The 144,179-nt window shown below is 34.5% G+C and overlaps 12 protein-coding genes, 1 non-coding gene and 1 pseudogene across 23 annotated transcripts in view; 3 read left to right on the forward strand and 11 right to left on the reverse strand.

Annotated features, from left to right (window-relative positions):
• Positions 1-20,349: 20,349 nt before the first annotated feature.
• On the reverse strand, positions 20,350-29,560 carry LOC100245644 (cleavage and polyadenylation specificity factor subunit 3-I-like; annotated as a pseudogene).
• Positions 29,561-30,707: 1,147 nt separating this feature from the next.
• Positions 30,708-36,241, reverse strand: LOC100255940 (probable leucine-rich repeat receptor-like protein kinase At1g35710). 2 transcript variants are annotated; one of them, XM_010659780.3, is made up of 7 exons: positions 33,040-36,241; positions 32,523-32,938; positions 32,157-32,299; positions 31,945-32,057; positions 31,743-31,865; positions 31,220-31,515; positions 30,708-31,129 (listed from the first exon to the last, which is right to left on the reverse strand). In XM_010659780.3, the coding sequence occupies exons 1-2, from the start codon at positions 36,218-36,220 to the stop codon at positions 32,541-32,543; spliced, it is 3,579 nt and encodes a 1,192-aa protein (XP_010658082.1). In that variant the 5' UTR covers positions 36,221-36,241; the 3' UTR covers positions 30,708-31,129; positions 31,220-31,515; positions 31,743-31,865; positions 31,945-32,057; positions 32,157-32,299; positions 32,523-32,540. The 2 variants fall into 2 exon arrangements, with proteins under 2 accessions (XP_010658082.1, XP_010658080.1); XM_010659778.3 differs by having other exon boundaries at positions 32,407-32,938.
• LOC104881076 (cytochrome b561 and DOMON domain-containing protein At3g61750-like) lies at positions 30,866-31,842 on the reverse strand. Its single transcript, XM_010659821.1, has 3 exons — positions 31,743-31,842; positions 31,220-31,515; positions 30,866-31,129 (listed from the first exon to the last, which is right to left on the reverse strand). Exons 1-3 carry the CDS (start codon positions 31,840-31,842, stop codon positions 30,866-30,868), a joined length of 660 nt encoding a protein of 219 aa, XP_010658123.1.
• An 8,703-nt stretch (positions 36,242-44,944) lies between the features above and the next one.
• On the reverse strand, positions 44,945-51,674 carry LOC100266252 (cleavage and polyadenylation specificity factor subunit 3-I). Of its 5 annotated transcripts, none has more exons than XM_059741084.1 (7): positions 51,367-51,653; positions 50,586-50,804; positions 50,377-50,474; positions 49,160-49,205; positions 48,926-49,075; positions 45,152-46,805; positions 44,945-45,048 (listed from the first exon to the last, which is right to left on the reverse strand). In XM_059741084.1, exons 2-6 carry the CDS (start codon positions 50,733-50,735, stop codon positions 45,165-45,167), a joined length of 2,085 nt encoding a protein of 694 aa, XP_059597067.1. In that variant the 5' UTR covers positions 50,736-50,804; positions 51,367-51,653; the 3' UTR covers positions 44,945-45,048; positions 45,152-45,164. The 5 variants fall into 5 exon arrangements, with proteins under 5 accessions (XP_059597067.1, XP_010658078.1, XP_003633408.1 ...); XM_010659776.3 differs by having other exon boundaries at positions 51,502-51,647; XM_003633360.4 differs by having other exon boundaries at positions 44,945-46,805; positions 51,502-51,674.
• A 37-nt stretch (positions 51,675-51,711) lies between these two features.
• Positions 51,712-51,785, reverse strand: TRNAR-UCG (transfer RNA arginine (anticodon UCG)). The gene has a single exon. It is a non-coding gene; the product is annotated as a tRNA-Arg (tRNA).
• Positions 51,786-52,813: 1,028 nt separating this feature from the next.
• LOC100261019 (phospholipase D delta-like) lies at positions 52,814-79,766 on the reverse strand. Of its 3 annotated transcripts, XM_059740891.1 has the most exons (12): positions 79,635-79,766; positions 79,057-79,107; positions 74,491-75,946; positions 74,087-74,203; positions 73,713-73,907; positions 58,474-58,746; positions 58,288-58,356; positions 58,005-58,152; positions 56,895-57,043; positions 54,665-54,838; positions 53,442-53,639; positions 52,814-53,344 (listed from the first exon to the last, which is right to left on the reverse strand). In XM_059740891.1, exons 3-12 carry the CDS (start codon positions 75,442-75,444, stop codon positions 53,051-53,053), a joined length of 2,571 nt encoding a protein of 856 aa, XP_059596874.1. In that variant the 5' UTR covers positions 75,445-75,946; positions 79,057-79,107; positions 79,635-79,766; the 3' UTR covers positions 52,814-53,050.
• An 838-nt stretch (positions 79,767-80,604) lies between these two features.
• LOC100266226 (mitogen-activated protein kinase kinase kinase 20) lies at positions 80,605-81,705 on the reverse strand. Its single transcript, XM_010659820.1, has one exon. The coding sequence runs from the start codon at positions 81,703-81,705 to the stop codon at positions 80,605-80,607; it is 1,101 nt and encodes a 366-aa protein (XP_010658122.1).
• A 14,362-nt stretch (positions 81,706-96,067) lies between these two features.
• On the reverse strand, positions 96,068-96,442 carry LOC100253456 (mitogen-activated protein kinase kinase kinase 20). The gene has a single exon (XM_010659818.2). It carries the CDS (start codon positions 96,440-96,442, stop codon positions 96,068-96,070), a length of 375 nt encoding a protein of 124 aa, XP_010658120.1.
• A 16,918-nt stretch (positions 96,443-113,360) lies between these two features.
• LOC104881074 (uncharacterized) lies at positions 113,361-113,939 on the forward strand. The gene has a single exon (XM_010659817.1). The coding sequence runs from the start codon at positions 113,361-113,363 to the stop codon at positions 113,937-113,939; it is 579 nt and encodes a 192-aa protein (XP_010658119.1).
• A 3,739-nt stretch (positions 113,940-117,678) lies between these two features.
• LOC100243925 (multiple organellar RNA editing factor 1, mitochondrial) lies at positions 117,679-121,594 on the reverse strand. Of its 2 annotated transcripts, XM_002269912.4 has the most exons (5): positions 121,030-121,594; positions 119,582-119,679; positions 119,431-119,496; positions 118,577-119,232; positions 117,679-118,035 (listed from the first exon to the last, which is right to left on the reverse strand). In XM_002269912.4, the coding sequence occupies exons 1-5, from the start codon at positions 121,386-121,388 to the stop codon at positions 118,024-118,026; spliced, it is 1,191 nt and encodes a 396-aa protein (XP_002269948.1). In that variant the 5' UTR covers positions 121,389-121,594; the 3' UTR covers positions 117,679-118,023. The 2 variants fall into 2 exon arrangements, with proteins under 2 accessions (XP_002269948.1, XP_059597356.1); XM_059741373.1 differs by lacking the exon at positions 117,679-118,035 and having other exon boundaries at positions 118,130-119,232; positions 121,030-121,576.
• Positions 121,595-123,152: 1,558 nt separating this feature from the next.
• LOC100245794 (pentatricopeptide repeat-containing protein At2g01510, mitochondrial) lies at positions 123,153-128,098 on the forward strand. Of its 3 annotated transcripts, none has more exons than XM_019223732.2 (4): positions 123,153-125,513; positions 125,901-125,998; positions 126,829-127,347; positions 127,490-128,098. In XM_019223732.2, the coding sequence occupies exon 1, from the start codon at positions 123,300-123,302 to the stop codon at positions 125,421-125,423; it is 2,124 nt and encodes a 707-aa protein (XP_019079277.1). In that variant the 5' UTR covers positions 123,153-123,299; the 3' UTR covers positions 125,424-125,513; positions 125,901-125,998; positions 126,829-127,347; positions 127,490-128,098. The 3 variants fall into 3 exon arrangements, with proteins under 3 accessions (XP_019079277.1, XP_010658065.1, XP_010658067.1); XM_010659763.3 differs by having other exon boundaries at positions 126,829-127,326; XM_010659765.3 differs by lacking the exon at positions 125,901-125,998 and having other exon boundaries at positions 126,829-127,326.
• Positions 128,099-129,686: 1,588 nt separating this feature from the next.
• On the forward strand, positions 129,687-140,576 carry LOC100233067 (MLO-like protein 4). The gene is made up of 15 exons (XM_010659762.3): positions 129,687-129,907; positions 130,196-130,253; positions 130,366-130,592; positions 130,683-130,799; positions 131,162-131,222; positions 133,138-133,229; positions 136,984-137,058; positions 137,993-138,078; positions 138,413-138,462; positions 138,554-138,594; positions 138,685-138,855; positions 138,953-138,988; positions 139,399-139,466; positions 139,678-139,738; positions 140,016-140,576. The coding sequence occupies exons 1-15, from the start codon at positions 129,794-129,796 to the stop codon at positions 140,430-140,432; spliced, it is 1,674 nt and encodes a 557-aa protein (XP_010658064.1). The 5' UTR covers positions 129,687-129,793; the 3' UTR covers positions 140,433-140,576.
• Positions 140,577-140,903: 327 nt separating this feature from the next.
• LOC100249080 (ferredoxin) lies at positions 140,904-142,723 on the reverse strand. Its single transcript, XM_002269581.4, has one exon. The coding sequence runs from the start codon at positions 141,505-141,507 to the stop codon at positions 141,079-141,081; it is 429 nt and encodes a 142-aa protein (XP_002269617.1). The 5' UTR covers positions 141,508-142,723; the 3' UTR covers positions 140,904-141,078.
• Positions 140,904-144,179, reverse strand: part of LOC100254188 (transmembrane 9 superfamily member 1) — an 18,892-nt gene continuing 15,616 nt past the window's right edge. Inside the window, exons 11-12 of the mRNA XM_002269462.5 lie at positions 143,397-143,670; positions 140,904-142,818 (exon numbers count right to left, since the gene is read on the reverse strand). Of these exons, the coding sequence (XP_002269498.1) occupies positions 142,751-142,818; positions 143,397-143,670 (342 nt within the window). The 3' untranslated portion in view covers positions 140,904-142,750. The remainder of the gene's footprint in view (positions 142,819-143,396; positions 143,671-144,179) is intronic.

Raw genomic sequence — 144,179 nt, forward strand, 5'->3', positions numbered from 1 at the left:
TTTCATTGGAAGTCGAGAAGGATGCAAACCGATCAAGATATGGTTTCATATTCTTTAAAAAAAAAAAAAAAAGGATTTTGATCCTAAGGACTCTAAATGAATTTTTCAAACATAAATTTTCAAAGGTATCTTTTTAGAAAAGTATTTGATTTTAAAATAAAGGGAATTTATGTGAAAATAACAAAACATAAGAAATAAAATACCGAGCAAAACAGAAGAAAACGAATTCACAAAGTAAAGTTTTAGACAATCAAAGCAAACTAAAGTGGTGAGAATGGAGACCAATCTTCACTATTTTCCAATGGCCTTTGAAAAGTAAATTTTACAAGAGACCATCAAAGCAATAAATTATTCAAACTTAGATCAAATAAGCTAACGAGACATTCACCAAAAATTAAAGACTAGTATTCAAGAAGCACATAAATTGAGCATAACAATGAGGAATTAACATAAGATTGGCTAAACACACAAGTACACCTAGACTAGAAAAAAATTGAAACCATACTCAATTAGAATTAAAAACATAAACTTTATGTGATGGGATTAAATAAACTATTGGATTAAAATCATAAACATACTCAAAGTAAAAAAAAAAAAAAAACCGAATTAAAACTAAACTAAGCTATAATTAAAAACATGAGTTTTATTTAGCAAGATTAATTAAACTATTGAATTACAACCACAAATACATCCAAACTAAGAAAATAAATTATAACAAAACTAAATCAGAATTAAAAACATAAACTTTATCTACTAAAATTATTTAAACTAATGAATTAAAATTACTAACACATTCAAACTAAAACATAAACTAAAACTAAACCAATCCGGAATTAAAAAAATATAAACTTTATCTCACAAGTTTATTAAAACTAATGAATTAAAATCACTAACACATTCAAACTAAAACATAAACTAAAACTAAACTAATCCGGAATTAAAAATATAAACTTTATCTCACAAGATTATTTAAACTAATGAATTAAAATCACTAACACATTCAAACTAAAACATAAACTAAAATTAAACTAATCTGGAATTAAAAATAGAAACTTTATCTCACAAAATTATTTAAACTAATGAATTAAAATCACTAACACATTCAAACTAAAACTAAACTAATCCGGAATTTAAAATATAAACTTTATTGCACAAGATTATTTAAACTAATGAATTAAAATCAATAACACATTCAAACTAAAACTAAACTAATTCGGAATTAAAAATATAAACTTTATCTCACAAGATTATTTAAACTAATGAATTAAAATCACTAACACATTCAAAGTAAACCTAAACTAATCCGGAATTAAAAATATAAACTTTATCTCACAAAATTATTTAAACTAATGAATTAAAATTACTAACACATTCAAACTAAAACATAAACTAATCTGGAATTAAAAATATAAACTTTATCTCACAAAATTATTTAAACTAATGAATCAAAGTCACTAACACATTCAAACTAAAACTAAACTGATTCAGAATTAAAAATATAAACTTTATCTCATAAGATTATTTAAACTAATGAATTAAAATCACTAACACATTCAAACTAAAACTAAATTGATTCAGAATTAAAAATATAAATTTTATCTCATAAGATTATTTAAACTAATGAATTAAAATCACTAACACATTCAAACTAAAACTAAACTGATTCAGAATTAAAAATATAAACTTTATCTCATAAGATTATTTAAACTAATGAATTAAAATCACTAACACATTCAAACTAAAACATAAACTAAAATTAAACTAATCCGAAATTAAAAATAGAAACTTTATCTCACAAAATTATTTAAACTAATGAATTAAAACCACTAACACATTCAAACTAAAACTAAACTAATCCGGAATTTAAAATATAAACTTTATTGCACAAGATTATTTAAACTAATGAATTAAAATCAATAACACATTCAAACTAAAACATAAACTAAAACTAAACTAATTTGGAATAAAAAAATATAAACTTTATCTCACAAGATTATTTAAACTAATGAATTAAAATCACTAACACATTCAAACTAAAACATAAACTAAAACTAAACTAATCTAGAATTAAAAATATAAATTGTATCTCACAAGATTATTTAAACTAATGAATTAAAATCACTAACACATTCAAACTAAAACATAAACTAATTAAACCTAAACTAATCCAGAATTAAAAATATAAACTTTATCTCACAAAATTATTTAAACTAATGAATCAAAGTCACTAACACATTCAAACTAAAACTAAACTGATTCAGAATTAAAAATATAAACTTTATCTCATAAGATTATTTAAACTAATGAATTAAAATCACTAACACATTCAAACTAAAACTAAACTGATTCAGAATTAAAAATATAAACTTTATCTCATAAGATTATTTAAACTAATGAATTAAAATCACTAACACATTCAAACTAAAACTAAACTGATTCAGAATTAAAAATATAAACTTTATCTCATAAGATTATTTACACTAATGAATTAAAATCACTAACACATTCAAACTAAAACATAAACTAAAATTAAACTAATATGAAATTAAAAATAGAAACTTTATCTCACAAAATTATTTAAACTAATGAATTAAAATCACTAACACATTCAAACTAAAACTAAACTAATCAGGAATTTAAAATATAAACTTTATTGCACAAGATTATTTAAACTAATGAATTAAAATCAATAACACATTCAAACTAAAACATAAACTAAAACTAAACTAATTTGGAATAAAAAATATAAACTTTATCTCACAAGATTATTTAAACTAATGAATTAAAATCACTAACACATTCAAACTAAAACATAAACTAAAACTAAACTAATCTAGAATTAAAAATATAAACTTTATCTCACAAGATTATTTAAACTAATGAATTAAAATCACTAACACATTCAAACTAAAACATAAACTAAACCTAAACTAATCCGGAATTAAAAATATAAACTTTATCTCACAAAATTATTTAAACTAATGAATTAAAATTACTAACACATTCAAACTAAAACATAAACTAATCCGGAATTAAAAATATAAACTTTATCTCACAAAATTATTTAAACTAATGAATCAAAATCACTAACACATTCAAACTAAAACTAAACTGATTCAGAATTAAAAATATAAACTTTATCTCATAAGATTATTTAAACTAATGAATTAAAATCACTAACACATTCAAATTAAGACATAAACTAAAGCTAAACTAATCCAGAATTAAAAATATAAACTTTATCTCACAAGATTATTTAAACTAATGAATTAAAATCACTAACACATTCAAATTAAAAAATAAAATTAAAACTAAATTAAATCGGGATTAAAAATGGGAACTTACCTACTTCGTGTTGCTGATGCCCCTCCCGAATATGTGGCTCTTGTGTGCAGCCGAATCTGCTATCCAAAGAGTCTCGTTGGTCCCTCTAAGTTCTATGCGTGTTCTCTCTCAAAATAAATTTCTTCGCATGTTCTCTCTGCCAAAATTCTCACCTAAAAATGTGCTGAAAAACCTTCCCTAATGTGGTCTCAAGCTTCCAAAAAAAAAAGTGCTGACTTTTATTTTATTCTAAGGAAAAATCTCACTTTCCTCTATATAACCCTCTCACTTTTTTCATTAAATGCACAACCTTATAATTCCTCCAAAACCAAATTGGTAGTCTTCCTTTTTTTTTTCTTTTCTTTTTTAATTGTCTCCCTTTCTAAAGAAAAACCTCAAACTCCAATCTCCTTCTCCAAGCCGTGTCAGTCTTCAACTGTTTCCTTATATCCTAGAGCCACATTTCCTTAAACTCTACCAAAACGTATCTTCCAATCTCAATATGGTATCCATTCCATCTCTAATGATCATGCATCCAAGGAAATCCCACATTCCAAATATCAATACCGTGAACACCTTCCATACATTTCCTACAAAATTTCAAATAAATAAGGACAAGTAATAAAATAATAATAATAATAATAATAGTACTAAAAAATAAAATAAAAAATCATTTACACAAAATTATTAAATTAAAATAGATAAGCAAGGACAAACATTGTAGAAAAAGTGACAAAATAATAAGGAAATAAAATAGATGAAGAACTAGACAAGATAATAAATAAAATAAATAAAAATAAAATAATAAAAATTCAAGTCATGCAACTTTAAAATAAATGAGCCATGCAAGCCATACAAAAAATGTAATCATGCAAACATGCAAAAAATTACCTGAAATGTGACCTAAGTGGGCCTAAGTGAGCCTAAATGGGCCTAGGGTATCTAAATGGGCCAAGGGTGCCTAAGTGGGCCTAGGGTGCCTAAGTGGGCCTAGGGTGCCTAAATGGGCCTAGGGTGCCTAAGTGGGCCTAAGGTGTCTAAGTTGGCCTAGGGTAGTGCCTAATGGGCCAAAGTGCATCTAAATGGGCCTAACTCTAAATTAGGGCTGCCAAGAGTCATAGTGAAGTTAGATAAATCCCTCAACCAAAGTTCCCAAGGTGGCTTAGAAAAGATAGGCTACACGAGTAGTAATGGGCCACCAGGAAATTGTCGTAAAGTACCGAACAAATACCTATTAGGACATGTGCTAGGAGGACAAAATGGAGGGTCTACAATAAGATATATATATTTTTCATTTTACATCAAGAAATTTAAAAACAAAACTTGATAAGAATATATATAATTATTATTTTCACAATATTGTTAAATTACTAATTTCTAGAATTTTTATTAAGTTAACAAATATTAATAGTTTGAAATATTTGAAACTAGGTAGAAATATTAATAGTTTCAAATAAAGGGTGGCATGCTTTCATGTAGGAATAAAATAGAATTTCATTTTCTAAATAGGTTATTTTACCATTGTTGTAAATAATTTCTTTTACTTCTTCCTTCCCAAGAGTCAAGAACTCCAAGATATTTGCTTAACAATATTTCCCATTCAATCATTCCCATCATCTCTTCATGAAGAATTGGCTTTTACAAGATTGATTTTTATTTTTTATTTATTTCTTTTTTAGGAATTTAATTAGAAACTTGCAATAAAATGATTATACTTTTTCTTTAATTTGGTTTAGGTTTCTAAAATCATTATTTTTCAAATATATTTTAATTATATCAAATAAAAATATATAATTATTGTTTCTTAAGATAGTATTGTTAAATTGCTAATTTTTTTTTAAAAAATTATTACCATTTTTTTTTCAAACTACCAGTCTTGAAATATTTTGTTTAAATTATATAAAATAAAAAATGATAATTATTTTTGTATAGACAATGATATTTAATTATTAATTTTTAGATATTCATGTAAAAAGAAGTAGACTTGACATTTTAGAATATTTTGATACCACTTTAAGCAAATATATTATTCAATGTTATACATCTAGCTCTATTAAATTTAAGTTAAATGAAGGTATAGTCAAAATTCATATTAAAAAACAAATGTTACCTAAGTGTAATTCTTAAGACATTGTAGTGGAACATAATTTTTTTTTCCCTTTTAATTAGAATTATATGAAAACTTAATTTATTTTAAGCATGGATTGAAATAATGATTTGTCTTTTATTAATTAAAAAACCAAAAAAAAATTAGTTGTACTATTTATTATCATTAAAAAATATTTCTTACTTGTTAATTAAAATTACATATTTACATATGAATATAAAGTTCCCTTTCCAATTGCATGTTTTTAATCAAGACTTTTACTATCTTTGATAGGGTGGAAAAGTCATTACATTCCTAATTTTTATCAACAATTGTGTGAAAAAGTTGTTGCTTTCCTAATTCTTGTCAATAATTGTGTTCAAAAGTCATTGCATTCCTAATTCTTATCAACAATAGTTTTCAAGGAATCTATACCTAATATTCACATTATCAATAGTAGATGAAAATGATCCTAATTGATGTGAGTGATCTAATTAGAGTGAAGTATATAAGAACATCATTTATTAAATCTTAGAATTAAAATAAAAAGTAGCAATTGAATCCATTATATCAAGACATGAGGAACGACAATATAATGTCAGGAATCTAAATTAATTTTCTTTCCCTCTAAGGTAAAATTTGCATTGAAACTCCATCTACTTTAATTTAAGGGATAGCACAAACAAAGTTGTAGGTGTGACATGCTTTTATGTAAAAACAATTTAAGAGTGGTTTGTGATTTTTATAATAGGTATCATGAAAAAGAACATGCTCAAAATGTAAATTTTTTATTTTTTAAAATAATATTACATTATTTTAATTCAATTTTCAAGTTAATTAAAAGCGAAAGTTAGATCATGGATTGAACATAATGACAATAAATTTCTCCTATTAATAGATTTAACAATAAAAAAGATGAGTCTTTTTTTTTTAAGTTAATTACTAATTTCTAGAATTCTTATTATGGTAACAAGTGTTAATATTTTGAAATATTTGAAAATATGTTAATTATCATTTTTTGTCAAATTATTGATCTTCAAATTGTTATTTTAATTATATAAAATAAAACAAATATAATAATTATTTTATTACAAACAAAGAAATTTAATTACTAATTTTTAGTCTTAGCTTGTAAAAGGAAGTAGACTTAATACTTAGAAGAACACCACTTTTAAACAAATATTTTATTCAAAGTTATGCATATAGTTCTATTACAATTAAGTTGATGTCAGTGGTATAATCATAGCAATGTATATATTAGTATTAAAACAAAAAGTGACAATTGAGTCTTTTTTATTTAGACTAAGGAATAGCTATAACAATGGTGAAACCTGGTTAATTTTTTTCATCTTTATATGGTAAAATTTGTATTGAAACTTCATCTATTTCAAGGCATAGCACAAATGAAGTTGCAAGGATGACATGCCTTCATGTAGAAATAAAATAGAATTTCATTGTCTAAATAGGGTATTTTACCATTATTATAAACAATTTCTTTTACTTCTTCCTTTGTTAGCGTCAAGAACTCGAAAATATTTGCTTCACGATGTTGAGCATTGACGCATCTATTTAATAGTGATTTGTGCCTTTTACATTACATATTTTGAAAATACATATGTTCAAAATGTAAATTTTACTATTATTGTTATTTTTTTTCAAATGATACTCTATTATTTCAATTTAATTAAAAGGAAGACTTAGGCCATGGTCTAACACAATGACAATAAATTTGTCCAGATGGATTTAACAATCACAAATATGGTTTTTTTTTTTTTTTTTTGAATACATATAAAAGAGAATTTATGTTATAGTTTTTTTATAGACCTAAAAGAACAAGAAAATCCAATTATTGAATATACCTACCAATTCAATTACCTTAGAAAAATTAAAACTTTTGCATATTTGTTGCTTAGTTTACAATTCTTAATGAATTAATAGAAAAGAATTAAACATTCAAGGCCAAAAAAAAAAAAAATAGGTCCATTCAATTTTCTTTCAAAATAATAGTGGGTTGTTTTAATGGGATTTGAAGTTTGAGTCAAACTTGATATAATGTTTTACCATTGAAATTGATAATGATAATTGGTTTGTTTAGTGGGATTTGAAATTTGAGTCTTAATGGGCTTCAAAGTCATCAAATAATGATAATTGGAATGTTTAGTGGGACTTGAACTTTGAGTTTGAATGGGATAGGATTGAAAGTCATAGTCAAACTTGATATAATATTTTACCCTTGGAAATAATAATGATAATTGGTGGGATATGAAGTCCAAATTTAAGTGGGATATGAAATCTAAGTCAAATAATGATAATTGGTTTGTTTAGTGGGATTTGAAATTTAAGTCTTAATAGGATTCAAAGTCGTCAAATAATAATAATTGGCATGTTTACTGCAACTTGAACTTTGAGTCTGAATGGGATTTGAAGTTTGAGTCAAACTTGATATAATATTTTACCCTTGGAAATAATAATGATAAATGGTCATATTTAATGGGAATATTTGAGATCTTAGTCAAACTTGATATAATATTTTAACCAACAATGAAAATTAAATAAACATATGATATCAACTAAGAACTCATTTGGAAAGTAGGGTCAAAAATGGTTTTAAATGCTTAAAAAGTGCGTTTTACTAAAAAATAATCATTTGAAAAAAAAATAATCATTTTAAAGTTAGAAAACATGAATAAACACTTATAGATACTTCTAAAAGCCATTACAAGAAGGACATGAAAAATATTAAAATTTCAAATAAATTTTCATGTTTAAAAAACATATTTTTCTTGCATTTTTATTAAAAATACATTGAAACATACTCTTACATGATCTGCTTGAGCTCCTAAAATAATTACAAACTCTATTTAATTTTTATTTTCAAAATTTTTTACTTAGGGATGGAAAATTCCTCTTCAAATTATACATGGATATGAATTATTTGGATGAAAATTGGAGCTAACATCCATATCATAAGAATGACCTATTTTAGTGGAATATATAGTTATTATAAGATAAATCTCACCCAACTATCTCTTTACCTATAAGACAAAGTTCACTGCCTTGTATAATGGGATGTAAAAATACATATGAGTGGACACTTTCTACTTAAGAACGTGTTTCAAAATCACATGTTTCTTAAATTTAAGTTCAAAGAAAAGTACCACTTAAACCTCCAAAGAACCCTCTGGAGATGAACATAATATTTGAAAATAAAGACAAACTCCCTCATATCATAATAAAAAATATTTTTCAATTGTTATAAATTATGATCAGGTTACTAATTAAGTTAAATAAGAAGTAAAATGGATTTTATAAAAATGGTATTTTAAATGTGAAGTAAATTTTAAATGTGCTAAAAATTTTAGGTCTTCTTTGGGTGTGTTTTCTAATGCCGTTTGAAAAGTTGTTTTTATGTTAAAGAACAAAAGATAGTTATTTAGTATTTTATAAAAATAAGGGTGTTTGACAAGTTGTTTTTTAAAAAAAATTAAAAAAAAAACTTTTTTGGATAAGTTGTTTATAAAAATAATTTTTCTATTTTGACTTTGTAAAAACATTATAAATTTAAGTTATGTAATAGTAATTAAATTTAATTAAAGTCTTTTTGAAAATGAAAATTTTTTTTAATTAAAAAAAATAAATAGTTTTTAGTTAAATATGAACAATAATATTATAATAAAATCATAAAAAAAATTGTAAAAAAATATTATTTTAGTTTATTTTTCATGCTAAAGCTCCTCTAAAATTTTAGGTAAATGCATGCTTAAAAGCTACTTATCTCATTAACAAATTACCACTCTTTTATTGGTAAGAATTCTTTGTACTTTAAATTGTTCTTGTTTGCACATTTGGTTCCCTTTGCTTTCCATATTTAAAAACTCCTAACATGCCCCATTTTTTTAAAAAAAAAAAAAAGACTACACCTTGTGCTTTCTTAGGATATAGTCATTTACATAAAGGTTATAGATGTCTTCTAGTGGATAATTAGTCTTTTCAACTTGGAAATCTTTCATGACACGAGCCACCAAACATTCGTCATACAAAATCTCGCCAAATTGACCTTGAGAATATTCCTCAACATCCTATTCCTCTTCATCTCAACCATCCTCTCCCTTCGTCTCCTCATCCTTTACATGAGCCCACCTCTCTTGAACACCCCTCCCTTCCGCCCCAATCTCCCACCCTCACATCTCATGGTCCAGGTGATATAGCCATTGAATACATCTCGTATTCAATTCAATCCTCATGTTTTTCTGGACTCCAAATTATAAACTCTATCTAGGTTTTCCGATTTTTGTGAAAAATTATATGGATTGAATTCAATGTTAGAGACAAAATTTTGAACAAATCTGCAAAAACGCTCAACAGTTGTGGTCATAGCTCAAGACCAAAATAGAATTTACAAGACAAACTGCTCCAACTAGATTTTGAAAATTTTCTATTTTCCAACATTTGTGTATTAAGCTATTATCGTCTAAATGGATTGAAAACAATTTTTTTGAAATTTTGTTTAAAAATAAGAGGACTTTTCATAAAAAAATTCAAGGTGTTTTATTAGAGAAATATAAGACATGGAGAATATGCCAATAACTTTTGCAATCTACATCAATGCATAATAATTTTGTAAAGAACAGACTGAGATTTATTTTTATTTTTTTAATTTGACTCCCAATCGAATTTTATTACTCCAAACATTCAAGAGCTATTCTTAAAATTGATTTGCAAAAATTATTTTTGAAAACATTATCAAGTAACAAATGGAAAACTTACCATTGATCTTGTTCCAACTACAATTTAAAAAAGAAAACAAACAAACACATAAATCCTTAGACAGGACTGAGCAACAAGCAATGTGGTCTTGTTGTCTATGGGTGGTCAAATTTATCAGTAACCCAAGACTTCCATGCTCACAAAAGCTCCATTTTAATTAAAGGTTGCTGAGAAAATTACTAACAAGCTCAAGTCTCATCTTAAATAGAAGGAGGCCACTCATCACTAGATCTAGAATTAACATCAAACAATAACACAACCTAGGAAAACAAAAACATTATTTACATGCTTCACCAATGAAACATTCAAGTTATGCATTGATAACCATAATTTTGGGGGATATAACATTGTTTAACAAGATCAATGCATTTGTGAAGCTCAGACAAATCGCAAAAATCATAGAGAAAAATCTCTTGAGCATTACCACATATATGGTACAAGAAATAAAAAGTTGATGTATGTGATCTAACTTGGGACTGAGGTGGATCAATGTTGAATATTTTCCTAAAATAAGGAGACTAATTACATTAAGAAATATTGATTGATATAGAACTTTAACCACAACATTCAGAATTAATTAGGAAGAAGTTAAAAATACAAAGAAAACTTGAGGGAATGAGCTAAGACACAGATGAAGAGATTAGCTTCACAGCATTTTGGATCCGCTTGAATGCCACTCTTGCTCTTTCCTTGAGGCCTTCATTTTCGCTCTCAACATTCCCACTATGTTTATCAAGATGCATAACATTTCCATCAATGCTTATCACCAGGTTCCCATTCCCTCCCAACTTCACATCTCTAAATAGAGAAACAAGGAGTGCATGGATAACCTTTTCTGCTTTCTTCCCATTTTCTTCTTTAGTTTTTATGGCCTCTGATTCAACTACTACCTTGGCGATCTCAAGACTGATATTCAAAACCGAGCATGCCAGAGAATGGATGGTGTTGTTCTTGTGGTGACTGTAGTGGTAACGAAAGTAGTTGGTGTTTGTCTTGGCATAGGCTGCCCTGGAAACATGTAAAGACCTTGGTCAAGCTTGCCTTGTAGGAGTGTGTTCTTCATTTGCTATTCCTTGATTAAGAAATGTCGAGGATGAAATTCAACAAATGAATTATTGTTATTGCATAGTTTAGAAACACTAATGAGATTTGTGGCAAGCTTGGGAGCATGAAGAACCTTGTTTAGCTTGAATTTCTTGTATTTGGTAGATAAAAACATGGAACCAATATGATGTATAGGAATTTTCTTACCATCTCCAATGGAGACTTGATTAGGTCCGTGATAAGAATGCACGTCTGATAGATGAGTAGCATTGTTGGTCAGATGATGAGCTGCCCCTGTGTCAAGAAACAAAGAATCCAATAATGCTAGAGAGGCTACCATGGCTTGAACTTGGTCACTATTGTGGTTAGGAAATTTATTATTGTTAGGAGTTGTATGTGGCGGATAACTCCCTTGAAAATTGATATCAAATCGATGATTGCATGAAGGAGCGATGTGTCTGTATTTGCCACATAATTGGCATTGTGGTTTGTTGCCTTGATACCACTTAAAGCCTTGATTTCGGTTGCCTGAGGATCTTCTACTTTAAGGTTGTGCTGAGTTTGGTCTAGCATTTTGATAGTTGTTGTGGTTGTTAAAGATCTTTCTGTTACTGCCTCTCGTTTGTTGCATTTGAGAGACAGAAACATGAGTAGAAATGGAGTCTTCTTCTGGGATTGTGTTTTGAAATTTCAAATGTTATTCATGTCACGCCCCAAGACCCACTCCAAGGGTGTGATGGTCATTTCACACCTCAAACCCGAAGGCTTAAAGTGTAACCTGACCCAAACAATCATATTGTAACTGGAAGTAACCAATTACCAAATACCTGTTCAGAATAGCGGAACAAAATTCTAAAATCTTCAAACTTAACTTTAAAACTAAGAATCCATCAACCAAAATCCATTATCCAATAGATTGCAAACTCAAATAATGCCAGTGCTAAAAAAAATTTCATAATCTCCAAATCTCAACTTCAAACTATCATAAAAAAAATATTTAAAAGCTCAATATCTAAATAGCTTCTGATTCGTGCCCAGTCGAGTGTTTATCAAAAAATTTATAAAACCTATAACACCTTATACTAGGGTAGCAAAGACAAAGCTACTATAGTATAGTGGCTCTAGGATCGTCCATAGAGATGGGTTTTCTTTGTACACATGACATTAATGAAAGGATAAATGGTGATTTCCTTTTTGAAAGTTAGTTTTAATGAAAATAAGATTGATTGGAAGGGTTGATTTTAAGTTAAGCAAACATAAACAACTGAAATTACTACAAAAAGAAAGTCTCTTGGAGCTATAGGTTACTAGGACCAGGTTCCTCTTGCAAAGTGGGAAATTTCGGATCTTCTCCTCGCATTGGGGACAATAACAGAAAGGATGGTTATCTCCCAAACCAGATTTGTATTTAGCAAATAAGTTTTGATCCAAAGGATTCTTGAAAACTGGTAGTTGTTTCCCATTAATGGCTTCAAACACTAAAAACCCTCACCTTGAACCACCTTCCAATGGCTCGTACTTGACAACTAATGGACATCCATGGATCTAGCAATAAGCATCCATAGAATCCTAAAAGCTTACCAAGTATTGGCCATTCAAGGTGATTCTAAGGGATTAAAGCTGAAACTTGAAATACAAACCATTAATGATACACAACTACCTTCATTTAAAGCAAGGAAAACTCCCACCTTTGCTTCTGGATCCTTTACCTAGCTTCCATCACTCCAAGAAACGTGAAACTTAGCCACTCATCCTCTGAGAAATCATCCTCAGAGGGTGTTTGGCTAGAGAGAATCTGAAGAGAAAATGAGAAGGAAAGGTAGAGAAACTCCCATATATTTCCTTTAAACCCAAACTTTACAAAATATCTAAAAACATAACATCCAACCCCCCTTGAGAGGTTTTCCAACCCCTATTTATAGTTCTTAAACAAACCCTAATGTCTTTTATCTATTACAAAAGGAGTAAAAAGGAAAAATTACAATTCTGGAGAAAAATCTCGAAGGTTGGTGCGCACAAAGTGATTTTCGCATACCCTGCGAAATTTTGGCACACCCTGCGAAAGTTTGGCACACCTTGCCAAATTTTGGCACACCTTGCGAAATTAATGTTTTTGCCTTGTGAAATGCTCTGTTTTCCTCCATCTTACTACTGATAGCTTTGCCAATCCTTTTCAAGTTTGGCAAGGGGTTTTGAAGTGCTCCAAAGCTCGGATTCTTCATGTGATTGATCTTCAACTTGCCTTGCCATAGCTTGCACAAAACTCTCCCTCAATCTTGGCCTGTTTTAGTGATCGAAAAGCTACCAAAAACACTAAAACTTACCAAAAATCGGTTAGTAACATTTGCTAGGTCCTTAATATGCCAATTGGGATAAAAAAAGGTCTAACTACTACTCAAAAGTGCTTAGTACAATTAAGTTTAAGTTTATAAAAATGCATTTTTTGAGTAGTAATCAACTTCCAAAAACCAAATAATCCAAATGAACATAAACTTATAAGCTAACAATGTCCAAAAATAACATCCTAAGAAAAATCCTAATGATGACCATTTCTCGACCTAGCCATCACTCCTCGCCCAAACTAAGGGTACCTGAAAAAATTATCAACAAGGGGAATGAGCTCAAAGCCCAATAAGGAACATTAATGTAATCCATGGATCAAATATTTCAAGTTCACTTGCAAAATAGGAAATATTATAACTAATTATTTTCATGAACCTTTGAGTCAATTTTACCAATACATTCAAAACTTTTAACTGTACACTTTCATTTCTGATTCAAACATTTTCATATCAAATTCAATCAAAACATCCAGATTATTTATTTACTCTAGTCATCAAACATCAAATGGTGCCCAGTTAGGTGAGACTTTTCAAATAGGTGGCTAGCCTCAAATTGTTCCTTTAAGGTGGACAGAACCAAACACTACTATACTAGTAACCTCTAACCAAACCCCTAGAGGCTAGGGTCCAAATCAATTACATTTTCCACCACAAAAATGTAAAGGTCAATTATTATATCCCGTTGACAAGGGCCAAAAAGTCATAAGTTAACTATTATATCCCGTTGACAAGGGCCAAACAAACCAAAGTCAAACACTTATTTCAATTATTCAAATTTGCAAAATATAATATCTTCACATTTATTTGTTGTAAACAAAATATAAGGTTCTAATATACTTTTCAGGCAAAGTATATTTGATCCATGCATAAAATGAATAATAACTCAAAATGTTTCCAAATGATGTATATAAAAATTTGTTTCTAAAAAAAATAATAATAACTACATTAATTTCTCTTACCTCAAAAAAGTCCTTGAAAACTTGGGAGAAAAATAATCCTGAAAATCTACTTTCCACCTAACAAAATATAAGAGAAATAATCATTACTATTTATCTAAAATTATAAGTTTGACAAATCCTAAAATTTTAGGTATTCAAATTAATGTTTTTAATTATGAAAGATAATTTAATTTATTCCTATTTTAGAAAATTAATAAATTTCTAATTCATATAAAACTTAATTTTTATTTTCAATTTATTTCTTGGGACACAACATAATTTAATTAAATTACAATTTATTTCACTAATTAAATTTTTATGCTACTTATTAACTTAATATTTATCATTAATCTAATTATAATACCAAAAACTATACTTTCTTTTATTTATAAATTATATTTTCTCACTTTCAAGTTTTTTTTTTTCATCAAAACTTATTTTGAAATTATAGCCTATTGTGGACCCCGCATTTCGGCTCATGCGTTTCCCACTCGATGGCGAACTTGATTTTTATTTTAAAAAATGATTTTATTGATTAGGAAAATTGACTTGGAGTCGCCACTTATTTTTGTTTTATTTTTAAAAGGGTAAACAAAATAAGAAAGAAAAACCTTAAGTGTGACTCCTTACTTTGGAAAAGGTGGTCTGTGAAAAACCGGATCGGGTCCGGGGGTCAGGTTACTTATCGGGAAGGTACGGTAAAGACCGTAGCACCCCTCTAAGTCCCTAAAGTCGGGTCTCTACTAATAAAATGAAGCAATCAATGGCAATTGATGAGGGAATCAATGAATACTCAGAGTGATCATGCACATGTGGGAATCTAAACATGCATACAGAAAATGACCCGAGCAGGTGTGGATGCGTACCTGGGCAGTGATCCATAAAACGCTATCAAGAAGTGAGGTTAGCGCACAATTAAGGAATAATTTCGAGCATGTCATAGAGTAAAATAAAATCGATCGTGCATGGCAATTAAATCAAACAAACAATCAATCAATCATAAGGAAATCACATATGTTGGGCCCCCACCAAAGCCCGATTTATATTGCACGAATTAATCTCACGAATCCCATTATTTCGGAATTATGAAGTTTCATCATTCTTGCTTGTGTAAAAATTAAAAGAAATAGAACATTATTTAAAAATCGGAGTGGAATTAAAACTGTTCGAGAGAAAATTGGATTTTTGAGATTTATTTGGAAATTGAAGTCTCGAAAATTATTTGAAAACTAGAGTCTTGAGAATTAAATTTAAGAATTGGAATTTTGGATATTAAATTTGAAAGAAATTAGAATTTTGGAAAACGGAAATTAAATTCAGAAATTGGAATTTTGAAGAATTGTTTAAAATGGAATTTCAAAATAAATAACTAAAATAATAATAATTAAATAGATTAATGTGAATATCGGAATTTTCGGAATTAGAAATTAAAATCGGAAGTTGGAAATTTTAATGAATTGTTTAAAATTGAATTTTAGAATAAACAAATGAAATAATAATAATAATGAAAATAATAAGGATTAAATAAATAAATATGGAAATTGGAATTCCGGAAATTAGAAATTGAATTTAGAAATCGGGATTTTGAAGAATTACTTAATGATGGAATTTTAAATAAATAAATAAACAATAAAAATAATAATAACAAAAATAATGATTGAATAAATGAATATGGAAATTGGAATTCCAGCAATTAGGAAATTGAGTTCGGAAAACGGGATTTTGAGGAATTGCTTGATGATAGAATTTTAAATAAATAAATAAATAACAAAAATAATGATTGAATAAATACATATGGAAATTAGAATTCCGGAAATTAGGAAATTGAGTTTGGAAATCGGGATTTTGAGGAATTGCTTGATGATAGAATTTCAAATAAATAAATAAAATAATGATGATTTAAATAAATTGATGTGAGAATTTAAAATTTCGGAAAGTGGAATTTAAATTTAGAAATTAGAATCTTGAAAGATTATTTTAAAGATTGATTTTTTTTTTTTTAAATGAGCAAATGAATAAATAACGATGATTAAATAAATTAATGTGAGAATTAAAATTTCAGAATTTGGCATTTTAAATTTAGAAATCGGAATTTTGAAGCGTTATTTAAAGATCTGGATTAGGAGGATTATTTAAAAAAATGTAAGTTTTAAATTTAAACAAATAAATAAAGAAAGTGATAACAATTAGATAAATAAAAAAAAAGAATCGGAATTTCAAAAAAACTAGATTAAATTTAAAAGAGTGGAATTTAGGAGAATTATTTAAAGATGTAAATTTTAAATTTAAATAGATAAATAAATGGATAAGGTGATAACGATTAGATAAATACATATAAAAGAAAAACGAAATCTGGATTAAATTTAAAATGCGGATTATTTAAAAATGTAAATTTTAAATTTAAATACATAAATAAATGGATAAGGTGATAAAGATAAATACATATAAAAGATCGGAATTTCGGAAATCTGGATTAAATTTAAAAAGCGGAATTTAGGAGAATTATTTAAATATGCAAGTTTTGTAAGTAGGGTTTAGAAATTGGGGTTGAGAAAATTTATTGAGAAATTTATGCTTTAAGGAGGTAAATTATGTAAGTTGAAAACAATCAAATGGGCCAATTTTAAATGGGTGAACAAAACATGAGGCCCTTCAGCAATATACATGGGTCTGGGCTCCATCTCAAGCCCATACCCAATGGCCATTCATTAAAAGAGCTTTGGGCTCCATCTCCATCAAGCCCAAGTCCAACATAAGCCATCAAGACTGAATGCTCCACCTGGGCATCGTCTTCAACAAGGAGCTCCCAGCAAGGGTGCCATGGCCGCCGGAGCTAGGATCGCCCGCGACGCCGGAAGTGACGGGGAGGTCCTCGCCATGAGCGCCGGCAGTAGCTTGGAGGACGCGGGGTTTGCCATCTATGAAGGCGGCGCCACCGGCACCGGCGTCGTGGGAGCTGCGCGTGGCTGGCGTCTGCATGTATCACTTGAAGCTCCAGCACTTGGATAGCCTTCACGGCTGGCATTCATCCCGACTCAGCTTACACGACTTCCTCATCCAGTTTTGCATTTTTTTTAGAGAGAGAAGTGAGGTTCAAAGGTGGGTACGAAGACGTGGGGAGAATGAGAGTGATGGGCTCATTGAAGGTGATTGCATGCATGAGACTAAAAAATAGGTTTGCATGAGAATGGTTTGGCTAGATGGATAGTGAGAATGGCGGGTTCTATTGGGTTTAGAAAGAATGAAGTAAATAAGGGTGATGGTGAAGAAAGCTACTAGCAGTGGGCACGAAGAGAGAAATGGGTTTGAATGGTTGAATAAATATGCAGCAAATGGGTTGGATGGAAGCTAGGATGAGTGCGCATACATGGTCCTTATGCGCGCGGGTGGGTGAGTTTCAAAAATGAAATCAAAATATGAATGATAATAATCTCATATGAAAGCATCGAAACAGGGGCCAAAATCGGTGGGGAAACACACATAGAATGGATATGAACAAGCTCAGATTCTATAAAAATAAACGGAAAACCCCAGCAAACACTATCAAACGCCCATATAGGATCACATATATATTCAGATAATGCTATGAAGAGGAGTGAACGTAATCAAAAGAAGGATACCTGAACCTCTGCCCTTCAAGGTGCTTTCCTTCCAGTTCCCCTTTTTTCTCTCTTCTCTACGACCTCTCTCTCTTTTTTTCTTTTTCTTTTTTTTTCTCCCTTTGCTCCCCCCTCGGGCAAAACCAGCAGTCCCCCTCTCCGAAAACTTCCTCTACAAGCTCATACCTACTCTCTGTTCCCTGTCCAATCTCGCCGCCCCCCATCAGCTTAATTCCCGGGGTGGTCAGAAGAATAATCATGATAGAAAATCCCCAAAAACTCCTCCCCGGGAGGGGGTCTACACCTATACACAACAGCTCTCCATCATTGCTAATATAATATATATATATATATATATATATATATATATATTAACCACCCCAATACCATCCATACATATCTTCTTTTATTAAATAATATAGTACCCATCAAAGTCTAATAACACGAAGTCCTGCCATTATTAAATGATACAGTACTCAAGTACCCATCAAAGTCTAATAACACAAAGCCCTGCCATTATTAAATAATACAGTACTCAAGTACCCATCAAAGTCTAATAATAGAGAAACCTGCTACTATTAAATATTGCATACCCAAGTATCCATCAAAGTCTAATAATAGAGTATGTAAAAATCCACCCACTCACACACTCCACATGCATGCCTTTTATTATTAATAATATTATTATTTTCCTCCTTCCTCTATCTTTCATTCCCACAAGCATGCAACCTTTTTTTTTTTTTTTCTACCATTCTTCTATTTTCCAGTGCACACGCGTTTTTTTTTCACCATTTTTCTATCTTCCAATACACACGTTTTTTTTTTAAAATATTTTATAATCCCTTCAACTACAAATAACAATATATTTATTTACTATTTTTTTTATAATAAAAATTAACCCTAGCCTAAACTCGAAACCTTCCAAGGAATTTTTTTTTTCATCTAAAAAACTTAAGATCTCCCAAATTCCAATAATAAATCAAAATCTTAAATTTTCACTATTTTGACATTAAAACAAATTAAAAAAAATAAACTAACCCTAATCTAGATTTGGGTTTTCCAAAAAAATATCTAATGTGCTTGAAATTAACTAATGAATCTAAAATATTAATATAGGGGTTAGAATTTTACCAATAGAGATTTGTTCTTCAAATCCTGGAATCCGACTTCAACTTTACATTCTCTGGAATTCTGTGAACATGAACGCTATTCAGAAAAGAATAGGAAGAACAGAATTTCTAATTTATACCTAAGGTATTTATTCGTAAAATTATATTTTTACCCCTCTTCCATTTTATTAAATTAATTAATTAATTAATTAAATTATTATTAATAATTTCATAAATTACCCCTAAAAAGAAAAACTTGGGCGTTACAATTCATGTGTGAGAAGTATGTTGTGAATAAAGTGGATGGATATGTCATCTTCTCGTGCAATAATAGAAGCAACAATAGGATTGTAATCAGCACCAAGTCCTCCCAATACTTGTAACACCTGGTCTTTTTCTGAAACCTGTTCTCCAATAGTTGCAAGATTATCAGCTATAGTTTTCACTTTGAGAAGATACTCCATCATGGACATTGCGCCTTTGCGAGTTGTTTGAAACTCCAACCAAAGTTGCATTACTCTTACTTTGGAGGAGGCTGAAAATATCTTATCTAGAGCCGTCCAAGCTTCATGAGAGGTTTGGTATCCAACTATTTACCCCATGATTTCAAGGTAAGAGAAAGAATATAACCAACCAAAGGATCATACGGTCATACCTTTTCCATGAAACAAATTCTGGGTTTATTGTGCCTGTGGTTGTCATCTTGGTGGGGCACATATTCAGTCATTCAATATGGTCTTCAAAGCCATTGGCGAAGATAACATTCTCTATTTGGGTTCACCATAAGATGTAATTGCTTTTGTCTAGTTTAACAGAGAGGACATGATTTAGCATTTGAAGAGAATAGCTCGTTCTTGGGAGTGAAGTAATCTGTGTGGGAGTTTGTGATTCAAAGGATGGATTGAAGAAGGACATGGTTAGGGTAAGGTTATGACTCTGATACCAAGAAGAAACTTGCAAAAACATGAAGAAGAATAGAAGAAAATCTATATCAAACTAGTTTTTACATACAAAATTTATATGATGTATCAGTTACATGAGAATAACTACTTATCTAGCTAACCCTAATAACTTAACTTATTGACTTGAACAACATTGCTAACTACCCTAGCTGACTCTAACAATATTTGGTTGTTACAACCTTCAGGCAAGTGTCCTAACAATAAAGGAGTTAGAGAGTCAGGTGAGTCCTTGATCTTGAACTCTATCAATAAGATTTTGTTTGAGCCTCCCCATCTCATTAGCTTCTCCATGGACAAGAATGATGTTAGGTGGCATGAGCTCCTTCACGAACGTACTTGTCTGTGCAAAATCTGCATGAGTAGAGAAAGAAATGTAATAGACCTGCATGTTGAGAGGAACAGTAAGACCATTTATTAGAGTAACTTCCTTGGGTTCATTGATGATGGTTTTTGCCAATATCCCTTCCATGACATACCCAAGTATAACACATGCATTTTTCTTATCAAAGCACCACATATCAAACAGTTGTCTTGACAACCCACTCGGACTCGCCATCACCACTGATGGACCTACATCATTTAAATTTTCAATGCTCTTTAAATGTGATATGGGCTTGAAGTCAAAAGGATTCAAATTTTCAAATTGGTTGCGAATCCTCTCATTCATGGAATTGATGTATGTCTGGTAAATAGACATACACCTTTTTACAAAGGGGAAACACAATATATGGGGATGTTATGGAGCTCAGGATGGTTAAACCAATACTCATCAAGGATAAGGAGTTCTTGGGCACGACCTAGAGCATATGCAGGGATTCAAACACGACCCCCTTGAGAAATGGTTGAGTGGATGACATTCATGAAGCGCTTTTCTCGCATATGCCGAAGCTGATGGAGTTGGACACCATAAGTGGATTCAATTATGCAAATATTAGGGGAGAACCATGGGATCTCAACAGCACAGAGATAACGATCTTATTCATGAGAATAGTCTTCGGTGTAAAGTATTCAGACACCAGCAATATCAACCATAAACATGGCAGCACTAAGGACATGGCCAGTTGTGTAACACCAAAATTGTATACCATTTACTTCTAAAGTTTGATGGAAATCAATAACCTGCAGAAGGGAGATTTAATTACAGTTACAGGAAGATTAAATGAGATGATAAAATTAAACTACATACCTTAAGTCAATTTTTGTAAATGGCCAAACATTCTGCAATAGATCAGGATTATATGCAACCAATATTTTGGCATATGAGATACACACACACCATATTGCTTTTTTTAGTGAACAAGTTTTATATTTTATTAGATTAGTTATCTAACAATTTTGAAAATAAATTCAGAAGAATAGAAAAAATGTTGTTGTGGAACACAAAACATGAATTAATATTAGCAGTATAGTCATTTAAATCTTAATAGACTAATTCCTACTATGTTAGTTTTATTTGCCAATATCTCCTTATGTCAAGAACTGAAGGCAAAACCCGTCTGTTCTCATAGAAGGTGAAGTACAGAAAGTCCACAGATGTTATAGAGATCTAAAACGGTAGTCCATTGTGACCATAACTCTTTTTTTATTTATTTTTATTAACATTGTGACCATAACTTTTTAGGCCTTAAAAAATGGAAGTACAAGAGGAAGATGAAAAATCCTTCTTTACTTTACAAAACCTTATCAAAACACCGGAAAAGAAATACTCTCCAATAAACACCAAAGCAACTTGACATTGCAATTTTAATACTTTGGATCTACATGTTAAAATCCAATCAAATTGAATTATGTTGACAAATCCATGCCTTAAAATGGATAGTTACATTAAAGGCACAACCATAATATTACCTTACATGCATCCAGTTATCAGAGATTCACAACTAACATTAAAAAATATAATAAAAAAAAAATACAAACCCTCACCATCCCTTTACCACTTGAGCCAAGCCTCAAGGGCACTAAAGGCTTCATTCAACATGACATATAATAATTGTTAGGATTCATGAGAGTTTGCCTTCGAAGTTTGAAAATGTCTTAGTTAGACTCAGTCTCTGTTTTGCTCCATAATTTTCAGTTTTTCTGTTAGTAGAAGTAGTCATAGTAGCTGAGATTTTTTAGCATTTTCAGTTTGGTTGTAAGCCTATAAATAGGCATTCTCATTGGTGAAATATTGTGTGCCTTTCTCTAACTCAGTACTCTCAAAATATTTATTTTCTGCAAGTTTTAGTTCTTTTATTTTCTCCAGATTTTAACAGTGGTATCAGAGCAATATTCTTATAGGCTGTGAGGCAAAGTTTTTGAGTGTTTTGAGTACTAAACACAGTGAGGTTGAGTGCAAACACTAGTGAGGTTGAGTGATCTATTCTTTCAAGCAATTGTGGTGCAAACATGTCTCCTTCTAGCAATACTTCCTCTGTAATTCCAATGTTTAATGGTGAACACTATCACATTTGGGCTGTCAAGATGAGATTTTACTTAAGGTCTCAAGGTTTGTGGAATGTTGTGATGTCTGAAGCTGATCCACCACCATTGGGAGTAAATCCTACAGTTGCTCAGATGAAAGCATATGAGGAAGAAAAACTTAAGAAAGACAAAGCCATCACCTGCCTACATTCAGGACTTGCAGACCACATCTTCACCAAAATCATGAACTTGGAAACACCTAAATAGGTATGGGGCAAGCTCCAAGGTGAATTTGAGGGCAGTGAAAGAGTCAAAACTGTTAAACTCCTCACATTGAAAAAAGAGTTTGAGTTGATGAAGATGCAAGACGATGAATCTGTTAAAGATTATTCTTGCAGGTTAATGGATGTTGTAAACCAAATGCGGCTTCTTGGTGAGGCATTTACAGATCAAAAGATGGTAGAAAAGATCATGGTTTCAGTGCCTCAAAAGTTTGAAGCCAGGATTTCTACAATTGAAGAGTCTTGTGAATTGCAAACTCTCACAATTGTAGAGTTAACCAGCAAGCTTCATGCACAGGAGCAAAGGGTCTTAATGAGAGGTAATGAAGCTACTGAAGGTGCTTTTCAAGCAAATCACAAGGGAAAGAATTCTGGAAACTTGCAAGGAAAGAAGTTCTTTAAGAACAACAAAGGGAAAGCTGAAGGGTCTTCAAGAAAAGGAAAATTTTCGCCTTGCTCTCATTGCAGAAGAACCAACCATGTTGAGAAAGATTGTTGGCACAAAGGTAAACCTCTCTTTAATTGTAATTTCTGCAATAAACTTGGCCATAGTGAGAAGTATTGCAGAGCCAAGAAAAATCAATCTCAACAGCAACCAGAACAACATGCGAGTGTGACTAAAGAAGACAAAAATGATGATGAGCATTTATTTATGGCATCACAAGCACTCAGTTCTCATGAACTGAATACTTGGCTCATTGACAGTGGTTGCACGAGTCATATGACCAAACATCTGTCAATTTTTACCTCCATTGATAGATCAGTTCAACCAAAGGTCAAGTTGGGAAATGGTAAAGTTGTGCAGGCTGAAAGAAAATGGACAATTGCTATCAGCACCAAGAGAGGTACAAAAATTGTCACTAATGTTCTTTACATTCCAGATTTAGATCAGAATCTTCGTAGTGTTGCACAAATGCTAAGAAATGGATATGCAGTCTCTTTCAAAGAAAATTTTTGTTTTATCACTGATGTGCATGGAACAGAGATAGCAAAAATTAAAATGAATGGAAATAGCTTTTATTTGAAGCTTGATTTAGTTGAAGGTCATGTCTTTAGTGCCAAGATTGATGAGAGTGTTATTTGGCACAAAAGATATGGTCATTTCAACTTGAAGTCATTGAGGTTCATGCAAGAACCTGGTATGGTTGAAGACATGCTTGAAATCATAATTAATGCTCAAACTTGTGAAAGTTGTGAGCTAAGGAAGCAACATCGACAGTCATTCCCTCAAAATATGTCCAAGAAAGCTACTCACAAGCTGGAATTAGTTCATTTAGATATTTGTGGACCAATGAGCACAACCTCATTGAGCAACAATGTGTATTTTGCACTATTTATTGATGATTTCAACAGAATGACTTGGGTTTATTTTCTAAAAACCAAGTCACAAGTGCTCTTTGTGTTCAAAAGCTTCAAGAAAATGGTTGAAACTCAAAATGGCCAGAACATTAAGGTGCTCAGAACTGATAATGGAGGTGAGTATACCTCAAAAGAGTTCAATGTTTTTTGTCAAGAAGCTGGAATTGTACACCAGCTGACAGCTCCATACTCACCACAGCAGAATGGAGTCTCTGAGAGGAAGAACAGAATCATGATGGAAATGGCAAGGTGCATGCTATTCAAGAAGAAGCTGCAAAAGCTTCTATGGGCTGAAGCAGTCAACACCTCAGTATATTTGCTTAACAGACTACCAACTAAGTCTTTTCAGAGCAAAACACCAATAGAGCATGGTCTGGTGTAAAACCTTCTGTCAAGCACCTGAAAGTTTTTGGCTCATTTTGTTATCTTCATGTGTCATCTATCAAGAGAGGCAAGCTTGATGAAAGAGCTGAGAAAAGTGTCTTTGTTGGGTATGCAGCAGAATCAAAAGGTTACAGAATTTATAGCTTGAGTAGAATGAAAATTGTGATAAGTAGAGATGTGCACTTTGATGAAAACTCCTACTGGAATTGGGACTTGAAGAAAGTTCATAAATGTGATCAAACCACTCCATCTATTCTTGAACCAGCAATAGAAAGTACAATCATTGAAGGTCCACTTGATGTTGAAGCAACTTCAAACACACCAGTGCTTAAGATGAGGCCATTATCTGATGTGTATGAGAAGTGCAATCTTGTACATGCTTAGCCTACATATTACACAGAAGCTGCAAGATTTCTAGAATGGATTGAGGCCATAAAAGCTGAAATTGATGCTATTGAAAGAAATGGAACTTGGAAGTTGACAGAACTACCTGAAGCTAAGAATGCAATTGGTGTAAAATGGGTTTTCAGAACCAAATTTAATTCAGATGGTTCAATCTTCAGGCATAAGGCTAGATTGGTTGTGAAGGGTTTTGCTCAAGTTGCTAGAGTGGACTATGGTGATACATTTGCACTAGTAGCCTGACATGACACTATAAGGCTGCTACTTGCACTTGCTGGTCAAATGGGATGGAAAGTGTACCATTTAGATGTTAAGTTAGCTTTTCTAAATGGTATACTTCTTGAAGAAATTTATGTTCAACAACCAGAAGGCTTTGAGGTTATTGGCCATGAACACAAAGTGTACAAGCTAGATAAGGCTCTCTATGGTTTGAAGCAAGCACCAAGGGCCTGGTATAGCAGAATTGATTCTCATCTGATCTAACTTGGATTTAGGAGGAGTGAAAATGAAGCTACTTTGTATTTGAAACAAAATGATGATGGTTTGCAACTAGTAGTATCACTTTATGTTGATGACATGCTAGTGACTGGAAGCAATGTAAAATTGCTAGCTAATTTCAAAATGGAAATGTAGGATGTATTTGAGATGTTTGACCTTGGCATTATGAACTACTTCCTTGGAATGGAAATATACCAATGCAGTTGGGGTATCTTCATTTCACGGAGAAAATATGCTATGGATATTCTCAAGAAATTCAAGCTAGAATCATGCAAAGAAGTAGCAACTCTGTTGGCATAAAATGAGAAAATTTCAAAGAATGATGGTGAGAAACTTGAGGAACCCTCTGCATATAGAAGCTTGGTGGGCAGCCTACTATACTTGACAGTAACCAGACCTGACTTGATGTTTCCAGCTAGTTTTCTTTCAAGGTTCATGAGTTCACCTAGCAATGTTCACATGGGAGTTGCAAAGAGGGTGCTAAAGTATGTTAAAGGTACAACAAATCTTGGCATTTGGTATTTAAAGACAGGAGGAGTTAAGCTAGATGGCTATGCTAATAGTGATTGGGCAGGAAGTGTTGATGAAATGAAGAGCACTTCAGGTTATGTATTTACAATCGGTTCAGGTGTCATATGCTGGAATTCAAGAAAGCAAGAAGTAATGGCACAATCAACTACAGAAGCTGAGTATATCTCCTTAGCAACTGCTGCAAATCAAGCAATATGGTTGAGAAAATTGCTTGATGATTTAGGCCAGGAACAAAGCTCACCAATTGAGCTTTATTGTGACAATAAGTCAGCCATTTCCATTGCTCAAAATCCTGTCCAACATGGCAGAACCAAGCACATAAATGTAAAATTCCACTCCATAAGGGAAGCTGAAAAGAATTCACTTGTCAAGCTGCATCATTGCTCAACTGATGTGCAACTTGCTAACATAATGACTAAAGGACTTCCTAAATCAAGGCTGGAGTTCCTAAGGTTGAAGCTTGGTATGTCCAAGGCAAATCTCAAGGAGTGTTAGAATTCATGAGAGTTTGCCTTTGAAGTTTGAAAATGTCTTAGTTAGACTCAGTCTCTGTTTTGCTCCATAATTTTCAGTTTTTCTGTTAGTAGAAGTAGTCATAGTAGCTGAGATTTTTTAGCATTTTCAGTTTGGTGTAAGCCTATAAATAGGCATTCTCATTGGTGAAATATTGTGTGCCTTTCTCCAACTCAGTACTCTCAAAATATTTATTTTCTGCAAGTTTTAGTTCTTTTATTTTCTCCAGATTTTAACAATAATACCTAACAAACCTTCTCAGTTAGGGTGTTAGACAACTGATTAAGAACTATAGAATCCTAATGCTCTTTTTAACTAAGAACACTTTCTTGGTAAGATATTATATGAGTTCTGAGAACGCAACAAGTTCACAAAAAATTATAAATAAAAACAATACTAAGATTGTCAAGGCATAATAGAGAGCAACAAACAACATTAGGACATTTGATGAAAGACAAAAATAATCCACATAAAAGAGTAAAACAAGTAGTATTGGATTTCTTTCTTCCTTTTTTTTGGTGTGGGGTGGAGGGGGAGGGGATGCGGAGATAGGCAAATAAGAATCTATATGTATATAAATATATGTAAGAAATGCCCCAATGTAAAATGGTGAATACAGTACACTAAAAGTATAAGTAGCATTGGAGTATTTGATGGTGAGAAATATGAAAAGATTTCCATGACTGGGAGTTATTTCTAGTTGATACTTGTTGTTTAGCTCGGTGCCTTTGGTGGGAGAAAACGCATAGGATCTTTGAGGGTAAAGAGGTTTTTGAAGTTAAGGAAAAAAAAAATAGAAAGTTCCGGCCATTGTTCCAAATCCAAGTTTCCATGGAATATAGTTGGTGGAAGAACATTATTATATTCCTATGGATAATAAGAAATATTAAATACAATAAAACTTAAAAAAGATAACATTGACAAAAATTTTCAAACCAAAAAATAAAAGATGAAAAAAGCCAAATCAAAGTTCCTCACCACCAACCAGGGAAAGGGATGCATTTAGATTAGTTTCAAAACCAGTTTGGACTTGAGGAGAAATATTACAATTAACAAAATGGAGATTGAAACATACATTTATAAACAAAAATAAACGCACCTCAATTTTATCCATGGAGCGAAGAATGTCTTGTTCATCATACAACATATCTTCAACTGAAACTATGCTCACTTTTACATAATCAGACAATAGCAACTTATAGATAGCCTTCATTGCATGAGTCATAAAAACTTGCCCATTGAATGTGGTCTAATGAACAAATTCAAATATTTTAGCCTATTTAAAAACATATGCAAAGTAAAATGGCCAACCTTCTCCAGGAAATATGGAAGGGATGCAGCATGATCCAAGTGAAAGCTGCACAGGAAATGCAACACGTTACATTGCAATAAAGTGGAGAGCACATCTAAAAGAACAGGGGTAGTTTCACATGAGAAAGTAGAGTAGATAGCCAAAAAGAAAAACTAAAGATGAAAGTTCCACCAAAAAGTTTCAAGATCTACAAAAGTTCGTTGACAAGACAGACATGCAAGATATCAAATGAAATGATTGTTAAGAAGATATGTTGGTCATACCACAACTAAGAGCACTGCTCGGAGATAAGTATGTGATTACCATAAATCCATTTACTGAGAAGAAAACAATGCTGAGAAAAGCTATGGGAACTTCAACATAATCAAAGAAGGTGAATGATTGGGGTGTTTCCGACGGAATTTTAGCTGATAGATTTTATTATTTATAACCTCTCACGCTCTCACGTATAAAAGTACATGTTCAAGTTTGTGTATGGACACTTTATGCTGAGATGCAAAGGAGTAGGTCCATTAACCCTTCATCCCTCCAGAACCCCAGAAATGGAACCTGTAATGGCCAACAGCCTTTGTATAGAGTGATCCCTCTAATACAACTACTGGGAATACTCTCATAACAATGCTTATAGTAGTAGATCGCTGACCATTGATGTGCTTTCAACCATTTTACGAGCATTCATCAGCCATGCAGTCAGAATTTCAACTGGAGTAAAGTTGGGCTCAAGAAAGTCTACTCAAAGCCGAAAAAATCTCAAGGCCAGACTAGAGCCCAGGGATAGATTTCAATTTTAGGAAGCTATTTCATATGAGGAAGGAATCCCCAAGGGTTTATTCCTTGAGAAAAAAGAAATATTAGCAAATGAAATGAAGAAGCCATTGAGAAGCAGGAGATATTCAGATGATGGCTTCAAATTTGGGTGGTAGATGTAGTCTCATTCCTATAAAGATATATCTGCAGTGCTCCTAACAGAACCAGATATTGATAAGAGAAGATACGGATGGAGTACTTGCAGCTGGTTCCAGTCAAATCTTTATTTGCTTTAACAATAGTTGTTTGGTCACTTTTTCTAAGTAAGGCCATTCAGGACAGAATTCATTCCATGATATTCTCTAAATTTCATTTCTCAATTCAGCAGATCACTAAGTTATAAAAACAAATAACATTACAATATTCAACGAGGAAAAAGAACATACTGTGTCACCAAAAGGACATCAATGGTTGAAGGATCAATCTCATTAAAGTTTGGCAAAGCAGCCATGCCTGAGTATGCGCGATGAATTCCACAGTCAATCTATCGTCATAGAACAGGAACAAAATAGAAACAAAGTAAAAAAAATGTTGAAAACAAAGTATAAAAACTAGCAACCAAAATAAAAGAATAATGCATTATGGTATACCAATATGGTTTTCCCTTTATAGGACATGTAGACACAGGAACGGCCCACTTCATTTCCAGCACCTAGAGGGGTAATAATCGGCTGGTCTCCTACTCTTGTTAATGAGGAATCCGATCTCTTCAAAGACTGTGGTGGCCCTGTTGAAGCCATTCGTCAGCTGAACAATGCTCAGACCCCTTCAATTAACACCACTCTATATTCATGCAAAATGCTCTGCAACTGATTAAAAAATACAAAAAAGATTCAAAAAAAAAAAATGTTTCATCATAAAATGATACCCAAAAATAAATACAATTCCAGCAAAAGACATTTTTTTCTCTTGGCAACCCAGTTATTTTGGTGAATATATTTCTGTTAAGCTTGGGAAAAATAAGACCCATCATCTATGAACAAAATAGACATGCTTTTTTCCATTTGGAAGTCCTAAGGAATCGACATTTGGCCCATAACAAGGACTACAAATTAAACTAATAATTTACAGTCCATAATGGGGTTTTGTGTTGTAGACATTAAATTTGCCAATATAGGCATTTTGCTCACCATATACATCTCATATATAAGCCACTTAAGAACTAAAAATTCATTCAAAATAAAAAGACGTTGGAAATGGACTGAAGAAAATAAAAAATTGAACAATTATGTTGTTGTAATAATATTAATAATCATAAAGATATTTAAATTTCAAGATTATAACTTCTCCTTCTCTAGAGAATATCGTTGAACTATCTTCTTTTAACTTTCATGATATTTAATACATTTTAACTTCTACTACATCCAAAACCATTAAATAGAGAATGTAAAATTCCATAAACTTTGGACTAGATGAAAAACATGGTTGGTAAGAAACTAATTAAATTTTGTGATACTTGCTAAATTGCTTTGCACATATGCACTTGGACAAAAATAATTGTCAAATATTTGGTAGAAAGCATATTAAGAGGGCTCTAGACTTATTCCCAATCATGAATATATTGCTACTCTAGGCCCAAGGGACCCTTATAACTTCAAAATGCGTTCACAAGGTTAAGAGGAACTCATACATATATAATATATATGTGAATTCAAGGTTCAATGTTTTTAGAGAAACACTTCATATAAAAACACTTCCAAATGAATATTAAGTGTGCGTTTGGTAATAATTTTAGGAAATATTTTTAATTATTTTAATATTTAAAAGATAAAAATTTTCAAGTGTTAAAAAGTTTAAAAACACTTCCTGAAATCACTACCAAATGTATTATAATTATCTTTAGTTTATTATTATCAATTCCTAATTATATATTTACTCTCTTTAGCGGGGTTTTTGCTTAAATGCTCTCTTTATTAAATTGAACTATGTAAGTGTATGAAGTTGTTCTATTTAATATATTCATATGCCCTTTGGATCATGTTCTCCTTGAGTTACTTGTTTCTTCTTAACAAAAAAATACGGGTGGTCACCCATTTCGGAAGGGAGTTAATAACGAAAAACTCATAGTTCATGCTGATAAGTATCCAAAAGAACAATGTGATTTCAACAGTTTTGGGAATTATCAGTCTCTCAACAATCAATTACAAAATGTAAAGATTACATGTTAGGGTCCTAAAAAAGGTGCAGACACATGAACAAAAAATCTAATTGCATCCAAACACAGGAGTCACATCTGCCTTGTTGGATCTCCCCAGCCCCAAGGACACGTCCAAAACGGTGACTGTCACAAGAATGAAGGTTATAAGAAACCCATATCCTATCTTCCATCCCGAGCCTGCCTCTGCCACTAAAAGTCCAATCACAATTTTCAGAGCTCCCAAGAAGAGAGCAAGTCTCCCTACCCAGTGATGTTTCCAGTCCTTGCGCCATTTGGATGTCTTGTCCGGTCTTGGAATCAATTCCAATACCTGACAAGAAGAAAACTTAGTTTTCAGCATGCCTGAAGAAATATATTTAGTTAACGTCAAGTAAAGGCCCCGGCCCAAGCGAAAACAAACCTGAAGAATGCTGAGGCAAAACACTAAGGATCCGAGGGGTCTGCGAATGTTGAATTTGGGAAGGCCATCGGACTCCAGTCCATTGTAGAGTGCCCTTACTGCAACGACAGTAGCAAGACCCAGAAGAAAACCCACAATCTGGATCGAGATGTGACGATCAAACCATTGAGGATCATGATGCTTGAAGTATCTTGGGATGATTGCCCCAAATGGAAGGAGCGCGCCCAATGCAATTAGGCCCATATCTGCATGAAGCGTCTTCAAATCTCCAGTGTTATTGACACCAGAGGTATATCCTGTGAGACAGAACAAAAATTTTCCATATCAGACTTCAAAGAGTTTTATCTGAAGCTCCCACTTTATTTTCCTAGATATAAGCCCCTCACGTCTAGAATGTAAACACTGAACTTAACTCCAGCTGCTTTGGTTAAACGGATTCATCCCAGAGAAACCCTGTGAAGATGGCAGGCTTGTTTTAACTCTTAGAATAGAGTAAAAAAAACAGAGTAGAAGCTGATCAAACCTAGCATGGAGGCCCCTCCAATTAATAAAATTAACTGTCCAAGAATCCAGTGACGCAGATTATTTGGCAACCTCAGAAGTAGAGACAGAGTCGTTGGCATTCCCGCACTCCTCCACCACAGCCCTACATCACAACCAATTTACGGATCCATTACCAATTGAGAGACAGAAAACGAGATTTTCATGTTAATGAAATCGTTCACCTCAGGATCACATTGCAATTGTTAATAAACATCAATGATTCTGGATCATTGAATTTTGAATGCATCCGTAGCAGGCTCTTCATATTCAGTAGCCCACTTGGTTACTGGTACACCTGCAAAGTTGGAAGCAACAGGAGGTAAAATCATCACGTTCTTTAACATAAATGTCACCAAATACGACAATTTGGCTAATATGGATACAAATGAACGACCTGATTGAAGATCCCTTCAAAGAAAAAATATATTCCAAAGGTTGCAAGGACATCACATGATGGCAGATCATGCTTCTGAATAACTGCACATTTCCCCTCGTCATCTCAACACGAACAGGATGGGTCTCTTCACGGTAGTACACCTACACATTCCACCCTTCAAATATCTTAGGAAAATAATGTAATTGTAGTTTTATATTATAATGAAAGAAAAAAGCAAGAGAAATTATGCAAGATTGCTTGCACCCACCTCATGGATGTGATAACATCATGCCTTATCTGCTGAAACTTCCTCAGGCCTGAAAAATCTTCTTACTCTACCCAATATAATCTTTTACAGTAATAAGCAATTGATAACAAATTTACATGGAGAAGTGAGGACCCTCAGCTAGTTTCACCCCCATGACCATGAGCCAGCAACTCACCCAACGTAATAGTGTGGAACGGTTTTGAAAATGGTGGCCAATGTGTTGAAAGTGCTCGAGCAACTTGTTGCATAGTTGGCCGAGACTGGGGATTAACACGCAAGCACGCTAATGCCAACTTCACTGCAACCACTACTTCCTCAGCCACTTGATTCACAGGAGGTGTGGGGCGCTGGTCCATCACATCATTCAATAGGCAATGGTCCACAATTGATGGTGATGAGGATGATGAGGACGCTGATGATAACAGGGATGAGATGAGTTCTCCAGGATGCCTTCCCATAATTACTTCCAATGTTACAACACCAAAGCTATAAACATCGGTTTTATTATCCACCTTCATCGTAAAAGCAAGTTCTGCAAAGAGGATTAGATCATGCTCTGCTAAGATATTATAAAAGTTACATATGATGTATAGAGGCCGTTTAGAGATAAGCAAGGCACTAAGCAAAATGTACCTGGAGCAGTATAACCAAAAGTTCCTGCAAATGAAGTCCAATTAGATGAGTCTGACTTTAAAAGCCTAGCCGTGCCGAAGTCAGATACATGAGCTTCATATTCTGAATCTAACAAAACATTGTTGCTCGATATGTCTCGATGAATTAGAGGAGGCAAGCAATCATGGTGCATATAAGATAAAGCTTTAGCCACGCCTTTAATAACATTTAGCCTCACCATCCAATCCAATATTTCTGCTTCTTCGTCGTTGCTTAGAATGTTTCGCAGGCTCCCTTTTTCCATAAACTCATAAACCAAAAATGAGTTCTCTGCAAATGAACTAAAGCCATAAAGCTTGACGATATTGCGGTGCCTTATCTGTGTTAAAGCATGAATCTCGCTTTTAAAAGCTTTCAAATCAGCCATAGCTCCATCTTCTGATGAGTGAAGTTTTTTCACTGCAACAATCCGACCTGTTGGCAACTCAGCCTTGTAAACAGTACCACATCCTCCAATGCCAATACACTGTTTCGAACTGAAATTGTCGGTCCCTTGTATGATGTGCTCATACAACAATTCCCCATCATGGCCCCATATTGCAAATAGATCTTCAACATCTGCTTTTGGAGACTTGGTTTTTCTCTTCCTCAATTTTTGGAAAAGAAAATAAATGCCAATAATAAAAGCAAATAAGAACAACAGAGTGCTCACAATGATGAGTATTATGATCAAAACAGAAAACTTGTTAGCCTTTATTCGACTAGCACTACATGGTTTGAGATGAGTGACATTATTACCACATAGACCTTTATTATTTTTGAATGCCTCAAATAGAGTGAAGGCTTTGATGTTGGGGAGAGGACCTTCCAACTGATTGTAGGATATATCAGCAACTGTCAGGCTCATTAGATGATCAAAAGTGTGTGGGATAGTGCCAGAAAGCCCGTTATTGGAGAGATTCAACGTTTCCAGGTTTTGTAATTCTCCAAGCAGCGGTGGAATCTCTCCTGTCAACACATTTTGACTAAGATCGAGACTTTGAAGATGATGCATCTTTCCAATTTCGTCAGGAATGCTATCCACAAATCTATTCTCGCTCAGGTTCAAGGATGATAATTTCCACAGGTTTCCCAGTTGTTTGGGCATTGGACCGCTTAAGTTGTTTGATGCCAAGTCGAGGATTTCAAGATTGGATAAGTTTCTGAATTCCAAAGGAATACTTCCTGAAAGATTGTTGTTGCCCAGCAACAATTTGAACAACAAGGGCAACATACCCAATTCTTTTGGGATCTTTCCAATTAGATGATTTGAAGAGAGATCAAGTTGTTGCAGTTGAATTGCTTTCCCGAGTTGAGGTGGTATAGCGCCAGAAATATTGTTGTTGGAGATGTTCAGGTTTGTAAGCATGTGGCACTGTCCCCATTTCTTAGAAAGCTCACCATAAAAATTGTTACTGCTTAGATCAATGTAATTAAGGTTCGGGTATACACCAAAACTTTCGCCTATGTCTCCAATAAGTTGGTTTCTTTCAAGCCGAACTCGGAATAAGCTCGTGCAGTTTTTCAAGCTCTTTGGTATAGGACCACTGAAATGGTTTCCAAAGGCAGAAATGTTTTCAAGAGCACTACCAAGGCATATTTGTGGTAGTTGTCCAATGAAGTTATTCTCACCTAATTGCAAAGATTTCAAATGAGTGATATTACTCATATCGGGAGGAATGACACCACTGAGTTTGTTGGAATGAAGGGACAAATCAGTTAAGGTGGACAAGTTTCCTATGGAAGTTGGTATTGAACCACTAAGATTGTTAAATGACAAGTCAAGAATATCAAGCAATCTCAACAATTCAATTTCTTGAGGGATAGAACCAAAAAGATCATTCTCAGAAAGAGACAAAACGGTTAAGTTTCTCAAGTTTCCTATGACTGGAGGGATTGGACCAATGAGATTATTAATTCCCAAATCAAGAACTTGAAGAGATCTCAATAATTCAATTTCTTGAGGGATGGAACCAAAAAGCTCATTGTTAGGAAGATACAAAATGGTTAAGTTCCTCAAGTTTCCTACGGAAGGAGGGATCGAACCAGTGAGATCATTATATCCCAACTCAAGAACTAGAAGAGATCTCAATAATCCAATTTCTTGAGGGATAGAACCAAAAAGTATGTTATCATAAAGATATAGAAGGGTTAAGCTAGACAAGTTTCCCAAGGAAGTTGGTATTGAACCCCTAAGATCATTCATTGACAAGTCAAGATTCTCAAGTGATCTCAATAATCCAATTTCTTGAGGAATGGAGCCAGAAAGTTTGTTCTCATGAATATATAAAATCATTAAGCTCGTCAAGTTTCCTATGAAAGTTGGTATTGAACCATTGAGATTGTTAAATGACAAGATCGATGTCAACAATCTAATTTCTTGAGGAATAGAACCAGATAGTTTGTTTGAATTAAGCCACAAAGAGGTTAAGTTCCTCAAGTTACCTATGGAATGAGGTATTGGACCAGTGAGATTGTTGTCTGACAAATCAAGAATATTAAGAGATCTTAACAATCCAATTTCTTGAGGGATGGAACCAAAAAGCTCATTTTCAAAAAGGGACAATGTGGTTAAGTTCCTCAAGTTTCCTATAGAAGGAGGAATTAGGCCTCTGAAATTATTAGAAGACAGTGTTAAAGAGCAAAGAGATGTAAGAAATCCAAGTTGGTGAGATATTACACCAGTGAAATGATTAAAACCAAAATCAAGAAATGTGATCAGTTTGGAAAGATTACTAATGTTGATTGGAATAGTTCCATAAAGGGAGTTGTTATGAAGATTAAGAGAGAAGAGGTTGGGAAGTGATGAGAAATTGAGATTGTAAAGTGTACCTCTCAAACCACAACTGTGAAGGTCTAAATTAGAGACACTGCCTGACTTGTGACAAGTCACTCCGAACCAATGATGGCAAGAATTGCGTCCAGACCAAGAAGAGAGGAAAAATCGAGTTTGATTATCAAGACTGGCCTTCCATGTTAAAAGAGCAAGTGCTTCCTGATCTTGTTCAACATTCAAAAGCGAAGTGATAGGTATAGAGGCAGATGTAAAAGTGATGTGGAATGATGATATTGAATACAAAAGGAAAAGGAGAAATATGAAGAAGCAAGTATTGATGATGAATCGGGAGAGTAAGGAGTAGGATGAAGAATATTCAAGGACCATTGTTGAATCGGTAGAAATGAAGTTATTAGAGGGTTTACTTGGAGGGAAGGATGAAGATGAAACACTTATTTATAGACTTAAATATGATACATTCGACATTTCCATTAGTTGGTATTGATATCTAACTACCTTTGTCATCTACAATTAATATTGGAATTGAAAATGAGTATATACATGAGCTTACTTCCACACTTATTTTATTTTATTTGATCTACTCATAATTTTTTAATTAAAATGAAATAATTAAAATATTTCTTTTTCACTCCATGCACTTTTAAATATGACCTTTTTAAAATTAATAATTACAATTCCTTTTAAGAATTAAGACCAAATATATACTCATTTCAACAACCAAGTTGATATAGGAAGTCCACTTGACTAGCACTACCTATAGATATGCCTTTATATAAACCACTTAATATATATATATATATATATATATATATATATATATATTTAAATTAATAAATATAAACTTTAATGGGAGCGAAGAGAATCAGATAGATATTTTATTATTAAATTATAAAAAAATTTGCCATGATTTTTTTTTTTTTTTGGTAGGCTTATATTTTGCATAAGATTTTTTTTTTTTTTTTAGTGGAATATAATTTTTTTTTTCCTTTAAGTAGAATTATATGAAATCTTCATTTATTTTAAGTGTGCATTAAAATAATGATTTGTCTTGAATTAATTAAAAAACTAAAAAAAAAAATTGTAATATTTATTATTATTAAAAAATATTTCTTACTTGTCAATTAAAATTACATATTAAGATATTAATATAAAGTTTTCTTTCCAATTGCATGTTTTTAGTCAAGACTTTTGTTTGTCTTTAATAAGGTGGAAAAGTCGTTGCTTTCCTAATTCATATTAATGGTTGTGTGGAAAAGTCGTTGCATTCCTAATTCTAGTCAACAATTGCGTGGAAAAGTCATTGCATTCCCAATTCTTATCAACAATTGTTTTCAATGAATCCATACCTAATATTCCCATTATGAATAGTAGATGACAATAATCCTAACTGATGTGACAATTAAAATTTACACACAAAAATGATCTCTTAGTCATCAATTAAAATTTACACATTTAAGGCATATGATTACCTAAGTTTCAAGTAATATATTTGTACATTAAATGTTATAAAAATGACATATTTAAAATGAAAATATTCTTACTCTATTTTTTAAATATATAATATCATATCAAAATAAAGGAAAAAGAAAAGAAAAATACACAAGATATGATTTCTATATAATGATAATAAACTTGGATTCAACAACCAATGACATAGATTTCTTATTTTCAAATACATACAATATAATTAGAGAATTTACGTTCTTAAATTTTAATAGGTCTAAAAAATAAATATAATAAAAATTGACTAATTGAATTGAAAAAGGACTTGTTCAAAATGTAAATTTTGTTTCTTTTTTACAATCATATTGCATTATTTTGATTCAATTTTCAAGTTAATTTAAAGTGAAACTTAGATCATGGATCGGACATAATGACAACATTTCCTGTTAATATATTTAATAATAAAAAGGATGAGTCTTTTTTTTTTAAAAGACATATACATCAAAGAGAATTTATGTTATGCTTTTCTCACCGATATGAAGGAAATAATAAAAAGAAAAGTTTCATGATTCAATATACTACTGAATTCAATTTGAAAAACTTATTTTTGAATATTTGTGATTTAGTTCAATTATATGACTAAATAATTGGCCGTGTTTATTGGGTTTTAAAGTCTTGGTCAAATTTGATCTAATATTTTAACTACCAATCAAAAATAAATAAAGTGATAAATTGACTAAGACCTCATTTGGAAAGTAGGGCCAAACATGGCTTCAATTTCTTAAAGAGTATGTCGTACTAAACAATAATCATTTGAAAAAAATAAAAATTGTAATCATTTTAAAATTTTCTTTCCAATGGCATGTTTTTAGTCAAGACTTTTACCGTCTTTAATAGGGTGGAAAATTTGTTGTATTCCCAATTCATATCAACAATTGTGTGGAAAAGTCATCGCATCCTTAATTCATATCAATAATTGTGTGCAAAAGTGGTTGCATTCCCAATTCTTGTCAACAATTATGTGGAAAAGTCATTGCATTTCTAATTCTTATCAACAATTGTTTTCAAGGAATCTATACCTAATTTGCACATTATCATTGGTAGACACAATTGCAAATAATTTCTTTTACGTCTTGATTTGCAAGACTCAAGAACTTGAAGATTTTTACTTCAAAATGTTGAGCAAAGATGCGCGCATCTATTTAAGAGTGGTTTCTACTTTTTATAATAGGTTTTTTGAAAAAGGACTTGTTCAAAATGTAAATTTTGTTTATTTTTTAAAATCATATTGCATTATTTTAATTCAATTTTCAAGTTAATTAAAAGTGAAACTTAGATCATGGATCGGACATAATGACAACATTTCCTATTAATATATTTAATAATAAAAAGGATGAGTCTTTTTTTTTTTTTAAATGCATATACATCAAAGAGAATTTATGTTATGCTTTTCTTACTGATATGAAGGAAATAATAAAAAGAAAAGTTTCATGATTGAATATACCACTCAATTCAATTCAAAAAACTTATTTTTGAATATTTGTGATTTAGTTCAATTACATGAGTAAATAGGTGGTTGTGTTTGTTGGGTTTTAAAGTCTTGGTCAACCTTGATGTAAGATTTTAACTACCAATAAAAAATAAATAAAGTGATAAATTGACTAAGACCTCATTTGGAAAATAGGGCCAAAAATGGCTTCAAATTCTTAAAGAGTATGTTGTAATAAAAATTAATCATTTGAAAAAAAAAAACTGTAATCATTTTAAAATTTTCTTTCCAATTGCATGCTTTTAGTCATGACTTTTACCGTCTTTCATAGGGTGGATAATTTGTTGTATTCCTAATTCATATCAACAATTGTGTGGAAAAGTCATCGCATTCTCAATTCATATCAATAATTGTGTGGAAAAGTGGCTACATTCCCAACTCTTGTCAACAAATATATAGAAAAGGCATTGCATTTCTAATTCTTATCAACAATTGTTTTCAAGGAATCTATACCTAATATCCACATTATCAGTGGTAGACACAATTGCAAATAATTTCTTTTACGTCTTGATTTGCAAGACTCAAGAACTTGAAGATTTTTACTTCAAAATGTTGAGCAAAGATGCGCGCATCTATTTAAGAGTGGTTTCTACTTTTTATAATAGGTTTTTTGAAAAAGGACTTGTTCAAAATATAAATTTTGTTTATTTTTCAAAATCATATTGCATTATTTTAATTCAATTTTCAAGTTAATTAAAAGTGAAACTTAGATCATGGATCGGACATAATGACAACATTTCCTATTAATATATTTAATAATAAAAAGGATGAGTCTTTTTTTTAAAAAAATACATATACATCAAAGAGAATTTATGTTATGCTTTTCTCACCGATATGAAGGAAATAATAAAAAGAAAAGTTTCATGATTCAATATACTACTGAATTCAATTCAAAAAACTTATTTTTGAATATTTGTGATTTAGTTCAATTATATGACTAAATAATTGGCCGTGTTTATTGGGTTTTAAAGTCTTGGTCAAACTTGATCTAATATTTTAACTACCAATGAAAAATAAATAAAGTGACAAATTGACTAAGGCCTCATTTGGAAAGTAGGGCCAAACATGGCTTCAAATTCTTAAGGAGTATGTCGTACTATGAAATAATCATTTGAAAAAAAATATATAATCATCCTAAAATTTTCTTTCCAATTGCATGTTTTTAGTCAAGACTTTTACCATCTTTAATAGGGTGGAAAATTTGTTGTATTCTCAATTCATATCAACAATTGAGTGGAAAAGTCATCGCATTCTTAATTCATATCAATAATTTTGTGCAAAAGTGGTCGCATTCTCAATTCCTTTCAACAATTATGTGGAAAAGTCATTGCATTTCTAATTCTTATCAATTATTGTTTTCAAGCAATCTATACCAGAGATGTACATTATCAGTGGTAGACACAATTGCAAATAATTTCTTTTACGTCTAGATTTGCAAGGCTCAAGAACTTGAAGATTTTTACTTCAAAACGTTGAGCAAAGATGCGCACATCTATTTAAGAGTGGTTTCTACTTTTTATAATAGGTATTGTGAAAAAGGACTTATTCAAAATGTAAATTTTGTTAATTTTTTAAAATCATATTGCATTATTTTAATTCAATTTTCAAGTTAATTAAAAGTGAAACTTAGATCATGGATTGGACATAATGACAACATTTCCTATTAATATATTTAATAATAAAAAGATTGAGTCTTTTTTTTAAAAATACATATACATCAAAGAGAATTTTTGTTATGATTTTCTTACCGATATAATGGAAATAATAAAAAGAAAAGTTTCATGATTCAATATAGCACTCAATTCAATTCAAAAAACTTATTTTTGAATATTTGTTATTTAGTTCAATTACATGAGTAAATAATTGGCCGTGTTTATTGGTTTTTAAAGTCTTGGATAAACACTTGGTGAGTATTTCTTTTAAAGGATAAAAGAAATATGAAAAATACTAATCTTTCATATAAATATTCATTTTACAAAAATACATTCTTCTAGTATTTTTATTAAAAACAATTTTAGAAATACTCTTACTAAATGGTGGAAAATTCTTAACATGAGTGCAAATTAATTTTAATTTTGAAAATGTTTTACTAAATGGTGGAAAATTCTTCCTCGAATTATACGTGGATATGAATTACTTGGATAAGATTTGGAGCTTTGTCCATTATTTTAATTCAATTTTCAAGTTAATTAAAAGCGAAAGTTAGATCATGGATTGGACATAATGACAATAAATTTCTCTTATTAATAGATTTAACAATAAAAAATATGAGTTCTTTTTTTTTTCAAGTTAATTACTAATTTCTAGAATTTTTATTATGGTAACAAGTGTTAATATTTTGAAATATTTGAAAATATGTTAATTATCATTTTTTGCCAAATTATTAATCTTCAAATATTTTTATTTTAATTATATAAAATAAAAACAAATATAATAATTATTTTATTACAAACAAAGAAATTTAATTACTAATTTTTAGTCTTAGCTTATAAAAGGAAGTAGACTTAACACTTAAAGAGAACATTTAAATACCACTTTTAAACAAATATGTTATTCAAAGTTATACATATAGTTCTATTACATTTAAGTTGATGCCAGTGGTATAATCATAGTGATGTATATATTAGTATTAAAACAAAAGGTCACAGTTGAGTCTTTTGTATTTAGACTAAGGAATAGCTATAACAATGGTGAAACCTAGATTAATTTTTTTCATCTTTATAAGGTAAAATTTGTAGTGAAACTTCATCTAATTCAAGGCATAGCACAAATGAAGTTGCAAGGATGACATGCCTTCATGTAGAAATAAAATAGAATTTCATTGTCTAAATAGGGTATTTTATTATTATTGTAAACAATTTCTTTTACTTCTTCCTTTGTTAGCATCAAGAACTCGAAAATATTTGCTTCACAATGTTGAGCATTGATGCATCTATTTATTAGTGATTTGTGCCTTTTACATTACATATTTTGAAAAAAGAAATGTTCGAAATGTAAATTTTACTATTATTTTTTTTCAAATGATACTCTATTATTTCAATTAATTAAAAGGAAGACTTAGGCCATGGGTCTAACACAATGACAATAAATTTGTCCAGATGGATTTAACAATCACAAATATGGTTTTCTCTTTTTGAATACATATAAAAGAGAGTTTATGATATAGTTTTTTTATAGACCTAAAAGAACAAGAAAATTCAATTATTGAATATACCTGGCAATTCAATTACCTTAAAAAAATTAAAACTTGTGCATATTTGTTGCTTAGTTTACAATTCTTAACAAATTAATATAAAAGAATTAAACATTCAAGGCAAAAAAAAATAGGTCCATTCAATTTCCCTTCGAAATAATACTGGGTTGTTTTAATGGGATTTAAAGTTTGAGTCAAACTTGATATAATGTTTTACCCTTGAAATTGATAATGATAATGGGTCATGTATAATGGGATTTGAAATCCAAATCTTAGTGGGATATCAACTCTAAGTCAAATAATGATAATTGGTTTGTCTAGTGGGATTTGGAATTTGAGTCTTAATGAGCTTCGAAGTCATCAAATAATGATAATTGGCATGTTTAGTGGGACTTGAACTTTGAGTTTGAATGGGGTTTGAAGTTTGAGTCAAACTTGATATAATATTTTACCCATAATTGGCCATCTTAAATAGGATTGGAAATCATAGTCAAACTTGATGTAATATTTTACCCTTGGAAATAATAATGATAATTGGTGGGATATGAAGTGCAAATTTTAGTGGGATATGAACTCTAAGTCAAATAATGATAATTGGTTTGTTTAGTAGGATTTGAAATTTAAGTCTTAATAGGATTCAAAGTCGTCAAATAATGATAATTGGCATGTTTAGTGGGACTTTTTGAGTCTGAATAGGGTTTGAAGTTTGAGTCAAACTTGATATAATATTTTACCCACAATTGGCCATCTTTAATAGGATTGGAAGTCATAGTCAAACTTGATATAATATTTTACCCTTGGAAATAATAATGATAATTGATGGGATATGAAGTCCAAATATTAGTGGGATATGAACTCTAAGTCAAATAATGATAATTGGTTTGTTTAGTGGGATTTGAAATTTAAGTCTTAATAGGATTCAAAGTCGTCAAATAATGATAATTGGCATGTTTAATGGAACTTGAACTTTGAATCTAAATGGGGTTTGAAGTTTGAGTCAAACTTGATATGATATTTTACCCACAATTGGTCATCTTTAATAGGATTGGAAGTCATAGTCAAACTTGATATAATATTTTACCCTTGGAAATAAAAATTGAAAATAAAGATAAACTCCCTCATATGATAATAAAAAATATTTTTCAATTGTTATAAATTGTGATCATGTTACTAATTAATTAAATAATAAGTAAAATGGATTTTATAAAAATGGTATTTTAAATGTGAAGTAAATTTTAAATGTGCTAAAAATTTTAGGTCCTCTTTGGGTGTGTTTTCTAATGCTGGTTGAAAAGTTGTTTTTATGTTAAAGAAAAGTTGTTTATAAAAATAATTTTTCTATTTTGATTTTGTAAAAACATTATAAATTTAATTTATGTAATATTAATTAAATTTAATTAAAGTCTCATTGAAAATAAAAATAGTTTTTAATTACAAATAAATAGTTTTTAATAAAATATGAACAATAATATTATAAAAAAAAATTGTAAAAAAAAAATATTATTTTAGTATATTTTTCATGCTAAAGCTCCTTTGAAATTTTAGGTAGATACATGCTTAAATGCTACTTACCTCATTAACAAATTACCTCTCTTTTTATTGGTAAGAATTCTCTATACTTTATATTATTCTTGTTTACACATTTGGTTCAAAAAGACTACATCTTGTGCTTTCTTAAGATATAGTTATTTACGTAAAGGCTATAGATGTCTTCTAGTGGATAATTATAGTCTTTTTCAACTCGGAGATCCTTCACGACATGAGCTACAAACCATTCCTCATACAAAATCTTGCCAAATTAACCTTGAGAATATTCCTCAACATCTCAACCATCCTCTCCCTTTGTCTCCTCCACCTCTCTTGAACACCACCCCCCTCCGCCCCAATCTCCCACCCTCACATCTCATGGTCCAGGTGCTATAGTCATTGAATACATCTTGTATTGTATTCCTGGCCTCCTAAATTCTAAACCCTATCTAGGTTTTCCAATGTTGTGAAAAATTTTAAACAAATCTGCAAAAACGCTCAACAGTTGTGGTCATAGCTCATGACCAAGATAGAATTTACAACGCAATAATGCTGATGAATGATTCATAGACTACTCCAACTAGATTTTGAACATTTTCTATTTTCCAACATTTTTGTATTAAGCTATTATCGTCTAAACGGATTGAAAACAGTATTTTGAAATTTTGTTTAAAAATGAGAGGACTTTTCATAAATAAATAAATAAATAAATAAAAAAAATTCAAGGTGTTTTGTTAGAGCAATAGGAGACATGGAGAATATGCCGACAACTTTTGCAGACTACATCAATGCATAATACTTTCATAGAGAAGAGACTGAGAAAATTATTTTATTTAAAAAAAAAAATTGGCTCCTAATCGAATTTTATTACTCCAAACATTCAGGAGCTATTCTTAAAAATTGATTTGTAAAAATGATTTTTGAAAACATTATCGGGCAGACCCACAATCTGTTCAAGTAACAAATGGAAAACTTACCATTTGATCTTGTTCCAACTACAATTTAAAAAAGAAAACAAACAAACATATAAATCCTTAGACAGGACCGAGCAACAAGCAATGTGGTTTTGTTGTCTATGGGTGGTCAAATTTATCAGTAACCCAAGACTTCCATGCTCACAAAAGCTCCATTTTAATCAAAGGTTGGTGAGAAAATTACTAACAGGCTCAAGTCTCATCTTAACTAGAAGGAGACCACTCATCACTAGATCTAGAATTAGCATCAAACAATAACACAACCTAGGAAAACAAAAACATTATTTACATGCTTCACCAATGAAACATTCAAGTTATGCATTGAAAACCATAATTTCTGGGGATATAACGCTGTTCAACAAGATTAATGCATTTGTGAAGCTCAGACGAATCGCAAAAATCAGAGAGGAAAATCTCTCGAGCATTACCAAATAAAAGGTACAATGAAGAAAAAGTTGATGTATGTGATCTTGCTTGGGACTGAGGTGGATCAATATTCAATATTTTCCTAAAATAAGCAGACTAATTAGTGTAAGAAATATTGATTCATATGGAACTTTAATCTCAAAATTCAGAATTAACTAGGAAGAAGTTGAAAATACAGAGAAAACCTGAGGGAAGGAGCTAAGACACAGATAGAGGGATTGGCTTCACAGCATTTTGGATCCGCTGGAATGCTACTCTCACCCTTTCCTTAAGGCCTTCGTTTTCACTCTCAACATTCCCACTCTGTTTATCAAGATGTGCCACATTTCCATCAACGCTTATCACCAGGTTCCCATTCTCTCCCAACTTCACATCTCCAAAAAGAGAAACAAGGAGTGCATGGATAACCTTTTCTGCTTTCTTCCCGTTTTCTTCTTCAGTTTTTATGGCCTCTGATTCAACTACTACCTTGGGGATCTCACGACTGATATTTAAAACCAGAGCCACAATGGAATCAGAGACCATGTCACTAATAGGATCTGATGTCCAATGCAGTGAAATATGCTTCTCCGACTCATGCTTCACTGTCACCCGTTCATGGACTCGAAAAGCTGGAACCTCAGATTCTTCATCTGGCAATGACTCCACACTCTCATATATCTGCTTCAGCCTGTGCTTTATTACACCAAAGGCACCAGTGTAAGGAATAGTAATCCTCTGAGTGACATTTGCCGTGGATAGCTGCGAGAAGACATGGAGATCATCAGGTGCCATTATCTGATAAGTGAAACCTTTCTTTACCAGTAAACCACTGACAGTTTCACCAACTCCTGGGGTCTTTTCAGCCAGCCTCCCAATGGTTTTTGCCATTTTCTCAGAGTTGAAATACATTTCAACTGACTGACAGTTCTTTGGGGAAATAATTTTGGTGTTGCGGTCAGCAAACTGGGTGATAAGCTTCTGTTTGAGCCTCCCCATCTCATTAGCTTCTCCATGGACAAGAATGATGTTAGGTGGCATGAGCTCCTTCAAGAATGTACTTGTCTGTGCAAAATCTGCATGAGCAGAGAAAGAAATGTAATGCACCTGCATGTTGAGGGGAGCAGTAAGACCATTCATTAGAGTAACTTCCTTGGGTTCATTGATGATGGTTTTTGCCAATGTCCCTTCCACGACATACCCAGGTATAACACATGCATTTTTCTTATCAGAGCACCACATATCAAACAGTTGTCTTGACAACCCACTCTGAAGCCCACTCGGACTCGCCATCACCACTGATGGACCTACATCATTAAAATTCTCAATGCTCTTTAAAGGTGATATGTGCTTGAAATCAAAAGGATTCGAATTTGCAAATTGGTTGCGGATCCTCTCATTCATGGAATTGATGTATGTCTGGTAAACAGCCATGCACCTTTTTGCAAGGGGGGAAGCATAATATATGGGGATGTTATGGAGCTCAGGATGGTTAGACCAATACTCATCAAGGATAAGGAGGAGTTCTTGGGCACGACCTAGAGCAAATGCAGGGATTAGAACACGGCCCCCTTGAGAAATGGTTGAGTGGATGACATCTGTGAAGCGCTTTTCTCGCACATGCCGAGGCTGATGGAGTTGGACACCATAAGTGGATTCAATTATGCAAATATCAGGGGAGAACTGTGGGATCTCAGCAGCACGGAGATGACGATCTTCTTCACGAGAATAGTCTCCAGTGTAAAGTACTCGGACACCAGCAATATCAACCATAAACATGGCAGCACCAAGGACGTGGCCAGCTGTATAACACCAAAATCGTATGCCATTTACTTCTAAAGTCTGATGGAAATCAATAACCTGCAGAAGGGAGATTTAATTACAGTTACAGGAAGATTAAATGAGATGATAAAATTAAGCTACATATCTGAAGTCAATTGTTATAAATGGCCAAACATTCTGCAATAGATCAGGATTATATGCAACCAATATTTTGGCATATGAGATACACACACACACACCATATTGCTTTTTTTAGCGAACAAGTTTTTTATTTTATTAGATTGGTTATGTAACAATTTTGAAACTAAATTCAGAACAATAGAAAAAATGCTATTGTGGAATACAAAACGTGAATTAATATTAGAAGTATAGTCATTTAAATCTTAATAGACTAATTCCTACTATGTTAGTTTTATTTGCCAATATCTCCTTATGTCCAGAACTGAAGACAAAACCCAGCTGTTCTCATGGAAGGTAAAGTACAGAAAGCCCATAGATGTTATAGAGATCTAAAACAATAGTACTTACACTCAGGTAGAATCTATGATTCAGCTATGAACGTCTACGGTAGAAAGATTAAGGCTTAAGGACAAGGTAGTAGATGTTTGCGGCACTATTAATTTCAAATAAGAGTCCCAAGATAGAACATTAGAGCTAATCGCAAATTTAAATAACCGGATTTAAGCTAATCTGTGATACATGGACCATTGTGACCATAACTTTTTGTTTTGTTTTTTTTTTTTTAAAAGATATTGTGACCATAACTTCTTTTTTCTTCCGATAGACATTGTGACCATAACTTTCACGCCTTTAAAAAAGGAAGTGCAAGAGAAGGATGAGAAATCCTTCCCTACTTTACAAAACCTGATCAAAACAGAGGAAAAGAAATACTCTCCAATAAATATCAAAACAACTCGACATTGCGATTTTAACACTTTGGATCTACAAGTCAACATCCAATCAAGTTGAATTATGTTGAGAAATTCATGCCTTAAAACGGATAGTTACATGAAAGGCACATCCATAATCTTACATTACATGCATCCAGTTAATTCACAACTAAGATAAAAAAAAAAAAGAAATAGTTTTAAAAAATAGGACCAAAGGCTTCACTTCTTTTTTTTTTTTTTCCTTTTTTATAGGTAAATTTTGTTCCCATTGGGACTTGAACCTAGAACCTCCCACAAACCCTCCCCATCCCTTTACCACTTGAGCCAAGCCTCAAAGGCACCAAAGGCTTAGGCTTCATTCAACATGACCCTCCAATAATACCTAACAAACCTTCTCAGTTAGGGTATTAGACAACTGATTAGGAACTATATAATCCTAAGGTACTTTTTAACTAAGAACAGTTTCCAGGTAAAGATATTATATGAGTTATGAGAAAGAAACAAGTTCACAAAAAACTATAAATAAAAACAATACTGATATTGTCCAAGCATAAAAGAGAGAAACAAACAGCATTAGGACAGTTAATGAAAGACAAAAATAATCCACATAAAAGAGTAAAACAAGTAGCATTGGAGGTTTTTCTTTTTTCTTTTTTGTTTTGTTTTTTTGTTTTGTTTTGTTTTGTTTTGTGCTTTTTTTTTCTTTTTTTTTTTTGTGGGAGGTAGGCAAATAAGAACATATATGTTTATAAATATGAAAAGCCCCAATGTAAAGTGGTGAACACAGTACACTAGAAGTATAAGTAGCATTGGAGTACTTGATGGTGAGAAATATGAAAAGATTTCAATGACTGGGAGTTATTTCTAGTCGATACTTGTTGTTTAGCTCAGTGCCTTTGATGGGAGAAAACGCATAGGATCTTTGAAAAGAGGTTTTTGAAGTTGAGGAAAAAAAAAGGAAGAAAAATAGAAAGTTCTGGTCACTGTTCCAAATCCAAGTTCCCATGGAATACAGTACTCAATTCTTATGCAATAAGGGTGGAAGAACATTATTACATTCCTCTGGATAATAAGAAATATTAAATACATTAAAACTTTCAAGGTAACATTGAGAAAAATTTTAAAACCAAAAAATTAAAAGATGAAAAAAAGCCAAATCAAAGTCCCTCATCACCAACCAGGGAAAGGGATGCATTAACATTAGCTTCAAAACCAATTCGGACAGGGAGATTAAAATTGAGGAAAAATATTACAAGTCTTAAAAAAACAGAGATTGAAACATACATCTATAAACAAAAATAAACGCACCTCAATTTTATCCATGGAGCGAAGAATGTCTTGTTCATCATACAACATATCTTCAACTGAAACTTTGCTCACTTTTACATAATCAGACAAAAGCAACTTGTAGATAGCCTTGGTTGCATGAGTCATAAAAACTCGCCCTTTGAATGTGGTCTAATGAACAAATTCAAATATTTTAGCTTATTTAAAAACATATGCAAAGTAATTGCATAAAATTTGATTTAGAAAATGGCCAACCTTCTCCAGGAAATATGGAAGGGATGCAGCATGATCCAAGTGAAAGCTGCACAGGAAATGCAACACATTACAATGCAATAAAGTGGAGAGCACATCCAAAAGAACAGGAGCAGTTTCAGATGAGAAAGTAGAGCAGATAGCCAAAAAGAAAAACTAAAGATGAAAGTTCCACCAAAAAGTTTCAGGATCTACAAATGTTCATTGACAAGACAGACATGCAAGATATCAAATGAAATGATTGTTAAGAAGATATGCTGGTACATACCACAACTAAGAGCACTGCTCAGAGATAAGTATGAACATAATCCATTTACTGAGAAGAAAACAATACTGAGAAAAGCAATGGGAACTTCAACATAATCAAAGAAGGCGAATGATAGGGGTTTTTCCGAAGGAATTTTAGCTGATAGATTCGATAATTTGTAACCTCTCGGACTCTCACGAATGAAAGTACATGCTCAAGTTTGTGTATGGACAATTTATGCAGAGATGCAAAGGGGTAGGTACATTAACCCTTCATCCCTCCAGAACCCCAGAAAAGGAACCTGTAATGGCCAACAGCCTTTCTATAGAGCGATCCCTCCAAAACAGCTACAGAGAATACTCTCAGAACAATGCTAATAATAGTAGATCACTAACTATTGATGTGCTTTCAACCATTTCAAGAGCATTCATCATTCATGCAGTCAGAATTTCAACTGGAGTAGAGTGGGGCTCAAGAAAGTCTACTCAAAGCCCAAAAAATCTAAAGGCCAGACAAGAGCCCAGGGATAGATTTCAATTTTAGGAAGCTATTTCATATGAGGAAAGGAATCTCCAAGAGTTTATTCCTTGAGAAAAAAAAAATATTAGCAAACGGAATGAAGAAGCCATTGAAAAGCAGGAGATATTCAGATGATGGCTTAAAAATTGGGTGGTAGATGCAGTCTCATTCCTTTAAAGATATATCTGCAGTGCTCCTAATAGCACGAGATATTGATAAGAGAAGATACGGCTGGAGTACTTGCAGCTGGTTCCAGTCAAATCTTTATATGCTTTAGCAATAGATTTTATTTTATTATTTTTTTTTTTTTGGCAGAAAAATGACCACACCCAGGTATATAGTCCAATATAAAAGAACAATCATGATATTCTCTAATTTTCGTTTTTCAATTCAGCAGATCACTAAGTTACAAAAACAATAACATTACAATATTCAACAAGGAAAAAGAACATACTGTGTCACCAAAAGGACATCAATGGTCGAAGGATCAATCTCATCAAAGTATGGCAAAGCAGCCATGCCCGAGTATGCGGGATGAATTCCACAGTCAAACTATCATCATAGAACGGGAACAAAATAGAAACAAACAAATTAAAAAAAAATGTCAAAATGAAAGTATAAAAACTAGCAACCAAAGTAAAAGCATAGTGCATTATGGTCTACCAATATGGTTTTCCCTTTATAGGACATGTAGACACAGGAACGGCCCACTTCATTTCCAGCACCTAGAGGGGTAATAATCAGCTGGTCTCCTTCTCTTGTTAATGAGGAATCTGGTCTCTTCAAAGACTGTGGTGGCCCTGTAGAAGCCATTCTTCAACTGAACAATGCTCAGACCCCTTCAATTAACACCACTCTATATTCATGCAAAATGCTCTGCAACTGATTAAAAAAATACAAAAAAGATTCAAAAAAAAAAAAAAAACATCTGCTTCATCATAAAATAAGCCAAAAATAAACACAATTCCAGCTGACATTTTTCTCTTGGCAACTCCAGTAATTTTGGTGAATATATTTCTGTTAAGCTTGGGAAAAATAAATTTTGACTTTCAGTAAATAACTGTTTCCAGGTTGAAATTTATATTTCCCTGAGAACATCTTCACTAGAAATGACCTAGCTCCCCAATTTAAGCACAAAATTCAAAATCCAGTAAGAGAAAGCACTGTTTGTTTGATGAGAAAATGCAGAACCAAAAATTTAAATCTTCCAGCTCTCAGCACTCATCCCTCTAGAAAGCAACAATAAAGCGCAAGAGTCAATTACTTCATTTCCCTCTCTTCTCCTCACTTTTCTCAGCAACCAAACACAACAACCTTATATAAATAAGGAGAGAAAGTGAAGTAGAAGAAAGAAGAAACTCGAATCTTATAAAAATAAATAAAAATAAAAATAAAAAAGCATAGTATGGAGGCAATTATAAGAGATTCAAAATTTTCAACTCACTTGGTTGCATTTCCCACGAGTTTCTCGGGAACCAAACAGAAGGGAGGAAAAAAAACATAAACTTCAGAACAAAGAAAGAAGAAATGCGTAGAAAACACCAAAGGGAGAAAGTTTCGAGAGAGTTAGAGAGCTTACAGTTTTGAAATGATTTTAGACAATGCAGAGGAAGAGAGTGAACTAAAACCCTAATTTTGAGTAGATGCTTCCCTCTTTGCCTCACCCTCTGAAAGATAGCCAAAACCCGGTCCGGAATAGCCGGTCTGGATGTGAGCCGGTTTATCGTTTTCCTTTTACTTTATTTTTTTCCCACAACAGGCCTTTAAAATATAAGATCATAAAAAAACGCGACCACAGTGGGAGTCGAACCCACGACCTTCTGATCCGAAGTCAGACGCGCTAATCCACTGCGCTATGCGGTCAACATATTGACATTTTTGTATATTAATATTTGCTTATGATTTTTGTTATATCTTAACGACGTTATTAATTTATAAAGGTAATAGAAAGTTAATATATAAAAGCCCATTAATCTCTAAAAAAACAAAAGGTGATTATTAATTATAAATATAAAAAGAATAAAAAACATAGAAAGAGACTTCAAGTATACGATGACCGAGAAAAAGTGAATTGATAAAAATAGAAATTATATTATGAATAATTTTTGTTTGGTAAGAACTTTTAAAAATATTATTATCTTATATATTTATTGAAGTTATTAATTTATTGAAGTGATCCAAGTTGAGAAAAGAAGATTTTTATTCAAACAATATATTAAACATTCATATATCAAGATTTTGTCAATATTTTTAGAATTGAACTAGTCATTAAATTAAAAAAATTATCGATTCATAAGTCAAACCCATAGTCGAACGGTTGATATTATAAATATGTAATTTATATATTTTTTAAAATATGTAAAGAAATTAAAAATTAATAATATTTATTTTTTATATTATATATATAGCTTTAAAAAAATTATATTATTTTAATTTTAATTATTTGTATTTTTATTATTATAAAAATTTTGGGAAGAATTTTCCCCTTTTTATGCTCATGTGGAAATGCTTATATAGTGAATAAATAGCATAGCGGTGGTGACCCTCTAAAGGTGAGGTTAAAAGCTCGAATCCCCATGTTGTATTTTTATTCTTCCAGTTTTCCTAAGTCAGTCCCACATCGGAATGGCACGGCCCAGATCATGAGTGCTTGTGAGCTACATCCCATGCAGAAGCCCACTCGCTTGATTTCAGCCCAAAACCGTGACCCATTTTGGCCAAATGAATTCAAGCCCGAACCGACAGCCCACTTCACCGAGTCAAATCATCGGGTTGTTCAGTTCGATGGCGGTTCAATGGCCCTCCGGTTCAATTACTGACCCGGACTGGATTTGACTCCAGTCCACTGTCATCAACATCGTACAATACTTTCTCAAACATGAAAGAGAATGAAAGTAAAAAGTTTCTGAAACTTCCATTGCCCAAATAGGTGTTTAGGTGTTTGTCATACATCACTGAAACCCAACATTTCACAAGCCTTGTTGATACTCTCTCAACTGTTTGTTGCAGTGATATTAGCATCTTGCTCTTCATTTTACCTCAAGCTGCTCAGTATGCTCACCATTTTTGTTCCTCTGCTGCACTTTGACAATGAACTGTAACTCCATTTTGAAGGTATGATGAGATTGTCATGTGGTTAGTGCGTCGGGAAGATTAGTGGGTGATCCAAGAACTTTACCGCCTACATCTGGAAAGCACTCATGACCGGGCAATGTGCTTACATTTCCATTTTTGCTCACCTGAATTGGGTATTGCATCAAATGCCCTGTCATCTCCTTGTTCTCGTCTGCTGCATATATCTGCCAGTTATTTTTGGCGATGCTGTTCACTTGTCTGATGCATTCTAGAGACTCTGGTTGGCAGAAGGAATCCTCAAGGGTGCCAAGGTGCTCGGCCCAGAGAGACATTCGATAGCCATATACCTGTGTCCAAAATAGTTGTTGCAACAGATGAATATTGAGACATGAATGCATATGTTTTAAAACAATATGCGACAAAAGAATTTGAAATGCCAGCAACCTGGCCATGTGGATGAGTCTTCTTTCCTGACCATGTGTATGATGGCTGATAAGCACCCATAGCAATCTCAGTATCCCTTGAACCGTCCAAGGATCTCTGGTTAATGTTAGCAGATCCTATCAAGACATATTCATCATCAACTATCATCCCTTTGGCATGGACATAAATCATAAATCTGCGGAACTTTTGAGCTAATCCCTGCAACAACAAAAAAAAACAGAGAGATGGAGGTGAATAATGTTGGACCATAACCTTGGATTTGCAACTATAAATGAACAAATGATTCTCAAGTTGATATGTCTACATTTTAAATGCAACACTATGCTGAAACCAAATTCCTTTTTCACGTACAAAGGGAAGCGCCAGATTTGATCTCTATTGTGATCTAAGCAACCTAAAATGGGAAAAATAAAGGGTGCATTATGAAAGGCAAGCTCAGGTGTAAATTCAAGATAGAGACATGATATTGAATGAGCACTACGCTGCTAGAATACTAACATCCTTGACAAGAGGAAAATTTTGATATGGGCAAGGTTCTGTGCGATACTAGCTGCTAAGAAATTCCAATCTCCATGGTACCAATTAATTCCATGTATCTGGAATATGAATGAGACTAATGCTATGTTTGGTTCCAAAAAAAGAAAAAGAAAAAAAAATGTTAAGGAAAATGATTTTCTCATGTTTGGCTTTACCATTAAAAATACGAAAGAAAATCAAATATAATTAAAATTAATTAAAAATTTATGTATTTTCAAATTATTTTTATGTACAAGAGTTAAAATAAGTAAAGTGAGTTTGAAGCAGCATACAAAAATAATTTATTGACTTTAAATCTATTTTTTTATTTTCCTTTACTTCTTTCCTTCTACTTTTCCTCTTTATTTTCTTTTTCTCACATTTTCCCTCAAATTTCTAAAAACCAAACATAGCCTAACAAAATATGTAGTGTGAAAGGCCAATATTACACAAAACTACAAATTGTTAGCAACAAGAATTATAGGCTGGTCTATCGTTTATTTCCACTTGTTACTTTTCTTTTTTCTTTTTTTAAATTTCTTAGTTAAGTATGAAATTTGGAGCATCATACTTTAACCACAATGATATACAATTCAAATTGGGTGGCCCTCATTAGATATTTAACCCATGATGAAATGTTTTTTGGTTGGAAAATAAATGTGATAGCTAGCTTATTACTGATTTACATAAGAGGGAAAATGCCATACCAATGCACGGTTCTCAGAAGAATTGCTTGTTTGAGCAGAACTTTCTGTAGATGAAGCTTCACGTTTTCCAAGGCAGTAAAAGTTCAAATAATCCTGTGGGTGATGTGTATCAGAAAGGCCTGCTTTATGAATAGCCTGCCCAATAATCTGGTACATCATACTCATTGTTTGTCCCTGCGGTCATTCAAATTTGGTAGCTTTAAGGATCAAAATAACTGCTTCTTATTTAAGTATTTTTTATACATATGTGCATGGCAAAGGTAGAAAATGGAAACAATGAGAAAAATGTGCATTTGAACAAGTCCAGCTCGATGTTCAGAAGCTGAGGATCAGAGTCAAACCAACTTAGATCACCTCTATTTTCTTGATAATAGACTCATTTACTATTCTATCTTTTCTTTTATTTCCGCTTGTCCTACAATCCTTTGTTCGGATAAACTCATTTTTCAAACATGTTGTTTCTTAACTGTCAACATTATGCGCCATAAGGCATAACTGTTCTTATAGCCCATCCTATAAAATTTTCCATTTAGCATGAAAGGTCTTCTATAATACATAATACTTCAGATGTGCTTCCCCGGTTCATTCATCCTGTACTAACTGGATGGAGAAATCCTCCTTGATCCTCCCCTCATTATGGATAATTGATCTGTGATAACAGAAACCATCACTTTTAGGTACTTCCTGGCCATGAAAGTTTCACAACCATCTCATTCTTACTTGAAACCTTTAATTCTAAAGTATCTATCTAATAGTTCCAACCTAGAGTTAACTCCTTGATTTTCATCAATTAGAAATTTAAAACTATATATCAGCATACAACAAGCACAGTGATGCATCTCCCTGAATATGCCCAGTAAGTTACACGATAATCAATGCAAAAAAGTAAGAGTTCAATAGTTGGGATTTCACTTGTCTGCCCTCCAACAGTTGTCATACTTCTTACAGGCTCACAGATCCATAATCCATGACCTTGATCACATATGGCTCCTACCTCTCTCTTTTCTGCAACTCACTACATTAATTCCCTAGAAATCCTAGTGCATGCATCCTCAATGTCAATTAGCACTATACGGAGATCTTTCTTATCGTTTAAACTTTTAATTAATTTTCCTAAGAAAATAGCTTCATGGTATATTTCCTTAGGGCAACACACCAAGTACACGCTTTGATTCTGCTCTTTCCTGTCTTAGAGTTTGCATAATATCGCTCAAAGTTTCATAATATAACTTGTAATCTTATATCATGATAATTTGTGGAGCTTTATATTCAATTTTCTTTCCACATATATGCTACCGAAGTGCTTTCATCCATTTGTCTTTATGCTTACGATCTTGTTAAACAAATTAGTCCTATACACTGCCATGCTCCAACAAAAATTCCCATGGTCTACTGCCTTCCATATTCTCTTCTTTCCCAGATTTTATACTTTCTATCTCCATTTGTCACTAAGTCCTCCCAAGCCTAAACTAAAAATTCTATGATCTGCACTTCTAATGCACTTGGATGGTATGCACTCATCTTCCTACACATCTTTCATACCTACCTTTCCATATAAATCATCATAGGCCACAAATTTTACTTCAATTCTGATTTTTGTAGCCCTTTTTAAGATGATGACTAATTTTCTTAAGTTCCATCTTATCTGATGTTATATTCTTTTCTTATGCATTTCTACTGCAAATCTACCATTCTACCACTAACTTTCCAAAACCTCAGCAGTTTGCAACCTCTTGAAAGAACTATAACTGTCTATACCTTCCCTAAACCACGAAACTTTACCTTTTATCTTCTGATTTTAGATTCCTTAATTACAGATTTTTATGAATTAAATGCTCTGGAACTAACTTTATTCAGAAACTTCTCAACATTTATGTTCAGGTTCATCTCCAATCCCTCTGGATGAAGAAGATTTTTTTTCCAGAGGGTAAACAAGTTTAAGATCATTTAGAAGTTTGTCTCAAAAAACATAAAATAAAATAAAAGGATGTTTTTCCTTGTTCTGTTGGAGCTGAGGCTTTTGTATCGACCTTTGCCTTTAGTGATTACTTTCTAACTTAGGGACTAGGTACAAGGCAATAATACATAGGTGACATATCCACCAAAATGGAAAATGAAAAACAAAGTAAAGTCATGCTCAGTTGGAGAAATATCCTACCTTAACCACATCTTGGAATGCTGGGAGGAAGAAAATAACTACAACACATGAGAAAAAGGAAGTTTGTTTAACCTGCCAAAAAAGAATTTCCTGCACGGAAGCACTGGTTGGTACACCTTCTGGCCACATTGGTACCACTATATAGACACGGAAATGTTCATTTGCACTGATTTTGCTAGAAATTTTTAAGGCCAGTTCCATAGGAATTAAGTTATCTGCACCTGCTCACACAAATAGCATGTAGAATTACAAAACATGGAAGAACATGAACTCTTTAAAACCATAAATTACAAAAGAAAGATTTGAAGGAAATTTTGAATAAGCATCTATGGACTTTAGAGAGAATTTAAAGCATATGCCTAGTTATTATAATCATGCAAACATAGAGAGAAGCACGGAAGAAAAAGAGAGAGAAAAAGCAAATATTATTTGCATGTGCTAAATGTTAAAAATTTGATAGTCAGACAGATAAAACAGCAACCCAAAAATCCCAACTTTTTGGAAAAGGAACCAGCCCAAATATATCTTCACACATATGTTATAATCATGAAGATTTTCATGTATCTCTACTCGAACAATGTGGGAAGAAATTTGATCCAAAAGCTTAAAATGTTGGGTAATCATCCATCGTGCATACCAGATTAATACCTTCCTAAAATGTAGCCTCATACCTACGTGGGGTGGATCACAGACCATGGATTGCAAATAAATGGCCCAACAATGCACACGAGGCTAAAACCCTTCTCACGTGCTGCCCCATACTCACATGTGAAGAGACAGAGCATAGATCTATGAATATAGATAAATGAATAGGGGAACAACCAGACAAGAAACTTGAGTGACACATGAAATTGAGATCTCTACTTAACCAGAGCTCTGATATCATGTTAAGATGCCAATTTGACCCAAAAATTTAAGTTGTTAGATAATGAGCCCATAATGCATATCAAACTAACATGAGCTATATTAACCAGTTGACAGATACTTGAATAATTATTTAGGGATTTCACTGTAAAATACATAACATCCTAAAATAAATATAAAGATGATAAATTCACCTTAATGTTATTTATGTGAGTTTCAAATCTGGTAGTACTGAATGTCTCAATTGTGCAGCAATTGTGATAGACAACAGGAATTAGCAGGATGATGACAAGACTGGCAATCTATCACTTTACTTACCTGCATTTTTGTATGATGGCCAGTGATATGCGGATCCAAGAAAATACTGGTTCTCTATGTATATGAAGTGTTGTGCCGATCTTATTGCTTTCACATAAGCAGCATGTATGCTCCTATCTATTTTCAGATTCTTCCCACAAACAAGATTCTGCAAGCAAAGGGGCAGATAAAGGAGCAATTTTACTAAAGTATAAAGCCAACTAACATAAACCTGATTGAAACTAATTCAGTGGATACAGAACTCACAGAATTAACAAGGATTGCACATAAGCGTAGTCCTAACCTGTGCCTCAGCATCCTGAACAAGCTTTGGGAATCCCCTCACAGATCCTGAATCAATTGACCGAAATACCTAGCACAAGAGAATAGCCACCATCAGAATATGTAATCCTTTTTTCTTTTTTTTTCCTTTTCCAAAGAGACAATACAAGTAAGTAATTGATCTTCAAAATAACCTATTTTTCCCTACCTGCACATGCCAAGTCTCTGGATCTTCTTCAGTGGTAACGCGTACAGCATGATCACCAGTGGGACCTGAGGAGGGAGTGATTATCCATGAAATGCGGTCTAGCCTTATCAAAGCATCTTCATGCCAATGTGTGACCTTTTTGAGCCTGAAATCACGCCATTTTGCTGCTTTTCTCCATCTTTGTTCAAAATTTGTCATTATATCGTATGCAGCAGGACCCTCAACTTTACAGTGTAAATCATGCCATGGTTGCCTCGGGCCACGGGCACGAGACTGTACATATTACCAGGAACACAACTGTCAAAACAATGTATTTGGAATATAATTTCCTTTAATCTGTGTTCTGAAAACTTTTTTCATCAGGAAGAAAACTAAGATCATATGTCAAGCAAAAGTAACATTTGGAGGGGATACACGATGAATGGAAATCAGTAGCAGCAAAAGATATATCAGTAACATATTAAACATTGCAATCCCTTCGTTTCTATAAAACAGAAAGAGAAGCCTATGAAATGAAGCGTAAATGCTGATCCAAAAGTCTACTGTTAATAGGCTCAGTCATTAGTTGGAAATAAGTGATGGCATACAATTCATGCCCTGCATCCGTATACTGTCATTCACTGATTATCCAAATTAAATAACTAGTTGAAACTCATCAGTTGGTGTGACTTCAAAGGAATCAACTAAACTGATTTCAATCAGGATTCCATTCAACTGGGGAAGTCTTGATCTATTTACTATGTTTTCACTTAAAAACTCATAAATGCTTCTAGAATTTACGTTACAACTTCTGAATATGAATTACAATTATTATAAGTGTTGTATGTAGGTTTTTTTACAGTTTCAAAACTACAATACAATAAACACTAACAGGGGTCAAGTGTTTTAATTAAACACCTTTCTTTTCAGTTATTATTATCCTGCCCTTCCTTTCTCTCTATAATTTCTAGGTTTCAATCTGAAGTTCTATATCACATAGCATCAAGGTTACCTGAACTTCTAATGATCACTATAATGTGAGTATTTTTTGATGAGACGCTATAATGTGAGTATGGCTAGAACATTCTTGGGAATGATGGCTGCTATATCATTAATGCTATCTCTTTCTCATTTAAAGAAGGCCAATATCTCACTGTACTTTTTCTCAATTGAACCTTGTTTAATCGTCCTCATAATATGTTTGCTTTACTGAAGCTTTGAGTTCTGGCCACTGTGAAGTTTCTTCTTGTGCAGTTACATGTGATTTTTTAGGTTTTTTTATCTGGTGAGGAGCATTATATGTATTGGGATCCTAATTTCTATTATCATATCACATGCAATAAAGTCAAAACTCATCAGAGAATGAGATTCCTTTATTTTCTTCCAATAGAATTCATTTGGCAATGATATATTGCAAATAGTAAGGAAGAGATATCTTCATTTCTGTTCCTTCATAACACCTACAACTTTTAGTGAAGACCCAAGGCATCAAAGAGAAAACCTCATACTGTCCATTTATTCAATAGGCATAACAACAATAGTCTTTTACTTAGGGTTTTTCCCTTTTTATACTTTTGATATTCCTATTACTCTGAGCAAAGGCACTTCTTCCTAAACTCAGCAGCCTATTGCCAATGATGCATTTGTTATCAATCTAACTTCATCAGTATTTGGCTCCTTCTTTGTTTTTAATATATCCTATTGGAAAGCAGAGAATATTTCTTCTAAAAATCATGGGATTGAATTGAAAATCAAATCAGATTTGTATATTTATAGTGAGGAAAGTTAGAGTAATTGTAGGAATTTGTTTTTATTTCCTTAGCCTATTTCCTTTATTTGTTGTTATTTCCTTAGCATATTTCCTTTTTTCCTTCACTGTATAGCTTATATAAATGGGTTGTAAATCAATGGAATCAGTGTGGATGAATTATTCAAAATCCTAATTCCAGATTTCAGGTTTCGTGGTATCCAAGCCAGAGATTTTTCTGGCAAACTCTTCTTCTTCTCGACCTCCATTGCCATTTCTCTATTGAAGTTTTTTCTGGCCTTTATTGCCAATTCATTTTTTCCTTCCATTGATAATGTCAGAGATCTCAAATAACTCCATGTCTAGTCCCTATTCAAATCCACCCAAAATTGCTACCAGTTTTGAAAATCCCACACTTCAAATTACAACAGAAAAATAAAGAGAATTTTTTCTCATGGTCCCAATCTGCCAAGCATTTTCTGAAAAGTAGAAGGAAGATGAAATATGTGCTTGGAACTGTCAAAGAGCCCAAAGACTTGGATCTTGAATTCGAGATATGGGATGCAGAAAATTCAATGGTCATGTCATGGTTGCTGAACTCTATTCAACCAGAGATTGGGGAACCCTTTGTTTAACTCTCGACAACTAAGAATGTGTAGGATGCTGAGTCTCAGACCTATTCAAAGAAGGGGAATGTAGCCCACATCTACAAGTTGAAGACAACTAATCATAATACAAAACAACATGATCACTCTGTGACAGTTTACTACAACAACCTGATGGTATTGTGGTAGGAACTAGATCTCCTTCAACATTTTGAAATGGTAACTTCCGAAGATGCAGCAACCTTGGCAAAAATTCTGGAATGTGACAAGAGTGTTTGATTTTTTAGCTGGCCTGAAACCAAAATTGGATGAGGTAAGGGGTAGACTCCTTGGTTAAGAACCTATTCTATGAATGTCAAGGAAGGTCGAAGGAGTGTTGATGGGTCCAATCTCCCAAGAAATCTCAGCTTTGAAAATTGAACAAGATGGAGGCTCCAGAATAATTTTAATTCCTCTAAATCTTGGAAACAAAAGAAATCTGGAGAAAAGGATAACCGTTGGTATGATTACTGCCAAAAGCCAAGGCATACAAGAGAGACTTGCTAGAAATTGGATGGGAAACCAACTCTAGGTGAAAAGAAAGCAAGGTACCCTTCAAGAAAGCTTTCCAAGGGATTGTTGCAAATGATCTTGAAATTGAAACAACCTCTCGATCATCAGACAAAAGTCCCTTCAGTAAGGATGAACTAGAACTATTGTACAAGATACTAGGTCAATCTAGATCTCCATCCAACCCTTCATCTTATTTTGCCAAGTCGGGTAATATTGATTATGCATTACACACATTTGAAAATATTTCTTCTAAACCCTGGATCATTGATTCAGGAGCCTCTAATCATATGACGAATGAATCAAACAATTTCTTGTCTTATAGTTCATACTCAAATTATGGTAAGGTTTTTGTTGCCAATGGTTCATTTATCCCTATTAGTGGAGAAGGTTTTGTTTCAATTTCTCTATCAATTACTCTTGATTCAATTCTTCATGTTCCAAACATTGCTCATAATCTTTTGTCAATTAGTAAAATCACAAAAATCTCTCAAATAGATGGACTAGGGTTTTCATTTTTAGGGTGTAAAGAGAGGAACAAGGAATAAAGTTTATAGTAGAGAAAAATAAAATTTAAAAATAAATGGAGAGAAAGAAAATATGATGAAGAAGAGATGGAACTCTTAGAGTCTCACTAAGGCCTTCTAAGAGTCTCACCTAGAAAAAAAATCAATGGAATGTCACCATTGAGGATTGTAACACTTGCAATAAATAAAATAAATAAAAAAGTAATATTATTAATATCAATCAATTCAATATTTGATTTACATCAATTAGCCTTATTTATAGGTTTCTCTAAGAAATCCAAAGTCTACTAAGATTCTAATAACTCATTATGACTTTAATTCTAATTGTCTTATGACCTAATTAGCTAAACCTAATTTGACTCCAAATACTAATCCCACTTTAATTCCAACTAATACTAATTCTAATTTAATTTCAACTATTATTAATCCTACTTAAAGTTTATTTATACTTTTTCTTTCCTTTCTTTTTTTTTTTTTTATAATTAAAAGAGAAGAAATTGTATTCAAAAGAGACACTAAAATAGCGACTCAAAAAAATATAGAATAGGTGCACCCCCCCTCCCTGCCTGGGACAAAAAACTGTTGACAAAAGTAGAGGGGCCAAAAAAACCACCCTCATCATGATCCTACCCAATCAATGAAACCAACCAAAGTCGAAGGACCATCTTTTATGAACAATTTCGTCTCCGACCAAAGAAAATAAATAAAAGAACTCTTAAGTCTTTAAATGGACAACACATCATCTTCAAACGCAATTTTGTTTCTTGCCTTCTAAACCGTCCAAAAAATACATAAAGGGTCTACTCTCCAAACTTCCCTTCTCCTTTTTCCCACAAAGGACTCGTCCCAACCCAAGGGTGTTGCCTTAATGGAGGCTGGCAGCACCCACTGCACCCCAAAGAGAGTGAAAAACAACACCCAAAGAGTCCTTGTCTTGGCACAGTGGAGAAGGATATGATCTATCGATTCCTCATGCATTTGGCAAAGGTAGCATCTATTTGCTAAAGGCCGTCCTCTTTTATAAAATTTTCCAAAGTAAAAGCCTTCCCCCAAGTTGCTTCCCACCTAAAAAAAACTCACTTTAGGTTGCACATAGGATTTCCAAATGACATTCGATGGGAAAAAGATTGAAGGACCTTATTCTAGGGCTTTGTAGAGAGACTTAATAGAGAACTTCCCACATTTAGTCTCTATCCAAAGCACCCTATCTTCCATATTCCGCTGAACACTCTTCCCATTGAGGCCCAATAAAAATCTATGAACCTCATCCGTCTCCTAATCATTGTAGGGTCTAAAGAAATACGGGCTCCAACACCCCCCTCCCTTAGTGAAACTCCACTCATCTTTTACCTAGGCATCCTTGGACATAGCTATAGCAAATAAAGTAGGAAAAGCAACAAAAAAAATGAATCTTCACACCATTTATCCTTCCAAAATCTCACTCTCTGCCCATTGCACACCACAAAGGAGAGTCTACTACTTACAACATGCCACTCCTTCCTAATTGTTTTCCACCATACCCATCCCTCACTTCCTTGGAGCACCAACCCCCGTGCTCCTCCCAATACTTTCCCCTAATCACTTGATTTCACAAGGCCCCTCTCTCATTTGCAAACCTCCAACTCCATTTGCACAAAAGCGCCTTATTAAGAGAAGAAAGACACTTCACCTCTAAACCCCCTTTTCTTTTGTCTAAGAAAACAAGTGCCCATCTTACATGAGGAGGTTTCCTCTCAAGAGCCCCACCTTCCCACAAAAAATCCCTCTAAATCTACTCCAACTTCAATCTAACTGTCCAAGGTAAAGTAAACACAAACATGAAATAAATGGGCAAGCTAGCCAAAGTACTCCGAATCAAGGTGAGCCTCCCTTATTTGGAGGTGTATTGTCTCTTCCACATTGTCAATCTCTTTCGAAACCTCTCCTCCAATCCATCCCAAGCAACCACAGACTTAAAAGGACCTCCCAAAGGCAATCCCAAATAAGAGGAGGAGAGACTCCTGACCTTACAACTAAGTTTTGCAGCCAAAGCATCCACGTTTTCCACACATCCCACTAGGATTAACTCACTTTTATCAAATTAATTCTCAGTCATACCTTTTCTTTCCTTTCTTGAATATACTTTAAAAGACTTTCCCCCATCAATTCCCCCTGGCTTGAAAGAACTCGACTCCAATGAGTTAGATGTTTGATTCAATGCATAAAGGTCAAGGTTAAGCTTCTAAAAATCTATTATTGTAATCTATATATTTTTAGAGTGTGGTTTGCCTCGCCATTTCATAAAAAAAATTTGGTATCCACCTCGTTGAGTGGACAACAGGTAAATATTGGACTAGAATGCAATTCTAAAGGAAGCTCTAGCAAATATGCATTCTCACCCAACCTATTTAGTATCCAAAATGGACACGTTTTCTTAGTTTGAAGTTTTTTATATGTGCTTGAATGAAATCTTTTTGGATATAGAGAAACCATTACTAGGTTTCCTTGAAACCGAATATATCTTTGGTGTGCATCTGCTGCTTCTTTATAGTTTTCATTACTTATTTTGATTTTTTCTCATACCTTTTCATGTATATCTCGTATATGACATGCAAATGCATCACCATTTTAGCTGGTGTGGACAAAAGTAGGTAATGGAATAAGATCAACTTGCTTAGGTTTCAGTCCATATGCCACTTCAAAAGGTGAGTACTCAATAGTGTGATTAATGGAGTTGTTGAAAGCAAACTTAGCTTATGGTAAGACATTATCCCGATTTCTCAACAAGGCATCTCAAAAGATTACCAAGGCTTCAATTGACAACTTTTGTTTGCCTATCAGCTTGAGGATGAAAAGAACTTGAAATTTTTAATTGACTACCTAGCTTAGCCTACAAGGCATTTCAAAAATAACTCAAAAACTTGACATTATGATCAGAAACAATGGATTGTGGTAATCCATGCAAGTGAACTACTTTAAAGAACAAGGTAACAACATAAGAAGCATCGGAGGCCTTCTTACATGGGATAAAATATGTCATTTTGGAAAATCTATCAACCACAACAAATATAAAATCAAAGCCTATTATGTACTTGGCAATCCAAGTACAAATTCCATGCTCAAGTCTTCTCAAGGTTTGGTTGGAATTGGTAATGGTGTATATAACCCTATATTTGCATTGAAATAACCTTCTAAACATCCTTCTTCAAACTAGGCTAAAAGAAGAGATCTTCCACCAAAGCGATGGTCTTATCTCATCCAAATTGTCCACCCATTCCACCTCCATGAAGTTCCCATATGACATGATCACATAGGGAAGTCCTTAGTACGTATAAACGATCTTTATAGAACAAGTACCCCTCTAAAATCTGGAAATCAACTTGTGTTGCTTTTGAACCACTTAAAAGAGGGGAATAAATATCTCCAAAATCAGCATCATTGTAATAGCAATGCTTTAATTCTTCAAATCCAATGGTAGTGACTAACATGTTTACTAAGAGAAGAGCCTTCCTACTAAGGCATCGACTACTTTATTTTCAACTCCCGCACAATGCTTTAAATTGAAGGTGCATGGTTGAAGAAAACTACTCCAGCATGTAAAGAGTTAAGCTTCTTTTGAGAATTAAGATATCGCAAGACTTCATGATCCGAATACAAAACAAATTCCTTGTAATTGAGATAATGCTACCAATACCTAATTACTTGCACCACCGCATAGAATTTAAAATTATATGTGAAGCATTTTTTCTTTACCCCATTGAGTATCTCACTAAAGAAAGCCATAGGATGTCCTTGGCTAAGAACTGCTCCAATTCTCTCATGGGAAGCATCACAAGCAATCTCAAATACTTTCTCAAAGTCTGGTGGACCTAGAATAGGAGGGTTCACCATCTTGGATAGAATTTCTTCAAATGCCTTGTTGGCTGCCTTAATCCAAATAAATGGCCCAAATTTCATGCATATAGTAATCGGGAACATAATAGAGCTGAAATTTCGAAAAATCATCAATAGAATGTAGCCATTCCATGGAAGCTTCGCACCTCATAGATATTTGTCGATATTCGTTGATCAACAATAGCTTTGATCTTCTTCAAATCTATTTGAACACCCTTAGAAGACACAACAAAGCCTAAAAATATAACACTAAGGCTCATGAAAGTACATTTTTTCAAATTAATGTAAAATTTTTCAGCCCCAAGAATTGCATCACTTACCTTAAATGTTCTTCATGATCTTCATAGGATTGAGTATAGATAAGAATATCATCAAAATAAACAACAACAAACTGTCCAATACAAGGCTTCAATACCTATGTCATGACCAACATGAATGTACTTGAGGCATTAGTTAATCCAAACAACATGACTAACCACTCATACAATCGATCCTTAGTTTTGAAGGATGTCTTCCATTCATCTTTTGGTCTAATACATATTTGACGATATCCACTTCTTAGATCAATCTTTGAGATTAATGATCCAACTATCATATCTAGTATGTCATCAAGTCTTGGAATTGGAAATCAATACTTTATTGTGATTTTATTGATTGCATGACTATCCACACACATCTGCCACGATCCATCCTTCTTTGTTGTTAGTAGAGTAGGAACTCCACAAGGACTCAGGCTTTCTCGAATAAAGCCTTTAGTAAGTAATTCATCAACTTGCCTCTTCAATTCAGCATGTTCTGCTGTAATGGTGCATCAGGAATCAAATAAATGGCATGTTGTACATTACGCATAGAAAGTAGTTGATTAGGTAACTTTACAACCACAAGTAAAAAAAGTTATCAGGGATATTATGCACATTTGTTGGATATTCCTTATCTTGTTCTTTAAATTCATCCACTTCCTAGGCCATTAAAGCAAAAATAACTTTAGTTTTCATGCTCTCCATTTCAAATTGACACATAGTAAGTACCTTTTTTTGGTTGTCTCCTTTGACTTTTTAATTAGAGGAACTTCTTTCATTAGACAAAGGATCTTCGTACACCCATTATGTATGAGAGTATATGCATTTTCGTAGCCATCATGTTGAACTCTTCTATAAAAAAGCCAAGGTCTTCCAAGAAAAATATGACTTACTTTTATTGGTAAGACCCCACAACATATGAACTCTTCAAAGTCCTTATAAAAAAGGAATATGACCAAGCAACAAAAACTTACTAGAATAGAGGTGTCATTAACCCATGCTATTCGGAATGGATTTGGATGTCTTTCTATTTTAAGGTTAGGTTCTCAACGGGCTTTTATGAAGCTATGTTCAAACTGTTACCTCTATTAATGATCATGGTACATAACCTCCCTTGGCAAGAAATATGTGTCTAGAAAATGCTAGTACGCTGCCATTCTCCTTTTCCTTTTACCATTGGGACAATTAATAAAGGTTGCATTACAAGACTATGGCCTTCTATCATACCATCATAGTAATCACATTGTTCACTAAGTTCATCTACATTGCAGGTCTCTTCTTCCTTTGGGTAACTCTCTAATTTAGATTTTGTTCTTCAACAGGAAAATGTAAACTTTTGCTTAGGCACACAACAACATGATGACCATGTCCACCACACTTAAAACATAAAGGAGTCACATCTACTTTTCTATCCCCAATACTCATTGAAGTTTTACCCCTATTACCATCTTTATTAGCCACATTCAAAGTCTATTGATTGTTGCCCCCACCATTTACATGATTAGAAGTTTTGAAGCTTGATGTGCTTAAAGGTTTGATTGTTGTCCGGCTAGAGAAAGAGCTCCCAATTTATGAACTTGGACATATGGAAACCCGAAACTTGAGGATTTCTTCAACTTGAGGGCTAGTTGATAAACATTGTCTACAATATAAGTGTGTGCAGCTATCATCTCAAATTGAATCTCCATTAGAAATCCAGCTTTATAATGGGTTGCAAGTTGAGCATCACTTTCCCACACTTAATTTTGAATGCTCAATTCACGGAATTCTTCAATTGGGAGAAAGTGTTTTTTCATCTTCAACTTCATCTAATCTCATGTGTCTATTGGTGGTTGTCTAGTTCTATGAAGTTGATTCTCAATATTATGCTACCATAGACATACTGCTCTTTTCAACTTTGCCTTCACAAAATGAACTTTTCTATTTTCGGGCATTTCATGCCAATCAAAGTAATCTTCCATCGATATAATCTAATCAAGAAAAGTTGTTGGATTTAATTTTTCATAAAATTCAGCAACTTCAAGGCGTACCTTTTTTGTCACATCATCATCTTGCTCAAAGAGTTTGCCTCTTCTTTGATTCCCCATCATAAAATTGTCTTGTTCTTCGTGTGATCTACTTGGGGATTGTCTAAATTGATGGTTGTAATCTCATCTTCAATTGGTCCTTTCTCTTGACTCTTTTCTAATAACTTCATAATCTCATCAAGTTTGCTATTTAGTTGTATTATAGCATCTAGATAGGATTGTTGTAGTTGAAATTTCCTCTAAGTGTATTGTAGCGGCATCTTGATTATTAGAAGTGTTTTTTGGAATTCATGCTTGCATAAGTTACACCTTCAAGCCAAGAACCTGGCTCTAAGAAGTTTTGTAGGACAACCCTACAATGGCTGCCTACACTCAGATAGATGGGCTAGGATTTTTATTTTTAGGTGTGAGGAGAGGAACAAGGAATAAAGTTTATGGTAGAGAAAAATAAAATTAAAAAAATAGAGGGAAAAAATATACAACGTTGAAGAGATGGAAACCCTAAAATCTCACTAAGGCCTTCTAGGAGTCTCACCTAGAAGAAAATCAATGGAGTTTCACCATTAAGGATTGCAACACTTGCAATAAAAAATGTAATATTATCAACACCAATCAATAAGTTGTAAATCAATGAAATCAGTGTGAAGTATTATGGATTAAAAATCTTCTCAAGGAGCTACGATTGGAGCCTAAAGGACCCAACAACCATCCATTGTGACAATAAGGATGCTATCAGTATTGCTCACAACCCGGTCTAACATGATAGGACTACACCTATGGAGATGGATAGGCACTTCATAAAGGAGAAAATTGAGAGTGGGCATATTGTAACTCCTTTTGTGTCTACTAAACAAAAACTAGTAAATGTCTTTACAAAAGGACTCATAAACGACCATGTTTAATCCTATAATAGACAAGCTGGGAATGCACAATATTCATGCACCAGCTTGAGGGGAGTGTTGGAAAGCAGAGAATATTTCTTTTGATTTGATTATGGACTAAAATCATGGGATCGTATAGAAAATGAAATCAGATTTGTATATTTATAATAAGATAGGAAAGTTAGAGTAATTATAGGAATTTGTTTTTATGTCCTTAACCTGTTTCCTTTATTTGTTGCAATTTCCTTAGCATATTTCCTTTTTTCCTTCACTGTACAACTTGCATAAATAGGTTGTAAATCAATGAGATCAGTGTGAAGCATTATGGATTAAAAATCTTCTCAAGGAGCTATGATTGGAGCCTAAAGAACCAACAACTATCCATTGTGACAATAAGGCTGTTATCAATACTGCTCACAACCCAGTCCAATACCATAGGACTAAGCATGTGGAGGTGGATAGACACTTCATAAAGGAGAAAATTGAGATTGGGCATATTGTAACTTCTTTTGTCTATGGGTGGAAAGTGAGAGAATTTTGTCTATGGAGGAAGCTGAATTAAAAAAGGAAGCTAAAGATTCCTTTAAGAAATGGGTCCTGTTAGAGGAAGCCCATTGGAGACAGCACTCAAGGGAGATTTGGTTAAGGGACGGGGATAGAAATACGAGGTTCTTCCATAGAATGGCTAGTGCTCATCGAAGAAACAACGCTATGGACAGAATTAAGGTTAATGGGGAGTGGCTAGTAGAGGAGCAGGAGGTGAGAGAAGGTGTTGTGAATTCGTTTCAGCAGTTGCTTTCTGAACATATGGGTTGGCAGGCGGATATTGGTAGCATTCAGGTGGGTTGCATCAGCCAGCAAGAAGCAGAGAGTCTGGAAATCCCATTTGCAGAGATTGAGATTCACTCGGCGCTGATGGAGATGAATGGGGATAAAGCCCCTGACCTGGATGGTTTTACTGTTGCCTTTTGGCAAAACGCATGGGATTTTGCCAAAGAGGAGATTATGGAGATGTTTAAAGAATTTCATGAGCATAATTCCTTTGTTAAGAGCCTAAACAACACTTTCTTGGTGTTGATACCTAAGAAAAGCGGGGCTGAGGATCTTGGAGACTTTAGACCTATAAACCTGTTGGGGGGGCTCTATAAACTTTTGGCTAAAGTCTTAGCTAATAGGCTTAAAAAAGTGATTGGTAAGGTGGTCTCTACTGCTCAGAATGCCTTTGTAATGGGAAGACAAATTCTGGATGCGTCTTTAATTGCTAATGAGGTGATAGATTCGTGGCAGAAGAGAAAAGAAAAGGGTCTTATTTGCAAATTGGATATAGAAAAAGCTTATGACAGCATCAATTGGAATTTCTTAATGAAGGTCCTTAAAAAAATGGGCTTTGGGACCAAGTGGGTGGGATGGATGTGGAGTTGCGTATCCTCTGCTAAATTTTCTATTCTTGTTAATGGAGTGCCAGCTGGGTTCTTCCCTAGCACTAGAGGGCTTCGTCAAGGGGATCCTCTATCCCCTTACCTCTTTGTTATGGGAATGGAGGTTCTGGACGTCCTTATCAGGAGAGCGGTGGAGGGGGGATATCTCTCAGGGTGTAATATTCGGGGTGGTAGTAGAACCTCCTTGAATATCTCCCACCTATTTTTTGCTGATGACACAATTGTGTTTTGTGAGGCGAGCAAAGAGCAAGTTTCTCACCTAAGCTGGATTCTCTTTTGGTTTGAAGCGGCTTCGGGTCTTCGAATTAATCTAGCCAAAAGCGAAATCATTCCAGTTGGAGAAATGGAGGAAATTCTTGAGTTGGCAGTTGAGTTAGGGTGCAGGGTGGGGTCTCTGCCCTCTCATTATTTGGGCCTCCCCTTAGGGGTCCCCAATAGGGCTACTTCTATGTGGGATGGAGTGGAAGAAAGGATCAGGAGGAGACTTGCGCTTTGGAAAAGACAGTACATTTCCAAAGGGGGGAGGATCACTCTCATAAAAAGCACCTTGGCTAGCTCGCCAACTTACCAAATGTCTATTTTCCGAATGCCCAAGTCTGTTGCTAAAAGAGTGGAGAAAACCCAAAGAGATTTCCTATGGGGGGGAGGAAACTTGGAGGGAAAAGTTCATTTAGTTAAATGGGATGCGGTCTGTACAGAAAAACACAAAGGAGGGCTAGGATTAAGGAGAATAGCCACTCTGAATAGAGCCTTGCTGGGCAAGTGGATTTGGAGGTTTGCTTGTGAAAAGAATATTGGAAACAAGTGATCACTTCAAAATATGGGCAAGAGGATTATGGTTGGAGGTCAAAGAAGGCTCGTGGGGCGGCTGGAGTAGGGGTCTGGAAGGAGATTATGAAAGAATCTGATTGATGCTGGGAAAACTTGGCCTTTATAGTTGGGAAGGGTTCCAAAATCAAATTCTGGAAAGATAGTTGGTGCACTGACACTCCGTTGTCCCAATGCTTCAATCACCTCTTTGTCCTTGCCATGCATAGGGATGCTACGATTGAGGAGATGTGGGATCAGGATTCGGGCCAAGGAGCTTGGAAGCTTGTTTTTGTGAGGGACTTCAATGATTGGGAGTTGGATATGGTTGGGGAGCTGCTTCATACTTTGAGGGGTCATAGGCCCTCCTTAGAGGATGATTCAGTTATGTGGAGGCAGGGAAGAAATGGTCTTTTCAAAGTCAAAGAAGTTTACAGGCTGCTAGACAAGCCTAATGCCACAGTATTTCCCGCAAGGAGAATATGGGTGGATAGGGTGCCAACTAAAGTCTGCTTTTTTGCTTGGGAGGCTACGTGGGGGAAGGTGCTCACTCTGGATAGACTCCAGATAAAAGGGGTGCAACTCCCAAATTGCTGCTTTTTGTGTGGTTGTGAAGAAGAGAATGTAAATCATATTCTTTTACACTGTATAGTGACTAGAGCCCTATGGGATATTATTGGATATTATTTTTGGGTTGATTGATGTTAAGTGGGTCCTACCAAAAACTGTAAAGGAGACTTTAATATCCTGGAGGGGCTCATTTGTAGGGAAGAAAAGGAAAAAGATTTGGAAATCCATTCCGTTATGTATTTTTTGCACGGTTTGGAAGGAGAGGAATAGGTTAGCCTTTAGGGGGGGTGAATTGAATATTCAGAAATTAAAGAATTCTTTTGTCTGTAACTTGTGGAATTGGGCCAAAGTGTATTTAGGTGAGGAGTCTTTCTCCCTTATAGGTTTTTTGGAGTGGATAGCTTCCACTTAAGGGGAGGTAGTTCTTTTTGGTCCTTTTTCTTTTTTTGAGGCTTTAGCCGTCTTGTATACTCCCTGTATGCTTTGTGGCGTTTAGCCTTTTCTAATGCATATATTGTTTACTTATCAAAAAAAAAAAAAAAACTCCTTTTGTGTCTACTAAACAGAAACTAGCAAATGTCTTCACAAAAGCACTCATAAACACCATGTTTAGTCCTATAATAGACAAGCTGGGAATGCATAATATTTATGCACCAGCTTGAGGGGGAGTATTCGAAAGCAGGGAATATTTCTTCTGATTTGATTATGGACTAAAATCATGGAATTGAATAGAAAATGAAATCAGATTTGTATATTTATATTAAGATAGGAAAGTTAGAGTAATTGTAGGAATTTGTTTTTATTTGCTTAGCCTATTTCCTTTATCTGTTGCTATTTCCTTGGAATATTTTCCTGTTTCCTTCACTATACAGCTTGAATACATAGGTTGTAAATCAATGAAATCAATGTGGATGAATTATTTAAAATCCTAATTCCAGCTTTTAGCTTTCATATCCCTTTCAAAATTTTATCAAAGGACGTCATAAGACAGAGCAGTGTGATTGATGGAAGATAGTGTACACCGAGTAAGAACTCCTTATGGGAGCTAACAACCTTGCCTCTTAGTAAACAGACTGGTGGGTACCATCATCAGCTTTATGATGTTTATAGGATGAAACATGCTGGGTCATTTCTAAGGGCTAAACTAAGATGTTCATAGTGGATGATGTTGATAGTTTCTCTCAAGGACATAGTTGCATGTGCATAAGTGCTAAGCTACATATAGAAGTTGTGCAAGGATATTTTGTTAAGTAACATACACCCATATAGATAGGCATGCATTTCCAAGAATATTTGCAGTAGCATTGACATCTTAAGCTGGGGATTTAGGTGGTCAGCATATGGTGGGCACTGTCATTAGATTAAAAAAGGCACATCATCCTCCATCGATGCATAACAGAAAACCAAGCTAATACTTGGGAAGACAAGGCCCTTTGGTTAAAGGGTAAACACACCATCTATCGTGGATGGGTAACAGGACAGATGTACAACAGTACAAAAGGACCAACCAACCTTCTATTCACAAAAAGAACAGCCCTTGGCAAGAGTTGGATGGGGGTGGAGGAAGCTCCAGCTTCAAAATCATGTAACAGCACAAAAAGAGAGAGAGCAAGAGAGAACACAGAAAGAGAGAGTGAGAGAACTTATCACTATCTATAGAGATGAAGAAACTATTATGGAATATATGCCTAAAACAAGCCAATTGGGATAGCTTAATTACTTAAAAGCAGAAAAACATTTAATTTTGAAAATTTTATGCCCTGTTACAATTAACTTGTGTCAATAAATTCCTAATGCTGGGACAAACCATGGAACAGTTATAATTTACACATCACACAGTGTTTAAGTGCTGGTATCAATCAGACTCAACAACCAAGATTAAATCATAAAGAGCAATCATGCAAAAGATCTCTGTATATGTATAATAATCACTTACTGGAAATGTAGGATTGTGAAAATCATTTGAAAATACGGTGTCAAGATCACTAAAGAGCCTGTGCTCAGGAGTGTCATATCGGCCATCACATAAATCTAGACCACCAATGAAAGCAGTTATTTTCCTGTTGTTTCCAGGAGCTTGAGTGTCCAGAAGCACACACTTCTGATGATGTGTAAAAAGGGTTCCCACTACCTGGACTAGAAGGAAGGATATCAATCAGTTAATAAGAATGCAAATTTTGTAAAAACATGCTACATGGGCAAATAAATAGTACTAAAAGGTCAGTAAGCACCAAAATTTTCCCTTAAAATAATTACTTTTGATTATTAGCATATAGTTCAAATCACAAATGTAAGAAAATTATTCCACACCTGTTGCTTGAAAATGCTAAGCTTGTTGCTGGCATAACGAGGAGAAAGCACACAATGGACACCTGAGTGTTTAAAAAATTTTCGTGTTTCTTCATCGTGAGTTTGCATGACACCTTCCTGCATTCAAGTGTATAATTAATTATAGTGCATAACCAGAAAATGAATCTCAGCACTAGGCTTAACCTTCCATCCATTTATTGGCATACATGGAAGATATATATGGTTATGCAAATATCAAATGACATAACCAAAAAATGAAGAAAAGAGAGAGAGAAAGCAAGTGTGCGAGAGAGAGAGAGAGATGTAGATTTGAAAAGAGGGAAACAATGTGACATGTAATTGAGAAATTCAGCTCAATCTAGGTACAACTTGAAAGAAAAAATCACCAGGTGAATGAGCATTACTGTTTTAAAAAGTAATCTGTCATGTGAGGTTTTATCATCCCAAATCAACATAAGGACTCGAACTCCTTCTTCTGACTTGTATTTCAACAATTCCCCAAGGGAAAGCTCTCCACCAGCAGGTACTGGCTTTGTTGGCTCTCTCAGAAGCTTGACTGGGTGGAATATGGACCACCCAATAATATATATCAGGTGGTGAGCTTCCAACATAGCATGGCAAATTTCTTCCCAGCATTGACCTTGCTGAAAAATTTTTCCACCATCAAGTAAAATTTCAGGTAACATTCCTTTAGGCACATGAGCATCCTGATAAAGAGTAATGCTACCTCCTTTGTGGAGAGGAAAATATGTATTGGGAACACCAAGATAGCCTGAGCCAGCGCCAACACCATCCTTATATAGTGGGTTTTCCCCAACTGGTCTAAACTGAATAGACACATGTAATTCAGGATAGGGCTTCAAGGGATTCCCCTGGGAACCAACAATAGGGAACCAACCACTAACAGCATTTCCTGAGATAAGTTTCTCAACAGATATTCCCACCACTCCAATTAGTTGAGCCCCAAGAATGTCATTATCTTTAACATGAAATTCAACTTTCATGACAGGATGAGCAACTGGCACACAAAAATGTTCGCCCCATGAAGGGTTCTCAGAATTGGGAATTACTCTTGTTTGTGCTATTGTCGCCCCTGCTAGACAAACAGACACATAAGGGTCACTGGTAATAATTGAATGATGCTTGCTCGAATGCTTATGCCTTATCTTAAAAGGAGATGTGCAAGATCCGAACATATTGAAGCATCTTCTCACTCTTTCTGTAGCTAAATCCATATTTGGAAGAGATTTTGCCTCTAAAATCCACAAATCTAGCTCCCCATGCAAGAAAACAGCTTCCCCAGAGACCTCAACCACATTAACCAGAGTCTCTCCGTGAACAGTGGAGTCACCAGCCATGTGGACTTAGTGACTACACAGATACTAACTTCTGGATGTATCTCGTTCTTGCTAAATATAGGTCCATAGATTCAACTGACAAATATGCCCTCAGATTATAGATAACCACATCAATGATATCTGAAATTAATCTTGTTGCTTCTGAATAACAGAGGGTTTAAAAGAAGAGGCTGGCAAAAAAAGTAAGCACCAGATTAATCTTTCATGAATTTTCTCCTGACTTCACATCTAACGCCAATTCAAATCCATGACATAAAACATGCAACTCAAGCACCAAACACTGAAGAGCAACTATTATTCTTCTGTAACATTTGGATGATTCAATCTATTATCCAGAGGCAACCAATTTCTATCTCAAAGTTCACCAACTTAATAACTGGCCTATATTTTCTCTTCCACATCACAACTGAGCTGTCTCAATAATAAACATTTATAAATCAATTACTGCAAAATCATTAAAGGAGGCCCCAGCCAAGTTAAAAGGATCCAAGAATCATTCCTGCTGAAAGATCAGAAACAGCAAAAGGAGACAGATAAAACACCAATATTTAGATTTACAAGCATCCACAGTAAAGAAATATAAACTTACAAATGCAGACACACATATCTGTTAAATGATATACTTACACTATAAGCAGAAACTTATTTTCATGTTCATGATAATGGACATTCAGTTGTTGCCAGATAGCTTGTGTCAAATGACTACAAACAGGCACAACATTACAAATATGCAGACTGCCATAAACCCATAACAGCGCTTCTCAAGAACTTGTGATTTGTAACCAACAAGAATGAGAAAAGGGGAAAATGGTAGCAAATACTTATCAGCAGTTCCTCTAAGGAAAACATCAGATTCAAATCCTTTATTTTCTAGAAAACCTTTCATGTTAGGAAATCATGTGTTCTGTTGAAACAATTCATTATCCACTATGATAAAGATTCACTATTTGGAAAAAAAAACCTATTTATTACAGGGTATCGAGTACTTTACAAATCTCACGCAATTTTAGCCCTGATCCATTATACACCAATTCACCTGCTATCACCTTTTATTTATTTTTTCCTTCCGATCTGATATTGATACAAACTGCAATTCTATGCATACCTTACTCATGATGATCCCTTACAATTCTTCAAATAAGACATGTTTTGAAGAAACACATCAAGTATTTGAATCACTACTGAGCAGAATACAATGAATCACCTTCAAAGAATTTAAGCATGGCGTAGTTTCTTGTCCAATTATGACTCTTGTAATGATTAAAGGTTTTGTAGTTTCAACATTGAAGTTTTAAATTAGGTCTAACAGGTATTATTATGATAGTTCTAATTTTTATGATTAAGATTAGCTTAAAATGTTATATGATATGAGTAGATTGGAAATTTCTTCTTTATTTTCAGTCTAGGCTGAATTTCATGGATGCAAAGGATGGACTGAATGATTTTCCCCCTTGTTTGTTGCTAAATGATAAATGACATTAGATTCCTTTGATAATTCTCAGGAGTCAAACATGGGAATTCTCTATCCCCTTCACTTTTTTGGGTAAAGCTTTGAGTTGGTTGGTTGCCAAGGTGCAGTCACAACTTTGATTGAGAGCATTAAGATAGGTAGATGCAAAAGTTTGGTGTTTTTTTGGTGACTGTCCCTGTATCTCTTTCCTGCAATTGGTCCTCTTATTCATGCAGCATCCTGTGATAATTTCAGGTACATAAGGTGTGTGCTTTTCTATTTCGAATCAGTTCCAGGCTAGGGATCAAGCTTAGAACAAGTTTTTCAATATTGGATCAGTTTCATACATGCTAGACCTGTCCATATATGTGGCTACCTGGTCAGATCTCTTACCACCAAATAGTTGGGACTTCCTTTAGGTCCCTTCCCCTCTTGTGAAACATGACTTCTGAAAAGTGTAGGAAAATTACCCTCCAAAGTGTTGGTTTGCTGTTGTTTTAGTATCTTTCCCTTTGGGCCACTAAAGTGGTGACTACTAATAAAATAGGAATGGTGCAAAGAGTCCTCCTATTGAAAGAAGGGAATAATGAGTTTAATTTACTTAAAATAAAATTTAGGAATGAGTTTAAGGCCTCTAAAATCACTGTAAATTGAGTGATCACTGTAGGTTTTGAGTTAGAAGGAACAGTCTTTAGCATTCACAAACTGCAGCTAAATAAGGTACTTCCATAAAGAAATGAAGTTCTAAACAAGTAATGGTGACAAGTTGAGTCTTCCATTCAACAATGATGATGTAACATTCGTCTATGGCACTTTCCATCCAGATATCTTTCAGCTGCTTCAAATCATTTCCAGATTTCTTCTCAGGGGCCTTGTTTGGAAGCCAAAGAGCATATGGGGCTGAGTTAACAGTTGATTGAGCAGCTTCTTTGACTCCACTTGTGGCTTTTGAATCCATTTTGATGTTTTGCATAGAAAGGTTAGAGTTTGTTGCAGTCAAAAGGGAATTTTTTAATTAAGTCATTTTAAATGTTTGTTACCCAGAGATTCGTGGAGTCCCCTGTTCAGAGTTCATAGGTTCTTTCCATGATGATGGTCATTTTGTTTGGATGAAGTATTGAATGTTGATCAAAAGAAAAAACCTAATGCCTCGTGCGTTCTCTTGATTGTATGCATTTATCCTCTTCGGCTTCAGATGCGAGATCTTGGTGTTTATCTTCTTCAGGATTGTTTACAGTCAAGTCTTTCTTTATAGCCTTGTTCCAACTACCCGATTTTTCTCCACTTTTTCCTTCTAAGTTTGTATGGAATTTTCAAGTCCCTTTTAAAGTCAAGTCCTTTGTCTGGTTGGTGGCACACAAGAAGGTAAATACTAATGACTTGCTACAATTGAGAAGACCCTACAAAGCTCTTAGTCCTGACATTTGTAAGTTGTGTATGAAGAAAGGAGAATCAGCAGATCATCTTTTCCTATATTGTTCTTTGACGATGGGGTTGTGGCACATATTATTTCAGCTAGCCAAGATGGATTGGGTTCCCCCGAGAAGCATTTCCGACATGATGTTCATCAATTATAAAGGTTTTGGCATTTCCAAGAGAGGGATAGTTTTGTGGCAAAATGTGTGCATTGCTTTAATTTGGGTTGTGTGGAGGGAAAGAAATGCTAGGATATTTGAGGATAAAGTTAGGAATTCAGAGAATTTATGGGATTCCATTCACTTCCTTACTTCTCTTTGGGCTTTTTGTTCTGTGGTTTTTAAGGGTTTTCCCCTTAACGTGTTACAACTAGATTGGCTAGTAGTGTGTAGCTCCAACGGGATGATCTAGCCAAGAGAGCTTGTTCGTAGTTTTCACTTTGTAGCGTCTTGTTCTTTTATTGTTGTTGTTTAGTTTTTTCTTTGGTGGGAGGATTCTTCATCCTTCTTTTGTACTTTTTTTTTCTATCAATATATCTATTTATTGTTTCCTATCCAAAAAAAATTACATGGATAAAACCTTAAAGATTCTGGGGAAAGCCAAAAAAAAGCAAATGTACAGAGTGAACTATCAACATGAATTACAGAATCTAACTACATTGAGTTACAGACTCAAGGAATAAGCTTTAATCCAACATTGGGGAGAAGACCGGTCCCACTAGAGAAAAAAAAATCACTAATTCATACCTATCCACAGGTAATCCCAATTTTGAGCGCAAGAACCAGCCATCAATATTTCTATATGAAAAAAATAATAATAAAAAAATCATAACAAATTATAAACTGCTTCTTCTGATAAAATTCAATTCAAAGATAAAAGGCCGCACTGAGAAATATACTATGGTGAGACTGCTACTGCAACAAAAGAACATTAAATCCACATACCCAAAATATTAGGGTTAAACAATTGCTGCAACCAGAATCATCAAATCTCTATACCCATTTGCACCCGATCCCTCAAAGTGCTCAAACCCACAACCCATGTCACCCATTTTGACAAACAATGGCATTTTTTAGATCATGAGGTTTGTGGGTTTGAGCACTTTTCAGGATCATCATGATTTTACACAACAAAAAAACCCAGATCACAATTATTCTTTTCAGAAGAACAAAACAAGAATTGAACACCAAAACAACACCCAGATGTTAATTTTGCTTGGAAATGTTATAATATAAGAAAAAAAAAAGGGATGAATAAATTACCTGAAGAAGAAAAGAGAAAATGGAGGATGAGGAAAATGGTGAAGGATAGAGAAAGAGATTACCATGAGGCGAGACATTGTGTCTTCACTTTGGACATGAAGAAACGGTCACCACCAAAAATGGCGGGAGATTACTGGACGGTTATAACTTTCTCTTTGTCAGTTTTCAAACCATAATTTGTGGGTTCAAATTTCTCAACTTCCTGCTCGGCTACATATATGATATGTTAAGGGTAACGTGGGTTTTTTCTCACTAATTTTGAAAATATATATATATATAAAAAATCATAATTTTTATAAATAATTTTTATTTTCATCAATTTAATTTATTACTAATAATAATAAGCAACAAATTAATATAAACTAAGATTTGAGAACTATAATCAAAATTTAAAACTATTTTTAATAATAAAAAAGGAAAACATTTTTATCAACTATAGAAAACAGAAAATTGGAAATGTTTTTCAAAGCAATTCTTGAAAAATAGTATTTAAAATGGTTTCAAAAAGCAGTTTTCTAATATTTTATGAAATAAAAGTATATTTGAAATTTTGAAATGTACGTTTTCAATGTAAATTTTTTTTTTTTTTATGTTTTTAAATGTTTCTTAAAAGTATATAATACTTAATTTTAATTACTTTCTATATTTGTATAATTATTTTTTAAAATATTATCTAAAAAAATGAAAATAACTAAAAATAAAATAAAATATGTTTACAAAAAATACCTCTTTTTAGAATAAGTTTTTTCAGAAACACCATTTTCATTCAAATAAATAAATAAATCAACTTGTTTTCAAGTTTAGAAAACAAATTTCTATGTTTGTAAAAATAGAAAAATATTGTTTTAAGAAATAGTTTTCATAGGCTCTCGTTTTCTGTTTTTAAAAACATAAAGAGAGCGTTTCCGAAAAACATATTTTAAGAAATTTTAATCCTTTCCAAATTTATAATCTTCTGATCTACTCCAAATAAAGAATATGAAAGCTCACGTTTTAATTAGCAATTTAGCATACACATGAAATTTATAACAGTTATTGATCAAAATCACTGCCATAGAGGAGGAACAGAATGACTCGAAAGCAATGCACGATAAGAAGGCTTCTCGAAATCAGGCGAAGGCGCACAGCATCCGGGAGGAAGTGGAATATTTGGAAGCATTGAAGGAATAGAATGCACCCTGGAAGGAAGGGAATGCCATGTAGAAGAAACCAAACCAGTAATTGGAAGCGATGAAGTACAAGAACGCTCCACCAAAGAAGACAAGCTTGGGGACGATGAGGATGACAGCATCTACTTGAAGGCAAGTCATTCATTACCATCTGGGTAGGGATGGGGGCGACAAAGGAGTGATTCATCAGCTTCTCAGCCGCCCATCTTCTCCTCGGATCCCTCTCAAAACATCTTACAAGGAAATCCTTCCCACTTTCGGATAGATATTTTGGTATGTTAGGTACTTCACTCTTAACTACCACATGCTCCACTATCTCATTCACACCCTTACACCTATTCCAGGGGCGTTGTCCAGTCACCAACTCAACCACTGTGCACCCTAGTGACCATACATCCATTGGAGCCTCATACTCTTCGAAAGCCAAAGACTCGGGCGACATGTAAGCCGGGGTGCCCCGGAACCGGACCTCAAGCACTTCCTGTTCTCCATCCCTTCTAGCCATTCCAAAATCAGCAATCTTAACAACATTCCCACCATCTTTGCCGGGAAAAACAAGTACGTTATCCGGCTTCAGATCGCAGTGAGTCAATCCTCTCTCGTGCATGTGGCAAAGCCCTCTGGCAATCATCCTGGCGTAATGCCGAACTTCAGGTTCCGATAATTTACCTCCGCGCCTCATCATCAAAGTCTTCAGACTTCCTCCGGGTGCGTACTCAAGAAGTAGATTATAAACTAAATATCCATCGACTTCTATGCTTGCATAACCACCGAAGCACTGAATAACATCAGGGCAATCACTAAGAGAGAGGAGGATGTCTTTCTCTCTTAGAACGAAAGAAGAACGGGTAAAAGCTGAAGATTTCACAGCTAGCAGGAGACCACCGTCTCTGCAGACGGCCATGTAGACTTTTCCGTAAGTTCCCTTCCCAAGAAGACGCTGTTTCACTATCACATCCTCCATGGCTGATTTTCTTGTGAAAACTGTAGATACCAACATATGATATAGTAGAGGATATGAATTTGTAGAAAGAATTTTGATTGCAATTTGTTATGTTGGTGGTGAAGCAAGGGTGAGAATCCCTATTAGGACTGTTAGAAGAAATCCTTAGGGATTACGGATAAAAATTCTCATTTTAGATATAGAAGTAGAGAGGTTTAGGAAGTGTAGTTTAAAATGTATTTTTAATAAAAGAATCATTTTGAGATTTTTAACCGTTTTAATTAATTTAAAATTTAAAAATTAGCCTGTTGAAATATAATTAAGAAAAAAAAAAGTTTGGATTGCTAGACGAAACACCAAAGAGTGAAAATGATTGGTTCTATTTTAAAAATATTATTTTTTAGAATAAAATTTTATTCGAAAACTTAAATTGTTTTCAATGTATTTGATATTCATTTCAAATTTTTTATTTTCAATCAATTTTCATATTTATAAAATTATTCAAAAAAATTGAAAACAACTTGAAGATAATTAAATCATTTTGTAATCCTTTGAGTAGTAATCCTTTGAGTAATTTGATATTTTAAAATTTTAAGAGATTTTTATTTCGAACCACCCGTAAATTTTCCTAAAGCTCTCTACTTTATTTTCACTAAATAATTTTGTAATCCTTTGAGTAGTAATCCTTTGAGTAATTTGATATTTTAAAATTTTAAGAGATTTTTATTTCGATCCACCTCGTAAATTTTCCTAAAGCTCTCTACTTTATTTTCACCCACTATAATGTTTTATTCTTTAAAAGTATTATTTCCCTCGATTTTCAAAAAAAATAGTTAAAAGTGAAATATAAGGTTATGTTTGGTTACTATTTTTTAAAACTATTTTGGAAAATAATTTTTGAGAACAGTTTTTTGTATTTTAAAGAAGAAGAAAAAATTGTGTTTAGAACTAAATTTTGGAAAACAGTTTTTGTTCTAAAAAAAAAAAGTTTGGTTGAGTTAATAAAAAAGTTTTTTAGGATAAGTAAAACAAAAAACATGTTTGAAGGATTTTTTTTTAATTAATAAAATGTTTTCTTCCATTAACTTGATATTATAAATATATAAATAATTTTTATATGCACAATTCATTTAAATTAAAAAAAATTCTATTTTTAAATTTTACACCAGTTATAATTTTCTTAAACAAAAAGATGACTTTGTCACCATGTGTAAGTATATTAATTTCAATAATTTAAGGAAGAAGAAAGGGTTTGCGGGTGGGGGTGTAATGGTTGGGTGGAACTCACTTTTATGGAAATACAAAAAAAACAACTAAGAAAACATAAAAAGAAGGAAGAGAAAATATAAAAAACAATCTATTTTTTTAACAATGAAAAAATAATGAAAATATCTTTTTATTGTTCTAAAAAAAGTGGTTTTTGAAAATATAGAAAACACAAAAAACAAAAACACACCCTTTTTCCTAAACAAGTTTTTTATATTTTTTGTTTTCAAAAACAGAAAATAGTTCTTGAAAACAGAAACCAAATAGACCCTAAGGCTTTGTTTTTTAAGTCATAGGTACCAAATAGAAAACAATAAACTAAATTTATTATATTGTAATTATATTGGATGATATCAACATATTAATTTTAAGTAAAATATTTTAGTTTTTTCTATTTAAAAAAAAATAAACATTAATATTCAGGTTTGGTTTCAAAAAAATGAAAATATTTAAAAAATAAAATGTCATTAAATTAATTAAAAATTCTATATCTTCAAATTATTTAATATACATGTATATTGGATAGTTAAAATAAGTTAAACAAATTTAAAATAACATATAAAAATAATTTATTAATTTTAAATTTAGTTTTTATTTTTCTTTTAATTTCTTTACTATTTTTGAAAACCCTTCTCAAAAGTGTTTTAAAAAATTATTATATTTTGGAGAAACTTGAAATATTTTTAACTTATTTTCCATATTTCTAAATAATTTTTAAAAATAATTTAATTTTTATTAATTACTTTGTTTTTGTTTTCAATTATTTTTTGTATTTGTATAATTATTTTTAAGAATAATACTTAAAAACCAAATGAAAATAATTAAAAATAACTAAAATACGATTATCAGAAACCAGATGATTTCTATTTCTAAGATTGAAAACTATTTTTTATCTGTAATAGTTAAACCTGTTTTGGAGAACAGAAAAATGAAATTTCCGGTACCGATGAGGATGATCAGGATCAGTCTCCTTCTTCTTCTTCTTGGATGAGGATGTGAGGATGATCAGGATCAGTCTTCTTCTTCTTCTTCTTCTTCTTGGATTCTTGGATGAGGATGTGAGGATAATCAGGATCAGTCTTCTTCTTCTTCATCTTGGATGAGGTTGTGAGGATGATCAGGATCAGTCTCCTTCTTCATTTCTTCTTCTTCTTCGTCTTCGTCTTGGATGAGAATGAGGATGATCAGGCTCAGTCTACTTGTTCTTCTTCTTCATTCTTTCCATGGAATTTTTTTTAAAGAAGAAGAAGAAGCAGACGAAACCAGATTAGTCTCATTGTAGATTATAAAACAAATATCCATCGACTTCGATTCTCCCTCTGAACCAAAGAAGAACGGCTAAACGACCACCGTCTCTGCAGACGGCCATATAGACTTTTCCAAAAGTTCCCTATCATATCCCCATGGCTGTTTCACTGTCAAAAACACCTCCCCAAGAAACCCTCAGGGCTTACGGATAGAATTTTAGTTATAGAAGAAGTTGAGATGCTGTGTAAGTGTTCTTTAAAATCCTTTTTTTTTTTAAATAAAAGAATAATTTTGAGATTTTTAAAACTTCTAATTAAATTAAAATTTAAAGGTAGCTTTTTTAAGCACGTTTAAAATTTTAACTTAGTGGCTGATTTATTTAAAAAGAAAAATCTAATTAATTGATTTGGAACCCAAATAATATTATCTTTTTATTAATTTGATATTTTAAAATTTGAAGATATTTTTTATTCAATACTTTTTTTATTAAAGTTTTCCACCTCTATTTATATAAAATTTCTTTTTAAAAAAATAATTAAAGTTTCCCGTGGGTTATAAAATCTTCATATCATAAACTTCTCTAAATCTCTCAAATTTATTTTCTCCCACTTTAATCTCTTATTCTCTAAAAATATTATTTCCCTCTTTATTTTCTAAAAACATTTAAAAACCAAAAAAAAGAAAAAGTATTTTTTGAGGGTGTTTCTTTTTTTTTTTTTTAACTTTTTATTGAATGCAAATACATGACACGTTTTTGTTTGGATTGTATTTTTAAAAGCAATACTAAAAAATAGTTTTTCAAAAGTTATTTTATGATGTTTTCTAAAACAAGATCTATTTAAGAATTTTTGTATTTTTAGATAATTTTATAATGATTTTATCTACAATGATTTATTTTCAATTATTTTTCATATTTATATAATCATCTTTTAAAATAATCCTTAGAAAGCAAGTGAAAATATTAGGATTCTAATTATGTCAAACCTTACGTAATCATTTAAAGGGAAGTGAATAAGGTGGCAGTTACCTTTTGCAAATTTAATAATAATGAATGTAAGATATAATATAAGCAATAATACAATAAATAAAAATAATCATTGCAAATAAATTAAGTAAGAAGAGTAGAGAAAGAGAAATACAAATTCACGATTTTATAGTAGTTTAGCAAAATCCGACCTACAATCTTGAGGTTTCACTATACCAAAACTTCCAAATTGGATTAATCGGTTCCAATGGACCTTTACACCCTCTTCAAGTAATCCCCTTACTCGAATAACTTCTCTCATTATAGGTAGATAAGAATGAAATTAAGAACTCCAAACCAAACAACAAATTAGACTCTCAAAACAAAAAGAAATTAGGGTGGATTTGAAGGTGCACAATACAATTTGCAAGTAAAGAATTGAATGCACTTTTGGAAGAGCTTTGAATAAGAAGAAAGAAAAATTTTCAATCGAATGTAGTTGTTCTTTATCAATAAATGATCTAAAACTCTTTAATATATAGTTTTCCTCTTTAATATATAGTTTTCCTCTTTAAGACCATAAAAACCATAAACAAACTTCAACTAATTGAGCAATCAATTTGACCAATTTACTAGTTGTTGTGCATTTAAAACAATGATAGGTGAGCATTGAAAATTGAAATATAAGGTCCTGTTTGGGAACTGAATTCTGGAAAACAGTTTTTGTTCTAAAAAAAAAGTTTGATTGAATTAATAAAAAAAAATTTAGAATAAGTAAAACAAAAAACATGTTTGAAGGATTTTCTTTTAATTAATAAAATGTTTTCTTCCATTAACTTGATATTATAAATATATAAATAATTTTTATATGCACAATTCATTTAAATTAAAAAAAATTATTCTATTTTGAAATTTTACACCAATTATAATTTTCTTAAACAAAAAGATGACTTTGTCACCATATATAAGTATATTAATTTCAATAATTTAAGGAAAAATAAAGGGTTTGTGGGTGGGGGTGTAGTGATTGGGTGAAGCTCATTTTTATGGAAACACAAAAAAACAACTAAAAAAACATAAAAAGAAGGAAGAGAAAATACGAAAAACAATCTATTTTTTAACAATAAAAAAATAATAAAAATATCTTTTTATTATTCTCAAAAAAGTGGTTTTTGATAATACAGAAAACACAAAAAATAAAAACACGTCATTTTTCTCAAGTTTTTTGTATTTTTTGTTTTCAAAAACAGAAAACAGTGCAAAAAACAGTTCAGAAAACAGTTCAGAAAAATGAAATTTCCGGTACCGATGAGGATGATCAGGATCAGTCTCCTTCTACTTCTTGGATGAGGATGTGAGGATGATCAGGATCAGTCTCCTTCTTCTTCATTTCTTCTTCTTCTTCCTCTTCGTCTTGGATGAGAATGAGAATGAGGATGATCAGGCTCAGTCTACTTGTTCTTCTTCTTCATTCCTTCCATGGAATTTTTTTTAAAGAAGAAGAAGAAGCAGACGAAACCAGATTAGTCTCATTGTAGATTATAAAACAAATATCCATCGACTTCGATTCTCCCTCTGAACCAAAGAAGAACGGCTAAACGACCACCGTCTCTGCAGACGGCCATGTAGACTTTTCCAAAAGTTCCCTATCATATCCCCATGGCTGTTTCACTGTCAAAAACACCTCCCCAAGAAACCCTCAGGGCTTACGGATAGAATTTTAGTTATAGAAGAAGTTGAGATGCTGTGTAAGTGTTCTTTAAAATCTTTTTTTTTTAAATAAAAGAATAATTTTGAGATTTTTAAAACTTCTAATTAAATTAAAATTTAAAGGTAGCTTTTTTAAGCACGTTTAAAATTTTAACTTAGTGGCTGATTTATTTAAAAAGAAAAATCTAATTAATTGATTTGGAACCCAAATAATATTATCTTTTTATTAATTTGATATTTTAAAATTTGAAGATATTTTTAATTCAATACTTTTTTTATTAAATTTTTCCACCTCTATTTATATAAAATTTCTTTTTTAAAAAATAATTAAAGTTTCCCATGGATTATAAAATCTTCATATCATAAACTTCTCTAAAACTCTCAAATTTATTTTCTCCCACTTTAATCTCTTATTCTCTAAAAATATTATTTCCCTCTTTATTTTCTAAAAACATTTAAAAGCCAAAAAAAAAAAGTATTTTTTGAGGGTGTTTCTTTTTTTTTTTTTTAACTTTTTATTGAATGCAAATACATGACACGTTTTTGTTTGGATTGTATTTTTAAAAGCAATACTAAAAAATAGTTTTTCAAAAGTTATTTTATGATGTTTTCTAAAACAAGATCTATTTAAGAATTTTTGTATTTTTAGATAATTTTATAATGATTTTATCTACAATGATTTATTTTCAATTATTTTTCATATTTATATAATCATCTTTTAAAATAATCCTTAGAAAGCAAGTGAAAATATTAGGATTCTAATTATGTCAAACCTTACGTAATCATTTAAAGGGAAGTGAATAAGGTGGCAGTTACCTTTTGCAAATTTAATAATAATGAATGTAAGATATAATATAAGCAATAATACAATAAATAAAAATAATCATTGCAAATAAATTAAGTAAGAAGAGTAGAGAAAGAGAAATACAAATTCACGATTTTATAGTAGTTTAGCAAAATCCGACCTACAATCTTGAGGTTTCACTATACCAAAACTTCCAAATTGGATTAATCGGTTCCAATGGACCTTTACACCCTCTTCAAGTAATCCCCTTACTCGAATAACTTCTCTCATTATAGGTAGATAAGAATGAAATTAAGAACTCCAAACCAAACAACAAATTAGACTCTCAAAACAAAAAGAAATTAGGGTGGATTTGAAGGTGCACAATACAATTTGCAAGTAAAGAATTGAATGCACTTTTGGAAGAGCTTTGAATAAGAAGAAAGAAAAATTTTCAATCGAATGTAGTTGTTCTTTATCAATAAATGATCTAAAACTCTTCAAGATATGGTTTTCCGGCTCAAGACCCTAAAAACCATAAACAAACTTTAACCAATTGAGCAATCAATTTGACCAATTTACTAGTTGTTGTGCATTTAAAACAATGATAGGTGAGCATTGAAAATTGATCCTCAACTGATCAACCTAGGTTCTACCTCAACTAACCACATCGCAACTACTAAAAGAGAGAGGGTGCCAAAATACCCTTTGTATAGTTCTGGCTTATTTGGTTCCTTACCCTCAATTGATTGTATTGTAAAGTATTTAAACAAAATGGTTTGAGGTTTGAAACCTCCAATAACTTGTTTTAACCTCTTAAAACCTTTCCAAATAAAGTTAAGAAAGAATTTAACTCAAAGTTTAAATACAAAACAAGAAATTATCCCTCCCCCCCCCCCCCCCCTTTTTTTTTTGGCAAAAGTGATCCTTTTAAGTTCAAGGAAGGATGAACTTAAAGTTTCAATCGCATGAAAATAATTTAAACTCAAGTATACTAACAAATACCATCTTACACGAGGTCTTAATTCATTTAAGTCATTCTTTAAATTTTCATAAGTAAATTTAAAATATTTAACTTGATTTCAACCATTAATAACCAGAATTATGTTTTGTGATTATTAAAACTTGGAAAACAATTAAAAATGATTAAAATAAATTCTCATAAAGCGGTCATGGTTTTCTACTTTTAAGAATAAAAAATTATTTAATATTTTTTTATTACCAACATATTTTTTTGGAACATAAAATTGTTTTAAAAATAATTACCAAATTGGGTCTTCAACTCTAATTGAGTTGCGAACAATTTAAATCCAAAGACACGAAATTCAAGGAAATTAAAAAGGAAAAAAAAATAAAATTTAATAAATAAAAATTCGCATACCTGTCAAAAAGTATGTCGCCTTTGTCTTCTTTCTTGCTGCCTCTGTCCACCACCTCATTTGAAATCTGTGAAAAAATTACAGAAGGTAAACTGGATGAAAGGAATGAAGAAGAAGAAGACTGAACCAGAACCTGATCCTCATCCTCATCCTCATCCAAACAAGGGAGGAAGCTTGACGACAATGCCGAAGCATCAGAAAGAATCAACTAATGCGGTCTCTATGTAACATGGTTCAAAGTCGCAGTATCGGTCACTAACTCGGAGGGTCCCGAGGCGTATCGGTCTCGGTGTATCGGCCTGGTATCGGGCGATACGTAAAATAAGCTAATTAGAAAATTCAAAAAAATATAAAAATATTATGTAAATCATCAAAAAAAATATATACAATTAAATAAGCTCAAAAAATTAATAAAATAAAAGTGTCTCACATTTAACATTATTTAAATAATTATAAAAGTATCTGCTCAAAGTTATTTATGATAATGCTAATAAAAAGAAAGTTATTTTATTTCAAATATAATAACATTTTTACTAACAACACATACAATACAACAATCAATTCCATGTTGAATGACGAGGGGGTTCAAAATCATCATCATCATCAGTCCTACAACGAGCATACAAATTGGGGTGGCAATTCCCGTAGTGAGGATATGATTGAAAGAGTGGTTCATAACTCAAATATGGTGGGTGAGATGATTGGCTTGATGATCCATAATCAGGAAAATATGGTTTCGAAGGCTGTTCGGGATCAACACCAGCTTGATAGCATCCAAAACCTTGATAAGTAATGCTATTGCTACTAGAAGATTGATCATATCCATATGAGTCACTAGCTCGTGTTCTAGTATTTGAATATCCCTCTGGATGCATCATTGGAAATTGATTAAAATCATTTCTACTAAAAGTACTGGAAGAGCTATCACGGTCTCTAAAGTTGTGATATGATCTATCATCTACCCCTCTGAAATACGGCCTTGATCCTATACCCAAATTTTGTAAGTGCTCATCAATACAGTGATGATTTGATCTATGATAATCATGCCCACTAGAATAATCATCATCGCTGGGAAATGTAGTTAGTCTTTCCAAATGCTTTCGTTGTTCCCATATCCCTAGTCGATATCCATGATCTGTATCTTGTCTGGCATAGTAATTTTCACCTCCTTGTGCCCATGACATGCCAGGATCTACTTGACTAACATAACCACCCCCAGTGCTACCATCTCCCCCAGTACCCTCACTAGTGCCACCAACTCCTCTATTGCCCCCACTAGTGCCACCACCCCGCCTACTGCCCCTATTGTCACCATCATCACTACTAGAACTTGAAGAAATTGTTCTAGAAGCCTTACCTTTACGACAGGAATCAACATCTCTTTCTCTACCTTCTTCATTAGTGGGAAGACCTTTATCCAACCAATCCAAATTATCAGATGATAAAATAGACTCCTCTCCTTCTCATATCCACACATCTAATATATCATCATCATTAAAGATATGAGTCAGATCAATTGGATTGTATAAATCTTAATTGCTTCACTCTTGCATCAAATTCTTAACTCGAAGTCGCATATTGTAGTGCACATAAACTAACTTATGCAACTTTTTCATTGCCAAACGGTTGCACAACTTTGTGTGAATCAATGATCATGTGCTCCAATTTCTTTCACAACCTGATGAAGAACAAGTTTGGCTTAAAATTTTAACAGCAATCTTTTGTAGATGTGGACCTTCGTCGCCATAGTTGTTCCACCATTCAGCTATAATAAAGAAAATGCATACTTATTAATCACTATGATATATTTAACAAAAAATGATGATAACTTCTTATTTGTAATAGACATAAATGTATTGAGTACCTGGAAGAGATTGATTTATTGCTTTCTTTGTGAGTGCACTTCCAAATTCTCCTTGGTCGTCAACAAATAATTTCACCTACATCATTAACAATTTTTTTTTTTTTTTTGTTAATGTACATTACATATACAAAATGCATTATATAAAGGTCACAAACTATTATTATACCTCGTTAATAGTTTTTGCTTGTCTATCCAAATCTGGCTCTAATCTCTTGATAACCTCCTTTAATCCAACTTTAATTTCCGGATGGTTGGAGAAATGCTTTGAATATTGGAACATTGGATTTAAAAAATATGCTGCCATAAGTTAAATAATGATCAGTTTATAATAATTTGTACTTGAAAAAATTAATAAAAAATATATAAAGAATTTTTTTATTACCTACAGCATGCAAATGTCTGTGCAATTGACCTTCCCACCTTCTATCAATGACTTCCCAATACTTTTCCCATTGCTTGACCGATGCCTTGATAGCCAATTTAGCTCTATCCATTGCTTCATAAATGATTGATAGTGTGGGCTTTTTATCTTGATCAACCAACTTCAATACTTTGACGAGAGGTTCCATGATGGTTTGAACTTCTCCGGCCTTCTTCCAAAATCGATCAGTTAAGATAAGGTTGGATACCTTATCTCTTACACTTTTTCTGCTCCTATCTTTATTGAATTCACGCCACTCATTTGTTATGCACATTCTCTTCAAATCAGCCTCATAACGTATAAGACTCTCAAGTGAAATGAATTCAGTGGCAAAACGGGTTATTCCTGGCCTTAACAGATCTCTATCCTTGGTGAACACTTTCATCAAATTCACCACTGTCAAGCTATTATAAATAAATCATGTCATCATCTTAGCTTGATCTAATGTCTCCTTAATCTGCTTCATGCTTCCAATATCTTCAAGCATTAAATCAATACAGTGGGCTGCACAAGGAGACCAAAACAAATGTTTTCGCTTCTCCATCAACAACATACCGACTGCTTTAAAACTTGCCTCATTATCAGTGACTACTTGAACAACATTTTTCTCCCCAACCTCCTCTACAACTTTATCCATAATGGAAAAGATGTAGTCTACTGTCTTAGGTATGTTGGTAGTGTCAACTGAAGAATGGTATATCATACTTCTATCACAATAAATCATGAAATTGATGATAGGCTTTCTAGTCCTAGAACTCCAACCATCACACATGATTGTGCACCCATATATAGGTCATTTAGCCTTCAATGTTGTTATGTATACCTCAAGTTCTTGCACCTCCTCTTCCAAATATGTATTTCCAATTTGGTATCCCGTGGGACCCTTGATGCCTGGACCTACTTCTGTTATGGTATCAATCATTGATTGATAGTAAGGCCCACTGTCAGCTGCATTAAAGGGTATTGCATTAAACAGAAAGAATTTAGAAATAGTTTTACCCACTTTCTTCATGTCTTCAGTAGAAAACAAGCTTTTTATTAATTTCTGCTTTGATGGGAACATGTAGGTTGTGAGGAACTACCACCCTACTGATGCTCTTGTCCACCTTCTTCAAAAATTCGACGACTTTCTTTCATTGCTTGTTTCATTTGTCTTCTTTCAAAATCAGCCATAGCAACTTCCTCAATTTCATCCTCAGAATCACCCTCATCAATTTCATAGAAATTATCTCTATTTAAGGAATTCAAAAGTCGTTCTTTTTTTTTCTTTAACTGTGCTTTTTCTTTTGAAGTATTAGACATATGTTGTCTAACACTATGTGACACTTCTACTAATACATGTGGACATCCTTCCACTTATCCAGATATATGTGCGATGTGTTGCTTTAATCTTGTTATACCACCATATATAACTTTCCCACAATATTTACACTTTGTGGTTCTTCTACTACCACCAACAGGTTCTGCATGCTCCCAACCAATATCATGTTTTGAAGCCATTTTGAAATTTTAACCTAACCATGTATAAAAGGAAAACAATTTACTTTTCAAATTGAATATATATAAACACATTTATATAAGAATTATAATATTCAATTTTCCACTCACTTATATGTTTCATATTGTTGCCATATAAAAATAAATTGTACTAAAAAAGCAATAAACACGATCTCACCTAAGTTCATCATCTTTTGTTTTCCACTTATTTATATGTTTTTTAAATTAAAATCAATGTAATTGACCATGTAAATGCATACCCTTCATTCCGTATTATTAAATCATTTATGATTATTTGAAGAAAAAAATTTCAATAATGATTAATTTTGTATAGTAATTTAATTTTGCAATATAGTATTAATGTAATTGAGTAATAGGGAAATTTTTTGTCACTAATATAATGTAAATTTATTTGTACTAATAGAAAATTGAGTGATATTTTTAAAGTATTCAAGACAATTTCTTGTACATTATATTTTTAAAAATTTTAAAATTCATGAAATAATTTTAAATTATTAATTATGTCTTATTTAGTTTATAAGACATATAGGAACAATATTTGAAAAGAAATAATAGATTATATATAGCAACAATATTAAATCATATATAAAGATTATATATATTAATTTGAAAAGGAATAACATATTATATATATAATATTATAATAAAATCATAGGTTAATTTTATTTTATTTTTATAAAAAAAAATACTATTTTAGCATATGTTAGAAACATAAAAATATTGACATCTTTATCATTTTTTGGGTTAAAAATTAATAATAAATATTTAAACTAATAATTTTTCATAATATTTTATTTAAATTGAATAATTAATAAAGTTTAACTTTTTAAAAATGAGTCAAAATTTTCATTCCATGTACTCATTTAGAATTGAATTATCAACATAATATTATAAAAAAAAAAATTTATTTTACATGTAATTATAGATTGGTTTTTTAATTTCAAAATTATTTTTAAAAATTAAAAAATTCATGAAATAATTTAAAATTATTAATTATGTCTTATTTAGTATTTGAAAAGAAATAATATATTATATATAGCAACATATTAAACCATATATAAAGATTATATATATTAATTTGAAAAGGAATAACATATTATATATATGATATTAAATAAAATTATAGGTTTATTTTATTTTATTTTTATAAAAAAAAAAATACTATTTTAGCATATGTTAGAAACATAAAAATATTAACATCTTTATCATTTTTTGGGTTAAAAATTAATAATAAATATTTAAACTAATAATTTTTCATAATCTTTTATTTAAATTGAATAATTAATAAAGTTTAACTTTTTAAAAATGAGTCAAAATTTTCATTCCATGTACTCATTTAGAATTGAATTATCAACATAGTATTATAAAATAAAAAATTTTATATGTAATTAATTAAATTGGTTTTTTAATTTCAAAATTATTTTTAAAAATTAAAAAATTCATGAAATAATTTAAAATTATTAATTATGTCTTATTTAGTATTTGAAAAGAAATAATAGATTATATATAGCAACATATTAAACCATATATAAAGATTATATATATATATATTAATTTGAAAAGGAATAACATATTATATATATGATATTAAATAAAATTATAGGTTAATTTTATTTTATTTTTATAAAAAAAAATACTATTTTAGCATATGTTAGAAACATAAAAATATTAACATCTTTATCATTTTTTGGGTTAAAAATTAATAATAAATATTTAAACTAATAATTTCTCATAATATTTTATTTAAATTGAATAATTAATAAAGTTTAACTTTTTAAAAATGAGTTAAAATTTTCATTCCATGTACTCATTTAGAATTGAATTATCAACATAATATTATAAAAAAATTTATTTTATATGTAATTAATTAGATTGGTTTTTTAATTTCAAAATTATTTTTAAAAATTAAAAAATTCATGAAATAATTTAAAATTATTAATTATATCTTATTTAGTTTATAAGATATATGGCAACAATATTTGAAAATGAATAACAAATTATATATAGCAACAATATTCAATTATATATAGAGATTACATATATTAAATTGAAAAGGAATAATATATCATATAAATTAGGAACACTTGACTTCCATTAAGATTTGCAGGACTAATCCTATTAAATCAAGTAATAAAAGTATCAGAAGATTTCGCTATATGCTTCTAACCTATTCTATGATTGAATTAAATTATTCAATATAAGTCTACACTAAACTAAAAAACACACCACATTAATTGTGGTTTCAAGTTTTCTGACACGACTCAATCAAGAGGGTATAAGAGAGCAGCAAACTGATGTAGGCATTAATACTCCACTGAGTTTGTGAGGTGCTTATTTCAAATGAATTCATATATTAATTTGTTACCTACTGGTCAAACCCCCTGCCCAGGCTGCCCTAACCCCCTGCCCTCTGTTTCTTCTTCTTCCAACAACACCGCGTTTTGCCTCTATCTTCTTCTTCTTCCCCAAAACAGCAACAACCCCTACACAGCAACACCACGAAGACGTTTTGCCCTCTTCTTCTTCTTCCCCAACACAGCAACACCACGAAGATGCTCTAATGCACTAATGCAGCCCTCTGTCTTCTTCCCCAAACCACGAAGACGCAGCCTCTCGCTCTCAGACTATTGGACCATGATCTGCTACCTTCCACCAGGCACCGCACCAAAGATGAAGATTATAGACTCCGACAATGGTGGATTTCTTCAACCGAGCCTCTTTTTAAAGGCTTTTGAAAGGGTCACGGACTCACAGGTTTGTTTCAAATTTTCACGGGTTTTTTTTAAATTTTCGTAGGTTTCATAGGTTTTCTTTTGCAAAGGAATCTTTGATTTCTCTGAAAAATCAAGATTTGTTGTGGGGCTTTTTGCAGAGAATCTATTGAATTAACTCGGAATATCGGTCGACTCATCCGAGTCCAACCGATTCAGGCCGAGTCTAGGTATCTGGTATCGGACTCGTCGCAGTCCACTTCGAGGCGGATACGACTCGGCCGATTTTTTGAACGCTGCTATGTAAGAAACGAGTGATTATTCATCAGCATCTCCGCAGTCCACCTCCTGCACGGATCCCACTCAAAACATCTAGCCAGAAAATCCTTCCCACATTCTGACAAATATTCAGGTATCTGAGGTGTTTCCCTCTTGATCACCACGTGATCAAATATCTCATTCTCAGTCTTCTTACCCCACACCCGTTCTCCGGTCACCATCTCGATCATGGTGCACCCTCATGACCATATATCCATGGGCGCCTCATATTCCTCCCAAGCTAACGCCTCTGGCGACATGTAAGGTGGGGAGCCCCGCTGCTGCACCCAAATCTGTTCCTCGACATTAATCCTTCTAGCCAGTCCAAAATCAGCAAGCTTCACCACATTCCCACCATTTTCACCGGGAAATACAAGTACATTATCCGGCTTCACATCGCAGTGAACCACTCCCCTCTCATGCATGTAGCGTAAACCTCTGATTATCATCCTTGCATAATGCCGAGCTTCAAACTCCCATAATTTGCCTCTGCGCTTCTTCGTCAACCCCGTCAGACTTCCTCCGGGTGCGTATTCCAGCAACAGATTATATAGCGAACTGCCATCATCTTCCATGCTTAATAGCCACCCAAGCACTTAACGATATCAGGGCAAGCCCCCAGATACTGGAAAATCGCTTCCTCTCTTCTGAGGGAAGAAGACTGCGAAGAAACGGATGATTTCACAGCTAGCTTCTGATCGCTGTCTCTGTAGACGGCCATGTGGACTTTTCCATAAGTTCCTTGCCCAATAACACCCAGTTTCACTATCATATCCTCCATGCCTGGTTTTCTTCTCAAGACTCTGGATACCTACGTATGGTCTATAGGGCACAAGATATGAATTAATTTATAGAGGAGTTGTTGAATTTACGTGGAATTTTATTTCATCGCGGCCTTTTATTCAATTCAAAGATAAAATAGAAACTTTTGATAATAACATAAAAATAAAAAAATAAAAAAAAATAAAAAAAAAAACCTTGTAAGATTAAATAACTCAAAAAATTAAAATTAAAATAATCACTCAAAAATAAAATATTATTCTTAATCTTTAAAAGTAAATCTAATTATAATATTTAGAAAGTTTTTAATTCAAGTTTATTTTTCAACAAAATTTTATAATATTTTTACTTATTTTATTAGAATTCATTTAAAAAATAATTGCACAAATATAAAAATAAAATGATTGAAAAAAAGTACTACAAATAAAAATTACTTTTAAAAAATATTTAGAAATATAGACAACATATTATTTTGTTCTAGAAAACATCACGACATTTTTCGAAAACTTTGAAAATATTTTCTAATGGGTTCTAAATAATTTTCTAACTTAAAAATGCATTTTTTAAGTTAAAATAAACAAGGAAGATTGTTTTTCATATTTGATTTTTAAAATATAATTTTTTTTTCTTTAAAATATTTGAAAACCGATTGTAAGAACCATAACTACTTTTTGTCATAATTTTTAAAATAAAAATAAGGGTAGAAAATAAAATAAAAACAGTAAAAATTAATAAATTAAGAATATCCTCTGGGCAATGAAAATTAGAAACACAAATTATTGGAGTTTGCAGCCAAAGTAGTGTTTACTTAAAAAAAAAAAAAAAAAACAAACAAACAAACTAATACATCTTTCAAACTATTTGTCAAACTAGTCTTTTGAATCCACATCAGCAATCCGCATCAGTAGACTTTTACTCTGAAGACCCAATTTTTCATCCGAAATCATTCAACAAAGAAACCCTAACTATTATTTTCTCTTCTCTACGGCTCCCACCAGCAGCTCCACTAGCAACATCTTGCAGTGGCTAGGTAAGTTTTTGAAGCATTTTAACAGAGTGGTTCATGAGTTTTTTTTCCCTCATTTTCCTTAGCTTTCTTACTAACCAAACAGAGGAAAATGAAAAATTAAAAACAACCTTTGAAAATTTTAAAAATCTCAAGTTGTTTTTTGTGGTTTCTACTTGTGAACGGAAGAAAAAAAAACACAAAAAAATCATGGAGAAGAAAAAAAGAAAGATTGACAGAAAGAGACAAGAGCACTGAAGGAAATTGGTTTCTGTACTTTGGAGGTTTGGGTAGATTTCGAATTTGGGCGATGGTGGGTTAGGGTTCGAAGTGGACTGATCCAATTGGATGATTTGATGGAGTAGTTCGAGTTCAAAGTGGATTAATCCAATTGGACGATTTGATAGAGCATTGAAAGAGGAAGAGAGGAGTGTGGAACGAGAAGGAGAGATTGTGAGAAGAGAGACGAATGAGAGATTTGAAGAGGAAGAAGAAGTGCAGGTCAATATGCAAAAATAACAAAAATTTTACCCAAATGCAAATTCTTTGATTTTGCCCAATTTAAAAAAAATAAAAATCTTCTAGCTCCGTCTAGTTGCTGAGAAAAAACGGGAAAAAGATAAGAATCTCATATTTTTCTCACTTGAATCTAATATTTTAAAATAAAATAAAAACGAAAAAATGCACTTGATCAACCCAAACACAAGCACTCAACCGATTGGAGACAACCTTCTCCGTTCTCCAACTTAAAACATAACATTCAAGATTCCAAGATTTTCCACCCCTTTTTCCGCAACCAAACGCAAGGTCTCAAGAAAATTTTGAGTTCTGATGATAGAGAGAGGACAAGAAGGAGGGTAGATACCGAAGGGCTGCCAGAAAGGATGGTCGTACATGGATAGCGCAAAAACCCTACCTGTGTTTAGCTCCTAATAGAGTAGATGCCTTTCTCAAGCAAAAATTTTATTTGGGAACTGGGAATCCGAAAGAAGAAGGACAACAGCTTCAACTTTGAGGGATATTTGATAATCATTTTTCAATTAATTTTTATAATTTTAAAATTTTGAAAATTGTATGCATTTTTTAATATAAAAATTATTTGTTTAATCATTTTTTATTTTCCTTTTTTTAATAAAAAAATTTAAAATTAATCACAATACACTTGTTTATTTTCCTTTTTTTTAATAAAAAATTAAAAATTAATCATAATCCACTTGTTTAAAAATCGAGTGGGAACAAAAAGAAATAAAAAATAGAAGAAAATTAAAATAAATAAATAAAAAACCACAAAGGAATATATATATATTTTTCACTTATTATTATTATTATTATTATTATTATTATGAAAACTAAAAAATATCAAATTGTGTATAGTTATTAATTGTTTTCAAACACAAGTTTTTGATAGATAAAATATTATAAATAAAATATATTTTTAATAAATATTTGAAAAACAAGAAAACATGTCCAAAATCTTCCTATATGTATTTTTATTCTAAAAAAAATATTACAAATAGAATCAAATTTAAAACTATTTTCAATTTATGGACATTCATGAGAGAGTGGGAGATGGACCCTCGTATTCGGCGATATGTGATGCAATCTAGATTTTATGGTGTATATCGTGTCAGACACATTTCACTAGATTGGCCATTGATCACGAGTCTTGTTGAGTGATGGCGGCCCGAGACACACATATTTCATTTACCTATTGGAGATATGACTGTTACTTTACACGATGTAGCCATGATTCTAGGATTACATATTCATGGGCCTCCTATCATTGGCACATATGACATAGATTGGTCACTACTATGTTCTGAGCTTTTAGGTGTCGTCCCACCTCCATCTCAAATTAGAGGGTCATCTATATCAGCACGATGGTTGCGTGAGCAGTTCTCATATCCACTAACAGGGGTCGATGATGTTATTTTACAACGTTATGCGCGTGCTTTCATATTAGCACTATTGGGTGGAGCATTGTTCGCAGATAAGACTGGCACACATGTACAGTTATGTTACCTTCCACTATTGAGAGACTTCACTGAGATTTCTCACCATAGTTGGGTTAGTGCAATGTTGGCATACCTATATAGAGAGCTATGTCGTGCGAGTTTGGATAGTGCCACAGAGATTTCTTGACCTATCACACTATTACAGGTATTTTGACATAACTATTTATTCTAATTAATTGACTCACATTATTGTTGTAAGTTGTCTAATTTTGATAATGCTATCTGATTTTGTAGTTGTGGTCATGGGAGAGACTTCATGTGGGTCGACCTGATTTCGGTCATCCTCCAGTGCCTATAGTAGTCCCACATGTACATGAAGATGTAGTTGATGGTTTACATGATCATCTATTGCTAGATGAGGCACTCCCAGTCGATCCATTGGGCCACAGGTGGAGAGCACCCCTGTCTTGGTCTCATAACCCATCACCACATGCGTTGACATTCTATTGAGATCAATTGGATGTTGATTACTACCAAAAAGTGCTATTTTGTAGACCTAATTATAATGGTTTTAAGCACCTTTGAGTAGTAATCATATTCATTTAACCCAATTAATTCATTAAGGTCCTTAGTAATTGGTTTTAACCATTTTGTGGCAAGTTTACATGTTTTTATCAGCTTATGAATCAATTCAAGCATGCCAAATGATGGAGGAGCTACTTGGACAAGTTAAATCAAGCTTTTAGCTACACCAAAGCAAGCCAACAAAAGGAGAGAAGCAAAGAGAAGCAAAAAGAAGCAAAGAGGAAAACAGAGGACAGCAGCTGCAGTCTTCTTTGGCACTTTTGGAGCACTTTCCGAAGTCCATTTTCTACATGCTATATACCATTTCAAAGCTCAGGAAGTCAAGAATCCAACGCTTCAAACTGTGTACAATTTGGATCTGAAATGAGGAAGATATGGCCTTCGGAAGACAACTGCTCCAGGCTTGTGCGAAAATTTCGCACAACACCTTCCAAATTCGCACACCCCCTTGCGTGGTGCGAATTTTCCCCTGTTTCTGCCGACTCCACACGAGATCTTTTCTTTTGGATATTTTTGTATAAATTTCCATTCTTCTCCTTGTAATCCACCAATCATAAGATTTATTAGCTAGGAAGGTTGGAAAAACTTCTCTATATATATCTCCTTGCATCCGTTGTAACAATTAGTGATAGATTGATATATTGATAGATTGATATATTGATATATATACTTAGAATTTTTACAGAGCTCTCCCGTTTCTATTTTCTTAGTAGCCAAACAGCCTCTGAGGGTTTTTTCTCAAAGGATGATTGGCTAAAACTTTTAGTTTCTCAAAGTATGGATGTTATGTGATGGCTTGGATGCAATCCCATGGAAATTTCTCGCACCCGGAAGGTAAGGTAGTCGTTTTTCATTAAAGGTTCATTAATGCAAAGTTTGATTTTTATTTCCTTTGGACAACTTCCAACGGCCAATACTTGATAAGCTTTTGGATTTCTATCCATTAGTTATCTCCTACGAGCTATTGGAAGGTGAGGTTTTCAATTCCAAGTTTTGCATTAATCCGTTAGAACCAATTTCAATGGTCATTGAAAGGTGAGTTTATCACCTGGAATGACTTTGAGTTGCCAATATTTGGTAAGCTTTTGGCTTTAGACCATTAGTTATCTCTTACGAGCCATTCAAAGGAAGTCTAAGGTGAATAACCATTGATGAAATTCACTACCATCTGTTTTGTCATTTTAAAGGATTAAAACTTGATTTGCAAAATCCATACCGGTTCGGGAAGCAAGCATCACCATAGTTGCAACCCCAACGCGAGGAGCCTATCCTGAGATTTCCAATTTGCATAAGAGCCAGAGCATAGCTATCCTATCTTTGAGGAACTTGTTTTTACACCCTTTCATTTTAGTCTTTAATGTTAGCTTAGATTAGTTTAAATCTTTCTAAAACATTTGCATCTTCTTTTAAAGCTAACATCCATAAGAAAATCACCTATTTTCCTAATTTGAATATCACTTGTGTTTGAGAAAACCCTTCCCAGTGAACGATCCTAGAACCACTATGCTATAGTAGCTTGGCTACTTTAGTAATAGTATTCAAGGTATAAATTTTGTTGATACGCCTTTAAAGCTAAGCTACCATGAGTCGAATCAGATGCCCAAACACAGGATCAGGTAAAGTGTAGATGCGTAAGATTACCTTTGCAACATTTTTCACCAATGTGACTAATTAATTTTTTTTTTAAATTACAGGTATTATGGGAACCATATACAGTAGATTTGATTGCACATATTCCGGCTATATGGCAGGTTGATGAAGAAATTTGGCGAACTATGTCGCCTCTAATTTGCTTTGATATTATCGAGTGGCATAGACCAAAGCGAGTTTTACGCCAGTTTCATATGCAACAAGGGATACATCCACCTTGTTTGATAGATATGGAGCTACATTTAGTGGATAGGCGAGGACAACATCAGTATGATTGGGTGACATTTCATGCTCAGTATATTTCTCTTTGGGCTACTCGTTCTGAGTGTATTGCGACAGCACCACTTGCGATTACTACCATGGCTTTTTATGATCCATATATGCACTGGTATCGACGTATCACGCGACGCCTAATTACACTTGTTTTGCATAAAGATCATATGAGGTTCCATAGTACAGCTTCTGCCACTGAGTTATTGGTGAGAGCATTTGAGATACAAAACCATTTTTTAATGAATGTTAAACTTAAATTATGTGCAAATGCCTCATGTTTCATTTTCTTATACAAATCACTGTCATATCGCAAATGGCTATTTCAAATGATTTTGAAGAAACTCACCGAATTGCTATTGATGTTTTACGTGCTATAGGAGGGGACCATCGCGTACACTCGACACATGAGCCATCCACATCTTGAAGGCCATCCATGAGACCACCATCATTGATTACACCTGTTAGGGTACCACCCATTAGAGGTCGGGGGAGAGGTGGTCGTCGAGCTGGTCACCGACATGTACCTTTGGCATTTACTTTGGTACAACCCTCACATCCACCAGTCACATCTACCTTTCCTCTATTTCAGCCATCTACATCATTAGAGTCGCCACTCTCTCCCCCTGATGTATCCATACCAGCCCATTCATCTCGACCTGAGACTACCATACCATCTACCCTTACCCCTGTTCAACCATCTATATCATTGGATGCACCCCCACCTATTACAAAGTCTACTGCACCCCCACCTGTTACAGAGTCCATTGCACCTCTACCTTTTCTTTAGGGGACAACTCATGCCTCACGATTACATGTACGGGTACTTAGAGGACATCGAGCTCCACATGTACGTCGAGTTCTACCTCCATCAGTTCCATCTAACTCGACAGCTCATGTAGATGACGTGTCACAGTCTATAGAGATGGAGACTTTTCAGATAGCACAGATGGATACAACAAATATGGTCATCTACCGTAAATGTTCACAACGAAAGAGAAAGATTCCATCATGTGGGACACATTGAGATATTTTTTCATGTTTATAGAACTATAGTACTTTGGTTTATACATTTAAGGTTATATAAAGTGTTAATTCAAATTAGTGATGTCATGTTATTCACCTGTTTCCTTAATAATTTAAACAAATAAAACTCAAATGCATCCTAAAATCTAAATGAAAGAAATTCTAACTAAACAAATTATTACAACCATTACCTATTTTTCTTTCATATAATTAAAAAAATTATATATTTTAACCAAAACATAAGTTCAAATCATACTTAATAAGAAATAACCTAAAATCATAATCATTGGCATTCATTTTCATATGAAAATATAAAATTTTAAAATAATATAAACAATTTCTTTAGTTATTTTAAAATTTAAAAATAATATGAATAAATAATTTTCTTTAGTTCATATGTGAAAATATTCATAAAACAAATAAATATTTTATTTACCATAAATATATAAATTTTTATGGGAATGTATATAGACCAAATTATTTTCTCAAAACTTCAAGGAAAATATGAAAAAATAAAGATAATATATGTGAAAAGCAAAATTCTAAAATCTCATACTTTTTTTAGTTACACATGAGTTCCCCTTAAAATTATTTGTGAAAATTGTAAAACCATTGTTCTTGACTGTGGTTTTAAAGAAAATTGTAAAATCACAATCCGTAACTGTGGTTTTAAAGAAAATTATAAAACCACCATCTGTGACTGTGGTTTTTATAATATTTTTATAACCACGGTTACTAACTGTGGTTTTATGGTTATTTTGATAAAAAAAATTTTAAAAATAATATTAAAATCACAACACCATTAAAATAGACGTGGATTAAAAATAATTGTAAAACTACAGTTACTAACTATGTTTTTAAGGGAAATTGTAAAACCACAATTTGTAACTGTGATTTTAAGAGAAATTGTAAAACCACAGTTTGTAACTGTGGTTTTAAGGATATTTTTGTAACTTTTAAAACCACAGTTACCAACAGTGGTTTTTTACACTTAAAAAATAAAAATCCATGCGGATACTTACGTGGATAAAAAAGATTACTTTGACAAATATTTTGAAATGGGTACTATTCTTACTATTTTTTTTTTACAAATGAATTATTTTGGTCTTAAACTCCAAATTATTGGATGTTAAGGCCGTTTATTAGTGTTTTTAAAACTCATTTTCAAAATAGAGAAAAAAAAAACGGTATTTTAAAAAAAAATTAAAACAAAAGTGTTTGTGTCACAAAAACTCCTGAGCTAGGTCATCCCATGTCCTGCCTCGCAAGGACTCCAAAGATGTGAACTAGCGCTGGGCTGCACCACTCAGAGATAAAGGAAACATAGTGATCATCTGTGACCCATCTAACCCATGGGCCCTCATCACAGTACTGTAGAGTCGCAGATAAGTGTAGAGACAACCGACGACCATATACCTCTCAATGTCAGGCATCCTGAACTTGGCTGGTGGACTAGCCATTGGTATACTATCAAGATCGTCCCAAGTCGATGAACTACCAAATAATCTCAACTGCCTGATACGCTACTCAATACGATCTATACATGCATGAGCATCCTCAAGGTCTGTGGTCTAGACTACCGCAGGTGAGGCAACCTCAAAATGACCATGTAACATATATGGTGGGGCCCGTGGCACTGTCAAACCAAGTGATGGTGGTAGATGTGGCAGTGAATCACAAGGCGTCTCATCCTGAACTACAAACTGTCTACTCTACTGACTGTCTATCTTCTGTCTGGGACTGGCCGAGGCCTCCTGAATAGAAGCCATGGCGGTCGTGACCCGATCAACTGTGACAACCCGCTGATCCATATCCGACCTCTCTAAAAACCGAATCAATCTCTCCTCTACTCTGATCCAACGAAGTAAATCCAAACTAAGAACCAAGACCCAATCCAGAAAGCATGATGAGTAGAATAAGAACATGTCCCAGGGAGAGTACGAAAGAAATGATAATCTGAATAGAAGCGAGCAAAGCATCCAAGCGAAGATGGACTATCCGATCGTACTCAAACTCGTCCTGATCTCAGTGCACTCTTGACAGGAGTCTAAAAAGATGGAGTATCGGATCTAAACTGTGACTACGGAGGCTCTAAAAGCCCTCAGATGCGCCCACGCGTAGGGAAGAAGTCCTAGTCGAAGGATCTACGGCTCACCTTACAAGGTCAAGGTGGCTCTAAGAGAAAATGGGTAGACTTCAAAAGATCCCTAGCAGAAGCGATCGCACCCCTCGGCGGTACGCAACCCTCTGCACGCCTCCAAAGAGACGGGGCACTTCCATGCAAGGTGGTCATCACCTCCACACATGCACTACCTCGACATCCCAGGGGGTTTCCTATGGTGAAGCTCTTGCAACTCTCAGCACTCAGTACTCGACTAAAGTGCACAGTGATGGTGTGGGTGCATCCGAAAACCCTAAGAAGCTAAAACAGAAGATGAAACACACTGGCCACACAAATATCCTGAAATCTAGCTCTGGGCTATACAAGTCTTCATAGTTCGGAATCCAATCAGCATCAATATGTCGACCACCTCCAGAATGCCCCCAAACATAGATATAGCCCATCGCTAGACCCTACTCCTAATCACTAGCTCGGTCAAAGAGCAAACAAAGCAACAAGTCTCATATCAAATATGAGAGCAAGGAAAACAATGTCGACCTAGACTAGGGACTGGGAAATAAGGGGATAAGTGTGTGTTCCACATAGACACACAACTCATGCAGTCGCATCAGGATGGGAAGAGTCATGCAACATACAGTCATGCAAAACAGGTATATATCATCCAAATCTACACACAAGCTAATCAAGAAGAATATCTGACAAATGATAGCATGCTCTATGATAAACAAGATAATATATAACTGAGAGAAACAATCATGTCAAGTCAAATGATATACAATGGTGAGTCTATACAGGTGAGGTAATCAGAACAAACATGGCAAAATCAGAATGACTATGCTAAGCAAGGCAAGATGATCAATCAATATAATCAGCATGTCAATGTACTCAACAAACATGGCAATGAAGCACAGAAAAATCAAAATCCTCAATCAAGATAATCAATCTCATAATCAGCATGTCAAATATCTCATACAAATATATCAATGAAGCATTAGGAAACTGGCTATATTAGAATCCCCAACCAAAATAATCAACCAACATGATCAACCAACATGATCAACATGTCAATGTCCCAAGTGAAAACTCGGGAACTCTTGATGTGCAATCAAGAGATGAGTACCCACTGATCGACTCACCAAATGCCATGTTTGCTTCACTTTAAGTTCAAGCTTGACCCTCTAAAAGGTCCCTAGCGGAGTCGCCATTTTGTGGACCCCGCATTTCGGCTCATGCGTTTCCCACTCGATGGCGAGCTCAATTTTTATTTGAAAAATGATTTTTACTGATTAAGAAAATGACTTGGAGTCGCCACTTATTTTTGTTTTATTTTTAAAGGGTAAACAAAATAAGAAAGAAAAACCCTAAGTGTGACTCCTTATTTTGGAAAAGGTGGTCTGTGAAAAACCGGATCGGGTTCGGGGGTCAGGTTACTCATCGGGAAGGTACGGTAAAGACCGTAGCACCCTTCTAAGCCCCTAAAGTCGGGTCTCTACTAATAAAATGAAGCAATCATGGCAATTGATGAGGAAAATAATGAATACCCGGAACTATCATGCACGTAGGACAATCAAAACATGTATATGGAAATACTGGAATGGGAATAGATACGTACCTGGGTGACGAGCCACAATGCGCTTATCAAAAAGTGAGGTTAGTGCATAATTAAAGAATAATTTCAAGCATGTCGTAGGGCAGAATAGAAACAATCATGCACGGCAACTAAATCAATCAGTTATAAAGTCGCATATGTCGGGCTCCCACCAATACCCATTTATTTTGCATCGACCAAATCCGTAAATTCCATTATTCAGAATTACAAAATTTGATGCTTCGCTTATTTCAAAACATTTTCAAAACAGAGGAGTAGAAGATCGTTTTGAAGACCAAAATGAAATTAAGCTATTTGAGAGAAAATTAGATTTTTTAAAATTTAATTGAAAAATTGGAATCTCGAAGATCACTAGAAAATTGGAGTTTTAGAGTTTATTTGGAGATTAGACTTTTAGAGGTTGAATGTGAGAATGTGAATTTTTAGAAACTGAATTTGAAAGAGGTTGGAATTTTGAAAACGATTTGAGGGTTCGGGATTTTAAAGAAAGATTAAGTTGCGAAAATTGAGACTTTGGGAGTTGAATTTTGAAAGAGATCAGAATCGTAAGTTATTTGAGAAATAGAAATTATGAAAGTTGATGTGTAAAAATTGGAAATCTTAGAAATCATTTGAAGGCGGACTTTATGGAAATAACGAATAAGATGGTAAAATAATGATGATAACAAATGAGCAACTGGGTAAATATGATAATTGGAACATTAGGAACTGAAAATTAAGTTCGGAGATAGGACACTTGGGATTTTAGATAGCTAAATTTAGAAATCGGAATTTTGAAGAATTAGACTTTAATGATTGAGGTTTTTAAGAGAAATAAATGGGCAAATATGGAATAATGTTATTAATTAATCAAAACGATATTTGGACGGATGAATAGTGAATAGTGGGGTTTGTGAGATTAAAAATTAAATTGGAAAATTGGATTTTGACGAAAATGATATTTGAACGGATGAAAGTGAATAGTGAGATTTTGAAAATTAAGTTTGAAAGTCGGATCTTTGAATAATTGGACTCTAATTATTGGAATTTTTAGAAGAAATAAATAAGTAAATATGGAATTTATAACAATGATAACAAAGATGATATTTGAATGAATAAAAGTGAATGGTGGAATTTTTCTAATTGAGAATTTGAATTAGGGCGTTGGATTTTTAAAGGATATGGCTTTGAATAAATAGGTAGGTATGGGATTATAATACTAATTAACGAGAATAATATTTAGGCGAATAAAGATGGATAGTAGTATTTTTGGGACTGAAGTTTTAATTCAGAAATTGGATTTTTGAAGAATTGGACCTTATATATATAATAAAATAGGTATGGAACAAGAATCCTAATTAACAAAATGACATTTAGATGAATACTGGAATTTTTGGGATCGAAAATTGAATTAAGACATGGGGTTTTTGGAAGATTGGACTTTGAATAGATATGGAATAATGATTCTAATTGATGAGGATAAAATTTAGACGAATTGTAGAGTTTTTAGGATTGAAAATTTGAATTAAGACAAGAGATTTTTGAAGAACTGGATTTTAAATAAATAGGTGAATATGAGATAATAATCCTGATTGATGAAAATAAGATTTAAACGAATTATTGAAAAAAATTAAGTTAAGGCGTTGGATTTTCGAGGGATTAAACTTCGAATAGCTAAATAAACCTGGGATAATAATTCTAATTGATGAAAATAACATTTAGACAAATAGTAGAATTTTAGGATTGAAAATTAAATTAAAAAAAATACGGAATGTTCGAAGGATTAGACTTTAAATAACTAAATAAATACGAGATTGGAACTCTAAGTGACGAGAATAAGATTGAAACGAGTTAGTGAGAGATTAAATGAAGATTGGGGATTTTGGAACGATTAGACTAGATAGATAGATGAATGTAGGATAGTAATTCTAGTTGATGAAAATGAGATTTAAAAAGGTCTTTGAAGAATTTTTTAGGATTGAAAAAATTAAATTAAAATATGAGAGTGTTTGAAGGATTATACTTTTAAATAACTAAATAAATGTAGGATTATAATTCTAATTAACGAAAATGAGACTTAAACAAATATTTGAAGAATTAAATTAAGGCACGGGACTTTTGAAAAATTACTTAAAGACCTAAGTTTTGAAAATAGGAATTAAAGTTTAGAAGTATAGAAAGTTCCTTGAGTCCAATATAAATTAATTTATACAAAAGTTTTTTTATATACGGTGATTTAGACATAATTTAAAATTTGGAAGGCAAAATATGAATTATCTTGTGTCTTGAAAGGACATCCAACCTTAATAATTTGTCCTTTAATTGTCTTCAAGTTGGGCTTAACTAAATTGATAGACATAAACTTAGATAACAAATGAAAGGGATGAATAAACTAATTAATCATGGATATCAAAGGTTTTTATAAAATTACTTAAAGTTTGGGGCAGCCTAATGGGCTGACTTGACGTGGACCTAGGCCACCTTAATAAGGGTGGCAGGCATGGGGAGCTATGGGGCTATCCCATAATGCAAAATGGGCTGGGCTCTAAATTCAAAACTAAGCCCAAAGCCATCATGGGCTAACCTCAAACTTCAACATAGGCTTAGGCCTGGGCTCCAAATTCAAACCCAAGCCCAAAGCCAATGCGGGCAAAGCTCAAACAGCCCTTCTCTTCTTCGCTTGTCTCTCCACCCGCGCGTCAACCTCAAAGGGAGCCTTCCACCACCGGCGTCATGATGGAGAGGGGAGCCATGGCGGCACGATGAAAAGGGGAGCCGTGACGGCGTCCAGAAGACACTGCTACCATGGTGGCTGGTGCAGACATCCGCATAGCCGGAGAGGGTGATGGCAGCTAGTGGCGTGATGAGTGGATGGCTGCAGATTCGGGGAGTGTGAGGAGCGATGATGCCATGCATGGGTGAGGATTGATGAAGGAAGTGGGTTGGAGGAGTGAAGAAAACGAGTTTAAGATGGCACGTGGTGTAGAGAGAGAAAGATGAGTGTGAAGGTTAGCAAGATGGGTAAGAAGAAGAAATGGAGGTCGGGTCTTGGTGATGGATATGTGAATGAGAGGATATGAGGGTGTCCCTGTGCATGGGACTTGGAGGGTGAGCTAGTTGGGTATGGTTCTACAAACTTGGAATGCATGAATGAGAGCTTCCTGCTCTAGGGTTTGCCTTCCTTTGCGCTTTGAACTATCACATTAACCCTAAGCTTTGACGTTCCAAGCTTTTTCATTGACTCTGAGTGTGAAGACACCAAACCTGCACTCTCATCTGACAAAGGAGAGAAATTTGTAGGAGGGTTGATAGCGTAAGTTGAGTTTGTAAGCTCAAGAAAGGAGAGTAGAGGCTTGATAACTTTGTCAGCCAAGTCATCTCTATCAAGAACAGAGTCAGGGTTTAAACAATTGGAAGAAAAAGCGGCTGAGACTTTGATATCTTTCTCCAAACCCCACCTTGTTAGGGAGTAATAGACGTTCCTCAGAGATGGCAAAACCAACCTCAACTTGTCTTCTTAGTCTTTGTTACAGAGAACGGTGTTCCCCACAACAATGGTGGTGATATTTGTAGAAGGGTGGTGGGCCAAAACATGGTTTCTGATCCAACTTTCAACCATTAAAACACTCTCGGAGACCTCATTGAGGTCATCCTCACTGACAGAAACTGCTATTGGAACACCGGTGTGAGACATTGCTTGAAGAACCACTGGAGAAGAGTCATAGAGGGTTAAGAGTTCGGCAGATTCTGAACTGGAACCAGTGAGAACCAAGAAAGTGAGAAAGAAAATAATAATATGAAAGAGGGACCCCATCTTCAACATGTCTGTTACACAGAGAACCCTTAAAAACCCAGAGAAGAGGCAAAGCGAAGCACATATCTTAACAAACCCATTAAACCATGCCTAAGCACGATGATGTCAAACAAGGAGAATAAAGAAAATACAGAGTGAAAGTGCTCATAATCGCCATACCTGAATCCTCAAGCGAAGATCATACAACTTGCCTTCTACTCGTTCTTTTCCTCTCTGTTTCTTCTCTTCCCTCCTCCTCTTCGTGTCTTCCTCAGCAAGTCACTACTTGCTTCCTGCCACCCGTCCCATCTGGTGGCTACCCCCATCCCCTCTAGCCGCCTGAGAGCAGCCCACTTGAGAGGCCCTCCTAAAAACAGCAAAAAAACAATAATAAAATAAAGCTCAAGCTCCTCGGGGTTTTTCTGAGATGGGAGAGAGAGAGCGAGAGAACGCAAGAGAGAGAGAGGGCGAGAGGGCGCGTGAGAGCGCGTGTGACGGCGACGACGAGGAGATCGGCGAGGCGAGCCGAAAGCGAAGCTTTACGGTGGAATCCAAGACCTTCGAGCTTGCCCTGGAAGATAGGAAAGGGAAGTGCCAGGTTCGCGTAGTGGAGAAGAAACGAGGGGTCTCGACATGGGTTCGGTTAGGGCTGGACAGCTTAGGGCTCTTTAAGGAGGGTTTAATCCACTGTATTCGGGACGAAAAAGAGGGGCGATGGGAAAAGGAGTGGAAAGAAAGAGGTAAGTTGTACACTTTGGCTCGGGGATTCAACAGAGCGGGTGTTTTCTTGAGATTGGGGGTTGAAGATTTGGAACGAAAAAGGTTTTGCATCTTCTTACCGAGAGGTAGGAGGGACAAAAGAGGATGGACGGCTATAGCGGAGATGGTACGTCAAATGGAAGAGTTGGCCGGTAGAAGAACAGAGTTGCAGGAGGTAAGGACCGTCGGAAAAATTAGTCCGGCGAAATCTTACGCAGAAGCAGTCAGAAGGACAAACCGGGTTAGCTTAAACGCAATCAAGATGAAGGTCACTAGGGAGAAGATCGCTGGTAACTTACAGAAGCTGGAGCATTGCCTCGTCGCGAGATGGAAATCCAACGAAAATGAGGAAGACGACTTGGAAAGATTGGGTAACCTCTGGGCGAATTCTTGGGGCCTAAAAGGCAAGCTAGGGCTGGCCAAGTTGGAAAGAGGTAAGGCTTTGTTGGAGTTTGAAGATATTAGTGAGGCACACTGTGTGGTCTCTTCGGGGAGCAGACTGATGGGAGGAGCCCATTTACGGCTGGACCGATGGAATCCAAAGACGGGATGTCGGGTTGAGGAGGAGATGGAGCAGGTAGCCTGGGTTAAAATCTTCGGCCTCCCAATTTCGCTTTGGAGCCAGGGGATTCTGAAGAAAATAGGGGAGGAATGTGGGGGCTTCTTAGACATGGATGAACGCACAAGGTCGATGAGGGAGATCCAGTGGGCTAGGATTTTGGTTAAAACAAAAGGTGATTTCAGACCGAGTTTGCTAGAAATGGAGGTAGAGGATGAGGCATATACTGTGGCTTTATGGTGGGAGATCAGGCCGGTGGTGAGACGGCTCTTCTCTGCGATGGAAAACAGAAGGAAGAAGGAGGCTAGGGGTGACTCGCATTCACGCGCGGAGAAGCGCGTGGGAAAGGAGTTGGTAGGTGCGGGAATCGAGGACCTGCAGTTGCCAGATGATGGGAGAGCTGTGCAGGAGAATGGGCCGGGTCCAGCACCCGGGATACAGACCCATGGCAAGGTGTCCTGGGACTGGGTATGTCCAGATGGCAGAATGGATGGGGCGGCCGCATGTGGCCCAAATATGGGCCTTTATGGGTTGGAGAAGGATGGTGGGCCGAACAAAATAGATGGGCTATTGGGCCGTAAGTTAAAAAATAAGGCTAAGGTGACTGGTGATTCAGAGGCAGGCCCAAGTTGGGCTGCTGAAATGGCCTGCCATCAGTTAACTGAGGTGGGAGGCCCGAAAAGGGAGGGCCCAACTGCTCCACTAGAGAAGGCTGGTCTTCTGGGCTGTTTTGGTTCCAGAAAAGGAACCTTTTCAGAGGATCCTTTGATGAGTTTGGTGCTAGAGGAGTCTAGAAGGGAACAAAGGGATGTTGGTCTTTCAATGACTGACCGTGTGCTGGAAAAGGAAGCTAAAAGGTATGCCTCATCTTCCCATCCTAAAGGTAAACGGGCTGTGGGTACACCTCTTCTTCTATTTTCTAATTCTGATCGGGCTCCGGAGAGGGAGTCTTTCGATCGCCCAAGGGGTATTGAGGAGGAATTAAGGGGGGATATGTCGACTTGGTTAACAGTATATGAGGGGAATGTTGAGAATGTAGATGGATCCTGGGAATTGGGAGAGGTCAACAAGAACAGTGATGTGGCTAGGGGCAAGGAGGGGAACAATGGTGGCTTTGGTTCTCAACATACTGAAAATGAGAAAGAGGATCTATGGGAGGAAGGCAGTCTAGCTAAATTTAGCCAGTTCTTGGGATTCTTTACAGAGGGACTGGAAAAGGAGATTTTGAGCTTTTTGATTAAAATCAGAAAGAGACGGGAAAAGATTCACAGTAAAGAACTCTTGGAAAAGACCAAGTTTGAAAGGGAGTTGAAGAGGCTGGAATGCTCTGTCAATTACGATGGGGGGACTAAGCAGAAAGTTCCTTCACATGGCAAGGGGAACCAGTTGATAGTTACCCGATGAAGATGAAGATTATTACCTGGAATGTGAGGGGAGCTAATGACAGCTCTAAGAGGAAAATCATTAAGAACTATATAAGGAATCAGAGGGTGGATCTAATGTGCATTCAGGAAACTAAGATTCAGGAGATGTCGGAGGGTATAGTGAGAAGTCTGGGTTCGGGGAGATTCTTAGATTGGAGAGCCCTAAATGCGGAAAGGGCTGCGGGTGGCATTTTGATATGCTGGGATAAACGGGTCCTGGGGATTCTGGACTGGGAAGAGGGCCAGTTTTCCTTGTCTTGTAGATTCAAGACCATAGAAAATGGGGCTACTTGGGTTTTTACGGGAGTGTATGGCTCTTTCACCAAAGTGGAAAGGGAGGGTATGTGGGAAGAACTTGGGGCAATAAGAGGCCTTTGGGATGATCCCTGGTGTCTCGGTGGGGATTTTAACATCACTCTGTTCCAACACGAAAGGAGCAGCCAAAGAAGAACCAGCTCAGCCATGCGGAGATTTGCAGAGTTTGTGGATGATCTAGAGCTGGTGGACTTGCCCCTTCCAGGGGGGAGAGTTCACATGGAGTGGGGGGCTGAATAATCAGGCGTGGGCGAGACTAGATAGATTTTTAGTCTCTCCTAGCTGGTTAGATCAGTTTAGTGGCGTCACGCAGGGCAGGTTATCTCGGCCAACTTCTGATCACTTTCCAATCGTGTTAGAGGGGGGTGGGATAAGAAGAGGCCCAACCCCGTTTAGATTCGAAAATATGTGGCTTAAGGTTGAGGGATTTAATGACATTATTAGAACCTGGTGGCAAGGAATTGATGTCAGGGGCAGCGCTAGTTATAGATTGGCCGTCAAAATGAAGGAAATTAAAAAGAAGCTGAAAGTGTGGAACAAAGAGGTTTTTGGGAGGCTGGAAACTAATAAAGCTTCAGCTTTACATCAAGTAGATTTTTGGGATCGGGTGGAAAGTGAGAGAGTTTTGTCTATGGAGGAAGCTGAATTAAAAAAGGAAGCTAAAGATTCCTTTAAGAAATGGGTCCTGTTGGAGGAAGCCCATTGGAGACAGCACTCAAGGGAGCTTTGGTTAAAGGACGGGGATAAAAATACGGGGTTTTTCCATAGAATGGCTAGTGCACATCGAAGACACAACGCTATGGACAGAATTAAGGTTAATGGGGAGTGGCTAGTAGAGGAGCAGGAGGTGAGAGAAGGTGTTGTGAACTCGTTTCAACAGTTGCTTACTGAAGACATGGGTTGACAGGCGGATATTGGTAGCATTCCGGTGGGTTGTATCAGCCTGCAAGATGCAGAGAGTCTGGAAACCCCATTTGCAGAGAATGAGATTCACTCGGCGTTGATGGAGGTGAATGAGGATAAAGCCCCTGGCCCGGATGGCTTTACTGTTGCCTTTTGGCAAGATGCATGGGACTTTGCCAAGGAGGAGATCATGGAGATGTTTAAAGAGTTTCATGAGCATAGTTCCTTTGTTAAGAGCCTTAACAACACCTTTTTAGTGTTGATTCCTAAGAAAAGCGGGGCGGAGAATCTTGGAGACTTTAGACCTATCAGCCTGGTGGGGGGACTCTATAAACTGTTGGCTAAAGTTTTAGCTAATAGGCTCAAAAAAGTGATTGGTAAGGTGGTGTCTATTGCTCAGAATGCCTTTGTAAAGGGAAGATAAATTCTGGATGCGTCTTTAATTGCTAATGAGGTGATAGATTCGTGGCAGAAGAGGAAAGAAAAGGGTCTTATCTGCAAATTGGATATAGAAAAAGCTTACGATAGCATCAATTGGAAATTCTTGATGAAAGTCCTCCAAAAAATGGGCTTTGGGCCCAAGTGGATGGGATGGATGTGGAGTTGTGTTTCCTCTGCTAAATTCTCCATTCTTGTTAATGGAGTGCCAGCTGGGTTCTTCCCTAGCACTAGAGGGCTTTGTCAAGGGGACCCCCTTTCCCCTTATCTCTTTGTTATGGGAATGGAGGTTCTGGACGTCCTTATCAGGAGGGCGGTGGAGGGGGGTTATATTTCAGGGTGCAATATACGGGGTGGCAGTAGAACATCCTTGAATATTTCCCACCTATTTTTTGCTGATGACACAATTGTGTTTTGTGAGGCGAGCAAAGTGCAAGTTTCTCACCTAAGCTGGATTCTCTTTTGGTTTGAAGCGGCTTCAGGTCTTCGGATTAATCTAGCCAAAAGTGAGATCATTCCAGTTGGAGACATGGAGGATATTCTTGAGTTGGCAGCTGAGTTAGGTGGCAGGGTGGGGTCTTTGCCCTCTCATTATTTGGGCCTCCCCTTAGGGGTCCCCAATAGGACAACTTCTATGTGGGATGGGGTGGAAGAGAGGATCAGGAGGAGACTTGCGCTTTGGAAAAGACAGTACATATCCAAAGGGGGGAGAATCACTCTCATAAAAAGCACCTTGGCTAGCTTGCCAATTTACCAACTGTCTATTTTCCGCATGCCTAAGTCTGTTGCTAAAAGAGTGGAAAAATCCCAAAGAGATTTCCTATGGGGGGGAGGAAACTTGGAGGGAAAAGTTCATCTAGTTAAATGAGATGCGGTCTGTACAGAGAAACACAAGGGAGGGCTAGGATTAAGGAGAATAGCCACTCTGAATAGAGCCTTGCTGTGAAAGTGGATTTGGAGGTTAGCTTGTGAAAAGAATAATTTCTGGAACCAAGTGATCACTACAAAATATGGGCAAGAGGATTATGGCTGGAGGCTAAAGAAGGTCCGTGGGGCGGCTGGAGTAGGGGTCTGGAAGGAGATCATGAAGGAATCTGATTGGTGCTGGGAAAATTTGGCATTTATAGTTGGGAAGGGTTCCAAAATCAAATTTTGGAAAGATAGATGGTGCACTGACATTCCGTTGTCCCAATGCTTCAATCAACTCTTTGTCCTTGTCGTGCATAGGGATGCTACGATTGAGGAGATGTGGGATCAGGATTCGGGCCAAGGGGATTGGAAGCTTGTTTTTGTGAGGGACTTCAATGATTGGGAGATGGATATGGTTGGAGAGCTGCTTCATACTTTGAGGGGCTACAGGCCCTCCTTGGAGGATGATTCAGTTGTGTGGAAGCAGGGAAGAAATGGTATGTTCAAAATCAAAGAAGCTTACAGGCAGTTGGACAAGCCTAATGTCACAGTATTTCCCGCAAGGAGAATATGGGTGGATAGGGTGCCAACTAAAGTCTGTTTTTTTGCTTGGGAGGTTACGTGGGGGAAGGTGCTTACTCTGGATAGACTCCAGTTAAGAGGGGTGCATCTCCCGAATTGCTGCTTTCTGTGTGGTTGTGAAGAAGAGAATGTAAATCATATTCTTTTACATTGTATAGTGACTAGAGCCCTTTGGGATATTATTTTTGGGTTGATAGATGTTAAGTGGGTCCTCCCAGAAACTGTAAAGGAGACTTTAATCTCTTGGAGGGGCTCATTTGTAGGGAAGAAAAGGAAAAAGATTTGGAAATCCATTCCGTTATGTATTTTTTGGACGGTTTGGAAGGAGAGGAATAGGTTAGCTTTTAGGGGGGGTGAGTTGAATATTCAGAAATTAAAGTATTCTTTTGTCTGTAACTTGTGGAATTGGGCCAAAGTGTATCTAGGTGAGGAGTCTTTCTCCCTCATAGGTTTTTTGGAGTGGATAGCTTCCACTTAAGGGGAGGTAGTTTCTTTCTGTTCCTTTTTCTTTTTTGAAGCTTTAGCCGTCTTGTATACTCCCTGTATGCTTTGTGGCGTTTAGCCTGTTCTAATACATATCTTGTTTACTTATCAAAAAAAAAAAAAAAAATGGTTTCTTAGAAAAAAAAACAAAAAGCTTATTTGAATGAAAAAATTTGTATTGTTTTTAAAAAACAATGTCTTACTTTTATTTTATAAAAATTTATAATAATATGAAATCAAATTCAAGTTAAATCTTATTAAAAAATAAAAATTAAATCTACAATTATACATGATTTAAAGATAAACATTTTTTCTTAATTATGAAAAAAAAATATTCCAATAAAACAAAATTTACTATAAGATAAAAATATTTTTAATATTCATTTTTAATAAAATTCAAATAATTACTTTAATTTATTTTATTTTATTTTTTAAATTTCTTGTTTGACCATGATTTTTTATGCTTTTTTTAGAAATTATTTTTAGGTTAAAGAACCAAAAATTTAAAATAAGGATATTTTAATCAACATTATATTATTATTATTATTATTCGTATGTATTTAACATGATTATTAATTTAGTGCACTCGCCAAATCAGGACCAATAGATTGAATTATTTAAGCAGGGACATTAATTTAGTATATAGAGGTTATTAATTTATCGATTATTCAAACAAGATTATTAATTTATCGACCATTTATTTATCCAGAACAAAGAGCTACTGTGAATCAGAGGTTCACAGAGCGCAGAACTACCCTTAGGATTTGTCAAGAGGATAAAGATGGATCCATACATCAATAGGTAGCAGCATAAATCTGAGTTCTACCTCTTACAAACCCGGAAAAAAGCCAGCAGAAGTCCCAGTAGTAGTTATTGGAAGATAAGCACAGAAACAAATTGGACGACCACTATTTACCATGACAGATCTTGACTAGTTTGAAGCAGACTAGAGAATGGATTTCCTCGTAGGCCCCTTTCCCCTCATCAGCTTACTAAAGATTGTTTTACCTCAATATCTACCCTGCAAAAATGCCATTCGAATGCATCAAGGAAATAGCAAGAGCTTGCAATAACATGGATGGCATGATGTAGAATGGACTTGCTTATGATCAGAGTTATCAATTCTTGAATGAGGTCTATTACCAACAATTCCAAATGAAATGGATATTCCAAATTTGGGGGGATGTCTTTCTACATATTCCAATATTTCTCTCTGAGCAAGCCCTTCCGCAAATATTTGGATGGTATGCAAAATTATCTTAAGCTAATTAATTGAAATGTGGGGAGTAAAACCCCAGAAGTGTGCATGAAGAATACAAACTAGAATTTCAAGAGCAATAAAAGGGGAGTTCAGTTTATCCAATCCCTCGGATTCTCAGTCAGAAAAGTTCTCAACCAGATTGATTCAGGCAATATGTTATTCAACCCTCATTGCATGCGATTGTTTCATCACACTTCAAATTTCTATGTTAAGGGCTTTAGCATCAAGTTCAATCTTAAGCTGTAGTCTCAATTTTGCTTGTCGAAGGCTCTAATTAGTAATTAAAAGAGGAATGCCTTACTTGGTTTGTATTTCCCGTAGGTGGATAGTTCCTTTGCTCGTCTTGCATGTCGTTTCTCTGATCAACTTGTGAGAACCTCTGACCTTCTCCATGCCCTTGCTGAGCCTGCCCATACCCGGAAGGCCCAGAACCCATTCCCTGTCCATAAGATCCACCTGTTCCTTGGCCATAATTACCACTGTGTTGAGGATTATAATTCCTATTATCTCCTCTAACATCCCTCTGATCAGGAGGAGCATAATTCCTCTGTGCTCCTTGTGAGAAGTCTCTTCGTTCCTGGGGATGATAATTTCCTTGCTGACCTTGGTTGTAATTGCCCTGATATGGAGGCATTGTGTCTCTTCTCTCCCCCTGATAAGTGTCCCTCCCTCCATGGGCATAATCCCTGTTGCTCATCGGCATGGGACCTTGTCCTGCTGGCCCATAATTCTGTTGTGGTGGATAATTTTGTGGAGCCCCATAATTCCCTCCGTCTCCTTGCATAGATCCTCGGTTATCATATGGGGGATTCCCTTGTCGATTTGGCATCGGACCACCTTGCCGGTCATATCTTGGCCTTTCAGTATTTCGATTTCGGTCACCATATCTTCCACCTGTCCTCCCATACTGAACTGGGGGAGGTCTTGGTATGATTGTCCCATTAATGTATTTGTCTCCTGATAATATTACACCATAACAGAGTAAATAGTAAATGAACAACCAAATATGATAAGTCAAACTTATTACTAGCAAAGCTCAAAGTTGACTTAAATTACATAACTGGTCTAATCCTAGCTTATGGACAGCATTAAAAAAGAAATAAAATAAACTAAAATCTCCAAGAAAGAAGCATTTAACGTAGATGAAAATCCCACCTCCATACTCCTTTGTTGCAGGATTAATATAAGAATCTGGCAATATGAATACAACTCCGGGCAAACCTGATCAAAGAAAATTTAGGAAAAAATTTAGCAAGTACAATAAGTATCTTTCTTTGCAATAACATTAAATACTAAAAACACTTACCTCTAAACTTTTCTGACTCTTCTTCTGTCATCACAGCTTGAAAGCCTGTATAAGTTGTTGTGCTACAAGCATACATTTTCAATTTTGCCTCTTCCACACTGAATCCATGAAGATTTAACTATAATCAGCATTATTCTTTCCAACAACTAGGCTCTGAACATCAAGAGTATTCTAGATACCAGACAGACAACGCATCCAAAACTTACAATAAATATTCCATTTGTTAACAAAGAAGCAAATTTTGTAGAACCATAATATGCATATTTAAGACCAGCAAAGATAATGCAGCAGAAAATTGATGCAATCCACAAGAGATATACTTATCTTTTATGCAAATGATGCATCCTATGTGGCCCAATTGATTGGCCTTTCTAGGGCTTGGTTTTTTTTTTCTTTTGGATGGTTGAACCCTTCGGACTCTCCATGGGGACCCAAACCAGGTAGTCCAAGTCATTCAACGGATGGCAGAAATCAAACCTGAGACCATGCACCCCTACTACACACTTGAGACCATACACCTCTACAACACATCATAGCATTCAACCCAACTAACTGGTTTTTAGGAGCAGTTCTATGTCATAATCTGTGAAACTGAGCCTAACTGGTTTCTAGGGGCGGTTTTATGTCATAACCTGCTAAACTGAGCCTAACTGGTTCCTAGGAGTGGTTTTATGTCATAATCTGCTAAACTGAGCCTAATACGATTATTTGTTGAGGTGGATATTCACTGCAACCAAACAAATTCTAAGTTTACTGTTCTTCCCCAAAATTTCTCAGGAAACACACAGAGAATAAAGGAAAATCAAATCCTATCACCGACAAGCAGCTTAATGAAGCTATTCTTTCATTTATTACAAAGGATACATAACATATACTCAAGATTTTATTTTATTCTCTTTCTTGTTAAATGAGTTGAGGCCAGGGCAATGAAAACAAGAGACAAAAGCAGAGCCTAAAGGTAGTGCAAATTGAAGAGAAGGAATGATAGGAGGCCTGAAGGCTCCATGAGATATCTAATCTATAGAACACAACAGCCCTTCCATAGACTGTTCCTCACTTAATAAGTCAGCGTTACAAACAAATTTGACAACAAAAAATACATAGGCAGAAAACAGAACATTAATCCACAGGAAGGTGAAAGGAGGCTAAGCCCATATACCCCAGTCAATTTCTTTCATAGAACGAAGAGCTTTCACATGTACATGTGTGCTATTATTCATGTTTCAACTCAGTACGCGTACTATTAGACTTGCTTCCCTCAAAAATTAATCCACGGAGATATGCTCCATTTCTACCCTTTCAGCTTTCCCAGCAGCCAAACAGAGTAATAAGAAAACAACAAAAATTACTCCGCAAGCAAACAGGGGGCAAACCTTTCCTTCCCCATTTCTCACCAACAAAACAAAGCAACAACAAATCAGATCAAATCAAACCAAACCAAACCATACCTAATATTCAAGCCCTTAGCTAGGGTTTGCACATAGGTCTCCACCATCTCCTCCGGAGTGGGCTTGGGATCCTTGGGGAAGTCCATGGTGATGAGCCAGTGATTGTAATCGCACCCCTCGAACAGAATCGTGTCGGGCCCAATCTCCTCGTTCTGATTGTTGAACGACCTCGATGAGGAGAGCCAGATCGGAGATGACCTGAATGGCCGCGACTGGAGGTTGGTCGCCGGCAATAGGCGAATGACGCCGCACGACTCCACGGCTGGCAGCGCGCAGACTTGCGGGAGAGGTGTGCGGTGGCCCAGAAGAGGGGTTAGGGTTTTGAGAGCTTGGCGGAGTCGAAGTGAATAGAGAGCCATTGTTGTCGAGAGAGAAACTAGGGTTTTAGAGATTTCAAGAGAAAGACACTAGGGTTTTAGAGATTTTTAGAGAGAGAAACTGGGGTTTTAGGAACTCTGAAACTCTGGATTAATATGTATATTTGTATACTGTACCGAGGGATTCCTTGCATGCATATAAGTGTAGCGATTGGAGTTTCCTCTGATGGAAAAATAGCCGTCTGATCCCTCGATAAAGACTCAACCAAAATCAACACAAGGCATGAAACTTCTATCCATATACACCTTAATCGAAAAAATAGATTATTAAATAAGTTACATTTGAGTCTTTGATTAATATTTCCTTGACTTTCAAGATATCTTTGATTTCTTTCCTTCCATATATATATATATTTGTAAATCGTACTGAGGGATTCCTTACATGTATTCAAGTATAGCAATTGGAGTTTTCTTTGATGAAAAATAGTCATTTGATCTAGGGAATTTCATGAGTTAGATTACATTCACTTGTAATGGTGGATGATGGGTCATTCATTAATAAAGAGATCAAACAAAATGTTTTTAAGATAAGCTTAACGGAGAAGAGTATATAGGTCATATCATAAGCAATAAGCATCAAAAAGCTAAAAAGAAATGTGGAGAAGCAAAAAAACTCTTAGTGCACAAGAGCACATAGGTCCTATATAATAAGCACTAGAAGGCTAAACAAAAATGCGGGAAGAAAAAAAAAATACTCTCTCCCTCGATAAAGACTCAACTAATCAATAAAATCAACCAAATGGATAGAGCCTTTATCTATATACATCTTAGCAAATGAAACATATTATTAAGGAAATTGCATTTGAGTATTTGGTCCAACATTTCCTCACTTTCAAAATATCTTCAATTTCTTTCCTTTCATATAATAAAAAATAAAAACATAAATATTTGGCTTTCCAAGCCTTAATGCATCATCTATCTATGAAAGAGTCATATCACCCTAATAAAGTGTTCCTAATTGTTGTAGTGATAACCCACTAAATATCAAAAATAAAAAACACCCGTTACTACAATATGTTTACTTTATCACAATGAAAGAGAATGTGATCAATGGATTCTCACCCCTCTATCTATTAATGTCCATCATCTTTTTTGGAATTGATCTAAAATCAACACCTTACTCCAACATGTCCCCAAGTGAAAAAACTCATCTTAGTAATCTCTAACAGGAAAAGGATGACATAATTGATTCTAAAAGGGAACAAAGCCCTATTATTGAGAACTTCCCTTTGTTATCCCTCTTTCAAACCACTCTATCCTTCTTCCTATTTATTAATTGACCTTAGAGTGTATAATTCAAATTCCTAACAAAATTGAAACTCAAATTTCCTCATTCCCTTTTTGCTCCCAAAAATCAACTATCAACAATTCTCTTCAATCGAATAAGTTAGATACGAAGTTTCACACATATTACCCAGTTTCACACATAAACTTTTCAATTATAGAAATCTCGCTAGTTTATGGATAACTATAATAATATCTATTAATAAAATATCGAAGGCTTAATATAATTTTTAGGGTTTTTTTTGTCATATAATATTAAAAATTATTTTTATCTAATGCATATTGATTATATTTTTTTATATTTTAAATTAGGATTATAATTTAGAGGACTTGAGTTAGGCTTATGAACCAAGCCCTACTTAAATTAATTAACACTTAGCTTAAACTCAAACCTAATATAATTTTTTTTTTTTAAAACTTAAATCATGTTTATATTAAATTTGGGTTGATCGGGTTAGACTCAAATTAAGCATCATATTGATGTTATTTGACTTTCAAATGGGATCGGATCTTGTTCCGAATCCAACAATTGAACCGGTCCGCAATTCAACTGGTCGGACCGGATGATTGGATCCAGTTTCTGAAACTGCACACCGAACCTATAGAGTAATGGAGGGACTGAAGAGCAGAGCTCTCCACCACCTCTCGCACACCCACAAGGTTCTCGCCCTCCCCTCCTTACACCATTTCTACGACCACCTCCTCCAATGCTGCACCAGCCTCACCACCCTCAAACTCATCCACTCTTCCCTCTCCACTCGTGGCTTCCTCCTCCACACCCCTCATTTTCTTGCTCGCCTCATCATCCTATACTCCAAACTCGGCGACCTCCATAGCGCTCGCACCCTTTTCGACCACCGTCATCACCACCACCATGGCCACACCCAGGCACCCAATTCCTTCCTCTGTAACACCATGCTTCGCGCTTATGCGAATGCCGGCCGATCTTACGAAGCTATAGACTTGTATATTTATATGCAGAGAATGGGGGTTGGAGTTAATAATTTTACGTACCCGTTTGTGCTGAAAGTCTGTGCTTCTGAACTGGGTGCTGTTTTTGGAGAAGTGGTCCATGGGCAGGTTGTGAGAACTGGGTTTGGGTCGGATCTCTTTGTGGAGGCGGCTTTGGTGGACATGTATGCGAAATGTGGGGAGATTGGGGACGCCCACGAAGTGTTCGATCGAATGTTGATAAGGGATGTTGTGTGCTGGACAGCGATGATCACGCTGTATGAGCAGGCTGAGCGGCCCCTGAAGGCCCTAATGTTGTTTCGGAAGATGCAGGAGGAAGGGTTTTTAGGAGATGAGATTACGGCTATTTCTGTTGCGTCTGCTGTTGGGCAACTGGGAGATGGCAGGATGGCGATATCAGTTCATGGCTATGCAGTGCTTAATGGGTTCATTGGAGATGTTAGTGTTGGGAATTCAATAGTAGGGATGTATGCGAAATGTGGGAATGTGGAGAGGGCGAGATTGGTCTTTGACAGGATGGAAGAAAGAAATGGCATTTCGTGGAATTCTATGCTTTCGGGGTATACACAAAATGGACGACCAACTGATGCTTTGTCACTTTTTAATCAAATGCAAGCTTCTGAATGTGATCCTAATCCAGTGACAGCCTTGATTATGGTTTCGGCATGTTCTTATCTCGGTTCTAAGCATCTTGGAAGGAAGCTTCACAATTTTGTAATAAGTAGCAAAATGGATATCGATACTACTCTTAGGAATGCGATAATGGACATGTATATGAAATGTGGAGATTTAGACACTGCTGTTGAAATGTTCAACAATTGTGAGCTGGGCGAACGAGACGTTAGTTCTTGGAATGTTTTGATATCAGGATATGGAGTGCATGGGCATGGGAAGGAAGCTCTTGAGCTCTTCTCAAGAATGCAAGTGGAGGGTGTTGAACCAAATGATATCACTTTCACATCCATTCTTTCCGCTTGTAGTCATGCAGGTCTTATTGATGAAGGTAGGAAGTGTTTTGCCGATATGACCAAGCTGTCTGTCAGACCTGAGATGAAACATTATGCTTGCATGGTTGATATGCTTGGTCGAGCTGGGTTCTTGAATGAAGCTTTTAGATTGATCAAAAAGATTCCATCACGACCAAGTGATGAGGTATGGGGTGCATTACTTTTGGCTTGCAGAATCCATGGGAATACTGAGTTGGGGGAAATTGCAGCCAATAATCTCTTTCAGCTTGAGCCAGAACATACTGGTTACTATGTGCTAATGTCAAATATCTATGCCGCATCAAACAAATGGAAGGAAGTTGAGATGGTGAGACAAAATATGAAAAGTAGGGGATTGAAGAAGCCTGCAGCCTTCAGTGTGATTGAGTTTGGAACAGAAGTTCATGGGTTCCACACAGCAGACCAGTCAAGTCCGTACTACAGAGAGGTTTACAGAAAGGTAGAGAGCTTGGCAATTGAGATGAAGATGGTAGGCTATGTGCCAGACCTGTCTTGTGTTCTCCATGATGTGGAACCGGAAGACAAGGAGCACTTACTCAACTATCACAGTGAGAAGTTGGCTGTGGCATTTGGGATAATGAAAATGGACCAAGGAATGCCAATTCAGGTCACCAAGAACCTAAGGGTTTGTAGTGATTGTCACTGGGCCTTCAAGTTTATTTCGTCTATTTATGGCCGGAAGATTATTGTAAGAGATGGCAATCGATTCCATCACTTTCAAGGTGGTAGATGCTCATGCGGGGACTATTGGTAAGCCACCCAATGTCCAAGATTTTTGGATCAGAGATTTACAGGAGATCTCTCTCTCTCTTTTGGGAGGTTATCTTTACACCTGATGCTTCATGTAAGTATGAATATATATAACTTACAGTTAATTGAAACCCTCATAGATTCTTAGTCGACAGGGTGAATTCTTTTATACACAACACACAAACATAATCCTGTCATAAAATTACTTAAGATTTTCCTTCTACAAGTATTGCACAATACTTTGTTATGTTGAAGGTTGCGTGTTTATCACAAAAATGTATTGCCAGTCCACATGTTCGTAAAGGCTTCAAATGCAAGACTAGGCAATACATGTTTGAAACTGTGCTACAGTTTTGAGTGGGCAATAGATGTTTGTAAACTCTGTTGCTGTTTTCCTTTGTGAATTATTTGTATTGCTTAGAACTCTCCACTACATGTATTATGCATTGACAAACACTTCAATCAACTCACATATCTACAGGCACCCATTTTCAATTACTTCATCCTCCAGAGATTCCTGAGTTTACACATTCAAACTCTTGCTGAATGACATAGCAACTCGAAATGGTATTCTTAGAGGTGCGTCTCCTCTTGAGATATGGTCACTGCAACTGTTGCTTTCATAGGGTTGAATTTATCGCATTAATTTTCAAATATCTCTGCATTGTTAGTCTATATTTCCATACACATCATTCCTAGGTACAACAGAAAGTGAGGATGAAAGATAGTTAGGAGAATGGAGGGACGGTAAAAGAAAACACCCATGGAACAATCAGTTTTCACATTAATTAACCTCATTGTCTTCCTTGTATCTAACTTAATGCAGAATGTCTGTACCATCTCAGGGCCACTTCTTGCAGTTAACCTCCACATGCATTGATTTTTCAGATGCATCAGCCACTGGCGGATTTAGCTTAGGCCCAGGAGGGGCACAGCCCACCCCCCCTGGAAAATAAAATTAAATAGTGGGATAGATCCTTTCACCTCATGTACAAAGGAAAAGCAAGGTTTTCATTGAACTAAATACAACAGCCTCCCCACTTCTTGACCCCCCTCAAATACTTATTTTATTTATGCCCCCCCTAGACTCCATTTCTGGCTCCGCCACTGGCATCAGCTATTACAAAGATGTAGGGTCATGACACTGATATGCCATCTGAAAGTTGGTGTTTGTGTCACCATCAGAGCAGCTAGGTTACTTTGTAGCTCAACCTGAACATGTTTATTCTGAATCATCAATTGCTTGAGACTCTGTTATCTGCACAACAGGAAATTCAGTATAGCTTTCCTTTCAAATAACACTGGCTTCAACAGTGTGATATGGATAAAAGGCTAGTGTTCTTTTTCAATCCTACTCTTAAGTTATGGTCAATTAATAGAGGAGATATATTCTTATGCATGATTATCAGGTGACATAGGTTGACCTTAAAGGACAAATTATCTTCACATCTGAAAGGAGGGCCACCATCCAACAACCATTGAGTAATGGAGAGGTAATTCAGAGAATGCAGCACTAGTTTAATTTCAGGTGATTTTGCAGCTGGGCTTAGCAGTCAGACTCCAATGATCAGCATTTTGAAGGACATCATGAACAATATGAAGGTGATGGAGGAAGAGAAAAATGTTGATTTGGAGGGAGAATGGAACGGTATCAAAAGAAGAGACGGGAGGAGGTGTGTAAAAACTTGATGGCTGGGAAGGAGTACTTCCTCTGGATGAGGAGGGAGGACTTCTGTTGGCTGATGAGGAACATTACTTCTTCATCTGGTTTAAAGGGGCCAAAAAAATGAGATGGCTTAAAGTGATAGACCTGCACAAGTACTGCATTGGTGTACACAAAAAGGGGATGTGCTCTTGCTCTCATTGCTCTCATTGCTACCAAACTGCATGATTATTGGCACTGAAAGGTATAGATTTTTACAGCAACAGTAAGACCTTTTACATGTATTTATGTTGAAATGATTAGTTTGTTCAATTGTATACATCATTTATTCATGACTTCTTGTTATTGTTTTGGGAAAACAACTCGGCCTGTCATTGAATAATTTGTATCCTTTTCTTCATTTTCAGCCTCAACGATCCAATGTTTCATTGTGATCACTCTGGCACATGCATGGTCTGTGGATAAAATAATTCATGACAGAGTAAGAATTCTGGGAATGGCAAAAATAAACAAATAGAAGGTGAAGAGGCAGACAAACCCCATAAGCCTTCCATACAAGAATACCCTGCTAGGCTTCTGAAAGTTGGGCTTTATTGGCTGGCTTCCAACAGAGACTTCACCTGACTGCTGCTGCCACACAGATAGGAAGGCTGGAATGAGCTCCCAGCAGGCTTCTTCATCACATTCATCAATCACAATGCTGCTTCTTGTTATGGGCAAACTGTTGTTGCCTTCAACTCTTATCAGGAAAAGTTTAGCCTATATATCAGATATCATATTGATGCTGACAATCATGATTACAATATTGTGTTGGACAAACTCAATCTGAACTTGTATGGAATCAGAGAATCAGCTCATTCTGTATAAATTGAAAGCAGAAACCATGAAATCAAAAGAAGTAACTGGGGTTTTTGATATCATCTTCTTCTGGTGAGCTCATCATCACAGGCACACAAGCATCCTCTAGACAGGAGTCACTGCTGAACATGGAGCCCTAACCATGACTGAGAGCAAAAGACCTAAAAGGAAACAAAATTGAAGTAAAACTGAACCCTGTAAAATATACTTAATGAGACTAGATCACAATGTAAAAATAGGGCAAATTCCTAAGAAAATGTCATAGGATAGACAGCATTTCAATGCAGTAAACATCACCTCTGTGCTGGCAAAACTTGAATTCCAGATCTTTGCCAGTTAATGCCATGTAAATTACTTTATTTAAGCTAAAAACTCAAATAATTAAACAACCTACCAATAAAATATGTGTGAATTTTTGGTATGGAAAATCATTTTTCTTGAATTTTTTCACCAACCACGTGTATGTGAAGTAAAAAAATCTCAGTTTTTTCAACAACCACGTGTATGTGAAGTAAAAAAAAAATCTCACTTGATAATAAAAAAATATGAAAAAGTTAAAAAGAAAAATCAATTCTTCTAGTAACATTAACACCTTATTTGGTAACTATTTTCAAAAATAATTCCAAAAAAAAATTTATGAGAATTTGTAAACTTTAATTATTTTTAATATTTTTAAACATATTTTAAAAATAATTTTTATATTTAATGTTTTATTTTTAATCATTCTAAATATTTGTATAATTATTTTTTAAAACAATCCTAAAAAAAAATGAAAATAACTAAAAAAAATGTTTTCTAAAAATACTATTTTTTATTCTTAAGAATTGAAAACAGAAAAGAGGCTCATATTTGATAAATGTTTTAAAAAATAATTTCAAACATCAGTTTTTATAATAGTTTTTGAAAATTGTTGTTTAATACATTATAAAATAAAACACTGTTTTTAACCCATTTTTAATATTTTTAAATATGTTTTAAAATTAATTTTTCTATGATACTTTATTTTTAATAATTTTATATATTCTTATATATTCGTACAATTATTTTTTAAAATATGTCTTAGAAAATAAGTGAAAATAACGAAAACGTACTATTTTTCTTTGTTTCGGAGAACAGAAAACTTTCTTATTAACTAACATACATGTGGATTTTGATGCAGAAGTATTAGGAAAAACAGAGAAAAAAAAAAACTCTAAAGATGATTTAAATTTCATACATTTTGATACTATCATCTTCATCTTTGACATAAAAATGTATAAAATAATAAATAATAAATAATAACCATGATTTGAACGATGAAAAAGACTGTTTCGGTTGGCATGTATTTTCAGCAAGGACATGGGAACTCACTTTTCCCAATCATTTTCCTCGTTGAAAACAACTGTTATGGGATGGGAAAGTTGTGGTTGGCAGCTGGGGCTTTCACAAAGATGGCCGTTGAATATCGATATTTCAAAATATGAGTGAAGAAAATGATGAAAATCTAGTGGGATAGGGATACCTACTCCTGATATGCATCCCATGTGGGATCGTAGACAGTGAGATCTGCAGCAATATCAATGCATTTGAGGTGATGTGTAGGCTTCCAGCTCTCCAATTGCAGACAAAAAACTTAAACAATACAATAAAGAGTTGATGTTGAAGTTTCTATGATGGATCCATGCATATGCAACACACATGTGCGCGCATTAAAATAATTGGAAAAATGTTTCACTTTAATACTGTCCCAGTTCCATATTTCTCGGATGTTCCCCTTCCCTCCATTTTCATTCACTCTTCTCTGAGTTTTCCCAAGAGTGTGTTGAGTTTATGTGGGAAAGTTGGTGGGTTGTTGCTGAGAAATCGAGGGGTTGATGGAGGTAGGAAGGTCTCTGGCGGAGACTCCAACCTGGGCAGTTGCATCAGTTGTCACTGTTATGGTTTTTGTTTGCTTTCTGGTTGAAAGATCCATTTACAGATTCGGGAAGGTGAGAAGAAGAAGATGAAGCAGTTGTTTAGTCAAGTGTTCTGTTTGCTGCTGAGAAAAAAATGTGGGAAAAATGAAAGAAGTTGAAAATAGTGGGACTCCGGATGTTCAGTTCAATGAGTTTGTTGTTTTCTTGAGTTCCAAAAAATTGGAATTTTGTGATCCAAAATTCTCTTTTCTTTTCTATTCCTTTCCCACATTTTTTGTTGGCAAATAATGAAGCACAGCCCACACTTTCCTTTCAATCTTTGAATAGGGTCTGATCTTTTCAATGTGGTTTGTTGTTCAGTGGCTGAAGAAGACTAGGAGGAAGGCTCTGTTTTCTTCTCTGGAGAAGATTAAGGAAGGTCAGTGTGTAAGCCAGCAATACACTGTAGAGTGAGAGTTGAAGCATTTTGACAGCCCTATTGATATGGGTTTTTCCCTTTGATTTGTGCTTATTTCATTTATGTATTGCAGAGCTGATGCTGCTTGGGCTCATATCTCTGATGTTGGGACAATGGGCAAGGTGGATTTCCGAGATTTGTGTAGATTCATCTCTTTTCAACAGCAAATTCTATCTTTGTTCCGAGCAAGATTTTAACATCAATGAGAATGTATGGTTTATGAAATCATTCTCATTTTCAAATGACACTAACATTCCCCCAAATGGAGCCAATGCCGTTCCATCTCATCAATGTGGTGAGGTAAATCCTTCTATTCCTGTTACATTATGTTGGGGTTTTGATTTGGTGAAGGAACTAGTAGTACTAAAAGTCGTCGATAATGGATTGCAGGGCCGTGTACCGTTTGTTTCCCAAGAAGGTCTAGAGCAGCTTCACCGGTTTCTGTTTGTTCTTGGCATTACCCATGTCGTGTATAGTTGTATGGCGGTTGGTCTGTCCATGAGCAAGGTGTAGTCTCCATTTCCTTGACTCATCTTCAGGTTTACATTTGGAGCTTCTACTAGCCCTTGAAACTCCATAGTTCTGTAAAATTCAAGTTGGACCTATTACTAGAAGTAAGAAAAAAGAAGGAAAAACTGATTCAAATGATATAACCTAACTAGCAACACAATGGATCCTTAATCTAACTATCTGGGGCTGGCTACTTGAATGCTTTCCGTCTCTGTGTCGTTCTGTCCAAGCCCTTAACTTCTTTTGAACTAATTTCAATTCAATTTAGAACAAAATTGTACAATTTTTATCTTCCATTAAGAGTAATAGTCCTAGATTGGTCTGAAGGTTTGTTTGTTTCTCATTGCATGTCTTTGCAGATTTACAGTTGGAGAAAGTGGGAAAATCAGGCAACCCTAGTTGCTGATGGGAGCTTGCAAGGTACATAGTGAAAATACAGTGATTAATATACTCTTTGACTGTTTGATGATTGTGGTGGTCTCGCTTTATATTGCTAAGAACTTAAAAGGGAGTCATGTTCCAGATAGAGTTGAATTGTGAAAGATGGATTCGCATCATCAAACCAAAGTAGTCGGGTTTAAGGCTCTATTGAGTTGGTATTATATCAAGGGATGAACAATAGTTTAACCAATCAAATTTTCCCTTAAATTGCATCATTTTGATGCAATAGCTTATTGACCTGATGTGCCATGCAGCAGCATGTGCTCATCCATTTTGTCATCCATGTGGGACACCCACATGGAATCGACCTTATCAGTGGTCATTGTAGGATAATTTGGCTGTTTTTCACTATTTGGCAAAGAAAAAAAGGTTGGGCTACTGGAAGTGCTGGAATTTGGCATTTGTTGGGATTGGCAGAGCTCAGCATTACGCAGTCTGAAAGCACACCTAGCTGAAAGTTTATCAACTAAAAAAAAAAATTCCTAAAAGAAAAACTCTACTGGTCATTCTATAAGAATGAAATGGCAAAATACATATCTGTACCAAATAAGAGCTTGCCAAGAAGTAATGGGATAGGGTGGTTTGCCACACTACACTTGAAACCCTTGCCATGGACATCTGTCAAAGAGAAAACTGATTGATTATATTGGCATCTAAATGAAGAATGCTATAAGATCCTTGTGACGAAAGAAGATAAACATCCAAACCGCACAAATTTAAACAATTCCTTATATGACCTTTAGGGGAAAAGGGTAAATATTTGGAAATACATCTAAACTTTTGGTTACTTAAAGAACCTGATCAAGTGCCAAAATGCTTCAACTAAGGTGATTTTTGGTATGGGGAATGATAAATTCTGCCAAAAAAAGGATCATCTACAAATACTGTGCAGCTCTCTCTGGCAAAAATGTATAAACTTGCCTGAGCATCGAGCACAAGCAATCTTTTTGTTATATCATCCAGGGTTGTTTTCAGGTTGGATTTGCTTACCTGACCTATAAATAGAATCATCCAACCAGTTATATGAATCCTATCCATAATTTGCAGTGTTGTTCCAAACATTTCTTATGCTTATGCACTTCGGCTTGATTTGACCCAAGTTATACCCCCATTCAGCTTTTCTAAACCCTGGCTCCCCATGACTTGTGTGTACTATCCTTTGAAGAGTTGTATTGCTATGCGACTTGGCCACTTAAGCTCTGGTGTCCGGGAAGGATATGAGGTGTCTATATAGGGGAAAGAGGAGAAAATAGGATTTTCCTTGTAATATAGCTTATAACCAATCAATTATGATCAGAATTAGGACTATGTCAAACAAGGCTTAAGAGATAACAATACATCCTGGGATATGATTACATGATATCTGAGCCTGAGAGCATTTTCAAGTAATCTAAACTTTTAAGATTCCTGAAAAAAGAAGAGGAAAAATATACTAAAAACCTCATTGAATAATAAAATTTCAATCCATATGATTCCCTTGAAACAACAGACCAAATTGTAGTTAATCAAACTACAGTAAAGCTGCACAACCACCAGTTGCTCTCAATCCATGATCAAGCTTTTGAAAAACTCTGATAACAGGTGAAAAAAGACAAGCCATATAGCATATGTATGAATATGAGATGAATAACCCTTTAGAGGCATTTCCTGCCTCTTGAAGCAGAGAGGTTAGCTAATAAAGGTCATCAGGTTTGAGCAGCCGGCCCTCTTTTATGCTACCCTTTGTTTCTTTAAATTGTCAATCATTTATAATGCCTTTCTTTTTATGGACATATTATCATAGATATTGGTTTAGGATTTATGTTTGTAGCATAATTGGTTTTCAATAACTTTCTCTACTTCTCTCTAATTTGTTCATGATATTAGCTTCTCCAATACCGGTTTTATTTTGTAGCAAAGGTAAACAAAGAGATGAGGAGACAATCCACCTTTGTTTTCCATCACACATCACACCCATGGAGCAGGAGCCGCATTCTCATTTGGATGGTGATTTTTCATGCCTCAGTGCATTTTTTTTCTTCTTACCAGATTTCACAACTATTTCTTAGTTACTTCAGTATCGAAATTTCATTCTAAAGCGTTGTGAAGGAGTGAGGCTGTGATAAAAAATTCCATTTGATTTTATCTCCTAAAATCTTACAATAAGTACATTGGTATACTCTCAAAATTGAAAGAGGCTAAGGCAATCACTAAATGGCAGTTTCTGCACCTGTTGGGGGAGTTAACAAAAGCACTGGCCCTTAATGATGGGGAGTAGATGTCCTTGTGGATCATGAATCTAATAATAAATCATATCAGGTTTCCGAGGTTCACCTTAGGAAATGTAGGAGAAGAGTTCTTCTCAACTCCTTTGAAATATTCTGTGTGTCTTATTACAGCCAAGGAGATCTACCTTTCATGAAATGAATCACTTGAATCTGCAAGAGAAGTCCTAGAAGCACAATTTATCATTTACAAAACTGAAACTCTGCAAAATCCAAGAAATCTTGTGGCCAAGAATTGGAAGGTTAATGTGGCCATCTTGCAGAAACCAGATTGCAGGAGACTGATAAATAAGAATTTGGAAAATTTAGTACAACTTTGACTGGTCCTTCTGTCAACAGCAGATCTTGCAATGTATTGTTTTCATTGTCATTTTTTTTTAACATTCTTAGGAGGTTCTCAAGGGAGTTTCTAGCAAAAGGAATTTCATTGGTCATTAAAGGCCTGGCCAATCACCAAATGCTTTAGAACTCATTTGCACTGAATTTTTGCATTGGGGAGCTGCCATTTTCCCGTGAAGGAAAGCCCTTCTTTCACTGTTTAAAAAAAAAAATCATTTATCTTCTTACCATGTCATTTGTTTTTCCAATAAGAGTAACCCAGTTAAACTAGTGTCACAGATCTCTGTGATGATCATTGCCTCAAAGATCATCACAGCAGCACAAAGTTGATCCAGGCTGTTGAATTTTGACTTAGTATTTGCTGGAATTTGAATTTTGAATATTGCAGCTGGAGTCTTGCACAAAATCTGCAACATCTAGATATTTTTTTATTTTTATTTGGTCAATATTTGGTTTCTATTTTATAGGAAGTAGTTGTTCATCATCTAGTAGCTTGATTTTCTGCTATTCTAATGTCATTTAAGTTACAAGTTCATGTATAAATTCAGCATTCTTCATCAATAAAATGATAGCTCCAGCAGCCCAAAAATATATTTTTTGTATAAGTATTTAATCATATACCAACAAAGTGGTATCAGAGCCATAGTTATCTTGAGGGGCCAGTGAGGTGAGTGAACCCAAACACCTTCTAAAATCATTTAGCAATGGAAGAGTCAAGTCTCACAGTTGCACCATCAATTCTTGATGGAGACAATTATGAAACTTGGGCTGTTAGAATGACAGTTCATCTACAAGCACTTGATGTTTGGGAAGCAGTGGAAGAAAATTATGAAGTTCCTCCCCTGGGAGCCAATCCAACTGTGGCTCAAATGAAGTTGCATAAAGAAAGAAGGACAAGAAAGGCTAAAGCGAAAGCTTGCTTGTTTGCTGCAGTTTCACCATCAATTTTCATCAAAATCATGAAAATTGATTCAGCTGCAGAAATTTGGGAGTATCTCAAGGAGGAATACAAGGGAGATGAAAGAATAAAAAACATGCAGGTGATGAACTTGATTCGAGAATTTGAAATGAAGAAAATGAGGGAGTCTGATGCTGTTAAAGACTATGCTGCACAACTTCTTTCAATAGCAGACAAAGTTAGGCTGCTTGGAAAAGAATTTTCCAATGAGAAGATTGTTCAAAAGATATTGGTTACACTTCCTGAGAAATATGAAGCTACAATTTCCTCTTTGGAGAATTCAAAAGATCTGTCAACTATTAGCTTGACAGAATTATTACATTCCTTGGAGGCTGTGGAACAAAGAAGACTCATGAGACAAGGAGATACTGCAGAAGGAGCATTTCAAGCAAGAATGCAGAAAAATGCAGGCCATAAAAATGGAAAGGTGAACAACAACAAGTCGTGTGGCAACAACCAGAAAAATGGAATTTTTCCACCTTGTCCTCATTGCAAGAAGACAAATCATTCTCCACAAAAATGTTGGTGGAGACCAGATGTGAAATGCAACAAGTGTGGTAAACAAGGACATGTGGAGAGGATTTGCAAAAATCAACAGCAGGAAGAAACTAGTGCAGCAGTTGACTATTGCCAGGAGGAGCAATTGTTTGCAGCAACGTGTTTTGCTAATAAAAGCACTTCTAAAAGCTGGCTTGTGGATAGTGGTTGTACAAACCACATGACAAATAATCAAGATCTCTTTAGAGAACTTGATAGAACAACTATTTCCAAAGTCAGAATTGGAAATGGTGAGTATATTCCAGTGAAGGGCAAAGGAACGGTTGCTATTGAAAGCCAAACAGGTTTGAAACTCATTTATGATGTTTTGTTTGTGCCTGACATTGACCAAAACTTACTCAGTGTTGGACAGCTCGTTGAGAAAGAATTTAAAGTTTATTTTGAAGATAGGAATTGCATTATCAAGGATGCTGAAGGCAAAGAGGTGTTCAACATAAAAATGAAGGGCAAGAGTTTTGCCTTGAATTTACTGGAAGATGAGCATACTGCTATTTTACAACAGGATAGCACAACAATGTTTTGGGACAGAAGGGTCGAGCACTTTCATCATGATGATGTGCTCTACATGAAGAAAAATCAAATAGCTGAAGGACTTCCTGACTTAGAAAAAGATCTTCCTATATGTGCTACTTGTCAATATGGGAAGCAAACTAAACTTCCCTTTCCAAAGAAAATATCCTGGAGAGCAACCCAAAAACTGCAACTGGTGCATACTGATGTTGGTGGATCTAAAAAAATGCCATCCTTGAAATGGAATGCAAACAATGTTTGGTGGATCTCAAAAAATGCCATCCTTGAAATGGAATGCAAACAATTTTGGGCTAAAACTGCAAGTAGAGCAGTATATTTTCTGAACATTTTGCCAACAAAAGTGTTAAAGAAGTAGACCCCTTTCGAAGTTTGGTTTGAGTGTCTACGTGCAAGACTTGGAGTTTGCATCTACGAAGTCAAGGAGGAGTGTTGAATTTTGACTTAGTATTTGCTGGAATTTGAATTTTGAATATTGCAGCTGGAGTCTTGCACAAAATCTGCAACATCTAGATATTTTCTTATTTTTATTTGGTCAAGATTTGGTTTCTATTTTATAGGAAGTAGTTGTTCATCATCTAGTAGCTTGATTTTCTGCTATTCTAATGTCATTTAAGTTACAAGTTCATGTATAAATTCAGCATTCTTCATCAATAAAATGATAGCTCCAGCAGCCCAAAAATATATTTTTTGTATAAGTATTTAATCATATACCAACACAGGCCATCTTGAGTGGGACTAAATTAATATGGTTTCTTTCTTCAAAACTGTACTGTTGGTGGATTCATTTGTGATGATAGATTATCTCTGGTGTCTGATAGTTGCTACAGTCCAAAAAAAGTAATTTCCCATACTGGCCTTATGTTTTTCTTGGCCTTGTTTTGTTTCTCATCGTTTTGAATCAAGCATTGTATGAGGCACCGGATTGAAGGTAATTTTTTCTACATTATAATGGTGAACTGAATGTGACTTCTCTATTCATGTCCTCTTTGGTATTCTTTATCTTGTCCGTTCTTGCTTTTAAGGTGCCATAGATGGATTCTGGGTTTAAATGTCAATGAGATAAAGCTGATTATATGGTCTACTGTTGCAGCTTTGTTTTCTAAGACAATTCAAGAGGTCTATACAGAAATCTGATTACTTAGCACTGCGTTTGGGTTTCATCACTGTAGGTATCTGATTCCTCTTGATTTGTTCTTTGAAATGCAGTTTTTTCTTATCCATTTTTTGGCCAATGTGGCCATATTTATGGCTCTCATATTCATGGATTTCAGTGTGTACTTCCTCTGACCTCTCCTTGATAATCTATGGTAGGAATGTTCCACTTATTTGTGCTACAGCTAGGACTGATATAGTGCAACCTGGTGCTTAAGAACTTGGATAGGAATTGATCTTACATTGGCAAACAATAACATACTCAAATAAGAGAATAAGAAGTTGAGACCATTCTAAAGGCATCCTACATAACAAGTTCAGGCAGGTGCCTTGGGTGTACAGAATGAATATCTAGTGTCTGATAGCAACCTCCAAAGAAAAAACATATGGAAAATTAAAATTGTGGGCAATTGGGGCTGCAGGGTATTGATGATATGATATTGTCTGAAAGGAGAGAAACTATTGCATACAAGGAGATTCTGTGGGATAGCTGAGAAGTAAGCCTAGAAGGGATATAATCATCCTAGGAGGTGGGAATTTAATGGGCTACGGAACATTTTGATAGGAGATGGATAGATGAGTTATATAGTGCTCTAATTTACTTAAGTGGATTCTGATGTACCAGAAGAAAAGAGATGGAAGAATGGAAGGATAAGAAATAATCCAACATGGTGACTAGAACTATTTTTCTAGTGTTCTTAGCATAGTATACTTCAATTCTTCATGTTTATTTCTTGCTTTTTGTCACATTTGACATTCACAGACCATCTGGGATTTCATGTTGGACAACTTACATGTGATATTAGTAGTTGACATCATTTTGGGTACTGTAACATTCTTTCATTACCATGTCCTCTCTTGTTCATTGAATTCTCGTATCCAGTTGGTTTGGTGCTATGCTAATTTTAATGCTGAATTTATGTCTTGTTTTTTTATATTGTTTCCAGAATCACAAACTCCCGCTTTCTTATAATTTCCATAAGTATATGGTTCGGAGCATGGAAGATGAATTTCATGGAATTGTGGGGATTAGGTATGCACTCATCTGACTTGGGACTTATCAATCTGAACAGGCAATATGTTCTTATGTGACTTCCACTATATTGATAACTTTATATAACCTTTATATCACTCATGGATGGATTCTATGGAAATTACACACTCTCATGAAACTCTGGATCCTACCTAACTCTGCCCCAGCAGAGCAAATGTATTCCCAGTTTCCGATACTACTGATATCATTGCCTGAAAAAACTTTCTTTTTTCTTCTTGATGTTTTTCTTTTAATGTTTTCTAAATATACATGTATCTCAAGAGTAGAGAAAAACGAAAATGAGTTAGGACTGAGTTTGCTTTTGATTTTGCAGCTGGCCACTTTGGGGGTATGCCATAATCTGCATTTTCATAAATATTCATGGTAACTTGCTTGTTTAGAATGCAAAAGCATACATTTCTGAAAACATTTTTGAAGTTACTTCTGGAGTGTTCAAGTTGTCTAAATGTTGCAGGACTGAATATTTACTTCTGGCTTTCTTTCATTCCTGCCATTGTAAGTATGTGCAGTCTGGTTCTCATCATATTAAAAATGAAATTTTCTTGACTAATAATTGATAATGTTTAATTGTTCGACACATCAAAGCTGATGGTGCTGGTTGGAACAAAGCTCCAGCATGTTGTCTCCTTGCTAGCTCTTGAAATTGGAGAACAACAAGGCCCACAGGTTGGAACTCAAGTAAAGCCACGGGATGAGCTGTTTTGGTTTGGAAAACCAGAAATATTGTTACGGTTGATACAATTTATCATATTTCAGGTGATGATGATGATATTCACAACTTGTGTTTTATATATGACCTTGGTTATTTCTCTATCTTGGATTATAACCCTCATTGTGTTTCTTGTGTATGCAGAATGCCTTTGAGATGGCAACATTCATCTGGTCTTGGGTAAGATGATAAACCTACCCCAATCCTCCTGTATCTTGCTGTGCCATTTTGATAATAACATAGAAGAAAGAGGCTAATCGGCTTGACTTTCAGCATATTGGGTGTACTTCCTTCTTCATTCTCCCTCATGCAGCCCTTAACTTGTAGGGAATGGGCCAATGGTTTTTGCTGATCCCTGGAATGAAAGAAATATAGTAAAATTGTTTTTCATATTCTTCAAGGCAACAACTCCAGGGTGCAGCTTCCTTACATGCCAAAGCTTTAGAAAACTTAAAGGAACTGTGTTTTTCTTGATGATCAAATAATGATTTATCCATGTATAAGTTTATGGTTAGTTCAGAACTTGTGTTATTTTCTCTTTGATCATTGGAAATACGATGTAAACGAATTTTTTGTTTCTGCATGTTTAGTGGGGATTTAAGCAGCAATCGTGCTTCATGAAGAACCATGTAACGATAATCATCCGATTGTCTTCTGGGTATGTTTCTTTCTTCGACGCCTATTCCCATTGCAACTATGATCATGTCTAACCATGCCCCCACCCCTCCAAATGCCTATGAAAAGGTGTCTATTTGCTAGTTTTCAATATCTATGCTAGATGAATTCATTGAAACATAACATGTGAATGCTGTAAATTCATGACTCCACTAATGAAAACAAGCATCTTGACTTCTCATGGGTACATGCAGGGTTCTTGTTCAGTTCTGGTGTAGCTATTGCACTGTGCCTCTGAACGTAATTATCACACAGGTATGTTGAGAATAAGATAATATTTCAGTTGAGACAAATGAAGGGAAAAACTTTGTTTCTCGGACATTAGAATGAAGGCAAAATGTTTGTTTCCTGTCTATAAAGAAAGCGATATCAGCAGTTGGTATGTGTCATGATATCAGACTTGTAAGACTCTAGAGTTGGAAAGGAACTGTCAACCGAGTTTGTGAACCTAAGAACATGTGATGGTGTGCTAATAGAATTTGGAAAATCAGGTATGGTTTGCTAACAATCCCTTTTCCTTCAATGGTTTTAGATGGGATCTCGATGCAAGAAAGCCTTAGTTGCTGAAAGTGTAAGAGAATCACTACACAGCTGGTGTAAGAGAGTCAAAGAGAAGTCTAGGCGCGACTCTATGAACTCCAGAGCTACACGGTCAGTCTGCTCACTTGAATCAACCATTGATGAGAGGGATGAGATCATCACAGTTGGATCAGGCACTCTAGGATCTGGTACCCTGTCTCGCTGTTCATCCTTAGGCTCACTGAATGAGGAAATCATAGTACCAACCCAACAGCTAGAGGGTGATTTTGAGAGCTCGGCCGCACCCCAGTATGACAATTCATTCAGGCATAGCTCATCACAATCAACCATCAATGTTGCAACCGATGATGTTGCAGATGAGGAGGAAGAAAAAGTGCAGACTCTTTTGGATTTGTTACAAAAGACATGAAGTGTTTTTGTCTTGTCCAAAGTTTATATTCAATTGTTGTCAGCCTTGAGGATTCAGTATGAGCTCAAACTATATCTATAATGCAAAAGAATGAAAGTTCTTTTTCATCTGGTGTTGGCAGTGGGAATCTGTTATGTTTTGCAAGGCTAAATGCTCCAATTCGTTTTCAGCCCAATGATCCATTTGTATTCTGCAGTTTCTGAATTGCAAATTTGGCGATTGTGAGCCCCAACCGATGAGAACAGCTTCCCCAATTCAGGGAACATGAAAGAAGTGCATATTTGTGATTCCTGGTTAAGACTTTGGGGTGGAAAACAGAACTTTCAATTAGGACCTTATCGTCCTGTTTAGTCACATTCATCACACCCCAGCAGGGGGAGCATGAATTTTTCTTAGTCTCGAAAGGAGAGCTAGTGGATGTAAACATGAAGTGCATCCATGAATCAATGACTACAAAGAGAGAGGAGGAGGTTTGGCAGCCAAACCCGATATAATCTCATTTATGACTAAAATGAGCCAAAAAGAAACATTACAATTACAAAGTTCAGAAATACAACAATCATAAGCTCTGAAATTAAGCTAATCCAGGCAACAAAACAGAGGAGGAGACAGAAAGAGAGGGAGGGAGAACATATGTGAACTGCTCTTAAGCAGTGAGCTCCTCCTCCTTGTGGGTCTCAATCACAAGATCGGACTGAGGATAAGCAACACAAGTCAGAACCCATCCTTCCTCCATCTGCTCATCCTCAAGGAAGCTCCCGTCAGACTGATCCACAGTGCCTTCCACCACCCTCCCGGCGCAGGAGGAGCAAGACCCAGCACGGCACGAGTAGGGCAGATCAATACCAATCTCCTCCGCGTGGTCCAGAACGTAAACATCATCTGGGCACTCAAACTCCTTCGCCCCCTCTGGTGTGATCAGCTTCACCTTGTAAACAGCCATGGCTGTTACCCTCCCTCGCCCGGCTTTCAACCCAAACAGAGCCTGACCCACATTCGGCAGAGCACGGAGGCTCGTCACCGGCTGCCTCCGGATGAAGGAGGTGCTCACCATGGCGCCTGAAAGTGTTGCCATTTCTCTCTTAGATGTGATAATGCAACAGCGTTGTCTCTGTGCTTGTGTGTGGAGGAGAGACTAGCGAAGAATATACCAAGGGAAGTAGAAATAGAGAAGGTTGCATAGAATCCTATCTGCCACGTGGCAAAACGGTGTGGTGCACTTTATCTCTTTATCACAATCACCAGTTTATTGGGTGACTGTGGTGGCCACAATCCTTCACTCAAATGTGGCCTCCTATTTTCTGAATGCTGGGTTTTTCTTGGGTGCTTCATTCGTATATTTCCATTCACTTACAAAATGAAAAATGCCTAATGGTTCCCATCAGCCTCAACGTTTGCTGCTTTCCACACAAAATACATATGGACGTGGTTTTGTCCTAAACCGCACCACAAAGTCCAATTATGGTGTAGCAACAACGCCCAAAACAACTAAACAGGCGACTTTTTTCATTATCCACCAGCGGGGACTTGTCAATCCAGTATCTTCCTTGTTACAATTTGTGACCTCATAAAGTTTTATAGGAAGAATCATAAGATGCCTGAAACATTAGCTCAACCAGAAAATGGGAGAGAGTTCTAGAATGAGAGAATTGATTGCTTTGTTGCAAACACCATGATTATTATGAAAAGGATTGCAGGGGCATTAGAAAGAGAAACGAAATGAAATCAAGTTTTGCAAACTCAAATACTGGAGATATAGATAGAAGTAATCGTTGTATGCACATAGTTCACAAGCACAAAATTCACTTCTTCCGAACCCCTTCCCCCCATATACGTAGTCCCAAAGATGTGTAAATGACAAAACAGGAGGGGAATTAGGCAATAGTTCTTACATGATTTGTAGAGGGAGGAAAGAGGATATCTAAATGACAGGTGAGTTTTTTTATCATCATGCTAAGCTTTCCAAATTATGGAAACAATCTCTGGATTCTAAATTGAGTAAAGACGGGCTTTCACTTACATCCATTTTGAGGGGGTGGGGGGAAGAGAAGAAAGAAAAATTCTCAGAGCTTCCCAAGCCTGAGGAAGAAAAATACAACATCCATTTTGAGGGGGTGGGGGGGAAGAGAAGGAAAAAAAAAAATTCTCAGAGCTTCCCAAGCCTGAGAAAGAAAAATACAGCACCATCCTAAACCCTGTGATTTTTGTTTTTTACCGTAGTGTTGATGACCAGAGGCTTCCTCTCAAATTTTTATTTCTGAATCAACAATCTAAAAGCTCAGGGAAGCACTATCAGCCCTATTTGTCCTCCAGGTGACCTAGTCACACTTGATGTTTCTGTAGATCCTCCTGACGAACAAAGTGGAGCCCAGATATCCAACAGCTCCTGAATATTTGAAGATAAATACATCAATGCAACAGTGAGTAATAACATAAATGCATAGTATAAAAAAAGGCAAAAATAAGAATAAAGATATTTTTATTCTTCCCCAGGCTTTGTTCAGGAAACTAATAATTTTTACCATTAGCTAGATGCAACAGGCAAACTCCACGAGCATGTGCATATGGCAAACGGTTTTAAGAAACCCCTCCAGGCTGTGGATTAATGGAGGTTTGAACATGCTGTTTTTCTAAACTAGATATTTAGGATGCACCAAGGTTTTAAATTTAAATGAAATTGCAATAAAATTTCAAACATGTCAATATCCAGCAATTTGAAATTTTTAACCAAGTTCAAAAAGTGCCCTTACAGTTCCTCCAATATTTTGAATAATTTCAAGAGACAAAGATGTGGGGGGAGGGAATAAACAGTGAGTCCCTGATTTGGATTCAGTCAGGACACTTTTGAAAGGAAAAAGGGTGGGCTTTTTTAGAAAATGAAATTTCATATAAAAATCAATGAATATGTGAAAAATAAGGTACACAAATTATAAAAAAAGGAATCAGAACACCGTAGAAACTCACCACAGAGGATTCCTAAACCAAGGCAAAACATCAGGGTGTATCCGAAGTAGAAGCTGGTTTGGAAGAAGCCTGACATCTTAGTCTTCACATAGTAGTAATATATAGAATACAAGTATACATAGACAGCTGTTGAAGCAGCTGAGAAGAACGAAGTCCACTGCCAGTGATAGTTCTCAGCATTTAGCAAGAAGTATGTTCCCACTATTGTCACACAAACAGTGACAATTATGAGAATCAGGAAAACCAGTAGCATAAAGCCATAGACATAATACACCTGCCCAGCACAAACAGCAAAAAATGTTTATCATCCACTGCAAACAATTTGAACTCCTGTCAAACAATAGTCCGAATTTCTCAAAAATAGAGAGAGAGAGAGAGAGAGAGAGAGGTTCCCAAGAAGATGATATCCTTCTATTGTCCATTGCACTGTTTTTAAAAGAACCATCATACTACACATTTTAATTGCACTTTCATTATGTTACTAGCTTCAATCTTTTTACCCTTTATAGGCAGTGCCAGACAAACTAGCACTTGTATGGGATACATTCATCACATACAAGTTTCAGGCACCAATACATTCATCACAGTTCCAATCATCTTAAGAACTCCATGTTGGAAATTGACACACCTGTATTCATGCCCCCATTACACAGCAACTCAAAATATAATGAAATTAGTCTATTTTATTTTTTTCCCCCTCTTTGGGTGACAATGGTACTGCTTTAATATGGTGGTTCTATTCTACAGGGTAGTAACTCAATTCCCATAAGATGTCAGTGCCAT

This window comes from Vitis vinifera, chromosome 12 (genome assembly GCF_030704535.1).
Source record: "Vitis vinifera cultivar Pinot Noir 40024 chromosome 12, ASM3070453v1".
Taxonomy (NCBI): Eukaryota; Viridiplantae; Streptophyta; class Magnoliopsida; order Vitales; family Vitaceae; genus Vitis; species Vitis vinifera.

Bases quoted from the DNA above. Each gene is read 5' to 3' on its own strand.
- LOC100255940 (XM_010659780.3), bottom strand. From the start codon at position 36,220: ATGGTCCTTGAATATTCTTCATCCTACTCCTTACTCTCCCGATTCATC. The intron at 32,939-33,039 runs GTACATTTTGCT...TCCTCTTTGCAG, and splicing joins TTTTGGTTATACTGCTCCAG to AACTTGCTTTTACGATGAAG.
- LOC100253456 (XM_010659818.2), bottom strand. From the start codon at position 96,442: ATGGAAGATGATGGCAGTTCGCTATATAATCTGTTGCTGGAATACGCA.
- LOC100245794 (XM_019223732.2), top strand. From the start codon at position 123,300: ATGGAGGGACTGAAGAGCAGAGCTCTCCACCACCTCTCGCACACCCAC.
- LOC100266226 (XM_010659820.1), bottom strand. From the start codon at position 81,705: ATGGAGGATGTGATAGTGAAACAGCGTCTTCTTGGGAAGGGAACTTAC.
- LOC104881076 (XM_010659821.1), bottom strand. From the start codon at position 31,842: ATGCCAACGACTCTGTCTCTACTTCTGAGGTTGCCAAATAATCTGCGT. The intron at 31,516-31,742 runs GTTTGATCAGCT...TCTGTCTCACAG, and splicing joins TGGAGGGGCCTCCATGCTAG to GATATACCTCTGGTGTCAAT. The intron at 31,130-31,219 runs GTTTGTTTTCGC...TCTTCTTGTCAG, and splicing joins TTTGCCTCAGCATTCTTCAG to GTATTGGAATTGATTCCAAG.
- LOC100243925 (XM_059741373.1), bottom strand. From the start codon at position 121,388: ATGGCTCTCTATTCACTTCGACTCCGCCAAGCTCTCAAAACCCTAACC. The intron at 119,680-121,029 runs GTATGGTTTGGT...TCATGGATTCAG, and splicing joins GCTAAGGGCTTGAATATTAG to TGTGGAAGAGGCAAAATTGA. The intron at 119,497-119,581 runs GTAAGTGTTTTT...TTCTTTGATCAG, and splicing joins AGAGTCAGAAAAGTTTAGAG to GTTTGCCCGGAGTTGTATTC.
- LOC100266252 (XM_003633360.4), bottom strand. From the start codon at position 50,735: ATGGCTTCTACAGGGCCACCACAGTCTTTGAAGAGACCAGATTCCTCA. The intron at 50,475-50,585 runs GTAGACCATAAT...CTATGATGATAG, and splicing joins ATAAAGGGAAAACCATATTG to TTTGACTGTGGAATTCATCC. The intron at 49,206-50,376 runs GTATGTTCTTTT...TTTCCTGTGCAG, and splicing joins GATGTCCTTTTGGTGACACA to CTTTCACTTGGATCATGCTG.
- LOC100233067 (XM_010659762.3), top strand. From the start codon at position 129,794: ATGGAGGTAGGAAGGTCTCTGGCGGAGACTCCAACCTGGGCAGTTGCA. The intron at 138,856-138,952 runs GTGATGATGATG...TTGTGTATGCAG, and splicing joins TACAATTTATCATATTTCAG to AATGCCTTTGAGATGGCAAC. The intron at 139,739-140,015 runs GTATGTTGAGAA...CAATGGTTTTAG, and splicing joins TGAACGTAATTATCACACAG to ATGGGATCTCGATGCAAGAA.
- LOC100261019 (XM_059740892.1), bottom strand. From the start codon at position 75,444: ATGGCTGGTGACTCCACTGTTCACGGAGAGACTCTGGTTAATGTGGTT. The intron at 58,357-58,473 runs GTAGGGAAAAAT...CTCTTGTGCTAG, and splicing joins CAGAGACTTGGCATGTGCAG to GTATTTCGGTCAATTGATTC. The intron at 58,153-58,287 runs GTTAGGACTACG...CTTTGCTTGCAG, and splicing joins TTCAGGATGCTGAGGCACAG to AATCTTGTTTGTGGGAAGAA.
- LOC104881074 (XM_010659817.1), top strand. From the start codon at position 113,361: ATGAAGATGAAGATTATTACCTGGAATGTGAGGGGAGCTAATGACAGC.
- LOC100249080 (XM_002269581.4), bottom strand. From the start codon at position 141,507: ATGGCAACACTTTCAGGCGCCATGGTGAGCACCTCCTTCATCCGGAGG.